Source organism: Catharus ustulatus, chromosome Z (genome assembly GCF_009819885.2).
Source record: "Catharus ustulatus isolate bCatUst1 chromosome Z, bCatUst1.pri.v2, whole genome shotgun sequence".
In the NCBI taxonomy this organism is placed as follows: Eukaryota; Metazoa; Chordata; class Aves; order Passeriformes; family Turdidae; genus Catharus; species Catharus ustulatus.
This window is the reverse complement of record NC_046262.2, coordinates 22,721,273-22,865,451: the sequence shown is the minus strand read 5'-3', so window position 1 is coordinate 22,865,451 and position 144,179 is coordinate 22,721,273. Positions and strand designations below refer to the sequence as shown.

The following is a 144,179-nucleotide window of genomic DNA, read 5'->3' as shown; positions in this document are numbered from 1 at the left end:
AGATTGTAGAGTTGGGAGAGTACAGCTAACAGAGAAAGAAACACATCAAGCTAAAAGCAAGTGGAGATCTCAAAAAGACTGAGTGGGAGAAAAACCACTCTTCAAGAAAAAAAGAAAAGTAAAAAAATACATAGGAAATTAAGGCACAATCAAGTTAACAAAGTAATGTATTGAGATAGAGAGATTATCATCTCTTGTCTATTAGCAGCCTCCACCTGTAAGAGACCAAGTCCAAACCTTTTGTCCACAAATGTCTGGTTTGGGATATGTTTTAACCCTATTTTGTGGGATTAAGTACCTTATGCTGGAGTGTGTTTTATGTCCTAAGGTAATATTTCATATCCTCTGGAAAACAGAGGGTTGGCTTCCAAGAATTTGAATCAACTATGTGCAGGATGTTTGATCACCAGGAAACTCAACTGGAGAAAAGAGAGAGCTCATAGGATCGTAGCATATGCTGAGTTGGAAAGGACCCAACAGGATCATGAAGTCCAACTCCTGGCCCTATGCAGGACACTCCAGGAATCCCACCCTGTGTATGAGAATGTTGTCAAATGCTTCTCAAATTCAGATACTCCCACTACAGACTGCATCAGTATGCTGGATAGGTTAGGTTGGGTACTAGGTACTTTAGCTATCTAATACCACACTGGAGTTTAGAAGTCAGCTAGAGTTTAATTGAGAATACTTGAAGGAAAAATAGTTTCCTTAACTTTACTCACTCAGTTCGAGTCTTAGGATATCAGACAGTTCAGAATAGCACAATAAACAAAAACAGAGAACTGAGCTAAGCCTTCAAGTGGGTAACTGTGGGTGCTCTGGAATCAGATCCAGGCTTGAGCATCATGGCATTTGAAAAATCTCAGTACAGCTTCTCTGCCTTGGGTACCTCCTGACACCCTCAGACATGGATTGCATGTGAAACTGGAGTGCATTATCTTTTGAATAACCTTACTTTTCCAAATGCTGTGTTTCTCCAAACTTTTGTTGTATTTAATGAATCACCTCATATCTATTACCGACAATTCCAACAGGACACTGTCTGAAATGGTAGCACAGTGAAGGAGCAAGCTCTTCCTCCCTTTGAACTTGTGCAATATACAGCAGGCTCTTTATCAATAAGTCTCTCTCACAACACTCCTGTACGGAAGAAAGAGTTTGTCAGCTGCCTTTGTTGGTTGGTTGGGGTTTTGTTTGGGTTTGTTTGTGAGGTTTTTTGTTTTTGCAGGGGGGTTTTGGGTTTTTTGTTTGTTTTGGAGGGGTTTTTTGTTTGTGTTTTTTGTTTGTTTGTTTGTTTTTGAGGTTTTTGTGGGGATTTTTGGTTGGGTTTTTTGGGGGGAAGGCTGTTTTGTTTCTTGAAAAAAAATAGTTAACTCTCTGGTGTACTATTTCTTTACTTGTTTTTCTCCATCTTAAGTCACACCCACATCACATCTTTTTTACTTCAGTGTTGCACAGACTGGGCACTTTCTAACAGCTTGTTTTCCTCACTAAATTAGAAAAATTGAAATTTCTGACTGAAATACTTCACAAAGGCAGATGCTTGAAATTGGTGCTATTTCTAGCAGAGGGACAGTGCTTAACAGGACAGTATTGAATGGAAACAGCTTATGGTGTTGGTTTAGGTGCTGCAGGTTCCTGGAGGCTCCCTTGGATGCCAGCTTTCCTCTAGCCCAAGACAGGCAGAAAGGCTCCTCTCTTTTCCATTAAACACTGTCTATGAGTGCAGAGGCAACTAAAACCTGGATATTTTATACCTGTTATATTTGATTAAGGGGGAAAGTCTTCATCCTGTATCAGCTAGGGCACACTCACAGGTTCATTTTTATGCCAGTCAGTGGAGCCAGAAGCTGCTCCTCTGAGGAGATCCTTCTCTAGTCACATTGGTTATGAGCACCACTATCTTTCTGTGCTGTTTTCCTTTCCAGTGGGAAGGAGGATGTCTGGAGCAGAAAGTGCTGTGAGGAAGCTGCATGGGTTTAAAACAGTTTTTCTTGCAGAGATTTAGCACTGAATTCCAGCTCTCCCACCAAGATAAGCCAGCTACCCCATAGCAGCCTGGATCAGAGACTAATCCTGCCACATCATCAGTTTAAACCAGGAGCAAACAGACTTTATTGAATTGGCTAAGCTTTCAATTAAAATAATTGCAATGCTAGAACATAACAAATGCTTAAGCAATGAAGTGAGGACTAGATAAAAATGGTTTTAGAAACAACCACTGAGAGAGAGAAAAAAGAGCTCTTAAATAAACCCAAGAGCATAATGCGTCATATCTACCAGGGAGAAAATAAGCACTAGGAAAGAAAAACATATTATTATGATGATAAAAGGAACTATGTTGGAGTGATTGTCTGCAGACTCCAACATCAAAATTAGAAGAATTTCTTTTCCCAGAACTGCAAAAGAGCTGATTCTCCACATGAATAATGTGTTTACCATGTATTTTCTTGTGCTCTTCATTACTGAGACATTGCAGAAAAGAACTCTTTAATTTTTTTCTTGGAAGCCAGTAATTGCAACAGGAACAGCTGAGGCTCCTATGACCCATCAGTCTAGAGGTCTGTATATTAGTGGAGAAAGCTGCTGTTCATAGCCTGATCATAATCCAGTGCTTGCAGAAAACTATGAAGTGTTTTTTCTTCCTATATATTGCTAAATTACCTTCATAATACATAGTACAGGTCACTGTGAGCTAGGAATTCATGCTGGGAAGTGAAGGTGGATCCTTTGTAGCAGCACAGGGATGTATCAGCCTCAAACATCTGCCTCATTATAATTGCTGGGTTTGTATTCATATGAAAACATTTTAATAACTAGTTTTAGAGACCATGGAATATTTCATTTCCAGCAGAGCAGTCTTCAAAGTCTAAAGAAGATGGTTAAACTATATGGATGATCTAACTAAACTATGTGACTGGATAATTGTTTGCATGTGCATGTCAGCACAGTGTGTGGCTAGCTGTTGGTTTTGGAAACCAATGTGCATGTATCAATGTTTCTGTATCAACTACCAAGCAGTGAATAGCTGAGCAAGGATGGAGAAACAAAGTGCAGTCATCAGAGAAGAAGGAGAAACTTCCTAAATAGTGAGGAAGTGGGAATGTCAGAAAACATGCTTAGCCCAAAGTGGTTAGTCTGATGAGCTTGTCAGCATTCCACATACTGCAGTTGCATTGGGTTAGACTCTCCCACAAACCCTTCTGAAACCTGTAATTGCTCATCTTCTTGCCCCTATTTGACAAAGCATGAGCCACAAGGTCTCCTATGACTATGAACTTTTCCTTGCACTTAGGAAGTGGAGGGTGCTTCCTCACTTGTTTGTTTCCTGATTATACAAAAACACAACCCCTTTGTTTTTAATTTCTTTCTTGGCAAAGAAAGATGATCTCCTGCTGCAAACATCCTTCTACCTTGGATTCTACTGTTGAGTGCCCTTACTCTGTCACATCTACCCACACCAGGGAAAAGCAGGAAGACAGAAATGGGATCATGCAGACTTTGTCTGCAAAGTCAGTTTCTAGCTGTTACCCACTTATTTTGTGATTTTAAACTCTGTTTCACCATCTATGATAAGAAGATATTCTGGCCATAATTTGCAGTGAATAGAAAAGGAGAATTTTGGTTTTTCTTTCCAAAACCAGAAATAAGCCTCAACCTAGCATTGCCTTCGTTACTGACACCAGACTAATGGAGACAAATATGTAAAATTACGACCACTTCCTCACCTGATCACCTCTTATAGCTCTGTGTTTCCTGAGTGTAGTCAGGGAAAACTTGAGCCCAAAACCCAGAAGTTCCACCTAACCTCTGTACCACAGAAAGGGCACCAGGCAAGATTGACATTATCTAGTTGTGAATACTCCAGATTTAGTATTTGTATTAGAATTGAGCATACTCTAGTAATAGTAGTCCAGAAATTTGTATTTGTTTTACTTTTAAGATGGAGATAGATGTATTTGGTGCCTAGATTTCAACCTTTCTAGTCCACTCTTCGTGAGCCTTGACCAAGGTTCTCAAAAAGTGGACTAAAATTTTGACCAAGCCTTTCTCTTTAGGAATACTACAACAAACTCAAGCCCTGTGCCATTTCTTAGGTTAGTCTTGTGGAAGTATTCCCCTCCCTGAACCACCAATCAGTTGTTGATTTGATTTCCTGCCCTTGCCCCTCACTTATTACCATATTGGATCCCATCTGGTCATACACCTTCAAATTTTAATGTGCTAGCTGTCTTTATACCACACAGGAGGTGTAAACATGGGAGAAATCAATGACCTTTATAAGCCACCAGAAAGAGAAGGTGAGAAAGTATTAGAAAAATATAGGTTAGGGCAAATAGAGTAGGATGGTGTTACTTTAGGCCTAAAAGATTAAAAGGATTTTGTTTTCATTAGTAAATATTTCTTTGAGATTCTCTGAATTTTTTGTTAAAGGTAAACATAAGGACAGAGAAACAGGACATTGCTGACAATTGATATTTGTTAGACCTGTTAGAACAGAGGGTAGTGTCTACCTCAACTTCAGCAAGGCTTTTGATACTGTCTCACAGCATCCTCATAGGCAAACTCAGGAAGAGTGGACAGAATGGGCAGAAAATGAGGTGAATTGAGAAGTGGCTGAATGGCAGATCCCAGAGGGTCATAAATAATAGTATAGGGTCTAGTTGGAGGGCTGTCCCCAGTGCTGTCCCTCAAGGTTCAATGTTGTACTGTTTAACTTGCTCATCCATGACTTGGATGAAGGGGCAGAACCCTGCTCAGCAAATTCAGAGGACACAAAGCTGGGCAGAACAGCTGGTACCCCAGAGTGCTGTGCAGCCCTTCAGAAGGACCTGGGCAGGTTGGAGAGATGGACAAGAAGAACCCTGTGACACTCAACAAAGGCAAGGGCAGGGTACTGCACCTGGGGAGGAACAACTCCAGGCACCAGCACAGCCTGGGGCTGACCTTCTGGGGAGCAGCTCTGCAGAGAAGGACCTGGGGGTCCTGGTGGACAACAAGCTGTCCATGAGCCAGCAGCATGTCCTGGTGGCCAAGAAATCCAATGGGATCCAGCGGGGGTGGTATTTGGAAGAGCAGCAGGTGAAGGAAGGTGATCCTACCCCTCTATTCAGCCCTGGTGAGGCCTCACCTGGAGTGCTGTGTCCAGTTCTGGGCTCCTCAGGACAAGAGAGACATGGAGTTGCTGGAGTGGGTCCAGTGGAGGGCAACAAATTTTATGAGGGGTCTGGAGCACCTCACTTATGAGGAAAGGCAGGGTAAGCTGGGTCTGTTCAGCGTCCAGGAGCCAGAACTGAGAGGAGCCCTCATCAATGTCTATTAGTGCTTGAAGGGAAATTGCCAAGAAGACGGACCAGGTTGTTCTCTGTGGTGCTGAGCAACAGGACAAGAGGCAATGGGCAGAAACTGAAGCACAGAAAGCCTGGAAGAACTTAGTTACTGTGGAGGTGACTGTGCTGGAGCTGATGGCCCAGAGACGTTGTGGAGTCTCCCTCACTGCAAGGGAGAACTGTCTGGACACAATCCTATGAAATGCACTCTGGGATGTGCTGGAGCAGGGACGTTGGACCGCAGGATTCACTGTAGTCCCTTCCAACTTTACCCATTTTGTGATATGATCAGAAAAATAAGCGAGAAGGAACTTTATTGCATTTATTTAATTCTATTAATAGATTTTGTACTAGTCCTGAAAAATAATCAGAATGGTCAAGAGATTCTAAAATAAAAAGATGCAGAAGATCGTCGGGAGATCAGGTTCTGCCATCATCACATTTATATAGCTGAAAATTCATTTTGGCAATATTGCAGTAAATAAAGCATTCACCACAAAAGACTCTGCCAAAAAGATCACCAGTGAGAATTCCAGGTACTACAAGATGCTAGAAAAACATGTATCACCTTTCAGGCTTAAAGCAATAGAAATTGCAATTTCATATCTGGATATCCTCTCAGACCCCTGGGCTTTTTTGATTGGCAACTAATGGAAAAACTGAGAGGTTACCAAGACTGTGCTTTGGAATTTCCTGAGGCATTTAGCCATAATATGTCCTACTTTTTGACAATGATTGCAGATGTCTGATATCCACAATGGGATTTTATTGCAAACCATGGGTGCAGTTAATTCTGCTTTGATTTTTTCCAGTTGTCGTGAGTCTTCACTTTGGGGATGTTAGAATATCTGTTACCTTTAAAAACCACCACTAGAGATCCAGCTCTTGTCATAGCACATAAAAATTTTTAGCTTTAAACAATTTTAACCTAAATGCTGTTCTGCGTCACAAAGATGAGAACTGACTCATAATAATCCAAACAAAGAAAATGATGATTTTGGACATGTATTGGTACCCTATCTCTTAAGCAAGATGGTTCCTGGAGAGGTTGTCTGAACACCATTCTGCGAGTTCCCTTGAGTAAGCATTCACCTCTCAACACACATCTCGTTCAGGAGAACCTGAACCTGGATAGAGGCTGTAGAAATGGGCACAGCCTTTGGCCTTGTAGACAAGACAGGAAAAAGCCACTTTGTTCACTTGGTCACTTGCTGAGACTTGTGAAGACAGTGTAGTCTTTATTAGGACCTGCTAGTTATGCTGCCCAACAGTCACCAGCTTCACCCATCATTGAGATTTAATTATGTGGCACACAGAAGGATTTTCAGCACTTTTTTTTCTTTTATCTATGAACTTCTGAAGGTGTCTCATTGTAGCCTCTGAAAGCCGTCTCAGAATCTTCTCTGCATTAAGGTCATAATGCTGTTGATGAGTTCCTTCAGTTGTGTTTAGAACCAGGCGAAGATTCACTCTGTTCCTGTTAGGCCCTGTACTTCTTGAAAGACAACAGAGGTTTTAATCCTACAGAATTTTCTACATATTTCAGTGACAATGCTCTTCTAAACAGGGATGAGACTCAGATCTTCTGGCATGAAAAATGGTCTTATCAACCCACTGAGTCCAGCCATATCTCTAAAATTCCAGTCCCTGGGACTCTGATACTTAATTATTGACAGAAACTCAAACAGCATTAAGAAACGATAATTGGTAGGTTCTGAGAAGAGTACTGTTAGTGCTCTCAGAGCACTCAGCAGGACAAGGTGATGGACCAGATGTACTCAAGATCTTCCTTCCTGTTAGTACTCAATGATGCTGCTGTTGCTAAGAGCAGGCAGTTGAATTATCATCTTGAAATTCCTATGTTAGAACTCAGACCATAAGGCTCTTTGCTACTCTGAGTTCTTTACATAGGAATTTCAAAATGATAATTGAAGGGGGCAGGTTTTAGAGAAAGCATTTTTTCAGAAAATTCCTCCTCGTCTCTCACATTGCATTCTTAGTGTTTCACCTAGGCATCTTCTCTAGAGGCTACTCTTAATCACTGCTTCCTGTACTTTATGTTTTTCATAAAGTCAGTTTTTCATCAGAACTTGTTTAAGTCTGGGCCAATCATACTCCGCTGTCTGATAGTTAAAAGTTACCTTGACTAAACCTTTGTAGATTTGGTGTCTTTCAGCCCCACACGCTTGAAAGAGAACTACCAACGCCTGCCTGAGGTTTACTCCTAAGGCTGTGCAGTGGACCAGCTTGATACTTTCAGCAGGCAAATACTGACCTGGCCTTGTAATGCTGTTCTGGTATAGAGGAATTGTTCTGGTAAACAAGATGGGGTTTTTGAATTGTTGATTTTTTTTCTTTTAATATTGGCATGCATTGCTCTCTCTGACAGCTCATTTGCTTATAGATTAGAAGAAAACACTATGAGAGAAGCGTAGCTCCTGTCTGTTCAGGCTGCAAGGTACTTGTGACCTGTTGAGTCAATGAAGACGATAATTGTTTGTTAAATATTATTTTCCTAAGCTTTGGTGTCTGATAACCAGCTGTGCAATTCACTGCAGGTTTCCACTCATGTCTGTATAATTTGTATCCACCAACACCAAAATTGCTGATGTCTGCAGCAGTGTCAGTGGGCTTGGAAATGACATCAAATTCAGTTTGCAGTACATGATGAGCTGTTTCTAGGTCTTCCTTTAAGGAACAGTCTGAGATGAAGTTAGACATGATATTCCTCTGTAAGTGTATTGCATGGGGCATTGCAACTGTCCTTATACACTTTCAGCTATGATATTTTGGGTTTGACCCTTTTTGGATGTTTCCTTTCCTTCATATATCAGTCTAAGGAATAGTAGCTGACTTTTCTGGGTGATGTGCATTTTTTCACATAATTCTCATACATCTTAGCTGTGTATTAAGCTGTACTAGAATTATCATAGATGTGATTTTTCTTCTTACCTAACTGTCATATGCACAGCAGTACAGTGCCTTCTTGTTGGGGAATCACACTCCTTTGTAGAGTTCTGAAGCCCCTGTGACATTTTGATATTGTACATGAGTAAGATTGATGCCAAAGGGGCAATACAGTACCTTTGTTCTGTTTCACTGGTTAAATTTGTACAGACTTCATACAGACCTAGCATATGTCTTGGCTTTGCAGCCTGTCAATAATTTTGAATTATCTTGTGTGAAATATGTGCCCCTCCAGATACTGAGAAAAGTGACTCAGCCATTCCAGTCGCAGGCTGATACTCATCTTTGTAAAAGTTTCTGGTATAATCCAGTGGACAGAAGCTTCGTTTTTCACATAAAAAGGTATTTCAGATACCAAGCTATACATGCTGCCTATCCTGAGGAGTTCTGCAATTCAGTAATGATCTCAGAAATAACTCCCTGATCACCTTTGCTTGGGACCTATTTCCTCTGCTTTGATCTATTCTGTCTTCCAGTGGGGTTACTCCTTTTTTCTTGGTGATGTGATAGACTTCATCTTTTGTGGACTCTCATCACAGCTGTGTGTCTTCTGCTCCCACATTGGTCTGCATTTATTTCAGAGCTGGGAGAGTCAGATCCCAGGGGGAGCTCCCCACCACCCTTACTGGTATTGCTTACTTCAGGCTACCTATAAGTAAAGACATTTCTGTTTATTTTTCTGAAATATGGGCACTGTTCCCATTTCTATATAAGTGTATCCTCTGTGGTTTTGTACCATCTAGCTCAGAATAAGGCATATAAAACAGAAATTTTGATTTCTGGTATTTTACTTATTTCATTCAGAAGCCATTTCCATTAACCACTGGAACAGAACTCTGTAGGGTTGGCTCTTTTCTTTGCTATTGCAGCAACCTATCCCATCCTGTTCTCTCTCCCACCCCTCCATGCTGGGGTGTTGACTTTCCCCCTGGCTATTTGTGTTGGAACCTTTGGCAATAGCATTTCAGGCCCAGCATTCTTTCCAGGTCGGGAACAGCAGGGAGTTTTCCTTCTGACTGCTTCTGATAATTTCCTACAAGGTGAAAAAAGAAGGAGTGTGTGCTCTGAGCTCCCAAATGGGCATTGGTTTACATGTTCGGAGTTACAGGTCTAGACAGTCATTTGACTAATGACATTTTGAAAGTGCAAATGTGATTTCTTTGAAACCCACCTTCTGTCATCCTTCTCTTGAAACAGACAATCAAAATATCTTGGAGGTGAAGCTGACTCCCATGGCCTCTGGGTATTATTGGTCGTCTTTTCTTTTTGAGATCTACTGTTGACAAAGGCAAGTACCTCTCAATAAAGCTTCAGGAGTGGGCTCCTTTAGGTAAAGTTCCCAGTTGTAAATTAAAGTGTTATTTACTGTCTGTGTAGGAAATCAGTGTAGGAAGACTAAGCAAAAGACCGTGTGAAAGGAGAGTGGGTTTTTATTTTGCAAATCTCTGTGTAAGTTGTTTCTACCCACTGACATTCTCACAAGCACATATTCCAAAGCAGGAAGACCTACAGTCAAGTGTCCCTACTGTTTTCTTTCCCAGTTTGGGGCATTTGTGCCACTATGGTCTGTGTCCAGTTGGGAGAGCTGGAAGGAGCACAGCCACATGGATCAGGCTGCACTTCTGTTACCACCCTCTTTGCATCAGCAAGGCTTCACCGTAGACAGGCTCTCTGACCATTTTGTAAGCATTATATTTCTCTATGTTGATCAGTTTCATTGCTTCCACTCAAGTCCTGTGAGCACAGGCCATTTTTCTAAACCTTGCTCTTTTTCCCTTCCTCCTCTGCTTTCATATGCATATTTCCACTTTATATTAGAATTGTCATATTTCTGTTTTTGCAGAAAATCTCTGCACCTACTAGCAGGTATTAGGATAGCCTGGGGGTGGAGATTTTCAAAGGAGACCATATGGCAGGTTTTCTCACTAAATGTAGTCCATGTCACACACTAATGCCAATACAACCCCCCTCCGTTCATCTCACCAGTACTGGTTTTCACAAAATACTTAGTTGCATTTTATATTCTTTAAGATACCATACATTCCTGATGCTTGTGGAGGTATGAGGCCTGGAGGTGGATGGTCTCTTCAAAGAAAAACAACCTAAAATTAATTTGGAGCAGTGTACTAGTAGGAACCCACACTTCAGGTCGATTCATTTGCTGTGTACATACAAAACTGACTTCTCTGCTGAAGTTTCAGCCAAAGTATGAAGCCTTTGACTGCCTTTGAAGTGAGACCTGCCAGGGATGAGAGCATCAAAATACATTCCACATACATGCCCAGCAGTCTCTTGAGGGAAGGCACACTGTGCCATTTGCTGTCTCCAGCACAGCAGAGGCATGCCGGTCATTTTCAGCAAGCAGAAATGTTGGCATGGAACACGGAGTGGTAATACTTTCAGTCTGTTAGCAGAGCTTTCTTCATTCTTTAAGAAAATCCATCCTTTTGGTTTCTTGCCTTAATCTTTTGGGAATCATAACTGGGCCTGTCTTTATTTAAAAACTCCTGTTTCTGCTGAAGAAGCATATTTCTTAAACACTGGGCTCAAAGGATCTCATTGATAAGCTGCTGAGCTTCCAAAAAGTGTCATGATGAAGTCCTTGTGAGATATGCATTTCAAAGACCTTACATGAAAGATACCCATTTTCTTTTATTCTGAATAAAGGTTACTGAAAATGGCTCTAACATTGAGTGCAAACAAATAAATTACATGCAAAAACTTTCTAGCAATGTAGTTATTCTGTAGTTTCCTATAAAAAAACCGTATCTTTATTAGCTGTAAAAGAAAAATTAGAATCATCTGTGGGATTTTTTAGCAATTCATTTAATTTCCTGTTTTCTGAGTTATTTGACTTCTAGAGCATGATTGTTAAGACAGGGGCAGAAAGCATTAACTGCTTTTCTTTGAAGACAATACAGGAAACTCAGGAAACTTAAGTTTCAAAAGATTACCCAGTTCATAAGAGGAATATATTTTACCAAGACCATGTATATTCCAAATAGTGAACTGACTCTCAGCTGAGTTGTGGTGACCAGCAGCCTTCATTTGTTTTTAAAAAAGGAGAAATAATGTTTTTCCCATATGCCGAGGACCTGGAAAAAAAAGATATATGAGAGATGGTTGTGTAACAGTGACAAAGAATATGTACCTGCCACCTTTAATTTAATAAAAATAATTTATTTTCTCTCCTCACTGCCTCCCAGTCCCACCTCTACCCCAACGTAAAGATCAGATCTTCATTGTTAATCTCTTCCCCATCAAAGCACCACAAATGCTTGCCTTCCCTTTTCAAATCCAGATCCAGAAACCTCCCTTTCAGGGAAACCTTAGTTTGTTATTGGGGAGTAGTGAAGCCATCATTCCAGGTTTACCAAAGAACCACGGGTTAGGGCTCTCTCTCAGAATACAGATTTCTGGCAGCTCTGCCCTGTCCCTGTGGGATCCCTGGGCCTGTACAGACTGTGGCTTCACTCCCATTAGTGAACCCCAGCTAATATGCCTTACTCTGGCCTCCAGAGATCGTCAAGAAATACGCAATGAAAAGGCAGCAGCATGATCTGGCAGCATGAAAAAAATAAATCCTGATGAAAGATGTGGAAACATTCATACGGATTATGCTCAAAGGCTAGATGCAGAAGAGATGAATGGTTGTGTCCGTAATGCCCATGCCTTTATTCTCATGCTACCTGCTCCCTGGTCCCCATGACACCACCTGTGACCTCCCCAAGTGCCTGGGTAGGATCAAGGGCATGAGTGCCATTTTTCAGAGGTGATTTAAGCTCCCCTCCAGACACAGAACAGGTTCAGCAGCCAACGCCTCTAAGCAAAATTTTTCAGAGGCTAAATTCTAAAATTATCACTTGTTACCACCACTGGATGTCAAGGGAATGCCCTGGCTGTTCTATTCAACAAATGCCAAACTCCTGCACAGGCTGCTTCTTTGCTCCTGGGGAAGAAAACCAGCCAAGTAAAGGAAGAGAAAGGCTCCTCAGAGAAAAGCTTTTATCTAACTTCAAAGGCAAGATCTTCAGAGAGCTATGGATTAATGAGCTTATTAGCAAACAAGTTCCATGTTTCTACAGATAATAGCCATATCTGATTTCTGGCACTAAAAAATTTTGATTCTTCCCATATTTGCAGTCCAGATCCCTTGAGCTACCTATTTCCAGTGCCAAACCCCAGTTGTATGGCTGAAACATAGGCCTGGGGCATGCAGATGAAGTGCAGTTCCATACAAATGGGCCAGGGAGGAAGCAAGTGTCTCAGGGCTCAAAACCCAGAAGAGATGCTATGACCATCCAGTTAAAGCTTTTCTAAAACTTAGACCAGAAATGCATCCTGAATTCTTTTCAGCTTATGTTGGAGCAGTTGGAAAAGTAGCCCTCTCCATTTTAAAGTCTCCATGGAGGTGGAATTCCTGCAGCTCTTTAATAGAACCCATTTTCTGATCTGTTAATCATTCTTACTTCTGCTCCGCCTCTAATTCACAAGTACCCTTTTTGAACTGTGGGCATCTGAAACCGTCTGAGCACTTTGGAATTTGCACTAATGTCAGAGACAGACATGGCAGCTTCTTTGCAACTGGATGCAGGCCCATTTTCGTTACATTTTTTAGCTGTTGTGGTTCCCATGTCCCATGGAGGGCTTACAATTTGCTAAGTATCTGCTGTGAACCTGTGTCCTCCTTCAAACTGCTGGGACAAGTTCCCTTATTCTGCAAACATTCACCATGCTTGTCGTCTTCAATGGATGATTTGCCATTTAGCTGTATTCAAATGCACTCTGTTTGCTTACCCCGCACAGCCAGCCTGTCTAGGTTCCACATGGTTATATCTTTATTCTGCACTCCTTCGCATTCAGGGGTATTTCTTACCATCTGTACTGCTAACAGCCAGTGTGATAGGAAATAAAAAGAGTATTAGTTATTCAGTCCAGGAACAGCAGGGAGGGTGACTACTCTTCAGCAGCCTCCTTCCCTTCTCTCTCTCTTGTGGCTGCTCCCATTTTGGCTGAGCATAAGGGCGTTACAAAAGAGGACAGTGCATAGTAGCACAGATGGAGAAGGGTTGCTTTGGTTTAGAGTGAGCGTGGAATCTGCTGGAGAGGCTCTGCTCAGTGCTCAGCCCCACGCAGTCTATGGGAGGCAGGGCGTGGACACAGAGGTGACCACGTTACACAGCTGATGCCTTCGAGCTTCCCGGCAGGCACAGGAACAAGATCTAAGCTGGCTACCTGGTTATCCCAGCACCCAGCCACCAGGGCTTACCACAGCCAGCTGATCCAGCCTCTTCATGGGGCTTGTCCAATTGTCATGGCTGCTGTGCCAATGGCATCCAAGCCCATCTCTGCAACTGGCACAGCCTCTGCTGTGTGCTACGTACTCTGGATTCAGTAATGCTTAACTTTTTAAGGTGTTTTTTAAGAACACCTTCCAGAACTAGAGCTTGTGAAGTACACCTCAGTGTCTTTTCTCATTTGCCTTTTGACTACCAAAGGGAATTAATTAGTATCAGCATGAGTGCAGGAACCGCAGGAAGCAGAACAAGCTGTATGAACTTTCTTGAGTCTATTCAGCTCCCAGAGAGCTCTCATCAGACTTCATCCAAATGTCATCCTTGGTTAGCTTCTTTCAGAAACCGACTGTTCCTGTGTGTTTAAAATGATCTTGTGGAAGTGCTGCTCATCTGAGCTAATTAAAGCCTGTAAACTAACAGGCACATTTTGCTCCTTTTTCTATCTACAGATGCTGGAGATGCTGTATGTGCAAAGATGTATGGTATATTTTGGGGTTAAATTACGACAGCTTAATGTGCAATAAAAGGGATATTTCTGAGCCAATACTGTTTATTGCAGAACTGATTTTAAGTGTTCTTTTTTTTTTTCAATGTTTCAATAATAACCTAATAATTTTAATCCCAGGAAGGAAGAATATATAACATTCTCATCTTTTAAAATAGTTTCACTCTTACATGAAAGTTAATATTAAATAGGTTAATGTTATAATTTTGTTTATTAATTCTTTCAAGTAATTTTGGCCAGCTCCTGCTAAAATTTTTCAAATTAAAATCTGTTGTCATAATATTTGAAAAATTATGGTTAGGAATTTATTATATTAATTAATCTGTAATCTTTTATTGTTGTCTACAATTTTTCCTGTTAGCTCCAACCCCTTTTGAAATCATAAGTGCTATTCTCTGCTTGAATCAGCAAAGGCTGTTCCCATAGCATGCATTAAGACCCTGTTGGAATGAAATGTGGCAAACTAGATTTATAGACAGATGGATAAGACAGGCAAATAGATGAATTAAGTAGAGATGCAGCCCCAGCTGACATTTGTTGAATCAATATTAAAATAGCTGTGTTAAACCACAAGGCTTTTACATTGGGTATGCTGACATCAGTTAATGAGTGGAGAACAAGAACAAGCTTCTTCCAAACCAAGGTAATGGGACAGCCTTTTCATTTATTATCTCAGTGAGCCAAGGGCATTGCTTTCTCCACAGGGACGATATTTGTTATATAAGAATATTTAGTACTGGTACAGGTTTGAGGTCATCTTGTAATATTCAGAGTGAGGATGTTTCAAGTACTGGATGAAGGGGAGCCTAACGCAAAGAAAATTCCATTGCTCCTAATGCTAAGAGGAACTCCTGTAATCAGGGCAGGCCTTCCCCATCCCCTGGCTGGAAGGTGAGGGAGGGAAGTATTGGAAGATGTATCCTGAGACAGGTTGAGCTGCTTAGTACGAGCTGTTGGAGGGGTACTCTGTCATGTAATGCCTCTGATACTACTACCAGCCCTTACAGATTTTGTGCTGTGTGTCACTTAATCAGAAACTGATGCCCCTACTGCAATGTTATTTGTTGTATCAGTGCCTTGAGTATTACTACGAGTAATGCAAGGCTGGGGTCCTTTCACAGTATTACAAAAAGCTGTAGCAAATTCTAATCCCTGGGATTGATGGCTCACTCCTGCTACATTGAAGGGGAACTTTATTTTTTGTGAAACGAGGAGCTGCAGCATTCCTTCCCATGTCAACCCTTGCATGTCCTTTGTAGTACAAAAGTGAGGTAGGAAAGCATTGCCTGAAATGTGATTTCAGTAAGATAGGCAAAACCTGCCATGAGAAATAATGGGATCAGCGGTCATGCTAAGATAAAACAATCAGCTAAAGGGCAGGAGAAGAAACAGTAGGTATCTGAATATGAGTTTTACCCACTACTAGTGCTTCTGCATTGACCACAAGCCTGTGAGGAGGTATTCCATTAGCAAAGATTCAAACTTCACACATCACATTTTTCTGGGGTTAAAAGAGACAGACAGACAAACAAACAAAGCAAAACAAAACAAAAATCTGAAGATATCATATTGAGAAGATATGAGTCTTAAGGACCAGTTTTCTGGATAGGGGGATGTACAAACAAAATTTGTTATCAATAATTTCTATCACAAAAATCCAACAATAGTCAAATTATTCTCTTCTTTCCTGTTCCTCATGAATGCCAACCAGATTTTTAAAAGCACACTGCTATTTAGGTACTTTGGAAACACCTGGTGGTGATCAGAAGCTTCTGTGTCCGTTAACCCAGCTTACAGCTGGATTAATTCTAAGAAAAAATAATATCTTCCATAGCTTTTGTTGAACCCCTGAGGAGATGGGTAGAAGTGGGGAATATTATAATTAAATTGCCTGCTGTGTTATCATCTGGCTGTGCCTTCCAAAAATAGACATGTGTCCTGAGTTCCCAATTCTGGCGGAGTGATGAGACTGAAAGTTTCTTGGTCTGGGCTTAAGTATTCATTATTCTGGAAATCAGTCCTGCCATGTATTGTAGCATCAGTGTAGTCTTGATATATCCACCCTTATGCAGAGCCAGGAAATAGGTCTGGATCTGGAAAACCAAAAGGCAGATCAGCTACCCTATGTACAGCTATCACACAGGAGAAGCGGATCACCGAGGCCAGTCTGTTTTGTATAGCCAAGCCTGGAGTGGATGAGTATTAAAACCAAGCTATGAGCACTATCAATAGCTGACAGGTTTGAGACTCCTCTGCATTACACAGCTTGGAGGTGTTTGGGTTGGGGGAGGCTGGGGTCTCCACATTCAGCTGTTCTCAATATAAAATGCTACTTCAATGGTGTATTGATACTGCTACAACACAGGCTCATGTATTGATACTGCTACAACACAGGCTCATCACCAGCTTCTCATGCTTTGTGAAATGCTGGGATCCTACCAGACTGCTCAGACCTGGTTTCATTCTATCAGGGCAGAATTGATATAGGGAGGCTCTTGAAAATCTTCACTTAGTTTATGATGTCAGGCTTAGACCTTGTATCACCTCCAAGAAGTTCAGGGCTACTGCAGGTTATGTAAACTATGCACCTGACAGCAGACAAAATAGAAAGGCATTTTGACAAGATGGGAGAAAATGCTGAACTGCTGTTGACTTTGTCCAAGTGGCTTACTTGGGGCTTCATCTAGTCAAGAAGAAATGCCAAGTGGAAATTCCAGAAAAAAAGGGCATGTACTTCCTTTTTTTGAGGCATCTTGAGTATGCAACTCTCTCGTTATTTTTTTGGCCTGTTTAATTCTGAGGAAACTCTAGAGACACAGTGCTATCAAATGAAGTAGAGCAGATAGAGCCTGTGAGAAATCCTTGTACAACAGGGTAGCACACTGCCCAGTATAGGCAACATTTTACACGTGTGTGTTTTCTTACCATCGCAATTTCTTAACCGTGGGGTCATGGAGCAGCTGGCTACCTCAGGAGGTGATAATGCTTAAATGCTGAGGTAGATAAGAAAGCTTGTCATACAGTCATGGTGACTGGGGAGGCTCTAATCTAAAACCTCATGTTTGTCACCATCTCTTCTAATTTATCTTTCAATGCAGGATTTTAACAATGTGAGAAGTAATTAGATGTAAATATGGAGGTTTTCTCCATCTGTTTATATTTTAAAACCACAATTGGTCAGGTCTAGCCCAGTGAATTTGCAATAGATTTTATTCTCTGTTATGTACAGTACAAGACATCTTGGCCCCTGTGGAGGTTTACAGGCGGAGGCAGTGAAACTGCCATAGCACAGATCCCACTGTGCCCTTGCAGGGTACCAACAGCAGGACAAACCCCAAAGCTTCCAGAGTGTTTTCTGCCAGTGAAGACAGAGAACCTCTGCTGTAGGAACAGATGGGAAGGTGTGGGTAGGGGAGGATGTGCAGGGAAAGGGCTACTGTGGGGTAAAGCAATCCTAGCCAGGCAGGGTAGGACACCAGCAGGAGTTCTGCCACCCCATCTTTCTTTATTGCTGAAGGACTATCATCACCATTTATAAATTCTCTGCAGTTGTACCCAAAGCAATCCTGACCTGGAAAAGAAGAATATTTTTCTTTCCTTAGTTGAATGTCCCATTAAATTAACCAGACTGGAAAGACTGGTTTATCCTAGTGAATACTGGCCTATAGTTCTGTCAGAGAAATGATAAGGGGTCATGCAAAGGCACATACTTAAGATCACCTTATGAAAACACTTAGATTTGCATTTTCAGCAAGTGTTGACCTTCAAAAATTTTAAAAACTGCTGATGTTTCAGAGGATTGGTGTTTTTGTGGCAGGGACACAGCTGAATGCTTTTATTCATAAGGAAGCAAAGTTTGTCAGATTATACTGCATGCTTATACAACAATCCGGCCTGTTCAGATGACACATCTGTTTTTTCAGACACTGGCAGAAATGCCATCATAACAGCAATATTTTGTTCCCAGAATCACTAGAAAATAAAAAGAAAAAAACACCAAACCAAACCAAAAACCCAGCTAAGTTAGTCACTGTCTCCACCTGGAGGCAAAAGGCTGTCTGAAATAACCAGTTCATCCCATGAAGAACAGACCATGTAGTCAACAGGGAATTCAAAATATTTGCCAAAAGCCCCTAAAAAGCCAGGTATTATCAGTTTCAAGTGTAGTCTCAGGGCTTATTTTTTCTGAAACATGAACATAAGGAAAGCACTACTGCTATTTAAATAACAAGCATTAACTTCTAATTGCTCTGAAATATTTCTGGTTACCAAAGACTGTAGTAGGAATATAGTATCTGTATTCCTCAGGAAGCTGTTTCCTTGTTGATGACAAAATCTTCCTCTCTTTCTTTCCTTAACAGCTTCTTTTTCCTCTCTTTTTTATTCCACAGGATCATGCAAGAGATCTTTATTACTGCACATCAGAGCACAGTTAGCCTGAAGTGAGTTTCAGCCTGGGGTGCCAGGAGCATAAGGACCAGAAGTCCCCCCCAAAGAAAAGCATCACTAAGCTCATGGATCAATGCTAAATGCCTATTTGACACCAGGTCATGTTTCTCTGTGTGGAAAAAGGTGACTGGGGTTCTGTTTGATTTCTCAGAAGAGGTCCAATATGGTAAGAGTAAGATCCCTGCTCAGTCAGTCAGAACAGCAGTTGCTGGAGAGAATCAGGTGAAATAAAATGTGCCTAAACTCCCAACCTGACTACCATGAAATACATCCTCCTGCAACTCAAAGTGCGACCCAAGCCTCTCTGATACCAATGGGCAGTCCAGATGGAGAGGCAGAGCCCTTCTATGAGACATGAACACTGTGGGAACAGACAAATTCAGTAGAGAGTTAGATCAGTACTTGGGTGAACTGGAGCTTTTCCGGAAAGAGCTCAGAAAAAGATTAATCTGATTCTCAGTGAGAAAGACATGCTGTCTCTAAGGACAAGATGTCACATGCTGCAGCACTTCTCTGCCCTCTCAGAGGCCCCGGGAACCTCATCAGCAGCCACAAGGAAGGCTGTATTCTCAAATGTAATAGGAAACTTGCCTTGGTTTGTTTTTTATCCCTGTGCTATCTAGGAGTTGGTTTGTCTTTTCCATTTGCCTGGGTTGAGCATTACAGAGAGGAAACTGGGAAGACAATGGAACACAACAGAGACAGGGGTTACAGACAATTTTAATCTCTCAGAAGGAACTCTACTGTGCAAAGATGTATGAAACTAGTGAATTTTAGCCAGTGTTTTCAGCCAGAAAAAGCCAGAATGACAGCATTTGTCATACTGTTTTTGAAATGCTAAGAGTCAGGGAGGGGTGGTCATATCTCTGGAGGAACAGCTGTGCAAACAAGTGGCTTGGTCTCACAGAGGTGCACTGGTGTGCATTGGCTGGGTAGCCTGGAACTGCAGGAGGAACTGCAGTGTGTCACAACCTGGGATGCAGCTCTGTGCATAGCCCCAGTCTGTGATGAAACAGTGAGCCTTGATCATCCTCTACCAGCCAATCCCTTAGCCATACCTCAGATTCCCACTCTCTGTACGTGCATCTCGTGGCTTTCAGCCCCACTGAGAGGTTGGGATGAGGCTTCCAGGGCTGTGAATACTGGCTGTGCAAGCTATTATGGGTGTTATCTAGATGTCTCCATTGCCAGCTGGAGATGGAAATTAGAACAGCGATGAGATGAAGCTGAGATAGTACCTCAAAAAATCCATGCATCAGGAGGGATCTGTATACTCAGCACCATCTCAGAGGGTTAGCAGGCTGGACATGGACATGCTGACCCAGGAGTTTCACCATGGGGGTGTTCCACTGCTGTCATGAAGACAGTATCTGAGGCTGTGTTGAGAATTTCAGTGTGTGGAAAGCCAAGGTTCATTTTGGTCTTTTTGGTTCCCAGGGAATAACGCGATGTGTGTTATGCCAAAGGATGCCCAATATGATGAGTATTTGGATGAGAGTTACACTATGAAATGGTTCTGTGATGGGTTCACTCCCACCTGCCAGGATTGCTCCAGGAAAAGTTCAGTGTTTAGTAAGTGTCAGAGCACAGCTGCCTAAGGAGCTCTGTGCTGCCTTTTGGACATCATGTTATATGTGTGTCCAGCCGTGGCTGCCACACACACACATCCCCAAGTCCTGCCCTGAGCTGGTGCCCACACCTAGCCTCTCTCAGACCAGGAGCTGCTGGAGCTTCAAACTGTGCAGCCAGGCTGCATCTGTGCAAGGTAGTAAAACGTCAGCAGCAAACACTCCACCGCTTGCCGTGTTTTGCAAATGAAGCAGGACACTATTTGGATGACAGTCCTCCAAGGGTGACGTACATGCTGCCACCTGTGATGGCACTGGCTGACTAAGCACAGTCCACTTTAAAAGAACATAGCTGGAGTGTGCTGCAAGCAGTGCTGTTTTTGACATGAATTAAAGAGAAGTCCTCACTGCTTACTGCTATTCCCATTTCAGGAGTGCCTTTGTGTAGGAGTGAGTGTCTAGTAAGGCTTTTGCATCAGGATGCTAGCTTGGATTTGCTGGATGGATTCCAATCCAGGCAGTTACCATCTATCTCTGCAAATTTTCCATGCTGTTTCAGTTGGCTACAGAATGATTTCTCATTTCATGTTCAAATCTGACTTTAATAGTTACTTCATACACTTGAACAATTCCTTTATTTCACACTCAGTGGTGGGTGGAAGGATGTTAAGTAGAATACACTTGGATCCACTTCAGTGGAGGCTATTACCATCAGTACTAGGGTTGCAATGATGAATAAATCCATGCCAAAGGGAGCAAACCAGTAAAACTGGAGAATATTTCATTGTAAAACCTACTGTGAGGCTTAGACTACCCTACTCAATATACCAGCAGCTCATGACAGAAATCTATAGTAACTCAAACACCTTACTAAGTGTTTAGTTCTTGAAAAGAACTAAACTATTTGTGCTTATGCTAAACCTAGGAAATGATATCTCTTCAGGCTCAGTCTCTGTAACAGTAGTCAAACTCCATCCTAGATGCCTGCAGTTTTGCCAACACTCCAAGAGAACTGACTCTTTCTTGGCTACTCAAGTTCCCTCACCTCCCAAGTAAACTTTTTTATTCTCTTATACTCCAGTTGTTGACATTATTTTGTCACCTTCTGCTCAAAACTGCATTTATCCTTTTCCTCCCACTTTTCACAACTGTCGGGATTATCAGCTCAGCAATGTGCAATGTAGATTCTTGAGATCTGATGTCATCTAGCTTGGCATATGTTACACACTCAAATAAATGTTGTGGTGAATAATGTACCATATGTATACCTCCTAGGTTCTCCCAGCATTGTGAAGACTTATCCGTGCTCAAATTGTGTACCACTTAAACCAGGATTTTGTTATGTAGAGCTTCCAAGTCTGGTGTTACCAATGGAAATAAAATCCTCATCTCACCCTCTCTTCTCTGCTCTGCACATCAAACCCAAAAAAAGGTCTTGGAAAAGCCTACTCTTTTGAAGACCTGATCTTTTGAAGATACTGTGGGGAATACTGTGGGGATGCTGTGAGCCAGGGACTGGGATTCTGCAGACCATGACCTCAAGCCTGGGAGAAAGACAGTGATCCAGAATGTCCAATCCAGGCAGAGTGGTACCACATTGTTATTGCTCTAGATGCAGGCCATACCCAGGTCTTTGAAAAGACTCAGCAGGGAATGGTCTCCACCTGGAGACAACACAGCAGGCAGACACTCCACCTAAAGGGCCCATTCCTCCTTTTTGCCAGAACCTGGGCATACTGTTACAGAGTCTCCCCTCATAGGCACACAGAGGCACACAGAGGCAATGAGGGAGAAGTCATGGCACTGCCCATGCCAAGCCAGACGCACTGGAGCACTGGACTCCTTTTCTGCCTTCTGAAAGAGCTGTATAACAGGCAGACCCAGGATGTTTCTGCAGGCAAGGGGTTGCAAGTGGTGCCAAAACACACCAAGTTCCTGCTTAGATGGAGCCTTTCATTTTAACTGATACAGTCTCAAAAATATTCCATTTTCTGAGAAACTTCTGTAATGCCCTTTCCTGGAGGGACACAGTAATTAGTCCACATAAAGCAGAGCTGTCCAACTGGTGCTCATGAACAGAAGCATTAGCTCTAATGAACCATGTTATTTTTTCAGCTCTATTACATTCTGCATGCATGTTACTGGCATCATGTGTTTAAGTGATTCAAATTTAAAGACTTTTAAGCTGTTATAGGGAACTGGAGTCTGACCACCCTTGTGAGACCTGATTCACGGTTAGCAATACATTCTGTTTTTCCTGGATCCCATTTGCACTGTGAGAAAACACTAGAAACAGATGGCTTACTATCCAAATTTTATAAGTAGTTCAAAGAGGACTAGGCACCCTGCATGCTGCAAACATTTATAGCATGATCAGCTCCCACTAGCCACAGCCAGCTGCATCAATTAGGTTAGCAGTAAGTATGGAGAGAAAAGCCTAAGGCAGTACAGTTTTATGAATATACTACATTGTCTTGCACAGTATTTAAGATTACAGCTTTAACATTCATGTTAGGTTATTAATCAGTATCAGTGGCTAGCAAAATAAATCTCTAGTTTCATTTTACCTTGCAGGTGTGAAAGGCTCTTACAGCAATTTTTGGTGAGGAGTTCTCTATCTGGAGTGCATTTTTTTCCCTTAACACAGAAACAAAGTAATGGGAAGGTTTTACTTGCTTAATGGTCTTTGGACAACTGAAAAGGTATCTTTGGTGGTCTTGCTTTTGTCCAACAAGAATTAAACATTATATGTTTGCCCTTTCTTTCTTTCTTTGAGCAAGACAGTATGAGAGAGATTCTGGTCAAGATTCACACAGCTCAAATTGATACACAAAATAAAGACTGTCTTCTATAACTACATCTGAAGTGCAAAACAACAAGAAGGTCTGTTTTTGTTTTATGATTTCTATGTATGTTTGATTTCTAGCTATATTTTTCAAGTTCACCAAGAGCTGTACTTCAGCAGGCATCAACAATCAAAAGAAGATGCAGTCTAATATTTTTCTTTTTTGCTTATCTAAAGTGAAAAGTCTAATGAATATAGCACACTCTTTCAGGTGAAATATTTCTGTAGCTTCCTCTGAAAATATCTGAAAATATGAAAAGCTATTACAATCAGCATAATGACTCATTTAATAGCTCAAACAGATCTGCTCAGAAATCACTACATGTCATGAAATATAAGGAATAGGTTAGTCTCTAGGAATAGTGGCTTGGAGGGAAAGATTTCATGTCAAATAAATGCTATTAGCTAAGAGTATCCATGCTATATGAAAGCTTATATAGCTGGATAATGAAGTTTAAATTTGGAATTTGGAGACAATGTAACGTGCTCTAGGTTGCAAACAGGATTTGTTACACAGCATTTACACTGCATTTTTAAACTAAGTCACAGGTGTTAGTAGCTGTAAAATGTCCTTTATAGGGTTAATGATTCAAGAGTAAAATGTCCTTTATAGGGTTAATGATTCAAGAGTAAAAGCCTTTCTTCAGAGTCAGTATTGAAACAGAGTGACACTCTGTTTTACTTTTAGGACACAAAACCGAGGACTTGATCAGCTCACTTCATTTAGATGTAATACATCTTAGCTTAATATGTATTGAATTTTAATATGACAGAGAACTTGACTTCTGGAATCTGAAGAGAATTGAAGTGCATTTGCTGCTTATACTATGACAGCCAGCATTTCATTTCCTGGAAGAATCTGCAATCACTCTCTTCAAGGTCTGCTGAGAATTGAGACTAATTGTGGTGACAAGCCATCATCTAGTTTGGCACTTCCACAGCAACTAAAGTTCTGCTCATCTTTAAGACTTTAAAATACCTTTTGGAAAAACCCACAGCGCTGCCTCATATGTTTGATTCCTCAGGAAGATAGTTTTCAGTGAAGAAAGACAGTTGGAAAGGAAGGAAAATAAAGTTCACTCATGCCTTAACACAGCTAATATTGTTCAAAGAAATTCAAAGCGTGAGTATTAAATCATTAGGAAGGAACAAGATATAAAGCTTCTATCATGAAATAATGTTTGTCTTTTTCTTTTTTTACTGTATCATTTTGTCAAAAGCTCCAGGAAATTTTCACTCTGAAATGTTTTGGTGTGAAAAAATACTGGTTCTCAACAAAAAGAGAACACATGATTTAGAATATCAACCTGCTTGCTCTTTTGAGGAATCAACCAAAATTTCAATCTCCTTTCTGGTACTATGAGCACCTTTGTCTTGTACCAATGCACTTGTGAAAGAATGCATTCTTAGCCCAAGTTGCTATAGAACACCTTGGCAAAATCAGGCTGTGGGATTACAGACTGCTCTAAGTGATGAACACACTAACAGGCTCCCATGCAGGATCCTCTCTTTATATTCCTGAGCATGTGGCTTGTTGCTCCAAGTCTTTCTTTGGCTCCCAGCTCCCAGTACAGTACTCCTCTTCAGCTCTTGTCTTGTGAATGCTGAGGAGTAATACTCTGAGCTGTAAAAACTCCTTTGCTTTCACTTTTGATAGATGGATAAAGTGATCCCATCAGCAGCTGGGGTCTCCAAGGGCACCTTGGGGGTCAGTCTCAAGACATGATGCAGCTGCACATCAGGCTGGGGATACTGGAGCCCTAAAGACTCTTCATCTTGCTTCAGTGTACAAGCGCGTAAGTGAGGAGATACTAAAACACAGCAAGAAACAATTTAGGTGAGTCCTAAATGCATACTGATTTTTAAGAACAGTATTTTTAGCTTCAGGCCCCAAAAAATAATATTGTCCTTTTAAAAAAGCTTTCCTAAATGTTTTGCCCCTGATCAGTAATTGTGTTCTGTGAGTTAAACAAGAGAAATGCATATGTCTTTGCCAAAATACTTAATTCACTATATCTTCATTCATATGGCACAAGAGATATACCCTGTTATATAACCATATCCTGTTTTGCTTCCAAAAGGCAACATTCTTCCAACATCCACACCAGGCACTGTGGATGTACCTGAAGTTACCTGAAATTCATTCCAGAATTCAGCTAGCAAATAATTGGGAAGGTCCTGGAAAAGGATGAAGAGCAGAGGAGTATAAGCAATACAAGTCCTTGTGTCAGGTCAAGCCATCTCATCTATTCAGTGTTGGTGTTTGACCTGTGAAAGCATTAGAAGTTTCTGCAAAAATGCACCAGAATAAACCGATTTTGTAAAAACATGGAGAGGGAAAAGTGCGAGTACATTAATAAATCTGCCGTCAAATGTAGTCAGAAGAAGGAAGTAGGCAATCTAAATTCACCTATATCAACTTAAAATGAGTGTACATCAGTTCTTTCCAGGGTGCGTCAGCTCAATATGAAGAATTTCCTAACTTTTTTGTAGGGATTATTTCAAATCAAGTTTCAGGAAGATATTCAGCAAAACCTACAATTAAAGGAAGTGTTACTAAAGCTGAAAACACACAGAAATGTTATTTAAACCTCAGGTCACATTAAACTGACTAAAAAATAATGAAAAGGATATCATTATTATTCAGAACTAGCAGCTAATTGCTTAATGAAAATCAGATGGTTTACACACTGTGCTAATTTCTGAGAGCATAGCCTATTTTATTTTGTTCAAATGGCCTTTGGAAAAAAAGTAGTCTGGTTTTGTTCTGTATTGGCCCATTTATGGCAATATGCTATTTCAATAATAGCTCTAACAGCTCAGCAGATGCAGTGAAGCAATGCAGGCTCTAAGGCTGTCAAAAACCCTTCAAATAGCCTGACAATTCAGGGAGCAGATGTCATTCTGGCACTTACCGTCTCTTACTCCAAGAATACAATTTGTGATTCAGAAAGTAAGATATTCCCTCTATGACAGTGGACAATTTTCTTAATGGTGAACAAAGAACCTCTCAAAACTGATTTTTCTTTATGTCAGACTTTGCCAGGCACATGAAAATAACAGAATGCATTAATTCTGTGCACCAGAAATGTGAATTAAAAACTCAAGAGTGGAAAATGCAGTGTTATGCAGATGAGGGCAGGACTTTTCGACCAACATGTGCCCTTACTGTGAAAGAGGTAAGGAAATCTTCCTTTATTCTGCCAGATAAAACAGCAACCTCATGCTCTGCAAAGATTTTCCAGACTACAAATCACTTTAGAAACTTGGCAAGTACTTCAACCAGCTCTGGAAAACAGCCCCTTGTATTTCCCAGGAACACCCACCTCTCCTGCAACCGGATGAGTCAGACAGCATCCAGGAGCTTCATTCCAGGAATCTAGCCCACTCAGAAAACCAGGAAAGAAGCACTGAGAACTGACATTTTCTCGATAAAAGGAAAAGCACAGTGAGTAAACACTCTGGACACAGTCTACCCTGAACATTGAACAAAAGGCCCTAAAATTGCCATGGACTCCTCTTCAACTGTTTTCCTTAATGAACTACACAGGTTAGTAAAAGACACATCTGTCCCCACATTTCTATCATTAATATCACAGCTTCCCTCATTTAAACTGTGCATCAGGCTTGTTTCGGAGTCAATCCTTGCCACAGCTATGGGTGAATTTCTGATATCCCAAGACAGGGCATCCATATTTATTTGTCTTGTCTCTTAGTACTGACTGGTTATTAAATCCCAGGACAAAAGCTGTAACAACAGGAATAGTAACATCCTAACATGTGTTGGAATTTCCCAAACTAAACACCATGAGCAATTAGGCGGACAGCTGGCAACTTCAGGTTCAGTCTTCCTCCATCTGATGGGACTGCAGGAGAACAGACTGGCACAGTGCAGGTGTCAAGATACACCAACATAAATCAGGAACCCTCTACTCCAAACCGACATAAGCATACCTAAGTGTGACCTGAGACTGAACCAAGAGAAAGCTGAGTTGGTAATCCGAGGAAAAATGGGGGTAGTGCCCACTGTCTTTCATTGGGGGACTCTCATTTCAGCTGTCCTAGTTCTCTTTGGAGTCTCTGGTGGAAACTGATGTCCACTGGTCAGGGCTACAAGCAGCACAGAGTCCTTGGGGAGTGCTGTCACAACTGTCCATTGCTGGAGGCTGTATCGAGCAGATAGGGTCCCTTCCACTAAATATCTTTCTGGAAAAAACAAATAAGTCTTCTGCCCCCTTCAGTAATTCTGAGCATGTCACTCTGTTGCTATGTTCTCTGCACTGGGTGCCATCGATTGCCAACACCATTTCAACACTATGTCTACCCTCCGTGAAGAGAGCTACCTGGCTCAGCTAAAATAAGGACACCAGATAAAAAGAATAATCCTTGTGAGCAGCTAAGAAAGCAAACAGAACAGATGGGAAACTGCTTTCTTACCCCATGCAACCCAAGGGAATTTCTGAGTTTTCCATATCCTGCATCAAGGAAACAGGACCTTTCAGGGATTTTTGTGAAAAATAAGGTACCTCTGCCCACTGCAGAGAAGCTACTAATCCACTACCCAGACACTTGCCAAGAGCTGTGGAGCAGCCAAAATGAGTTCACTTTCCTTAATTGAGAGTAGAGAGCTGAAATCCCTTTCCCACGTAATCACAGAGTATCAGCTATTCCAGGAGAATTTGTGCCTCTTCTGTATCCATCAGTTCCCTTCCCTCCTCTCCAAATTTCTATCTGTATGTGAAATCCTTCCTGTCCAAACCATTCCATTTATTTGTAGACCACGCAGTTGCAAAAAATTAGCTTTTTCCAACAGCAGTTTCAGCAGGACATGTCTCACTGGCCAGGGAGGTGCTGTAGCCCTTCCTCATATCACGGCTGCTGCTGAGCAGTTGTGTGTTGGTTTTGCATGGCTTGATTTTTGGTGGGAAGAAGCCAGCCACAGAAGTCATTTTTTTCTGTGAGAAGCTGCTAGAAGCTTTCTCCATGTCTGGCAAAGCCAATCCTTGGCTGGCTCTGAGAACAGACATGCTGCTAAGCCAATTAGAGAAGTTGGTGATGCCTCTGTGATTACGTATTTAAGAGGGAAATCAAAACTGTGTGTGGTTCTTCCAAGGGATGGGGAGGCGCCGTGGCCATCTTGGCATCACAAGTGTCCATTTGGCTGGTACAACCATGTGGTCAGCGAGCCTTGCCTGCCATAGCCAGATACACTGTGGGCAGAAGGGCAGGGGCAGCGACCTCTCCTTTTCTGTGCCCTGCAGGGGGAGAGGTGTAGAACGGCGTGCTGGCCCACTGAGGCTGGCAAGGCAACACGGCCAGTGGCAGGAACATGGTGAGCAATTCCTCAGTGCAGACCCAGATGAGATCAACCTTTCAGCACTGCAAAACCCTATAAGAACTTTTCAATGATAGAACCTGAGAACAATAGTACCTATGGACAATAATTTTCTTCTGAGTCAGAGAATAAGAAAAGGTGAAGACATGTGAGGAGAACTAACATGGCAGCACTGAAGTCAGTAAAGAAAGAGGAAGTGCTCCAAGCACCGGAACCGAAATTTTCTTCTGCACACTGTGGTAAAAGACTGCAGTTAAGTAAGCTGTCCCCCCATAGCTCATTAGGTCCACTCTGCAATATGCAGAGGTCCACTTGCATGACAGAGTAAGTGTATGTCAAAAGGGGCTATAAAAACCTGCACTCACATGGATGAGTGACTCACAGGCAAGAGTTTTGGGAGGCCTGTTTTGCCCAGGAGAAGGACTCACATTTGCAGATTGGGCAGGGCTGCTACTCATCAGAAGAGAACCAAGCTGGTGAAGTACACAGAGAACTGTCTCACATGGGGGGACCCACAGTACAACAGAAAAAAGACACTTTTCTCCTGAATGAACAGAAGAAAATTAGAAGTGATGAACTGACTAAAAAAACCCATGTTTTATCTCTCTGTGCTGTCAGTGTGAAAGAGGGAGGTCTGGAAAGGAAAAGTGTTCTAAAAGTTTATTTTAGTTTCTCATTACCCTCATTTAAATATTTTATAATTAATTTTTCTTTATACCTTTTAAATATGAGCCTGTTTTGCCCTTAGGTTTTCTCCTAATCCTTATCTCAACTCACAAGCCCTTTGGGTTTTTTTTTTCCTCCTCTGCTCAACTATAGCAGAGGAGAATGAATGAATAGTTTTCATAGATGCCTGGTATTTCAACCAGTGCCAAATCACAAGCTGTAACATACTACTGAAGGGATTGTCAATGATGTCTTCCACTACTGGTCACAACTCAGATCAAAACGCACTGTGAAATCCTGGCGTGCATACACATAGCCCAATATATGTTCAGTGTATATTTCTTTTCACCACATCAAACGACAATACAAACAAAATGGACTCCACCTCCATCACTTGAAGGTTGCTTTGCACAAGCCAGAGTTTTGTAGAGACTTCCACTTTGTTGTTTGTGCTCTCCCTCTCTCACCTCTCTGTTCCTGAAAACAAAAACTGTGAGGGGTCACTGTGAGTTGGCAGGCTGCCCAGCTGCCCTTGTCAAAATGGCTTGGTAAATTTGATCAGAGCACTGAATGTTTACACAAGAACTGCTTATACTTAATGAGCTCCTTAATACTCAAGACATGTAATCTCTGTGCACTGGGGGCTTAAATGAAGGACCACATTCTGAATTTTGATAACAGTAAATCACCAACAGAACTCAGATGCAACACTTGAACATATACAAAGCTGGAACATTTAAATTTGTGATGAATAAAACCCATGTTATATAAAGATAAATGAACAAAAGAGAGGTGAACAGCACTGAGGAACGTGCTTGTGCCATGGGCTGATTTACTGCAAGATCTTACTTGTTCTGGAAGTACAGTGATTCCTGGTCTCAACTTTTAATGAAACAAAGTAAACTTTGGTTGCTTGATCCTGCACTGAGGCAGACTGACCTAGCAATTACAAATAATTTCTTTTTTTCTTTTTTACCAAGCCTGCAGCAAGCCACTGTATTCCCCCCATGTTTTCCCCACAAGAGCAGTATATTGTAACTCATGGAGCAGTCTCTCAGTCCCAAATACCACGACAGTCATCAAACTCTGACAAAAAGTCATTGAGGGTGAAAAGAGATGCCCCTGATGCCTCTCTCTTGACCAGTTTTTCTTTCCTTCCCCTTCCTAGGTTCTCATTCCAACCTGATCTGACACCTTTAGGGAGCCGGAATCTATTCCTGGGGCCTTTGATTCAGGCACAAACAGCAAACCAGCATGGCACAGGGAACCCTGGACTTAGTTTTTCCCTTCTTTGCTTTAACATGTCCTTGAGATGGTGCAAAGAACCACTTGTGATCTTGGTAGCTACCTCTGATACTGAACGTAGCTCCAGAAAAGGCTGCTCCTGGCCCTTACCTCTGCTGCGCAGGTCTCCAGTGGGTGAGGAGGAGAACAGAGAGTATGCCTGGGGCTCTGCCTTGCTGCCCAGACTAGGACACAAGGCACCAGAGGAGTATTAAGCCCACATCACCATTACCCTGGCATGGCTGGGTCTCACATAGATGCAGAACAGCAGAGTTGTTGAGAGGCCTCCAGGTCAGATATCACACACCATATGCCTGGCAGGTGACTGGACATGGGGAATAGCTTCTTACTAAGAGACATGCCTATGATCAACGACTTAGGACAGCTTGTTGCCAACTGCACAGATCATCCAGATTTTTGAGCTACAGTATAGTTTGTCAAGCTAACATATAAAGTTCCTCTGCCTTTCTTCATGGAAAGAAAGAAAAAAATAAAAAAAGAAAAAAACAAAAAAAGAAAAAAAGAAAAAAAGAAAAAAAGAAAAAAACAAAAAAACAAAAAAAAAAAGAAAAAAGAGAAAAAGAAAAAAAAGAGAAAAAAGCACTATGAATGGTTCCTGCTGCAATGCCAAGAATCATACCAAGCAAAAGAAACTTGCTCAAGGGAGTCTGCAAACCATTTTAACCAGAAATCAAATAGGGTGTTTTTTTCTTAATGGAGTGTTATGCTCCACTGGCAAAAGTAATGTGACATCATGAATGTGTAAGTCTACATAATGTGTATATATAAGCCTAATATAACAGTAGCTTCAGACTGGGGAGGGGAACGGGGAGAAAGGAGAACGGGAAGGGAGAGGCAGACATTTCTAAAGCAGTCTTAGAAATGTTAAATAGAACATATTTGTGGCAATTAATTTGTAACCTTTTTCGCCTCATTTCTTCTGGAATATACATATTCATTCAACCAGGTGACACAGAAAAACATAGAATAGTCCTAAGGATATCTAATAAACAGACTTCTCCAGAAAATTGCCGGGTAGCAGGGGCATTAAATTTGTAACCTGTCAAAGTGGTCCACTCCACTTACAACTGACAGCTGGATCAGTTGCTTTCAAGGTAGTGTCTCTTCCTAGCCACCACCTTTCCAGGGGGAGGACAAGGACGATGAGGCTCATCAGCTGCCGTGGTAGCAGCAAGGCCCTGGAAACCCAGTGCTATATCCCACACTTGCACATAGTAGGCATGTGCATCAGAAGCGGACATGTGAACCTGAAGTATTTAGAGAATGCAGAGCTGCAGAAGCTACAGCAGACAGTGCTCTCTGCACAAGGAAGCAGGTTGCAAACAGTGGTTCCAAGGCCACACCCCGGCTGCCCAGGCAGAAGGCCGCCTGACTTCTTGTATTTCAGACCACCCACAAGCTCAGACAGTGGAGGAAAAGCCAATCACCATGGCAGGTTTTCATTCATAACAGGTAGAGCTATAGCAGGGCTCCACTTGCACACAGCATACACAGCACACGTCCAGGACTCAATTCTTAGGTACCTGCTCTAAGGAGAGACGAATCACACCTCAATCCCACCTTTCGCCCCTAGCCAGAGAAGCAGCTTTGACTACTTCAGATGAAGGAGTTATTCAAACTGACCCCACCCTTGGAAAGCATTCATCTCCCAGCTTCAGAACTCAGGTACAAAAAAATATGCCAGTAAACTAACTGGCAAGCCTGAGTTACCAGGCCAGGGATGATACTGCCTACATAAAGCAGTCTGGGTTTGACTTCACTTTGGTTAGAAAGTAAAATAAGGAAGTGTATGGCTATGCAACCTCACTGGTTGCCTAGGATGGTATGGATGACTACAGGCAATGTTTGCTGTGATCTTCAGTCCTGCTGCCCTCTTCCATCAAGTGAATTATGTTCCTTGAGCACTGCTTTACCAAAATTTCAGATCAGCCCAATCGCATGGCCCAAACTCACATTTAGTAAGATCAGCAAATGTGTGCCTTGTCATTCCCCCTTCTCAAAAGAAGCTGGGTTGAAGAGATGTGATAAAAATTTAAAATCTGATCTCATGGATATGCTAAGTTGCTTCAGTTTCTTGTCCTAGCAGTCAGAATTGTTTTGGGTTTTTTTTTTTAATGGACAAGATAAACTCTTCTACAAGAAAAAAAGAAAACCACTCAAAAAACTCAATACACATACCACAAAAAACTCTACTAAAATTCCACTAAAAATCCAGAATTTTAATTTTGGAATAACAACCCTTTTTACAAAGAGATTTTCTAGGTTGTGTGTATGTATTCACAAAAGCGACAAACTAAGGCATATTCTCCATAGCCATGTTTGTTAAAGAAAAGCCCTGGAAAGCTATGTGACTTGATCTCACATAAATCTTGTCAAGGTACAGGCAGTACGAATTTTAAAGATTTAAATTACTTTTGCATGTAACGGACTGTCCATTTATACAGTTACCATGAATATGAGCTAAATTAATTTCAAATCTGCAACAAATACTGTAGTAAGAGCATGAAGCTTAAACAGTATTTTAAAGTGCTCATTAGAAACCCAACATTTCAATTAAGACATGTTAAAGATATTACATTCCTTACATATCAAGTCCAAAGGTAGAATATGTACACAATCTACCATCTTGTCTTTATAAATAAGAAGTAATTTATCTGTGTATCTCAAACATGACCAGTAGCCAAAGGAAGTGGAAAGACTATTTCAATTTGGCCAGGAAGAAAAACAACCCCCCACACAGAACAGTTATCCCACACATACAGCTATCAGAATGGTGTACCCCAAGCACTGCCATTTTGGCCAATCTCCTTGTCTGATTCTCTTTACGCCTACTCATGAAACATCTGCCAGTACTTTGCCAGTAAAAAATTAGAGCATCTCTCCTGTAACAGAATTGTTTGGGACTTTAGAACTGGCAAGGCTTCTGTTAAAGACAAAATATAACTGAACAGAAGAAATAAGCCCTGCAATATACCACAGTTTGCAAAGAGAAAAGACCTCTGAACTACCTAGACCATCATATAACAAAAATGTTGACAATTTTTAGTTTTAATTTTCAAATTAAGCATAGTGCTTATTAAAAAGTAAGATGTAATTAATTAAGAGGCATTTGTGACACATTTAAAAACCTACATCAGCTTTCTCATAAAGCCCTAACTAAACACATGCAGTACATTTTGCTAGTTAAGTCTCGTCCTGACAGCAACTAATCAAATGTCTCCATCCACAACAAGTTTCCTGTGATTTTGACTTAGCGGTTTTGCAGCATGTGATATTACTCTGTGCACAGGTTAAGCCTGTTTCACAAAGACCTAATACGAGGTACTGTGAAATTTTAGCATTGTGCATCATTTTAATCCCCATAGCACACATGCTTTTCAATAATCCCCTTCAAAGTACAACATGACAAATTTTCAAAGATACAAACAACCACAAGACACAAATCCCAAGTTCATTAAAACACAATAAAAATATTTACCTTCCTGTCATTTTTTCATTTCTCAGCTGTTATGAATGGTAACATTTTGTTTTTCAGACTTTGCAACTGAACTTTGTCATTTTCAGACAAAGAGTATACCCACTCACATACAGTAACATGATTACAGTAATTTCACGAATACAAGCCGCACCATTTTGACTAAGATTTTGCTCCTAAACCGGAAATGCGGCCAATATTCAGGAGCGGCTCATATGTGAATAATTTTCTGACATTTACAACCTCAGAAGTGCCAGCCAGAGTGTCGAGCAGAGCTGCTGCAAAGTCGGCATTTTGCGATTGTTACAAATTGCTACTCTGTTGCACCGCGGGTGGAGCCTGGCTGCCTGCAGTCAGCACGGGGGGCGGGGAGAGAGGCGGGAGAGCTCTCTTTCCTCCTCTGCCACAGCCCGGGGGAGAGACTGGGGGACCCCGGGCCGCCCCTGCTGCAGTTCTGGGAGGAGAGGGGGGACCCGGGCCGCCACTGCCGCAGCTCTGGGAGGAGGCGGGGGACCCGAGCCGCCACTGCCGTGGCTCGGGGAGGCGGCGGGGGGCTCCATCCCTGCCTGCCACCACAGGGCAGCACCGGGCCATGGTGACCAAGCCCAGTGGCAGCGGCGGCTGGCCCCCAGTGGCCCCACCGAGCGGCAGTGCCGGGCTGGGCCACCTGGCCCCGTCAGCAGCCACTAGCGGGCTGAGCCTGCACAGCCTTAGCCGAGCCAGTAAACCCCGCCCTGCCGCGGTTCTGTTACTATTTGGCAACTTTGTTGCACGCGGGTCCTCGCTGCGAACGACAGAGTGACTTATATTCAGGTGCGGCTTATTTATGGACAAAAAGCGAAATATTTGCCAACACCCAGAGATGCGGCTTATACTCAGTGCGGCTTGTATTCGTGAATTTACTGTACAGTAAAATCAAAACCTACAAAATAAAATAACTGAACATTCCATAAGCAGATTTTTAACTTTAGCAAACTTTTCTGCTAGGCTAAAGGCAAAAATATGCTGTACAAAATCATGTTAACATCTGCAGTAATACGCTTTGTTTAGCTTAGCTTAGCTTCAGCGTAGTGTGTGGCCAGACTGATCTATGCAATTTCTTAAAAGAACAGGGAGACAGAAGGAAGATTGTAAAGCTCTATTTCTTCTCTACTTGTACTCATTAGCAGATTCTTCCCTTGTAAAACATTCATGTGAAAAAAATTTACTGTGGCACTCAGCTGAGTTACAAAACACACATGTATGTGCAACAAGAGATGTCAAGGTGACAAACGACTCATTGGACTGCTTTCTTCTCCACCTGCAGCAAGCTTGAGCGTTGTGAGCTTCCGAGGTGGATGCTGAGGACTCTTACGAAGGTTGTCGTCCATCTGCAGAGAAACAATGAGAGCTGGATCTGGCAACAGCAGAATATAGATTATACTATTAGTCTTATTTGTCAGGGCTGCCATCATTAATACTGGGTTGGTGTACGTTTACTGCCAGGACCAGCAAAAACTGGTGCTTTGGTTTTTATCTGCTCCCAAATATATGCTTGTGTTAGAGCTGCTAATCATTCCCTTATACATGGTGCATCAAACCCAGGGCATCTGGATGTGCTTCTGTTCAAGCTGTTTGGTCAAGATTACTGAAGGAAGTAACACCAATTCTAAGAGGTCAAATATTGTACAATAATCAAATGCTGTGAGAAAGTAGATCAAGAGTCAAACTGCTAACATCAATGGATGCTTATGTATATTCAGCACCATGCAAGAATAAAACTCGAAATCAGAAAAGTTCTGGAGATGCTGAGTGATTTTGTATTAGTTACACATTGCAAAAAGTATGTAATAAAGTGTTTGTGATAAGACCTTTTTCAAAGACAGGATAAAACTCATCTCAGAATATAAACAATTCACATTTTCATAGGAAATCACTCCAATGCCCTGTGTGTAATGTGTTCTGAAAAAGTTTAGTTGGTACAGAATAAAAGCACAGGGGAGATCTGCAGAGGCTGCCTAGTCTATTCTGTTTCTTAAAGACAGGATCAGATTTTCCTCAATCATGCATGACAAATGTCTATGTAACCCATTGTTTAGAACTTCCACAGCCACACTTCAATGCCAGAAAAAGGATCAGTACTTAATGCTACAGAAGCTGATCATAATTAATGATCTATTTGACACACTGATCTTTGTCAGAAAGAAATGCCTTCTACCCTTTCAGTTAGAGTATTTTATCTGCTTGAAAAGGCTAATTCTTCACAAGTATTTTTCAGGTGAGTTGTATAGCTTTTGCTTGGTGCTGAGTGACAGCCTAAGAAAAAAAGAACATAAGAAAAAACAGCTAGATATAGAACAAGCAGGAGAAGAGTGACTGCTAGTTAGTTACTACAGCATGCAGCTGGGAGCAAGGAAAACTGGTGATCAGTCTTAATTTCTGAGTTTCGACCAATACATTTTCCTCCTTCTTTGCTGAATGTACACTTGCAGAAAGATACCACTCCTCTGTTGGTGTGCACACCTGCAAGACAATATTCTTTTGATAGTTCTAAAAATACTTTTTTAGTGCAAGGCTTCATTAATTCCTCCTTCCAAATGATGCAATATTCTTCCTGCCTCTCTACATCACGTAACTCACAAGAAAAGAAGTAATTAAAATGAAGTCCACTGTATAGCCATGCAAGGATATCTGTGAACAAGTAACCACAACAAAGCAGTAAAATTAAAGATACTGAAGCAAAAATAACCTTTTCAATCAAGTTGGATTCCTTATTTACAAGCTGTGTGAGTTTCTGCAGATTAGCATCTGCTGTATCCTGTCCAGCTGGAGAATGGCCTGGAGAGTGAAGGCAGAAAGAGTACGAGTGAAAAGGCATTTACAGAAACTTTTAAATTTTTAAAAATTAAACTCACATTGGAGAGAGACTTCATGCAGTATTTTTACACAAAGAAGAATTTAGGTGTAAAAGCCATTCCACATGAGAGAATCAGGAGTACTAAGCGTGAGCCACAGAGCTTGCCAATGCTTGACAGAATCTAAAACTGAGTATTAACACTTGCTTTTAATTTGGAATCCTTTCAGCCCAACTTCAGAAGTTTCTTCACTTCCCCAAACGAAGTCTAGCATAAACTATGTGAAATCTAATGTGCCTTGGTTCACAAATAGAATCCTAAAGTACTAATCCCAACAGGAATACAGATGACAAAAAGGAGAAAAGAAACACAACCTACCTGAGACAGTTAACCTGAAGTAGCAAGTTAAAATATCATCACAAAATCGACACAGATTGGGAAGCTGTTTCAAATGCTCTTGCAACTGTACCCTCGGGAAGCACACTTTATAAATTGGTGCAAGGAAACCAAATACAAAGGCATCCAAGGTGGTAGGCCTAAAAAGAGTGACACAAAAAACCACTGAAGTGACTTGAAATAAGACTTGTAAGACTTCTACAGCCTAGTTTTCTGTGTATGTCAAGTACAGCTCAGGACAAAATACAGTCAGCTCTTCTGTCACAGCACCTTTGCCTATCAACCTGGTAAATTCTTTGCACCAACTGTCTGCTCCTATACGCTCCTTTCGGCATCTCTTAACTAGAGACATGCTAGCAAGCTGAAACAGTAATGTCAGCGTCACAACACAGTCATGCTACCCCACATACTGATAAGCAAGACACTCTAAAACACCTTTCTGGCACCACAAAAGTCATGCTGGAAACCTGGGGACCAGGACCCTCCCTCATGGAATGGTCCAACTTCAACAGCTAAAGAAGAGATCATGCTTTTCAGGACCTGTTGGCTCTATGTTGCTGGCCCTATCTGCTTCCTGCTCTGCACACATACCTACACCCTCCCACCATGAGGGCAGTAGTAACACCTCAGCCTACAGCATTTTTTTCTACATATAAAGCCAGGAGGTGACATTCAGTGGCTAGGAAAGTGTTCTCTGGTGCAGCTTATATTTTCTTAGCAGTTGTGGGAAGCATTCCCCTCTCTGTGGAAAAAAGCATGATAAGAGAGACACCACATTGACTCAGTCTGACAATTTCATTTGTGCCCTGTTTGCTCATTCAGATTTATCTGAAAAGTAGAGTGTGAGACATGAAACTATTGGGAAGAACTTTTAACATTCTGACATGCTAAAAAGAAAAAAAAAGGTTCAAGTGTTCACAGAGTGGTGTGGTACCTTTTTTATTAGTCATTTACCAAAGTAATTTAAAAAAAACCAATCACACTTACGTATCTCCAAAGAAAAACTGAGATGTTCCCAATCTCTTCGACAGGAGATTTAGGCACTCCTTGGCATCCCTGTATATCTGATGAGACACAAGACTGTCTAAGAGTCCTAGGTTGGTATGCACAGCACCATTCATCATTTGACTGTGTAATAGACTGTTTCAGTTCTTGTCTTTGACAGAACCAACTTATAAATTCTTTACTGCACAACACATACCTGTGCTTCCACTTCCGTGAGAGTATAGAGTGGAGGGCCTCCCTTAGTCAGCAAGATCCTGTTCAGTGCTTCCCTGGACATCTTCCCAGGCAGATACAAACTCAGTGGGAAGGCAATCCTTGAGGCAAACCATGGCTTTGTCACACTGCAGTAATTTTCAGCCTCAATCCAGAAAGTGTGCAGCTGTATTATCAACATGAGGAAAAATGTAAGTGAAATTTGAGTGACATGAGTAGACACCTCGTGACAGTTGATATGCAAGACCTCGCTCAGAAAAGCAGAAGAACCATGAATTATTGTAATTTAAGGCTATCAGGCTCTGTAGAGGCATACACTAATCCTCTGAGCGTAGGAGTACATGAGAAAGAAACACCAAAGATCTATATGCATCTGCACAAAATTACATATTTACTATGTATGCACAGATACATACACACACACACGTTGTACATAGAAAACACATTACAAATAAAGTAGCAGACATACAGAAACAGGTTTGAACTTTCTGAAATTTTGTTTTGAAACTTTATATAAATCTTAAAATACAAGATGTTACAAAATTATGATTTTGAAACCAGGGTCAGCTGAAAAGGCTAGCTTATGATACCATCTGGTCAGAGTGTTTTTCCCCGTACAAACTGAAACCAAAGTGATTGAAGAAAACTCCGTGTCTGTGGGTCTTGTAGCTCCAAAAGTAATTACACTGAAATAGTAAGATTGCAATATACTGTAATATACTGTAATACACTGTAATACCGAAATGGCCATGTCTTATTTAAAACTGAAAAATTAAGCTAGTTATGGCATTTTAATTTATTAGAAGTTTTAACTCAACAGTTCAAAAGGCTTTCAGTTGTGTGTCTCACATCTTAATCAAAGATTTTTCAGAAAATCAAATTAAACAAAAAAATGGCCACAATAAAGGGTTTTCAGGATACTGTTTCCCAAAGACCAATAGAAAAAACCCCTAAGTGTCCTTTTAAAATGTCTTTCATAAATCTATTATTATTATTACTTTGATACTCCACAAACACACACTTATTTGCTTTTCAAAAGTTGCTAGGCATTATTTCCAAAAAAACAGATTAACAAAACAACTATGTTCCAGCCAGGGCTGTGGTTGAGAGACTGTAACATCTTTCACACTGGGCATCTCTTACAGCATTCAATTCCAAGTATCCTGACCATTACAAAGTATTTATTAATATTTACCAGAGCAGGAAGCAGTTTCTCTTCAAGTAGTGCAATATATGCCAGTGTATCAGCTCCTTGTTTTGCAGACAAATCGTAATCAGCATTGTACTTCTACAAATTAAAAACAAAAATAGTCTTACGCTGAACTTTCAAAAAACATTATCAATGGAAAGTTGCTTCAAACTTAACACCTATCAAGGCAGTAAATATATAAACAATTTTTGAAACAGAAAGCATGCACTCAGGAGAATTTTCCAACTCTGCCAAATCTTGTTGCATCTCGCTTTTCCACTTTCCCATTCCTAGAAGTTTGGGCCCTCCTATTTCCAAAATACAGTAATTTCACGAATACAAGCCGCACCATTTTGACTAAGATTTTGCTCCCACACCGGAAATGCAGCTTATACTCAGGAGCGGCTAATATATGAATAATTTTCTGACATTTACAACCTCAGAAGTGCCAGTCAGAGTGTCGAGCCGAGCTGCTGCAAAGTCGGCATTTTGCGATTGTTACAAATTGTTACTCTGTTGCACCGCGGGTGGAGCCTGGCTCCCTGCAGGCAGCACGGGGGGCGGGGAGAGAGGAGGGAGAGCTCTTTCCTTCCCTCCTCCACCACAGCCCGGGGGAGAGACGGGGGGGCCCCATGCCACCATCGCCGCAGCTCGGGGAGGCGGCGGGGTGCTCCGTCCCTGCCCGCCTCCGCAGGAGCGGGGGGGGCTCCGTCCCTGCCTGCCACCACAGGGCAGCGCTGGGCCAGGGCAAGTGAGCCCAGAGGCGGTGGTCAGCCCCCAGTGGCCCTGCCGAGCGGCAGCGTCGGGCTGGGCTACCTGGGCCCGTCGGCAGCCCCGAGCGGGCCGAGCCTGCACAGCCCGAGCCAAGCCAGTAAACCCCGCCCTGCTGCGGTTCTGTTACTATTTGGCAACTTTGTTGCACGCGGGTCCTCGCTGCAAACAACAGAACGGCTTATACTCGGGTGCGGCTTATTTATGGACAAAGAACGAAATATTTGCCAACACCCAGAGATGCGGCTTATACTCAGTGCGGCTTGTATTCGTGAAATTAATGTAGTTGTCTCCACCTATTTGTTTCCAAGGAAATGTCCAGCAATACAGAGGAAATTTTGCAATACTCAAGGATGTAGCAAACCTTTGGTAAGTCTCCATTGTTATTTTCCAAGAAGCACCTGACACTTCAGCAGGTGTAAGCATAAAAAAACCAAAAACATTCCCATATTTTGCTTTTCATGAACATTCCAGAAGTTAAGAAATTGGATGATAGCAATGTAAGGGAACAAACATACAGCTAAATTAATGCAGTTACTGACTAGACTTTTAATTAACATTACAAGGATTGAAAATTTGTGAGGGGGAAAGTGAGTAGATTTGCTTCATTAATTTATAAACAAAGGGCCAGTGCTGACACTTGAACATCTGAAAAGAAAGCATACAACTGTTGTACTTTAACATAAAGAGGTTTTCTTCCCCTAACATTATGGAACTTTTGTTATTCACATGAATACCAAGTTCAAATTGAAGCCAAATGAATCTGAAACTTCAGAATTTCACAACTGTCTAAACTTTCATCTCAAATGTAGTTTTCAGATTCTGTTTTTCTCCCCATGAAGATCTGAAGTTTCACTAACATGGCAGATCATCTGACCAGACAGATGTAAATGCAGAATAGTGGGCTAGAGGACCATCTTAGGAATAAAAAGATGATGCCATGGTTTATTACATATCTTTATACTTTGTGAAAAGAAGAAATTATACACGTTTACTCTTTGTGTATAAAACATTAAGACTCCTACAAAAGGCAAGCAAGAGGAAATAACCTGGTGTGCATCAAGAAACATCTGCCAAAATTTTCATTTTTCATTTCAGCGATAGAAAAATTACAAAGGTTATGAACTATGCTGTATGCATTATCTTTCAAAAAAAGAGCACTGGGAAATAACCCATTAAAACTATTAACCTAAACTGTGATATCCTAGGTCTGCAAAGTCAAAATTACATTAAAATTGCTATAATTACAAGCAGGGTGATCAGTAAGAAACTGCTCAATTAGGGACTAATTATTGTCCTTTTCAATTAAATTTTTTCATGCTTATTTTTAAATCTTTCACACAACTAGTGATCAAACTTTTATAGAGCAATTTCTCATCCACCATTTTGCAACTGCCATGCATGTACGAGAAACAGAAAAGCACTGGGTCTGAATTAAACTTCAGGTTTTTGGAATCAATGTACAAAGGAGACTTGCAAGAGCCACTGCAAGTCAAAGAAAACAAATCTTTTTTAAAGAGGCCTACCTGCCTTCTTAAGAAGTTTAGTATTTTTGCTGGCTGAGAAATAACAATGTCTTGTGATACCAGGACTGGCAGATCTCCTAGAAGGCAGAAATAATACAGTCAACAATTTATATGGATCAGTTCTAAATAGAAAGCAATCAAGTCACTGTATGTACCTTCCTCAATAGCATGCTATGACTTTCCTAACACGCAAACATAAACATAAAATTTTACATAGCAGGCGAGTTCCACTGAGGTTACAAATACTCTTGGTCTACTGTGGCCTTTACTAATAATAAACATAAAAAGGGCAATGTCAAATCAGACTGAAGCAAATGTTTTTTACTAGGTATCCAATACTTTAAAAACCAGGTTACTTGTCCAGATTTCAGACATTCGTCTTAAGACAAAAATTCCAACTCAGTCCAACTGCTCTCTCAATTCATCTACATCAGAGCCTCTTTTCAATTTTTTCTCTGTCCTTCCCCTCCAAATCCAATTTAACCATCTTTTTTTCTCTAACCTTGCTGCAAACAATGCCCAAGCTACCACTGCATTATCATAAATTACTCAAAGAACTAAGTACTTCCCCTCAGCCAGAAGTTGACAGGACAGTCTTTAGTTGCAAGATGGCAGGATCAAAGCCTGCAGAGTGCAAAGTCTCTGTAACATGGGCTACCTTACAGCACATTCACAACAGAACTCCCAGAATGAGCCCAACAGAACAGTGCTAGATAATATTTAAATTATCACCAACAATTACTAATTAAACTGTTTTCTGAATTGATTTTATGTATTTTCCTTATTAAGATAGCCACTACATTTCTAGCAAGTCCACCCAGCTACTTCTTCGTATCTTCCCCTAACAGAAAACAAGACACTGAACAGCAAGAACCAAAGGCTCAATTTCTGCATGAATACAGTACTGCCTGAACTGATAACGTGTTTAAGTGTGACAGAGGATTTTAACCCTGCAGTGATTTTACCTCTCTTAAATACACCAAGACAATCACTGCTGAGCAAACAAATAAGCAATAAATAGAAGCATCCAAAACAAAAAAGTCCTTTCTGCTTACCTTCACCTTTTCTCAGTCAAACCCTCTAATTCAGCACAATACCAAACAATCCAGCAAGTGTAAGCTGTACTTGCTAAGGCTCACATTCTGCTTCCAACTGTACCAACCCATTAAGCCACAGGTAAAGCAAGAGGTCTTCCATACACGTCTAGTTACTACCTTTATAAATATGAAAAGTGCAAAAAGATTACAAATTTGTTTTCACTATACCATCAGTTCAGACTGCCTGACTCAAAAAGTTATGTGCTTGGCACTACTGCTTTGTTAACTGTCTGCTGCCTCACCCATACACATTTTAATAAACTGTCCTCTGGAGCACTTTATTTATGACTTCCAATACTTCATTCTCACGAAGTCATCACACTTGATCCTGTGAAGTCATTTAATTGGGGCTGACTGCACTCATGAACGCAAACACAATGCAAACGCAGAAACTGTAACCTACATTTATAACACGTTGTCATTAGAGTAATAAAGGCTGCAAAGATGGTACCTTTCGGAGCTCTCCACAAGTTATTTATAGTATTCACTGTCAGGGGGGCACCAGAAAATTTGGCGTAAGCCTGCAATAAAGATTGGAGGGCAGGGGAGAAAACCTGTCACAATGTGTAAGAAAGGCATAAGAGAGCTTCAGAAGTAGTGTCAAACACCTTCGTGCACTGAGGACCAACCGCCAGCAGGTGCGCGACGGGTTTCGGTCGAGCTTCATTGCCCTAATGCGGCTCAGGGAATGCAGGGCACAGGCACGGCAGCCCGCGGGAAGAACGGCAGTGCCGCCGGGAAGGGCTCCGAGTCCCCGGGAAGGGCGGCAGCACCGCCCGCGTCTCCCGCGGGGAAGGAGCCAGGCCCGCGCTGCGGGCCCAACACCCCGCCTCCCACCCCCGGCCTCTCCCGAGGCAAGAAGGAGCCCCGGGGACGTCCGTGCGGGCGGCAAGCAAGTCCCGGGATGCCGCCGCCGCTCCCTCCCTCCCTCTCGGGCCGGGCAGTGGGCGCCGCCCGTTACCATGACGGTGAGAGACTCCGGGTGCAGGGACGGCAGCCCCCAGTCTCCTCCCCAGCAGCTCAGCTCCATGGGAGCCGCCATCTTGTCCGCCGGGCAGCGCGGCGCTGCTCCCCCCGCGTGGCGGCGCCCGAGCGCCCACGCGCGAGGCGCGGGGCTCGGGGCGGGAGGGAGGCGGGCCGGGAGCGCCGCCCGCAGGGACCGGGCCGCGGGGCTGCCTGCTCCGGGGAACCGCGCTCCGGGGAAGTGGCGGAGGCACCGAATCCAGTGCGTCCGAGAAGGCCTGTGAGGTCATCGCGACCAACTTGTGGCCGAACACCGTGTCAACCAGACCATGGCACCAAGCGCGTTTTTCTTGAACAACTCTAAGGAGGGTGACTCCACCACCCCCTGGGCAGCCCATTCCAGTGTCTAATCACCCTTTCTGTGAGGAAATTCTTCCAAATGTGCAGCCCAAAGCTCCCATGGTACAGCTTAAGACTGTGTCCTCATACGACCCACGTCCTTTCCCATGAGGACAACCCCCGCTCGGCTGTAGCCTCCTTCCAAGTGTTTGTAGAAAGGGGTGAGGTCTCTCCTGAGGTGCCTCCTCTCCACCAGGCTGAACAAACCCAGCTCGCTCAGTCCCTCCCCACGGGAATTGTGTTCCTGAGCCTTTCACAGTTCTCCTGCCCTTCTCTGGATTTGTTTCAGCCTCTCAATGTCCTTGAATTGAGAACTATCTCGTCTTGTCACTACTTGCCCCGGGAGAAGAGGCCAACCCAGGAACAAGATCCTTTCAGGTTGTATCCAGATAGATTCCCTCTGGGGAAGGGACAAGCGGGGACACAGTACCTGTGATCCTGTGGTGAAGTGCTGCAGCCGTAGTCCTCTTGAAAGCCATAGTCCAGCAGCTGTAGTCCTCTTGAAACACTTTTGGTACTGTCTGGCTGAACCCTTACCCTCCAGCCCTGACACTGCACACAGAGTTGTGACTTTTCATAAGAGTAAGAAAAAAAATTATGGCTCTCAATCAACTGTGAAGAGCAACCTTCAGCAATTTGGCTCTAAAAACAAGGAGCTCTGATCATATGTTACCAGTTTTGACCAGGTTATAATGATAACCCATTCAGTGTGGTTTTATAAGTGCAGATGTTTAGAGGCATCAAGTTGTCAACTGTTTGTTCCAGAGCTTGTGCTGATGTGCCACAGCACACCTAAATGCTAAGTCAAGTTTCCATCCTTCCATGAAAGGAAAAAATACCCCACACTGACTAAAAAAAGCCCCTGCAATGACCACCCTTATTAAGGTCTTCTGTGCATAAAGAGGAGAGTAAGAGTAAAGCTTCATTTTCCTTTTGCCTTCCCAGATTCACAATTTTAGATTCACATGAAATTTGTGGAAGAAAGTGTCACAATAAAAATTTATGCCACAGATCCACTAGATCATTCTGCTCCATTTTATGAGGTACATGGGAGAAGACAGAAATGCCCACTTTTTTCCCTCAGAAAAACATAGCAATGTTAACAGGAGAAAAATTTTTTAATTGCTACATTATATTTTTCCTTCTAAAGACATTTAAGATATATATTCTAAGGATATTTTTAATGTCATTTCTACCCTACAGGCACCAGCTAACTTCTCAGTTTGTCCAGGTACTTTGCTTTGGTCCTTTCACCATGTGAACTGAGATGCACTGAGATGCAAAGCTCTGAAAGGGAATGGTGGATGCTAGCAGCTGGGATGCCAAAGATCTATTTCTATAATAAGTATTTTACAAAGTGCTCAATACTTACATCAGCCCTGTTTAGTGTCTTTGTTGATGATTGGACAAGGGAATTGAGTGCAGCCTTAGTCAGTTTGCAGGTAACACCAAGCTGGGTGGGTTATTGATCTGCTGGAGGGCAGGAAGGCTCTGCAGAGGGATCTGGACAGGCTGGATCATGGCTGAGGCCAGGGGTGTGAGGTTCAACAAGGCCCAGTGCTGGGTCCTGCCCTTGGGTCACAACAACCCCAGGCAGTGCCACAGGCTGGGGCAGAGTGGCTGGAAAGGACCTGGAGGTGCTGGTGCCAGCAGCTGAACATGAGCCAGGGTGTGCCCAGGTGGCCAAGAAAGCCAATGGCATCCTGGCCTGGATGAGCAGTAGTGTGGCCAGCAGGAGCAGGGCAGGGATTGTCCCCCTGTACTGGGCACTGCTGAGGCTGCACCTCAAATCCTGCATCCAGTTTTGGGTTCTTCACTACAGGAAGGTAATTCTGGTGTTAGAGTGTGTCCAAAGAAGGGCAATGGAGGTGGGGCAGGGTCTGAAGCACATGTCCTGTGAGGAATGCCGAGGGAGCTGGAGATGTTTAGCCTGGAGAGAAGGAGACTCGGGGGGGACCTTATCAGTCTGCAAGTACAGTAGTTTCACGAATACAAGCCGCACGGATTATAAGCCGCACCCCCGGTGCCTCGACAATGTTGCTGTCTTTGTCAATAGATAAGCCGCACCCCGAATATTAGCCGCACTTTCGTTCGTCGCGAGAATCCGTGCGCAGCTTTCACAAATTGGCCAATTAGTAACAGGATCGCGGCATAGCGGGCTTTACTGGCTCGGGGCGGGGCCAGGCAGGCTCGGCCCACTCATGGTTGCCGACGGGGCCGGGTGGCCCAGCTCAGCGCCACGGCTCGGCGGGGCTGGCCGGGTGGTGCTGCCGCCGCCGCCGGGCTCGCTGGCCCCCCTCTCCCGTCAGCACCGCCCCGCTGCCGCGTTCGCTCGCCCGGCTGGCAGGGCTGCCGCCGCCGGGCTCGCCGTCCGCCCCGCTGCCGCTTTCGCTCGCCCCGCGCCGCGCCTCGCGAGCGCCGCGCCCGCCCCGCGGCGCTTTCGCGGCTCGCGGTTCGCGGCTCGCGGCGGCGCTTTCGCGGCTCGCGGTTCGCGGCTCGCGGCTCGCGGTTCGCGGCGGCGCTTTCGCGGCTCGCGGTTCGCGGCTCGCGGCGGCGCTTTCGCGGCTCGCGGTTCGCGGCTCGCGGCGGCGCTTTCGCGGCTCGCGGTTCGCGGCTCGCGGCGGCGCGCTCGCGGCTCGCGGCTCGCGGCTCGCGGCTCGCGGCTCGCGGCTCGCGGCTCGCGGTTCGCGGCGGCGCTTTCGCGGCTCGCGGTTCGCGGCTCGCGGCGGCGCTTTCGCGGCTCGCGGCTCGCGGCTCGCGGTTCGCGGCTCGCGGCTCGCGGCTCGCGGTTCGCGGCGGCGCTTTCGCGGCTCGCGGTTCGCGGCTCGCGGCGGCGCTTTCGCGGCTCGCGGTTCGCGGCTCGCGGTTCGCGGCTCGCGGTTCGCGGCTCGCGGCGGCGCTTTCGCGAGCACCGCTTTCGCTCGCCCCGCCGGCAGGGCTGCCGCCGCCGCCACCAGGCTCGCCGGCCGCCCCCTCCCGTCTGCACCGCCGCCGCGTTTCCTCGCCCTGGCCAGCACTGCAGGCCCCCGCACTGCCGGGCTCCCCCACGCTGCTGGCCCCGATTATGCTGGGCTTCCCCCGCTGCCAGGCAGCCCCACCCGCCGGCCTTCCTGCTTCTGCCATGCTCCCCTGCACTGCTAGCCCCAGTTCTCCCGGGCTCCCCCGCCCTGCTGGCTCAGGCTCAGCCGCCCGCCCCCCACACTGCTGGCCCCGCCTCTGCCAGGCTTTCCCACCTCTGCCGGGGCCGGCCAGGCTCCAGCTTGGCTTGGGGCTGCCGCGGGCTCTCACTTCCGTGTTGGCAGCTTTTAGAATTTTGTTAATAGATTAGCCGCCCCGGAATATTAGCCGCACTTCCGGGTTTCCACCAAAATTTTGGTCAAATTGGTGCGGCTTGTATTCGTGAAATTACTGTACCTGAAAAGACACTATAGGTGGGTGGGATTCAGTTTTTTCTCTCAAGTAAAAACTGTTAGAACAAGAGGACATTGCCTCAAGTTGCACGAGAGAAGGTTTATATTAGACATTATGAAAAATTTCTTCACTGGAAGGGTTGTCAAGCATCTGAACAAGTGGCCCAGGAAAGGTTTGCAGTCACCATTCCTGGAAATGTTGTGGACATGTTTTAGTGGTGATTATGGTGGTGGTGCTGGGTTGGTGGTTAGATGTGATGAACTTAGAGTCTTATTTTAAGAAAAACCTAACCAGTCGATGAGCTTTTCTGTCATCTGGCTTTTCTTAAGACAGGCTGCAAGAGGCTTAATAGATAAATAGGGTGGTAAACTTTGCATTGCCTTCAGGCCCAGTGTACCTCTGTGTTGTTGTGAAGTCTGGAACAATGATAAAAACAGAGGCAATCTCTACCTTCCCTCCCTCATGTCAGGAACTTCTTCCTCTTGGTTGCCTACGTGGAATTCCTATCAGAGTAAATGAAAAGTTAAGTAGATGCATGTAAGATGGATATATGACTTGACTTGAAAAAGTGGAGCTTCAATTTGTGTTTTTGCAAAAGCAAAAATTCTTATGAAACCTGTTTTTAAAACTTGAAACCCTTGAAACAAACAATTCTTTTTTTGAAAATGAAGCAGGATCAAAAACAGGAGTGTTGACATAAATATGAGAGGATGTGTTGTAGAGCTGGTACATCACTTGCCTTAAGATTTCTGTATCTTAATTGTCCATGAATCCTGATTCATCCATATAATTCCATGAAACAGTGAGTCTCCTGATGCATATTAGGAACCAAACATGGAAGGTGAATTAAGCAGCAGGGTGCTTTTCTATTTCCCTTACCCCATTGTTTGGAATTTGAACTAGTTATAGGCATTTCTTAAAGCAAAATCTGTAATGTTTGCAGCTTCTCTGTATTCTGTGTGCTTAAAATATCAAATTACAGTAATTTCATGATTACAAGCCGCATCTGATTATAAGCCACAGGTCCGGGTGTCGACAACACTTAGGTTTTTTGTCCATATATAAGCTGCACCGGATTATTAGCCGCACTTTTGTTCGCAGCAAGGATCCGTGTGCAACTTTCACAAAGTTGCCAATTAGTAACAGAATCGCAGGATCACGGGGTTTACTGGCTCAGCCCTGCTCGGGTCGGCCATCAGGGAGCGGCCCCGGCCCCGCTCTCCGCTGCTGCTGCAAGGCAGGGGAGTGGCGTGCCAGGCCACTGCTGCCAGGAAGAGGGAGAGGGGCTTTCCTGGCCAGTGCCACTGCCATGCCCCCCGGGCCTGGGCAGCGCTGCCGCTGCGCCGCCGCTGCCCCACCGCCCGGGGCCGGGCGGGCTCTGGCTCGGCTCGGGGCTGCTGCTGGCTTGGACTTCCGGGTTGGGAAATTTTAAAAAAATGTTTATAAATAAGCCGCTCCTGAATGTAAACCACACTTCCGGTTTGGGAGGAAAATTTTAGTCAAAATGGTGCGGCTTATAATCGTGAAATTACTGTACAAACACAGGTCAAACATTATAGTGATTGAGGTTTTCTTGCAGATTCTATATAAAAATTTATAGTCACATGAATTTCTTACAAAATGTGACTGACATTATGAAAGCTTATTGGAAACACAATTGATTAATCATGTTTTTATTTTTGCTTCTTATTTAACCTCCAGTAATTTAAGCTGGAGTTTGTACTTCAGAGAATACACTACAGTGAAAAGGCAATTGCTAGTATTCCATTTTTTTTATGGAAAATGTTGGTTAAAAGGTCAAATAGTTCCTTGAGACAAAGATAAACTTTCTACTTTTTGAAATCCCTTAAAGAAGATTGTGCTTGAGCACAAAATACCCTTTAGTATGTAACATATTCCAACATATAAAACTCGGAATACAAATGAAAACTGGAAAAATTACAATGACCATTACATGTCCTAAGTTCATCTAAACATGGACTTAAGCTTATGTTTATATACACTGTTCCCTTTTCTCATATTGTATTGTGCCACATTGGCTGTTTGCCAGACATTGCTTCCATGTGCATTCTTTTTGAGTAAGCACAAAGAATAAGCAGATACAGAGCAAGAACAGAATATGGCCCTCACAAATCTAACACTAATGAATATATAATATTACAAACAAAATCATCCTCCTGTGGGGCTGGTCATCACCAGTGTAATAGACTCTTCTGTATTTAAGTCAAAAGTAAGGAAAGGTAAGGTATAATTACTTAATAATGTTTTTGTCAGATAACGAAATCTTTCAAGAAAAAATTTCATATGCTTTGATAAACTCAAACTCAATAAACTCCAAGTACATAATAAATGGCTGCAAATTACTGATGAAGTTCCCCTTAGGTGAAAGCAAACCCTTACAATTTTTTTTTTTTTTTGTCCAGAACTGTAATGATTTTGTAGATGTTCATAGTGTTTTTGTGTCATGCACTTAAGTATATGTTTGCAAAAAATGCTCTTTGTTGAGTCAAGGCTCTTCCTTAACATGCAGTTGAACATCATCAGTGCTGCTCTAGATCCACATATTAGCCTTGGAGCATCTGTGCTATCTCCCCATGCTTTAGGCTGGGGACAAATTCTGAACTAACACTTCTTTTTAAGGAATTTAGGACACTCAAAGTTATTCCTATTTTTTTTTCTTCTTCTTGCTTCTTGCTTACTCTTTTTAGCCTCCCTTTTTTTACTGCTCCACAGCAGTCTGCACTTGGACCTGTTTTTCTCACTGCTCTGTGTAGCTCTTGGCCAGCCCATTGACGCTATCGTATCATCCTGTCACTTCCACTGCAGGAGCGAGGATGTAAGAGTAAAGCTGAGTTGTAGAGAAGTTGCCATGTGGGGAGGGCAATTAGAGGACATGTGAATTAAGGCCAGCTGAAGGTATCTGAAAATCTCGCTGGGCCTGTGTTGGAGAGCTGCCCACAGCTGTGCTCCTTGAGGTGTAGAGCTGCTCGGACAGCCGCTTTGCAGTGGTCACAGCCCCCGCCCTGCAGTGCGCTGTGTCTTGCCTTGAACACAATGAACCCCCCAAGTGCTGTTCTCTGTGGCACTCCTTAGATGCATGCACCAAGCCTGATGAGACTGAACATTAATCAACACTACTTTGCTCACTTTAATACAAACTTTCCCTTATAGTGTTGCCCTACTTTTTGTGATGCAAATAATATGAGACAGCTCCAACTTTTCCAACTGAGTGTGGATAGCAAGCTGCGATGGGGCCAAGAAGGGCTTCTTGGATTTCTGATGTGACAGAGGTTCATCAGAGAGCTGATACATACAGAGATATACAGGACAAAGAGCTGTGCAGCAGGATGGGAAGCTCACAATGTGTTTGGGTTTCTCACTTGTTCCCTTTCTCCTGTACTTTCTTAACATCAGTAATGCAGAAGCTAGAATTTTCTGAGGTAGAGGACAACAATGGGATAATGATCACCTAAGGGAACACACAGTGATGAAAATTGTTGTAGTCGAAAGAAAAAGGTTTTTTAAAAATTGACTTTGGCAAAGTTGTTGAGTTTGGGAGATTGCTAAAACAAACAGCCTTTTTCCATAGTCTCCATCTGGTCAATTTGAGCACTCCCAATGCGTCTGAGCTCTTTAAATGGAGCAAAGGAGAAGATTACACATTCGTCAGTTTGCCAGTCAGAGTCTCCTGGAACCAAATTTGCCCCAGTCTGCAATCTGCATGACCCATTTTAGTGATGGTCTTCAGTTAGGAAAAGTGGAGTATTTAAATTCCTACCAAGTCTATACACCAGAGCATCCCCATTTGTTTTGACTTCAGACATGCATGAGAGAGAATCTGTTCTAATATATGTTAGACCTTAAATGTTGACACTAAACACCTGACTGAAGAGCAGGCAGAGAAACTGTGAGGGGGCTTTGCAAAGACGACAGCTGTATTGTCAGGAGACACAAAGAAATATGTGGTCACCATTTGCTGAGCATAGAAAGGGAGACAAGAGAGGTTTTTAAGTAAAATTGACCCAATCTCAAAGTTAAGCATCGTGCAGTCAGCAGGACTGGGTGAACAAGGCTGCATTATCTTCATGCTTCTGACACTTCTTCTACATCCCCTCACCAGGCTTGTGGTTCTCTGAAGAGCTGCTTGCAACAGCACTGGAATTGCTGTCCCTCCTGAACTTTCTGAACTCTTATCTGGCTCCTAAAGTACACCCAATTCACTTTTGGGGCTATCTTCTTGTGAGTGGTAGTAAGCATAGCAACTTATTAACCACTGGACTCCATGAACTTAAAGGTCTTTTCCTACTTTACCAGTTCTGTGATACTATGAATTTAGAGCCATTAAACATATTTCAATTTCCAGGGCTCCTCAAAGAGCAGACTCCAGATAGGATCCCCAGGTGTTGATTTTGGGGAGCGTGGCGAGGGTCTGCGGTTCTGTCCCAGCCACCTCCGCCCGGATCGGGTCCCGGCGGCGCGCTCCCTCCTGGTCCCTGCCAGCGCCCGGCCGGCCCCCGCCCGCCCCCGGGGGGAGCCCCGGCCAATGGCCTGCCGCCGGCCGTGCCGGCCCCGGGGCTGTCCCCGTTAAACGGCGGGGCCCGGGGTGCAGCGGCGGCCGTCCCTCGCCGCGCTGCCCGGCCCGCGGCCGCCATGGGGTGCGAGCGCGGCGCCGCGCTGCTGCTGCTGCCGCTCGCCCTGCAGCTGTGCCCGGGCCGCGCCGCCGCGCCCGCCCCCCGAGGTAAGGGTCCCGCGCCCCCATGGGCGCTCTCCTTTTCCCTCTTCATTGGGAAGGCTCTGGGCTCGCAGTGTCCCGTCCCCTGTCCTCCGCCGAGAGCGCTGCCTTGGCAGCGAAGGGGAGTAGCTGTGCAGGTGCCAGGGGAACCGGAGCCGTGGCGGGCAGCGGATCCGTGCTGCTCGTGGGGCGCAGAGCCCGCCCGCGGAGCCGCCCCGCCGGGATAGCGGGGCGCACCGCAGGAGATGGGTTCTAGCCGCTGTCAGCCGCCCCCGTGCAGCCTGCAAAAGGTTTTGTAGGTGTGCTGGTAGGTGCCTGGAGTATCTGAATAGCCCTTTTTCGGCTGCAAGTTCTTCTAAAGGAGAAGTTAATTTCTAAGCCATGAAAACTCTTTGGGAAAGCTCTAATACGTAGCAAAGTTAATAGGAAAACTCATGCTTCTAAACCCAGCATTGCAGTGGCAGTGTGATGCACATAGTAATTCGGGAGCTGCTGTATTTTAGAGCTTGAGTTAAGTGGGTGGTATCGCTCTGCGGTAGGAACTTGTGACTGGAACCAGCTCGGCTGCCGAGCCTTCGTGCTACTCCAAGAGCCTTAAAGCTGCTTGTGGTTTTCGCTACATTTTTAGCCCCCTCCACTGCCTTACATAATGATTTTTGACACTTCAATCGGTTATTACTTAAGCAGATCTAAACGGCAGCCAATTACAACAATACAGCTGCATTCCCAAAAGCCTTAGTTGAAGACCTTTTTACGATATGAAAACATTTCAGAGAATTGTTGCAATGACAAGTTGCGTATTAGCGAATTTAAAAAAAAAGATCCAGACTTCTAAACTTGTCAGGGGCGATGGCCGATGAAAAACTCCACCATCAACGAGGGATGCTTTCAGCTTCTTGGGGATCAGTGGGAAATTGTTATGGTAGGGGTTAGGATTTCACTCCAGGTGTCTAAACCATTAATAATTACCTTGTAAAGTGCTGAACAGTAGTGGAGCAGTGTTTACACCTGAAGCAGTTATGATTAAGTGTGACCAGAAAACAGCCTTGGAAGGTTTTAAAAAGCTGGTGTTATTTGGCAACAGAGTTAGAGGAAAGAAGGGGTGTTTTAAGTTCCATGCTCTGCTGTGTCACTAATTTCTCTCCTCCATGCCTCCTCATCCTAGCACTTTCTGTCAGTCTTCTAGTTCTCACCTGAAAAGCTAGCCTTGATGGATTTGGGCAGGTTTCCAAAGTGTGGTTTGCCGCTGTCTCACCACTGTAGCTCATCTGTTGTTAGCATTTGGCTAGGAGGTTGAGCAGCTTTGTTCTAAAAACTATGGAAGGAAGATGGAGGAGAGAATTCCTGGGCTGTCTCGCTTTAACTGCAGCAGGTTGGAATAGGAGACAATCAAGAAACCTAATGGAGACTCCTATTGAGTTTGGAGATGTCATGGATTTAGGAATATTGAGGAAAGCCCCAGTTTGTTGATTCAGTCCCATAAGGGACATAGTGAACATACATATGTGTAAAATCATAGACTCATTGCTTATGCATTGTGGAAAAACTAAATTGAAAATTTGAAACAGCTTTCACTATGCCTTCAGGGTTTGTGGGTTTTATTTTGTTTTGGTTTGTTTTGTTTGGTCAGGCCTGTATTTCTTTGTTTTTTGTGCCAGAAGGGAAAGGTGATTCTTATTTGTATAATATATATTAAAAAAAATCAGTGAAGTGAGAAGAAGTTGTGAACATTATATTGTTGGCTTTTTGGCATTTTAATTGATACCCCACAAATGCAATAGCACTCTGGAAAACTATCTGAAAATTTTAATGCTGAATCCTTATCTAACTGACATGTGAACACAAACATCTGAATTTATGAAAGTAGAAATAGGTAAAAAAGCTTTCTGTTGAGGTGAATCCTCAGAAAATAAGAACTTTTGAGATCTACCTAAAAATATTTGAGTACCTCAATTTGAAGACTAGTTATTTCTATGTTAGTAACTTATCAGTAATACCTTTGAAAAATGCTAAAGTAGTATCAGTTGCAACAAATTATAGGTATTTTGGTAGAATCATGGAATAGCTGTATTTAGCAGGCACCGTCTAGTCCAAACTCCCTGCATATGTGGGGACATGTTTCCCTAGACCATATTGCTTAAGATAGCCCTTCCAGTGCCAGGGATTTGAACTTCATGATCTTTACAGATGAGCATCATATTGATAATATTTTTTTTTTATTTTGGGTAGGAAGAGAGTACCATCTCCAATATGTGGCTTTAAATCACATTCTTCTCTGGTCATGATTGTATTTAATCTACTGTTGAAATTTGCTCTTTTTCTCCCCCAGTTTTTGATCTTCTTCCTTATTCCAACAAGCGAGTGGTACTGAACTTCTTGCAACAAGCATTTGGGGATCCTTTGCTGAATGAAGTGTACTTGCTCTCAACATTCAAATTACAGCCAAAGAGCACAGCCACTGTATTTGGCCTGTATTCATCAGCTGACAACAGCAAGTATTTTGAATTTACGGTAATGGGAAGGATGAGTAAAGGTGAGTTGTTTGGAATGTGTATGGTAGAACTGGTGTTGAATCCATAGTTATTGATGTGTGACAGATGAATGTTGACAACTGTGTGATTAACCTTTGTGCTGGAGTCATTCCTTTTGCATGCTGTCACTTCTCACATCCCCTCTCACTCCTTCATCTCTTTCCTTTGTCTCCTTGATACTGTTCTTTCCTGGCCAGGGGAGGTTGACCTGATAATCAGCTGGTATCTTGACTCAGCTTTGGTGCTTACTCTGAGGAATGCTTGAGAAAGGAGGAAAAAAACATAGAGTATGGAGAAAGGAGTCAGTGGAGTCAGTTTGGTTTGGTTTTGTTTTTTTGTTTTTTTTTTTCCCCTAGGGACAATCACTGGTTCTTATTACTCAGGAATTTGAGGGACACACGCACATGCTACCTCATGCATATGAAAGGCAGGTTCTTGTTCCACTGACCCTGGAGGTTAGATGTGACTATGCAAGACAAATGTTCCAGGCATTTACATGATTTGTGGGATGAAATAAGCTATTCTTTATTTACTGGAATTAGTTAATCAGAAGTCAGAGTAGGAATTGCAGCAGTTTTAGAAATAGAGAGTTCCATTGATCTGTAAGCCAGATCTAGGATATACTCTAATTTTAAGGTTCAGATAAAGATTGGTGATTTATGTACATTCTTGTTGCTGCATTGACTTCACTGCTATATTAATTTGCTACTGAGTAATTAGCTGAATTGAATATACTGTGAAATCCTACTGAGAAGTTTCAGTTTATACATAGAGAAATTATTCAATGTGCTACAAAAGAAGGAAAGCACACCTTTTCCTTTAACGTTGTTGGAGAATGGAGTTATACAAAACATTGCTAGTTTTATTACGTCTGCCAAAATCCTTCTGAGGTAAGAAAATAAGAGCTCTGTGTGTGTTGGGAGTGGGTAATACATGGTAACTCAGCCTCATCAAAAATGTCATACAATTCCTAACACTGACTTACTTAATTGCTGAATAAATGGTAGATTACACATGTTCACTCTCCCTCTCACATATACACAATTATGCATGTAAATGTTGTACATATATGTAGGTACATGTATGTATACACACAAATGTGTCTATGTACATACAAGTGTGAACATATCAAACTCTGATTTTAAAGAATACCTGCATGTCTGATGGTTGCTGACAGTCTCTTAGTCTGTTAAAGTGTTTCTGGTGGAACATTATATGGTTTCTTTTGTTTTTGTCTTCAGGAGGTTGTTGTTTGAGAAGTGTCTTTATAACAGGACAAACGCAACCGTGGCATAGGTATAGGCAGCATGAAGCAACTTGTGCTGTTGTGTTGAGTAGACGGCGGACGTCTGTAACCTAGCTGATGTAAAGGATGGACCATCAGATTGATGTTTAGGATGGGCCAAAGAGAGGGAGGCTTTTTGCAGCAAGACTGTTCATTGGATCTCTTTGCCTCCTTTTTACTTTAGTGAATCCTGCTTGAGGCATACAGCGGTGAGCAAGTGGTAGGCAGTGTTTTCACATGTGATTTCTCTTGAAGTGTTAGGGATCCCATATGGCTACTTCATACAGTAAGTTAAACTGCATCCAGGAGATTGTCATGTCAGCTGCAAGTATAGAGTGTGTGAGTTGTGCATGATCCTCTCAAGATTGAACATCATCACTTAAGTGGTGAACCAGTGTACTCATCTCAGCAAAATGCAGGGTCTTAAAAGCAGTGGTTTTGAAAGAATGAACAGTACTTTCTCTGCATGGTATTTCTAGTTATGCACCCAAATCTGATCTAAAGAGCTCAAATCGGGCCTTAGTTACACTTGAAAATGTCACGTTTAAGCGTTTTGTTCCCAACGGTTGCCCCATATTCTGGTTTTATTGTGGTATAACTGATAGTAGCATGTTTATGACCCCTAAATGTTTTTATAAGCACAGTTCTGAATTACTGACTTAACAGTTAAACTGTAGCAGATAGCATGAGACATGAATTTCTTATCCTTTTTTAATTATTCCTTTATGGAGCAAACAGCAGTTAGTGCATAGAAGTTAAATAATTTTGTGAAACAGCTCCTATTTTAATTGAAAATTTGTTTCTTAAGCAGTTTATTCTCATGAGTGAAATATTCCAGCAGCAAACATACTGCAGGGGCTTGGATGAGTTAAATCTTAGAGGTGGAGGCTGTGATCCAAGAAAATCTCTCTTCAAAAGCCTACTCTAGTTTACCAGATGAATATTAGACTTTGGCTGAAGAAAGAATACTTGATCCTCCTTCCAAGCTTGATTGCTCCTTGTCCTGGAATGATTCTGGCAGGGTCTGTTCTGGGCTCTGTCTCCATCTGCTCTTTCTTTCTCTAGGTTACTGTTGTGTTTGGTCACTCTGAATGCAGGGCCCAGATCCAAAGACCTTACTTTTATATGACCAGGCGTGCATAATATTCATATAAATGGAATGCCTGCAGTGTACTCTGTCTCGCTGTATCTTTGAGTTTGCCAAGAAATACTGCCTTTTAGTGAATTACTGGTGACCTCATGCACCTTTGCGGAAATCTCAGCTCTGGCAGTGTTTTGACATAGACAGTAGTGAAATCGTTACTGATATTGATCACAGCTGCTGAGGCTCTAGCACTAGTGTAGACTTCAAAGACGGAGACATACCCTGCCCCATTTATGCTGGTATAAATCTGGGGTTTTTTTAATCATTAGACCAAGGAATTAGAAAAATTTTAGGGAGCATGTGTACCATAAGTTGGGAGGTCACCAACAAAATAAATATCATAACATCAAAGCAATTATATTAGTAGTGGAAAGATGGGAAGGTAGTTTGTTAAATGAATAGAAATTGGATGGTTTCAGTAAGTAGCTGTTATTAGGCCCAAAGCTAGTAAGACCTTTTGCCTCCACTATATCCACAATTTTTGGTTGACTTGGTGTCAGACCATTTGTGAGCTCTCACTTGATGCAACTGTAGCAGCCGTCTGTGAATTTCAGACTTTAGCAAGAGCCGGCACGAAAATATTTTAGATACCAGGTATCCATGCAGCTTGATTCCTCATGCACTTAACTGTTAAAATGAGGAAATAAGAGACTGTCAACTGGTGATCAGTGGGATCTTTGAAACAAGGTCTGTCTGATGCTGCAGGGTAGTTATACACTGTCCAGATGCATTCAGCTCGTTGCTTCTACAGATATGCAGTTGGACAGCCAGAGAGAAACTTTGTGGGGAGAACTAGCTAGCGCATCTCAGATCTAGCTCACGGATTCTAGCTTACTGATCCAACTTCCTTAGGACAGACTTTTTTTCAATATTACTCAGAAGATATTTATTGTAAGAGTGTCTGCTGTTGTTTTTTGGTTTTTTTAATGGTGCATTTAACTTAATGAAATGAGAATTTTTATCAGGTAGGTCAGTCACTAATGCTTTTAAAAAGAGAAGGTTTAGTCATCTCTGGGAGTGGACTATGCCTTTCTGCATTATACTTTGATTTTACTGAGTGTTTGTTACAGACAAGTGCAGGTTATTGGTTTGGAAACATGCTTTCTGTGGTTTTTAATTATGCATTTGGATACATTCTTAGACTGCTCCCCCGTATGTGGTATGCATCACTGAAATTAATTCTCTAGCTGTACACTTCTGCTACAGAATATTTCTGGGTCTATCAGATATGTATGTACCAAAGTGCTGACTGCAGGGTGCCTGCTACACCCTGTAACTTTACCACTTGCCTTTTAGTGCTTTATGGCCTGTAAAGTGACTTTGGTTAAGCCATTAAGAGAGAGGCCTGGACAAAGCAGAGGAAAAAGCACAGGCAGCACAGCTCTACAAACAGAGGGTCCCACAAGCATCCTCCTAGTGCTGATTTGAGAGTCAATGTCACATTTATTATTACCATTGTGTCTGCATATGGGATGCATTTACAAAAGCGGACATGTGGAAAAATTCCAGAGCAATTGCAGATTTCCACAGGATGCTCCTTGATTAGCCTTGGGTTATCTGCTGCCCTCTGATAGTCTTTCTGTGTATTTTGTCCTAGCGGTCTTGCGCTATCTGAAGAGTGACGGAAGGCTGAATTCTGTGATCTTTAGCAACATCCAGCTGGCTGATGGGAAACCCCATGCTGTAATCTTGTGGCTGAGTGGCTTGCAGCAGGGATTGAGCACGGTAGAGTTGTATCTGGACTGCCTGCAAGTAGGTGCCATTGAGGACTTGCCGAAACCATTTTCAGCACTGTCTCAGAAGGTGGTGGCAGCTGAGTTGCGCACTCTGCAGGAGAAGCCGCAGGTGAGCATGGAAACTGGGAACAGGCCGAGGACTTAGAGGGATCACCAGTGAACCTCTGGATCACTGAGTTCAAACCTCAGTCCTCAGCAGCCAATCTCTGTACAGTAATACTTCAATATTAAGTATTACTTAATATTGAAATAAACGTAAATAGAAGCTCCCTATGGAGCAGGTGAAATCTTAGCTCACACGAACCCTATAATAATTGCACTATTTGTTTAAACACATTTTTTAGCTTTTTTAATAAAATCCAAAAAACTACTGCCTCCTTCACTTCAATCTAGCTATTTTTCAGGGAGTGGACTTTTTATAAGGACTTAGCTAATGCAGTAAGGGCAGCTTTTCACTGGCTTCTTACAGTTGTTCTGTATGAGCAGTGCTTGTCTGTCTGTGTGACTTTCCTCTTCATGATATGCCAAGAGACTAAAAAAAAAGCAAGGGAGGACTCTTGTGGTGCTGGAGTGAAACCCTCATCTGTTTGACTGCAATAGCTTTTCTTCCTCTGTCTGCCAACAGGGAGTTGATAAAGCTTCCTGTCATCTCCCTATCAGAAGTCTGAGACAAACAGTGACATCCACAGCATCTTCCATCATCATTAATCATAAATACAGTAATTTCATGATTATAAGCTGCACCTGATTATAAGCTGCAGTTCCGGGTGTTGGCAACTTTTCATTCTTTGTCCATATATAAGCCGCACCTGATTATAAACCGCACTTCTGGGTTCAGACCAAAATTTTAGTCAAAATGGTGCGGCTTGTAATTGTGAAATTACTGTACTTACTAGAAGGTGCAAAGGCATTCTGTGCCCCCAAGGCTGCCCACTTACTTTGTTTCATTACAGGCTTGAGAGTGAGCCTGTTTGTATGGAGAATGATTGAGGTGCTCATATTCCTGACATGTATATGTGTACCTATTCGAGAGGAGAGTGGAAAAAAAAACTGCTTTGGATGCACTTAAAAAAAAATCATATGCCACAGAAATATGTGAACTTCCTAGTATGTGAGATCATATTAATTGGAACTGGTTAAAAAAAAAAGTTTGTGTAAATCAATGTGAAAATCTGCAAGGCAAGGATTAGAGATTTTATACAGTTCAAATGGTCCTGAAGGGAATGGTGTAAAACTCCTGTATGCGTAGGAAATGGACTCCCTCTTTTAAAACAATTAATTTACTTTGTCTGATATTTCATATTTTCCCCATTGTTGTACCAGAATTGTGAGCTCTGTTTTTTTTGTGAGCCCAGGATACACTAGATGAGCTAAAACTGGTAACTGGAGGAACCCTTGCCGAAGTGGGAAACCTGCAGGATTGTTTTCTTCAACAAATTGAGCCCGTACCTCAGTACACTGGTAAGGCCTGGGACTGGGAGTTAAAATTATTCTTAATGATTAGCAAAGAAGCTAATGTGATGAATATTGAAAATCTGAAGTCAAGCAACAACAATTATTTGACTGAATTATAGCTATAACAATTTCATGTAAATGTTTTAGAAATAACTCAGTTTGGAGATAAAACTATTGCTGGTGATAAAGCAATGAATTGTTGTTTTAGTGAAAGACAAGTCTGTAGTGATTCAAAGAGGTTTCTTAGCCTAATTTGGAAGGCAAATTTTTGTGATGATGATGATCTGCTTGTGTCAGCTAAATATTTTGAGTATTCAAGTTACAAAAAATTGCAGGTGGAAGGTAGTGCTAAATGGGGTACATTGCTACAGGCTGTATGAAAGGCAAATGAATGTAGTAGCAAGACCTACCCATGTACTTATCCACACTGACGGTATTTATCTCTTGTCAAGCACTGGACTGTCACCCAGAGGGCAAGAGCAGGGTGTGAAGGAGCTCGATGGAGACTGAATAAAATGTTTGTGCCATGGCTACAGAGCCCATGTGTCTATGTGGGAAAAGCCATCACAGAGTAGCCACTAGTCCTGCTGCAATTTAGCCAAGGCTTTTGTCACCTGCTGAAGGGGACATTGATTTAAAAACAGTTCCTTTTCTGCCTGTGCTGAGCATTTTGGAGACTGACCTGGGAAGAGGGAGAAAGGGAAGGAACTGAGGCTACTGGTATCCTTGCAGGGCCTCAGGGGCTTAATGCAATCCCCTATGTTAAGTGAGGGTGCTTCCTGACCTCTGGTCACAGAAAACCTGTGCTAGAGTGTCCCACCTGTAGTCATTCTAGTCCCTGTCCATCTGCCTTTCTGCTGCAGGTGTGAGGGAGAAGAATGGGTTCACACTGTGCATGCGATATGTTAATATGGCAACCATATATGAAGGAAACTCAGTTCAAGGTTTGAAGTAGGATCCATTATATATGTTCTCTTTTGTACCCTTTCCCGTCCCCTCTGCCAAACCCAAGCCTGCAGCATTGCTAGTTTTGATAAGAACAGAAACAAGATACAGAAATTTTATGAGAGCATCCTGGGTAGGTCACATGAATATATGCATCAGTTGTGTGCAATGGTAACAAAATCCGGTCTACCTTTTAGCTACGTAAATCCTTAGTTCCAAATACTTGTGTTTCCTTGCTTCTTAACATATATACACCTAGATTAAAAACTTAATTTTATCCTCAAAGCTCTCTCTTTTTCACTAAATCAACAGTCATTTGAACATGGAACAGAAGGGTAATTCAGTGTTTTGCTTCTGAAAAAACTGACAGCTCTGTAAGTTTCCAGATTACAAACTTGCAGCTTTCTCATTTGTAAGTTTTGCTCACTTATCGATAATGCAAATGGTAATACACAAACAGATGCTGTCTCCATGGCTGCCTCCACTTGGTTTAGACTCTCAAATTCAATTGCTTTTAACTTTTAGGTGGAATTAGTATAATAAATAATAATAATAATAATAATAATGATAATAAACTACTCACATAAATACATTCAAAGTCTGCATAGTCAAATCCACAAAAAGAAAAGGTGGGTGTTCCAACAGCAATTTTAACTTGTCTGCCTTGAACTTTGTTTCATGATGCTCTTCTATGGAAATAATATACCAGATGATGACCATTTTGCCTACTGCCAGGAAAAGCTAGAATGCAAATGCTCAGCTGTATAGGGGTGTGAGACCTAATATCGGTAAAAGTGTGTGCTTTCATATTAACTGGAAAATCCTTGAGGATGCTTTGGATCTGAATAATTATACGTGGCTTTGACTATGTGCCGTGTTGCTCATAGCAGTGTTCCCTCTATTTTCATTTCTGTGGGGCTGAAACATCTAAGCAGTGGGATGAGATTGATGATCAGACACAGGCTGAAGATGTACATTTGGATTTTTGTGTTCGGGTTAAGAAAATAGAATGCAAGGTGCACTGGGTTTGGTAGATGAGATTAGTATGCTGCATGTGATCATCATCACAAGATCATTCCAGTCACAAGGGATCTTTGGACCTTGTCTGATTCATGGAGGGTACCTGAACCTGACAAAGTATAACAAAAACAATAGCTATGTTGCACCAGACCAAAGGTTCTTTTAACCAAGTTGCTGTTGGAGACAGCATGTCAATATACTGTTCTCCAGTTCATGGTATTCAGAGCTCTTGACTCAGAGGTGATGTCTTTGTGGTTTGTACTCGATACATATTTTGTCTGTGAATCTGTCCAGTCAGTTTTGAATGCATGGTCAAAAGTGTCTCCTGGCAAGAAATTTATCACATATCTGAGGAATATTTCCTTATGTTTATTTGGAACCTGCCCCTTCCTAATTCCACATGCAGCTTGTATGTACAGCTTACTTGGTGAAAGATTATAGGCTGTTCAGAAATGTTTTTTTCTTGCCAGCCATCATCTATGCTATAATCGTGGTTTGCTCTTTGGACATGAAACCACAGTCTTCCAGAGTTCAAGAAGTTGGACAATGTTCTCATGCCCATGGTGTGATTCTTAGGGTTGTCCTGTGTGGGACCAGGATTTGACCTGCTAATCCTTATGAGTCCCTTTTATGATTCTATGAGTATCATTCTCTCTGAATGACAATTCAGGATTTGAATGACACAGACAGGAGCAAGTATGTTGCTTGAGCCAGAGAACTTTCATTTCCAAGGCGTGTAGAAACAATAGCTATGAGATGTTTCACTGTGGCTGGTGTTTGTGCATGCCTGGGCCAATTGGCTGTGCAATGAAACTGGTTGCCTGCTCTATATCCAGGACCCTATATTTGAACAGGTTGCCTAGAGAAGCTGTGGATGCTTCATCAGGAAATGTTGAAGGCCAGCTAGATGAAATTTTGAGCCTTCTGGTCTAGTGAAATATGTCCCTGCCATGGCAAGGAGGTAGAACTAGATGATCTTCTAAGGTTTCTTCAATCCAAAATTCTGTGATTCTATGCTGCAATCTCCTGGCAAGAGAAAGATGAGGACTTCAGTTCCCTGTTGGTCAGTAATACTTCAGAGCAGTCTCTGAACTTAGTTATTACTGTGAAAACCTTTCTGTTAAGCTTATTGTTAATGACTCAAGAATGTAGAGCTATGGAGTAGCTGAACTGAGCTGAGGAGTTATTAAATATTAGGTGTATGGGTTGAGAGAGGCTGCATGGAAGGGCCAGATAACTGTATAGCTTCTGGTACCTTTTGCTTCCCTTCTTTCTCCTGGATCCACTATATTGTGGACTGACAGTGTCCCTAAAGGCCTGTCTGAGTACTTATCCCTAAACACTGGCTATTCTGTTGCAAGTGGGGCCTGCTGTTGGAATTCCTTTTAATGGAAGAGTCAAAAAAAACCCAAAAACCAGGTGTATTCAGCTGTTTCTGCTCTGCTGTCTAAATTTACACACAGGACATGTAGTTCATGGCAGTTTAACCTGTTTAGTCCACCTTAATGTTCAGTAGTCTGCAAAACTTAACTACAGAATAGATCTGGTTTTGATTTAGATGCTAGCCAACAAACACCATATGAAGTCTTTGGAATTTTTTGCAGATTTCAATCAATAATGCCTAAACGAGTCTTTGTTTGAAAAATAAAACAAGAACAGACCCCAACATCTGGCCTGATAGCATGTGTGCCAGGTTCCAGTATGGGATTCTAAAATACCTGTGATATTATGTCCTGCTGTTGTCACCCAAATAAAAATATGACAGGTTAGGACTAGAACAGAGGCAGGCTCTGGAACAGGTGATTCCTGACTCTCTAAACTTGTTCAGTGTTTTGATAAGAAAATATGAAGTGAAGAAAACCTCGTATGTGAGGAGTTGGACAGTTCCCACTAGAATGTTTGGAAACAGTTAGACATGCTTTGAAGTACAAAACAATGAGGTAACCATTAAGAGAAGCATTTTTCATATAAGCTTTCAGTACTCACGAAAATAACATGTGAATAAACCTCCCTGAAGCTATCAAGCATAATAGCAAAATATCCTGCCTGCCTGGATTGTGAAAGAGCATATATTTGTGAAGTTTGTTTTTAGATACAGACTTAGAAAAGTAAACAGATTTCTTCTTCTTGAGAGGTACAAATTCAGAAGAAAGCTGCAAACAGAGGCAACTATAAGCTACTCTTCTAAACATGCTCTCTGCCTCTTCTCTGTCACTGGCTCAAAATACATTTAAGAGATTAAAATCTGTGAAGATCTTGGGTTTGATCTGATCCTTCCCTATGACTCATTACAGATGTAACTTCTGGTCTTGTAGAGTTCTTTAATTTGTTACTTGGTATTGAGACATTTGATGTGAGTTAGCATGTTGAGTAGATGTTTTGTGAGTCCATACAAAGTCAGCACCTGTCAGAAGCAAATGCCGCCATGAAACTTGTGTACAATGTGATGAGCTGCCCTTGAGAAGAAAAGCCAAGTGACTGTTGCAGTTACTAAAAATACTGTTTTGTCAGAGCAGGCACTGTTAATGTATTCTCAGAGCTTCACAGTGAGCTTGCTCAGAAAGCTGAGTAACTTCACTTTGAAAAATATGTATGAATCAGTTGTGGTTACAACTGTGCTTTGCCAGCAGAACCAGGGAAGTAATCAACCCCCTGTACTCAGGATTGGTGAGGCTGCACCTCGAGTCCTGTGTTCAGTTTTGGGCCTCTCACTCTAAAAATAAAATTGAGGTGCTGGAGCATGTCCAGTGAAGGGCAGCAAGGCTGGTGAAAGGACCAGAAAATGTGTCATATGAGGGGACAGCCAAGGGAGCCGGGTTTGTTCAGTCCAGGGGGACTTCATTGCTCTCTACATGAACATTGGGTATAGCCAGGCAGGTGCTAGTCTCTTCTGCCATGCCTGCAGTTGGAAGGCAATAGGAAATGACCTTAAACTGAGACAGGAAATATTCAGCTTAAATATTAGAAATATTTTTTCATTATTAGAGTGGTCAGGCATTGGAATAAGTTGTCCTGGGAGGTGGTGGAATTACCTGGAGGTGTTCAGGTGGTATCTGGATCTGGTGCTAAGGTGGTGGTTTAGTGGTTTAAGGGTGACAGTGAGAGTGTAGGGTGGATGGTTAGACTGCATGGAGGTCTCTTCAAACACTGATGACTCTGTGACTCTGAATCTAGGACATGGAATGCACTTACACAGGGTGTCTTCCCATTGCATGTGCATATGCTTCGGGTCCTCACCTTGCTGTCCTGCCCCAAATACATTATTAAAAATACCTAGTTCTGAAATCCTGAGATTTCACTTAGGGTTGCTGGTCTCAGGCCTAGGAGGAACCAATAGCACTGGTGGCGTTAGTTGTCTAGAAGACCCTTAACATTTGTAATGGTAGAAGAATTGTGAGGAGAGCTTTCTGCTTTCCCTATAACTGTGATGTATGAGGAGTTGAGTCCAGAAAAGCCTTGAGTTCATGAAAATCACACTATAAAATTTGAGATAAATACTGTGTTTGCTCTGATTTCTATAGGGCTTGCATAACAGTAGTGTCTGCCCTCCGTGGTTCTTCATGGGGTTTGTATCTTGTATCTCAGAAATTACCATGACAAATGAAGAAGAGTTTTGTTGTGCACTCTTTTTCATTGCTATTTCCCTGCAGGTGATTTTAATAGGCAGCTGATGGGTCAAATGATGCAGATGAACCAAATACTGGGAGAGGTGAAAGACCTTCTTAGACAACAGGTAGTGTATAGAGTTTTGGTGTGAAATATTCCATTTTTGCCCCTTTGATAAAGTCAGCACAGACTTCAGGTAAGCTGTAAACTCCTGTGTAGAATTATTGCCTTGGAGGCATGACACAATTGAGAAGAAATTACCATATACGTCCTGGTACCCTGTGCTTGCAAGGGAGGATCACTGAATGTGGGAGTGTATGGAGCTGGCTTATTCAGATCTAGAAAATTTAGTGTTGTGAGGAAGTAGAGTAACCATCCTTGCTCACTATTAGATAGTTGTAGGTCTGTTGCATGGAACTAAAATTGCATTTGTTACACTTACTGGTGGGTGTCAGAACTGGAATTGCTGGTGGCACATTCCTTTGGTCAAACAAGAACCTTTGAACCTTTAAAGGTCCTGTTGATGAAGTCTGAACCTAAGTGTATCCATTATACATATCCTTAATTTATGGAGTACAAAGAACATCTCATTTAAGACCAATTACCTGTGTTGCATGGTTTAAGTGGTGTCTTGGGGACTAATGGTTCTTCTCTCAGCCAGGTGCAAACTGGAGCTATCTGTTCCTAAGTAATATTTATTTTCTGTGTTCTCAAGGTCAAAGAAACAACTTTTCTGAGAAATACCATAGCTGAGTGCCAAGCATGTGGTGAGTATTCCTGTTATTGCTGGTAATCCAGAAGAGACAGAGTTGTTTTAAAACCTAGTATTGATTGTGTTGGCTTTACATGGTTTCTAAAAGTGCTTTTGTAAAAATACTATGTCCAAAGTTCTAGATACATTTGTATTTGGACACAAATTTAGACTAGATTTTCATTAGAGAAAAAGCGTCCACAGACCCAACTATCACCTGTTGGGGGATAAAATGCCACTAAACCAAGCAGTACCACTCAGGCTGTACTGTCAGCTCTCACTCTGCCACAAAGTTGTGCCACATGTTCCTGTGGAGGGAGACACTGTCTCCCAGCTACCTCAGACACAATCTTAGTAGAAGGACAAGGAAGGAATCATGTTCTGCTCTGGCTGGTATTATCAGTCTGAGGAGCATCCTATGCAGTCCACCTGAAGTTTGTCTGATTGTGAGTAGGCAGTCACTAGTTAACAGCAGTAAGACCCAGAAGGTGGTCTGTATTCATCTTTTGTCTAAATTTAAAAAATGTATACTTTTACAAATGCCACTGCATGGCCTTCCTGCATCACACACAAGTGACAACGTGTATGCAAGTGCAGTCGGTATAAAAACCAATATATTCCCTTACTGTGTAAAATGAAAGGTCCCAAACTCATCAGGCCTTTTAGTTCATGCCTTCTCCCAGTCTGTCAGTCTCATCAAAACTCAAGTTGAGCTCTAGGCAGGGTAACCTTTATGTTTAAGTGCCAAAGAAAAAGTCAAATTCTGACATGCATTTGTACCAAGGTTCCATACCTGCCAGAGTCTCAGAAGGGACCCATTTTTGGTTGGTCTCTGTGCACCTAAGCCTCTGTACTTGCGTGGTCCTGCTGTGTTTGTGAGCTGCCAACAGTCCTTCTTTATTCTTTTTATTTTTAGACTGTCAGAGATGCTGTTGTTAAACCAGAACATTGTTTTTCTTATGACGTGGTAGTGTTGCCAATTTAGCTGGAGAAATGCCCTGTATTTCTACCCTTATACTTGAGTACCTTGGTCTGAGGTCACAGGTTTTCAGAGTTTCCTGTCCTGGCCAGCAGCACATACGTTTTAGGACTAACCTAGGAGGAAGACTCCCGTATGTTGCCAGGAAAATCACATGCACCTAAAAGAACAGCATCAGTTTCCCCTTTCTGAGGACACAGTAAGTTCCTAGGCCTTTCCCAGCATGGGTTTTTCAGCCACAGCACAGCTTGCACCAGCACAGTGCAGGGACGGGAAGTGTCCTGGGAATTTCTTCAGAGTGCTTGCCAGCTGAGAACCATGATGAACGTTTCTTTCAACCACTGAAACTGTTGTTCTTTCTGCATTAAAGGTTTAGGCACTGTGAGTTTTCCAACTCAGCTTCCTAGGCGCACTAAACCGAAATGTGAAGTTAATTCCTGCTTCAGGGGAGTGAGGTGCATGGAGACAGCAGAGGGATTTCAGTGTGGGCCCTGCCCTGAAGGACTCACAGGAAATGGAGTTACATGCTCAGATATTGATGAGGTAAAATAGTTACTTTCACTGAATTAAAAAAAAAGCTAAAAAGCAACTGTTTCATACATATCAATGGGTTGCTAATACTTGCTGTCTTCAGAATTTACTGACTGATTGCACAGTGAATGTTAATTCATTCTTAATTGATTTGATGTCCCTGTTTTGCTGTTAACTTTATCGAGGTGGTGTGTGTGAAAACTTGAAATACTCTGAGTTGAGAAGTCACTTAAAGGAGCTTAAGGTCTGGAAAAAGAACCCAGAAACTAAACCCACTAAAACACACTTTTGACATTGTCATTTCTATTCCACAAGAAGATGTTGTAGCTTCTGTTATAGGCTGCAGAAGCACTTTTTTTTTTAATATGGCCTTTGTTTTTTTAAATTATTGTGCTCCTGAACCAGCCTTGGAGACCAAAGTCTACTCTTCAGCCCAAACTGGAGTCGTGTTTGCATCTTTACCTTAGCAGTCTATGAAAGAAAATAACCGATCGTTGTCATTGTGCATTTTGCTTCTTTGTGTTTCTGTTGAAATCTGATAATGTTGACTTAAATATAGCTCTGATTTTCTTCTGCTATATGTTAGAAATTCAGAGCTTTCTTGTATTGAGGTCTGAATTAATAAATTTACAGTATCTTAAATGATTAAAGAAAACCTGTGTTAATTGGAACGTGGTGCTTACTTGGAACAGAAATAACAAAACCACTTACAGATTCACTGCATTTTTTCTGTGGGATGATTTTTACCATTACTCTAGTCTGTTTTGTGGAAAAGCAGCTGGATGTGGTAGACCAAGGAACCAGCAGAATTAGGTCATAAACTGCGCCTGTGGGTAACACAGTGCTACCAGTGTACCTGTTTAAGAATGTAAAACAGCAACAGCCATTCTTTATTTCTCCTTCCTAGCCAACAGGAAGTGTGCTTTGACTGCTCTTTTGATTTACTCCCTCCTGTAGACTGTCAGGAGGGGATTTGATGTGCCTTACACCTGTCTGCAAAAAGCACTGGGGAGAGAAAGTGAGTTGAGTGTGGCAGCTCCCTGAGGCGTTGGTGTCTCTTGTTTTGCCTTACGTGTCATGAACTGTGTCTGCTGCATCAGAAGGTGCAAAAAATGGAAGTGAAGCTCTGAAATGTGAATGCAAGTGGTGGATCCAAGACAGCTGTGGTACATGTTTCATGCTACAGACAGGCATAGTGTGAGGCTCAAGCCAGCCTAGATGGAGCCTGCCAGTAGGGATGGGTTTCGCCTCATGAGCTATTTTCAGACTGAGGCAAAGCATGGCAATAATCTCCTCCCTGCCATTTTCAGGATGGGAGCAACTCTTCCCATTGCAGCAGTGATGGAAAAAGAAATAGAGACTGGTTTATGATGGCTTGTTATTAAAGCAGTTATCTGTTCGCAGTCAGGCTCTAATCACTGGAGATTCATGTACCTTCATCTTCCACCACTCCACATGATAGACCTTCTTTCTAACAAGGAATTTTTTCCAAAATTGTGTCATAGAAATGCAGTCTTGCTTATTATGAAGTCTTTATGTGGACACTGCCATTAAAATGCCACCTTGTTAAAAGCAGTTTTGTTCACCAGCAAATACCAACTTAATCAGTAGGTTTACACAGGGAGAAATAAAGAAGCAATAAATGGCAATAATTTTGAATTGTCTAATGAGAGGGGATGTGTCGTATTACTTGTTTTTCTGAGTTAGCTGATATGCAGGAAAGTTTTTTTTGGTTGGTTGGTTTTGTGTTGCTTTTAAAAATTTATTTAAAGCCTTATATGATTGAACTATTTGTGCTCTTCCTATTAATAGGCACTTTAAAATGAGTTATCATACAAATTCTGGTAAAGACAAATCTGGAAGATTCCTCACTAAGATCTGCCATAATCTTTCCTGAGGTTGTTAGCATCTCTGCACTACTGTCCCTAATTCATTACCAGTTTGAAGACATTACTTTGGTATGCTGATGCTCATTACCTTGGGAGCTGCAGCTCTGCTGTGTGCGCTGTGTAATTTGGGTGCCCTCTGCTGCCCACAGTGAAGAATCCACAGCAAAATAAGGAGGCACAAAATGTCTGTCCTAGGTCTGACGTTTTCCTTGTATTACTGATTGATGGACTATTAACAAATCTTTGTGTCAAACACACTTTAGTATTAAACATACCTTTTCTTGCTTCCGTGTGTGTGTGTTTGGTTACAAGATGTATGTCTCTTGTATGTAGATATTGTTCAGGTTTGTACTCCCTCCATCTTGCAGATGTTTTTCTGTTAGAGATAGAAGGAGAAAAAGAGGCATTTTTTAAAAACTCTGTAGTATCTCTTTCTCATGTTTCTCATTTTTTGTTGTCTTTGAGCTGTGTGCTGCAGGATGGCATGTTGATGTTTTTGGTAGCTAGTGTTGATGTTGAAAAGGCAACAGTGGAGATGTGTTTCCCAAACTGGCACCCACAAAACAAATGAAATTGGTCACATCTGTTTTGTAAAACTGCATAAGGCAATGAAGTGAATGGTGCCTTCTGGCCAAGAGTGATTTTTGTGGACATGTGATATTTTGGGAGACATTCCGAGGATTGTCTGTAGGCCTCCAGTCTAGAAATGTGTGGATGCCACGGACACGTCCCTGCTTATCTGGCTTATGTTTGGATTCCTTCTGGCTATAAGATTTGTCCAAATATAAATGAAGGAAAATAGAAGGGGGTTTTGGAGGCTTAGAGTTACGTGGCTTTCCTGATATTTCGGTCTGGACCCTTCCAGGAGCCTTTCAGCCTCCAAGGGATCTGAATCTGCCCAGCTAAAAGAAGCATTCAGAATGAGAGTTTAGGACATCAACTACAGGTTATAATGGAAGGTTGCAAATGTTATTTACAGAGATAGCTGAAGACTTACTGAGGTCAGAAATACCTGCAGAGATGGTTTCCAGTCTAAGCCCTTTCTGAATAGAGGACATACAGATGTTGCATGCAGCATTGCCTTTGGTGAGAGGTCTGTACACACAGAGTGTTGATGTCACTGAAGCACAAAATTGTGCTTGATTGGTTTTTTCTTTGCAGTGTCGTTACAACCCTTGTTTCCCTGGGGTGAGATGTGTGAACACTGCTCCAGGTTTCCGGTGTGAGACCTGTCCTCCAGGATATACAGGACAAACCGTGCAAGGGATAGGACTCAGCTATGCCAAGAACAATAAGCAGGTGAGTGGTAGCACCTCCATGACAACTTCAGTTGCAAGGTGCTGGTTTTATATTAGCAGTGCATGTGTATTGAATTGTATTTAGTTTTCAGCCGTTCCAAAATTGCCTTATGCTGTTAGGCAGAGCTCAGAATATTTCAGCTAGAGATCTGAATTGTATTTGCATAGCTTTAATGGGAGTATTGAAAATCTAATACTCTTGACTGGCATAGAGAGAAGAAAAAATGTCGTTGTCTTTGTAAGTATTTCTGATCAACTTCAGGGGGCTTGGTTGATTTCTGGAAACTGGCTCTGAACTAGGAAGAAAAATATTTTAAAAGCTTACGTTACTGTAATTTTTTTTTTCTTTTATATATTTCTTAACACCCTAGAATGGCAACATAGTTCCCATTTACACAGAGTGTAAACTCTTCTGGGTAAACCAGAGCACATCCTAAAGTTGAAATTTTCTCTTTCTTCAGGGTTTGGCAAGTTAGTGTATGGATATATCTGTGACATTCTGAGAGAAGTTTCAGGAGAGGCTATGTCTCTTTTCTAGTCTTAAACTTTGGTGTTGATTCTTCAGTCTTTGATCTCAATAATAATCTCAATAAATTGACATTATTTATATTATTTGTGCGTTTGGTCTACTGCTAGGTCTGCTTAGATATTGATGAATGTCAGAATGGAGGACTTGGATTCTGTGTTCCAAATTCCCATTGCATAAACACTTTGGTAAGCATGTTTTCATTTATGTTTTAAAATTCCATTAGGCTAGGATTGGGTTTATGGGTCTGATGAAAGAGCATCATTTTTTTTTTTGTCTTCTTATAAATGAAAGAAGCCTTTCATCTTTTCCTAGCTAATAATTTAAAAATCACCTTGATTTGTCATGAACACATCCATCTGAATTGTATCCGTATCACTTTCCCTGAAGAGCAGGAGCTCTTCTCTCCATACCAATCCAGTGATCTGTGTTTATGGGTATATTATTGCAAGAAACCTCATTTGAAAGATTAGAACTTTGCTTCCCTCATCTCCTGCTTCCTGAGAACTGCTGCAACAAGCTGTTCCCCTGGGTGGTATCTTTATAGGAGTTATGCATAGAGTGACAGCTATCCCTCTAAATAAATGGGAACAAAGAGAGCCACAATTGGTACAAGACTGTTAATGCCCATAGATATTAAACCCAGGAGAGCAAGCACAGGAGAAGTAAAAATGGTTTGAAAGATGTTAGGATTCAATAAACAGGGCATAGAACCACTTTAATGCTGTGAAGGAAGTTGGACATAGAATCACATGATCATAGAATAATTTATAATAGAAAAGACCCTTAAGGCCAAGCCCAAACTCTTAACACAGCACTGACAATCCCACCATGATTTCCCAAGTGCTACATCCACACCTATTTTGACCACTTTCAAAAGTAATGACTCCACTACTTCCCTGGACAGCCTATTTCAATGCTTGACAATCCGTTGTGTAAACAAATTCTTGCTAATATTCAATTTTAATCTCCGCTGACCTGAGAGGACCTGATGATCTGAGGCCATTTGTTCTTCTCCTATCACTTGTCACTTAGGAGAAAAAAACTGCACACTACCCACCTTATCACATCCTCCCTGGTACTTTTAGAGTGATAAGGCTCCCCCTGAGCCTCCTTTTCTCCAGGATAAACACCCGAGCTCCCTCAGCCACTCCTAGTAGGGCTTGTGCTCCAGACCCTTCACTGATTCTGTTGCCCTGCTCTGGATTCACTCCAGCACCTCAAATGCCCTTCTTGTACTGAAGAGTCCAGAACTGGACACAGCATACAAGGGACAATCCCTGCCCTGCTCCTGCTGGCCACACTATTGCTGATGCAGGCCAGGATGCCATTGGCCTTCATGGCCACCTGGACACACCCTGGCTCATGTTCAGCTGCTGGCAACAGCACCCCCAGGTCCTACCCAGCCACTCTGTCCCAGTCTGCAGAGCTGCCTTGGGGAACAGCACCTGTGACCACCAGCTGGATGTAACTCCACTCAATACCACACTCTGAGCCCAGCCATCCAGACAGTTTTTTACTCTGTGAACAGTGCACCTGCCCAAGCCATCAGCTGCCAGTTTCCCCAAGGAATTGCTGTGGGAAATGGTGTCAGAGGCTCATCCACAGAGCAGGTCACCCTATTACAGAAAAAACAGGACCTACCTTTTATAAATCCATGCTGGCTGGGCCTGGTCTCCTGGTTGTCCTGTATATGCCACAGGCTTTCTTCATAGCAGGAAAAAGGTTAAAAGTATCCTTCAGGTGTAAAGGTGGGTCCTTTCTGCAGCGAGGTATTGTTGAGTCTACAATTTGTGTTCAGTGTTAGCTTTCCTTGAGAATAAACTTGTTTTCTTAGATCTGCTTTCACTGTTCAGTATGTTTGTATCTTTTTTTTAATATCTAGAACATTTACTGTCACATTTTATATCTTGCTGCGTAATGCAGCCTCTTTGGGAAGCCATCGGGCCCTGGCTGCAGAGGGCAGGCACCAAGTGTCCTGCCATCTGTTACAACAGAGCACTGTGGGATTTCTAATCCTGTATCCCTTCAGAAACAGTCTGGTCTGGAAATGCTGCCTTAGAGACTATTTTAATGCATACCAGAGCTTGATATAGGACTGAATATACCGAGCAAATTCAGCAGACTCCAGAAGATACTACCCTGGCATCCATTAGGATAAATTGTACAGGCTGGTGTGTTTTAAATAAACCATACCATTTGCATGGCCCAGGAATTATTTTACTCTTCAGTCATCTGTTTATTTCTTCATCCTGAATGTTTGCAGAGAGAACAGTTAAAATTTGTAATGAAGTTAGGAATAAGGGTAAAAAATAATGTCCATCTGAGTAGTAAGTAGATGTCTCTGTGGTAGTGGACTGCAATAGTCGTGACAGTTCTTAAAACAGATTTTGTACATGAAGCACCTCACTTTCACCAATGGTTAGATGCACATGCTTGTCAGAGATCTGCCCGCTTCTGTTCCTTGACACATCAAGAAATATTCTCCATAAGATAAAAAAAATTTTCTCAGCTGTCATATCTTAAGTTACAAATCTACAAGAATGTGAGACAGAGACAAAAGCCACATTGCATGCCTAAAGAAGACCTCATTTTATCAGCATTTATCTGTTTATATCTCATATGGTGTTTGGCCCAGCACATAATGAGATTCCTTGGCTTAGCTCCGTTGCATTTGTTTACGTAACGGAGTAATAAATATGAAATACATATGCATGTGTCATGGTAAATCATAGCAAAAACTTACATGGATGTTCTTACTGCAATGTAAGTGAGGATGGCTGTGTCTTCAGATACAGAATTCTTTTCTGAAGAAGATATGGATCAAATTGACTTAAAAACATTTTAGCTTTAAAAAAAAGGGACAAAGATATGATGAACTTTCTTATCTCTCTTGGATTAAAATTTGTGCCCAGTTACCTTTAGATAAACTGATAGATGTGCTTTACAGTGAAATAAGATCATCCAGCCTGATTAATCAACTGCTGCTTAGAGTTTTGCACAAAGTTTCAGCCACTTGGAAGCAGTGCAGGGTGATGCTGGCAAGGACAAGGCATCATGAAGAAGCTTTTGCTGGTATATGACTTTTCTCTGGCTTAACAAAGCAATGGTCTAAACAAGCAAGAGTTGAGTATGTTTTCCAGCATGTACTCTGGGAGCCAAATACCTGTAGAAAATAAAGTTTCTTCACAGTACAAGAGGCCTCAATATGACTTGAATCTTCTCTTGTGCTTGTTTTAAAAAGCAAAAAAGTACCATTAAAAGGCTAGCTGGTGACTTTTTGTTCTTACAGGGGTCTTACCACTGTGGCCAGTGCAAACCAGGATATACAGGAGACCAAACCAGGGGATGTCAGGCTGAACGGAGCTGTCGGAATCGAGCCCTCAATCCATGCAGCATCCATGCCCGTTGTATTGACGAGAGGAGAGGAGAGGTGACATGTATTGTGAGTTCATTAATTCATGAATTTTTACAGTGAAATCCAGCCTTTTTTAGGCTGGAAATGAGAAAGGCTTTGTGGTTATTTAATACAGTCAGATGTTTTACCAGTTGTGACACATTGGCCAAGACCAGCTGTCAAAACTGGCTTGCAGTTGTTTTGTTCTTGCCATATGTCTGTAAAGCAGCCATATTCATGTATCACATTCACTGTGTCTGTGTAATTAGATCTTTAGGAATCACTTTCGTAGACTTTTTGTAGTCTCCTCAGAAAAGCCTGCAAGTGTCACTCTACAGAAGACATCACAAGGACAAATTCCTCCCTTGGTGCTCAGCTACATAGCTGTGAGTAAGGATCCTCTCTGCATAGCCAACGTGCCTGTATTTGCTGGCTGATAGAGATGATATATTTTAAAGTGAGATGACAGATTCCAGACACAGGGAGGCTGTACTGTGCTTACCAGCTAAGGGAGCAGAGGAGAACAAGCAGCATATGAACTTCGACTGTAAGAGTAAAATGAAGTATATTACTTAGTTTTTCCATCTTGCAGCGGAAAGCAAGAGACTAATCCTGTGTCCTAATTTTGGATACAGTGCATGCTTTTGCTGGCACTTGCTTTGGTCTCATTTTTAAGTACATCTGTTTCAAAGATAAATTATCTAGGATATTTTAGACCCATGCTGTAATGGGAAGATGCCTCGATACATGGAGTAGGCTCATCCTGGTTTTAAGGGAAGGCCAGATTTTGACATGAAGTTCTTTGCATATGTCTTCAACATGATTGATATGTTGGTTTGAAACAGTAATAATTTAATTGGCTAGGAGAAACTTGTGTGCAGATGCATTTGTTTTGCAAATGCAAACTTTGTAATTGCCAACACAGTATTCTCTTAAAACTTCCTCTAGTTGCGGATGTGTTCTTCAGATACTGAAAAAAGTGCAGTCATGCCATTTAACCATGTGCCCTTGCCGAGATGCTAGGTGCATACTCTGCCTTTTCTTTTACTCAATCTGCCAGTGAGGAGCCAAAATTAGTTCCTGGCCAGTGTCTATAAGAAATCTATAGCTCCTATAGCTATGACTGAAATCATTAGGTGTGGCAGGCACACATTCCTGTTGAAATCAAGTTGTAGCTCTTTCTAGCTATGTCTGATACACTGCAGCATCTCTTGATAGGGAAAGAAAACCCTTTTTTCAAGCTCTCTGTATCTCATTGTACTTCAGTATGTGGCCATGTCTCCCATATGCTGCCATTTGCAAGACTGGTGTGAGTTTTCCATCTTGACTATTTCTACAGTGACTCATTAGTCATTTGATAGTACTACCATGATGTTTTATTGATAGTGTGGCATTGGCTGGGCTGGTGATGGTTATATTTGTGGAAAAGATGTTGACATTGATGGCTACCCTAATGAAGAACTCTCATGCTCTGCTGAAAACTGCAGAAAGGTAAGAAATGCTTTCTTAATTCTATAAAAATTCAGAGCATTAGGTGATAAAGAGGAAGACTGTAAGAAATATGACTCAATGTATTCGTCTTTTATTCAGGTTATTGAATTCTATTTAATTTGATTATTCATTTCCAGTTAATTAATAATAGGAAAAAGTCATTCAAATTATGAGGGCATACAGGTTACCTATAGGACACCAGACTTGTGTCCTTTTTTGTCTAGGACAATTGCAGATTTGTCCCAAACTCTGGACAGGAAGATGCTGATGGGGATGGGATTGGAGATGCCTGTGATGACGATGCAGATGGAGATGGCATTCCCAACGAGCAGGTACTGTGTATAGATCACAATGCAGGAGTCTGTGTGAACAGAAGGATTTCTCATTGCTGCACTAGGAAGTGATTCTAAAATCTGAGTAAATCTGACTGACTGCTGTTTGTCAGAGATTGTTACATACCCGTCACTGTTAGTGGCCCCTTAAACCCTTTATTTTTCTTTTAGATAATGCTCACTCTTAAAAGACTTAAACCACACAGCCTTAAATCCCATCTGTGTATCCTCTCTTACTACCTTTTATAATTTAACTCTAGAGCTTTCTGTGTCTAGAGCTTGTGTTTTCTGTCACACCCTCCCATAGCATGACCTTCAGGAACATTACTTGCGTTAACATCTCTCTATTTAAAGAGCAGGTTGACCTGACAGCACATTTCATCAGAGATCAAAAACCCACATTAATGAATGTACGTCTTGGGAATAACTTGAAAAACCTTTGGATCATGTCATCAAAGCAGAAGAGGTTTCCAACAGGGTACACACAGCAGAATATATTAGAGGATACATTCAGACTGGAAAAGCTGTTCTGTTTTCACCCTGTATTCTTACAAGCCAACTGTTACTCTGTATTAAGATTGTTCACTGATCCTGCTTAATGTGCTTCCAAGCCAACAAGAACATGTTATCCAGAGTACAAATGTCCACCTGGAGGTAGGGCAGACTAGCAGTCACAGGAGGTCTGTCTCAAGCTGTTTTGCCACAGGGTTCCACACTAAATTCCGCTAGCTTAAATCAACTGGTTTTATTAATGTTCCAAATAAAAAAATTAAATGCTCCTACAACTGTAATCTATTCTCAGGTTCAGCACCTCCATAATCAAGCAACTTCTATATTTTCTAGTCTTTGTTCTTCTTCCATGTGGGCAATAGGAAATTTTATACCACTTTGAAATAAAATTTTCTCCATATACTTCCTGGTGGATTTTTGAAAGTCAAAACCAGCTGGATTGAAACAAACAAATCCACCAAAACCAAACAAAAACTGGTAGCTTTTTACATCAACTTCTTTCCCCAGTTTTCAGCTAGTCTGTACCAAAAGAGGGCAATGGCTTTTCACTGAGAGCATCTGCAAACCTTGCCAGTCTCTGAACTGCTGCTTTTGAGAAGGACCACATGAGAAAGCTGGGGTACCAAAACAGGTTCCTCACCATGCACCCATGCAAAATGAGAATCAGAAATCAAGGTTATAAGTAAAGCCTTATGGTACTGTTTGTGACTAGGGCTCCCACAATGTGGTTCAAAATAGAGCTTTGAGGGAACAAGTGAAATCTGATCCAGAGCTAATATTGACATAAAATGTCAAAACTGCTCACACTGTTTTGTTGTTTTGGGTTAGTTTGTTGTGGTTTTTTTGGAAGTAGAAATAAATACAAGAGTTTTATAAATCAACTAAAGTAGAAATTAAAGATTCATGGCCTGAATGATGGCTGATTCTGTGTCTCTTGCAGGATAACTGTGTCTTGGTTCCCAATGTTAACCAGAGAAACAGTGACCAAGATATCTTCGGAGATGCTTGTGACAACTGCCGTAATGTTCTGAATAATGACCAGAGGGACACAGATGGTGATGGGAAAGGGGATGCTTGTGATGATGACATGGATGGAGATGGTTGGTGATTTTTCACTTTCAGCTTTTCTGATGTCATTCAAATTTGCCCGAATGTGCTGCGCATTAGGAGATTTCATGTCACTAGCTATAACACATAGTCTTTCTTAATGAAACTTGTGGTTTTAGTCATTTTAATTTAGTTAATATGTATCTTAGCCTGCATGGGAAGTAGTGGACACTGTAACAGAGAAACCAAGCCATATTGCATGTAGAAGTTAAGGATGTTGATCATTCAGCATTCCCTTAAAGGTACAATGTTCTGGAGCATCCAGCTGCTGCTGGTCACTGGAACCTGAGAGCTGCATAACGTATTATTTTCATTGCTGTAGGAGGCTTGAAAGATGTGAAAAAATCACCCCTTCAAATGTAATTTAAAAAAATGAAATGTCCCATTCTGTACATTGTGACACAGGAACAGGATGGAATGGAATTGTGTGTAATTAAAGGGTGTGATGTGGTGGACAGATATGCTTTAGCCAGATGTTGCTAACTACTGTTAAATGAGTGATGCACCCATAAGAAAGATTAACTGTGCAGGCTTATAATTTCATTGCAGGATTAAGTAGTTGTTGAAAAGGAATGGTGTCTTTAATGTTTTAATGTTTATATTGTCCAGTATGGACAAATATAGGAACTGTCTTTAACACACAATCCACTTTACTCTAGGTGTTAAGAATCTTTTGGATAATTGTCAGAGGATCCCTAATGAAGACCAGAAGGACACAGATAATGACGGTGTTGGTGATGCCTGTGACAGCTGCCCTACAATCAGCAACCCAAACCAGGTTAGCAGGAAAAATTATTGTTGTTTAGGGAGAGGGACTACTGAGGCCTAAAAGTGTGCAAGAGAATAAAGCAGCCCATATAGTTGTAGTGTTTATATTTTAATAATAAAGTATATTCCCTGGATGATATGATATGATGTAGTATATATCAGGTATTCAGGAGAGTCTTACAAACCTGCTGACTCTCCTGATGTAAGAAAGGGGAGCCACCAGTTGTACACTCACAGTTGTACAGCTCACAGTTGTTAGGACCTCTGCCCAGCACGTGTCTTCTACTGTCATGCTCTAAAATGGGCTCTAGTGCCCCAGAGTTCAATTCCAGACTCCACATAGGGGTGTGATTTAGTTACACTTGATATTTCTTTAATTAGGATGAAAATCCTGGTCTCCTTATTTATCAAAACATTCAGTGGTCCTAGGAGAGAAGTCATTTTAACTTTTCATATGTTGGAATTCTGATTCACCCCCTGTGACTAATGAAAAGTGTTGGAAACTATAGAGAAACATAGATTTTTAAAGATGCTTAAAGAAATAAACCTTGGTGAGAAATGAGGAATACTTAGAGGAATCTTGCTTGAATCTTCAATTAAGTTTAACCATGTTTATTCACTGGATTTTTTTTATATAAAACTGAATTCTTGGTTAGATGGATGATGCAAGAGAGAAGATATATTCTGTAAAACAGGTGTCTTTTCATGCTCTTATTTTAGTTGTATTTGATTTGGTTGTGTTTTGATTTAATCCTGCAATTTAAATAGATGCTCTTGACAGCCGGTACTGGAACTTTCTGTGTTCTCTTTTGCAGTCTGATGTTGACAATGACCTGGTTGGAGATTCCTGTGATACCAATCAGGACAGGTATGCTGTGAGAGAGGCTAGTCCTGAGCTGAAGCATGCTGCTGATTCCTGGAGAGCTGTAATTCCTCAGGCTAGCCTGGATTTAATTCCAGCAAGATGTTATTTCAAAAACATTGTTCAGATTTATTAGCCTTGTTTATTCACTTCCTTGTGGTAGTACACTTACAGAGCCTTCACGCTTATAGGCTGTAAAACCCAGAGCACTGCTCAGAGCTTCTTAGTGAGAAAATGTCTTTCCTTTTTTTCTTTATTTTTCATTCCTCTTATTTCTCCATTCACTAAGTAGAAATTTCACAGTTAAGGGCTCTAGGTTTTTCTTTAAGAACCTAGTGTTGCAGAAACAAAATTCTGTTAATTAAGTGTAAGACATTTACAGAGCAACCACTTCACTTTAGCACAGCAAGACTGGCAAGTATACTCCATCTATGGCTTTCATATGCCTTGGGCATTCACAGGAGCCCATCCCATAACAAATGGCATCACTTGTCTGGAAGCAGCTTCTGCCTAACAAGCTTAAGGTTAGGTGCACCTCCCATGTCTACCTCACTTACAGCAAGAGGCTAGGGAAGAGATAAATCCTGTGCTATCACAGCATTTCATCAGCCACAAGCAGCTGCAGGGTTTCATCCCAGAGGTATTGGTGGGTGCTGCTCTCTGCAAAGGGACCTGCAGGGAGCCTGCTTCCATGTCTCTGCAGGGACCATTCCCAATCTTGGGCTAATAGCTGCCAAGGCCATCAGCATTTTACTCCTAAGTTGATATGTCTTTATTCTTTTTCCTGCTTTAAAAAAAGAACTTTTTTTTTCCCCCATAAACTTCACTAATGTGTGTGAAGCATTTCCTGCTTGAAGCATGCCTAACCTTGCAGTAGATACATGTGTATGGTGCTTATTGCATTTTATCTCAATATTGTGCAAACATTAATTACTCTGACCTAAAATTAAAGCACATTTCTTAAGCAGGGAGAGGTATTTGGGAATATTCCTACCTATAAGCCATAGCGTGACCTTAATTTGGCTGCAGGTCACTTCTGCTCCACCTGTGCTAATAAGAAGCTACTGAGGGAAAATGTGTCCGCTAATTGCTAGAAAGCAGTTTGTTTTTGGTGTGCATACAAAACACACCACACTTCAGGCAGTTTTTCTTCAGGGCTGCACTTAACAGTTGGGATGGAGAACATCCTGTAACTTCTTGAACCCTGTTCTGTAGTCTGTGTCCCTGTAGAAACAAGAGCCTGGTGGCCCTTCACTGTAGCCAGCTGGTGCAGCCATGGCCCAGAGGGAGCTACAGCCTTTCTCCTCCATTTCTTACTGCATGTCCCCTCTGCAGGATGGCAATTGTTCAGTTTGGAAAATACCTTCAAGACCACTAACCTAACAGTGCCAAGCCCACCATGAAAAGTTGCTATGCAGGAGGGTGAGAACAGTGTTTGTTTTTAAATAAGTCTGATTTCAGTTGCTTATGTACAGTCTCTCAAAGTTTAATTCCCACTCACACCTGGATGTTCATGAGCATCAAGACACATATGCACATGTGTACATAAGACAAGGGACACCAGGTGTCCACCTTTTGCTGTCTCCTGAGTGCCTCTTGACTGGTAATGCTGCACTTGTTGGATGTGCTTTACACAGCCTTTAGGAGTGGACATTGACTAGGGTCTCGGGCTCCAGTATGTTTTCCACACCATGTAGGGCTTATTTTTATTTTCCCTGAGTATTTTTATAGCTCCTGGCTTGTTCTTTGCTTTCCTGACACCTTACCTTATTTGCCTCTTTGTTCCTGCTCTCCTTTGCAGTCCAGCCACCTGAGCAAAAACACGTTGTGCTGCCCACTGGTCTGCTTCCAGCTCTAGAGCTGCCACTGGTGTGTTTCGCCCTCAGGTGTCCATACTGTTGGCTGTGCCGAGGAAGGAGCTGATGGTGGCATACCATTTCTTTTTTGCAGTGATGGTGATGGGCACCAGGACAGCACAGACAATTGCCCTACCGTTATTAACAGCTCCCAGCTGGACACAGATAAGGATGGGCTGGGTGACGAGTGTGATGATGATGATGACAATGATGGCATTCCTGATCTCTTGCCTCCGGGCCCTGACAACTGCAGGCTGGTCCCCAACCCAGGGCAGGAAGATGAAAATGGTAAGATGGGCCTTCAGAAGCCATTTTAATTCTTGGCACTGCATTTATCTCCAGACCGTGCGCACCAGGATGCAGCACAGTCATTACCATCCTGGGAACAGCAACAGCACTCAGGGCCCTTTGACCAAAACCAGAGGCACTTTCTCAGGCACTACAGCCAGCAGGGCTGATGCTCTGCCTGCTTCTTGGACACCTTAATCCCATGGCTGGGCCTACTTGCTGCACCATAAATCTCCTCTCACTTCTCTGATGCATTCAGGTGATGGAGTTGGTGATGTCTGTGAGTCTGACTTTGACCAGGATACAGTGATTGATCGGATTGATGTGTGCCCTGAGAATGCAGAGATCACCTTGACAGACTTCAGGGCCTATCAGACAGTGGTGTTGGACCCAGAGGGAGATGCGCAGATTGATCCCAACTGGGTGGTTCTGAACCAGGTAAAAATACACTTGGTATTTCTTACCTGTCTGAGAAAGATAATTTGAAAACCACAATAAAATTGACTCTGTAATTGCTGGACCTCTGACAGACATGAAAAGTGGAAGTTGTTGGTTAGTAGACTACTTCCAGGAGTAATAATTAAGGAATTTTCCTTTTGATAGGCTTAAAGCTATCAGAATTGATACTCTTAATAATCTAAAACAGCTACATGCTGGGTAATTTATTCTGGGTGGATTACACTGCTGCCAGAAGGCACACATGTGTTATCCTGTTGAAATATTTCTGCAGCAAACAAGTTTCATTAGTCCTTCCAATAAGTTAAAAGTCTGCTAAATAATAGAGCATTTCATAGAATCATAGAATGGTTTGGGTTGGAAAAGACCTCAAAATTCATCTCATTCCAATCCCACCCTTCCATGAGCGGGGACGCGCATCACTGACCAGTTTTCTGAGAGCTCCAGCCTTGAACACTTCCAGGTTTGGGGCATCACTGAGCAACTTGCTCCAGTGTCTCACAACCCTCATAGTATAATTTTTTTTCCTCATACCTAATCTAAACCTACTTGCTCTTACTTTGAATCCATTGCCCCTTGTCCTGAAACTGCATGCTCTTGGTAAAATATCCCTCTTCATGTTTCTGGTAGGCTCCCTTTAAGTACTGGAAGGCCACAATTAGGTCACCCCAAAGCCTTCTCTTTTCCAGGCTGAAAAAATCTGGTTCTGTCAGCCAATTCATAGGAGAGGTGCTCTATCGCTCTCATCATCTTGGTGGCCTCCTCTGGACTCACTCCAGCAGGTCCATGTCCTTCCTGTGCTGGTACCCTACTGCTGGTACCCCAGAGGGATGCAGCACTTCAGTACTCCTAGATGGAGTCCAGTAATTTATTTACACTAACAAATTCTAGCCTTCAGGAGGCTAATGTGTTATGAGTCACAGGGCATATGCAGTTTTTTCCCATTGCAAAGTCTCTGCCAAGCCAGCTGGAATGTATACATCTTCCTTAACCCACTCCTGGCAGTCAGTTTAATCCTGAACTCTGATCCAACTGTATGAGCTAAGCCTAGGAAAAGCTCTCTTCCTCTCACAGTCCTCTTCCCCTGCACCCCAGTTTTGGCAAGATGCAGATTTCCAGAAGATTGTGGTAGGGAAAGAAAGTATCAAAATAATGGTATGACTAATTCTGCACTAGGAAAACTGACAAATCGTTCCCAACTCAGGCTATGCTAGCAGCTGAAACATTACTATTTGATTATTGTTCCCACTGATTTTAGTTCAGAGCTACAAGCGTCACAGATATGTTGTGAGCAAACAGAAGAGAGGGATGAAGGCGATGCTAGAGGAAGACCAGGAAAGGCTGTCAGACTTAGGCAATCCAGCTTGCCACACATACTAACCACCCTGAATTTACCCTTACAGGGGATGGAAATTGTGCAGACTATGAACAGTGATCCTGGCCTTGCTGTTGGTATGTAGCCTCTTCTGAGATTCAAGTTGTGTGGCAGAAAATGCCCAGAATATGAACATGTGTTCTGCAGAATTGTTTTTAACTTGTGTTTACCCTTAGGTTACACGGCTTTTAACGGCGTTGACTTTGAGGGCACTTTTCATGTGAACACAGTGACAGATGACGACTATGCTGGCTTCATTTTTGGTTATCAAGACAGCTCTAGCTTTTATGTGGTAATGTGGAAACAGACAGAACAGACATACTGGCAAGCGACTCCCTTCCGAGCTGTTGCAGAGCCCGGCATTCAGCTAAAGGTATCAGTGGTGGCTCCTAGCTGAGGACGCAGTGCTCTCTGCAGCTTGGCTATGCCATCTTGCCATGTGCTGGCCATGGGCTAGGTCATCATGAGATGCGTAAGCCAAGCCACTGCACTGCATGTCAGCTGTACTGCCCAACTCTGTTCCCTATTAGCAACTGCTGTCAAAATAAGTCGGGCAACTGCCACACAGCCCTAAGGAACTTCATCTCACTTTTCTGATCAGCCGGAGCATTTAGTCTCTGCAGTGATTGTGCTCTGACCCTGACTGTCAGATTGCCTCCTTTTCCTTTGTCCAGGCACCCAGCTGGTCACTTTGCCCATGTAGGCAGTGGCTGTGGCTGTAGAACGAAGTTAGGGGCCTGTTAGCAGAAGAGGGAATGCTTCTGCAGACCTGCTCCTCGCTAAAAAAAAAACCAAACAAAAAAACCACAAAAAGCTTGGCTCCTGAAAGTGACTTGTCTCTATAGTCAGTGTTGGAAAATTGTATTTTTGCAGGCTGTGAAATCCAAGACAGGTCCTGGCGAGCACCTCCGCAACTCCCTCTGGCACACAGGGGACACCAATGATCAGGTCAGGCTGCTGTGGAAGGACCCCCGAAATGTAGGATGGAAAGACAAAGTCTCCTATCGCTGGTTCTTGCAGCACAGACCTCAGATTGGTTATATCAGGTAAGAGAGGAAAGGATAGATAAGGTGAGTACAGATACACGTCTGCCTAAACTGTAGCTCCTCAACACCTGATTCAGATGATAACTTGAGAATTTGTATTACGTCTGGGCTTTGTACTGATGAAACCTTATAACAAAATAGACTTTCGGAATTCAGCCTGCAGCTTTTTTCCTGGACAATTCCAAGTTAAACCTCTTTGTATGGACCATCTGTCTCTTAATTGTGCCTTACCCTGATGAGCTCTTTCTGGCTTTAATTCCTTGTTCTCCAAGCTACTGCTGGCCACTGATATGAAAAGCAATATATTTCAAATTTTCTTAATTTTGATATTTTATAATATTTTTGTTGGAATTGGGATAGTTCATTTGTGTATTCTAGGATAATAGAATAAAAGTTGTCCACTGAAAAGTTTTGATTTCAACTAACAAGCAATTATCCCCATGTGATAGATTCAAGATTACAGTAATTTCACGACTATAAGGCACACCCTTTTGACTAAAATTTTTCCCCGAACGCAGAAGTGCGCCTTATAGTCCAGTGCGCCTTATATGATCTACAAAGTTGTAACATTTGCCACCCCGGAAGTGTGAGCCGTGGGGGGAGCCGGCAGTGCCACGGCAGCCGGCTGGAGGCGGGCCCGGGGCCCCGTGGCACCACGCCTCCCGGGTCCAGGCAGTCCCAGGGGCCAATGGCTGCCAGGTTGAGGCGGGGCCTCGGCCAGCAACTGCACAGGGGGAGCTGGGGGCGGAGCCTCGCTGCAAAAAAAAGTGTGCCTTATAGTCCGGTGCGCCTTATATGATCTACAAAGTTGTGAATTTTGCAGACTCCCGGGGGGTGCGCCTTATAGTCCGGTGCGCCTTATGGTCGTGAAATTACTGTACACAGAATGGAGTCAGAAAGTTTGTCAAAAATTTGTAAAGCATGTTATATATTCTCTTTTTTGCGGGGGGTGGAGGGGGGTGCAGTTGGGGAAAAAAGTTAATAATATAAAAAAATCATTCAGGATGAAACATTTTACCCTGCAACATTCAGCAGAGAAATCGGCAGTAATTATACTTGTAGATCAAGGTTGATGTTAAAATGCAAAAACTAACTGCCCTGGCATGATCATCTCAGGTCTTTCAACCTTATAATAAAACAGAAATATGTGTAAGTCAGCTTTTCTTCAAGAAAATCACCACCTTGCAGTTGAGATGTAGTAACTTGATGCTGTAATTATTCCACTTCTCTAGTGCACAGCATCACCTTCAGTGGTAATTGGAGTGAGCATGATTGACTTTTACACTAAAATGGATTAAGAACTTTATACTGTCAATTGTTGCGCCCTAGCTGCAGGGCAGTAGTGAATAGATCTTGGGTGGCAACATACCATTTAGACCAAGAAGTTAATGAAGTTGCTGCATGAGCAAACATCTTCTATGGCTGCAGTCTCTCCAACCAGCCGAAGTAATGCTCCCTGTAGCTGGGAAAGGTAGTACAGTCTGTGTCACAGAATCCTTTAAAACTAAAGGCAGCCAGGCCTAAAACCTCTATCAGCTCTGTCCACTGTCACTGTGGTCTGGTTAGGCCAGAAGCCACAGACCACTGTATGTCTAGCAAAGGTTTTCTGAGGCTTTGGGGGAGCCTAGGAAAAAGTCACTTGAGCCAGCCTCTCCCATGGAAATTTGCAAGACAACAAGTTCTATTCATTGTACAGATACTTCTGAACTGCCTCAGCAAATCAGTAAATAAAATCAGAAACATAACGGGATTTGGATTTTTTTTTCCTATTTTATGAAAACACATAGGAACTTCCATTCCTTTCACCATTTGCTCTTTTCTTGTATGCAGAAATGTATCAGCAGTATCCTCATCCACAACAAGGCCCTCCAGGCTCATTGTCCTCTAGGTCATTTATCCAGTGTCCCATAGGCTGAGGACTTGATGTGGGAACTGCTGCAACAAACAGCTCAGCTGGCTCCAGTGTGGTCCTACTCAAGCCCTCAATACAGAGCACACACTGGGGACCTGGCTATTTGGGAATTTGCTGATGGGTTTTCTAACAAAGAAGATGCTAAATCAGCAAAACAGTTCCTGGAGTTAATCATACTCATGTTTTAAAGAAATCTCACAGACAAGTTTAAGATCACAATGGTTTGTTTGAAACTTTTCCTATTATTAAAAAAAATGTTCAGCTTCAACCTTCAAACTATGCATGACAATATCCATCTAGCCCTCTTCAACTGATCTAGTCTGGTTCTCCTATCATTATTGACTGTGGAAAATTTCAAGAGCTAAAGCACTCAGCTAGACTGACTACAGGAAAAAAAATTCTAAAGCTTTTTTAGCATATGTAGAAACCCCTCACAGAATCCTCCCTGGCTCTTGCCAGCATGCAGTATTGCTCCAGTTCCCAGCCTACACAGGAGCTAGCTTAACTACTTTTTCTCCCCTGGGCTAGATGGGAGGGATAGCATGTCCAAGAATAGAGTCTCCATGGATAACAACATTACTTTCAGGAATGTTGCAGCCTTAGAAAAGACCTAATACAGCTTCTATTTGCTTTCATTAAGGGCAAGATTTTATGAAGGCTCTGACCTAGTGGCAGACTCTGGTGTAACTATAGACACCACAATGCGTGGCGGACGGCTTGGAGTTTTCTGCTTCTCTCAGGAAAACATAATTTGGTCCAACCTGAAATATCGCTGCAATGGTAATGTTCCTCTTATGCCATTTTAGCTAATAACTAGCAAGTGACAATGAAGACCTGGTAGTAAGGTGTTGGATTAAGCCATTTAGAAGTTTTTCCTTTGCCCTTCCTTTACAAGTTATTCACAGCTATGAAATGCCTCTCCTGACACCAGCAGCGCACTGCAGCCCAGCCTGACAGGAACACCTCACACCTCACAGCTGCTCCTCCACTCTGCTACACAGAATGTGCCATCTGAGGAGAATAGCTGTCATCAGAGAATTAGGAATGTTATATAAAACCAACTGACTGTGAAAGCTGTAATAAATACACTGACGCCATTGTGTATGTAGATGCCTTGAGCTCTGAATACAAGGTGAAATACACCTGGAGAGCCAGTGTGCTCAGGCATCGGGCATCAGTGTCCCTTCTGTACTTGATGGTTGGTCCTGTGTGTGGGGGAACAAGATCATAAGCTGCCTTTCCTCCCATGTAGGAATGCTCCTGATTCTGTGGGAGTATGCTAGCTCACTTTGCTTGCAGCAGGAGCCTTTTACCTTAGCCCTGATCATCCACTATATAAAATAACTCAAAACTTTCATCACTCACACACAGGCTGGTCATTTCAGGGTATTTCTGTCCCAGCAGCAGTTCAGGTAACTGCTTCTCCTCTCAGTATCCATACCCAGCCTTCAGAAAATAATCTACCAGCCAAACTGGAATAGTTTCCTTGTCTGCTTTCTGTGGCTCTGAGAAGCTCAGTCCAGGACAGCAGGAGACATGGCCACTCTGTGGCCTGTTATGCTGATGGACTCTTGTACTTGGACAGTTAGTACACTTAGACTAGCTCTTGGAGGTCACAGTAGATCAGGCAACTTCTAGACAGTAGTGCTTACAAATAAAAATTACTTGGTAAGTATTTTCCACAGTATTGTGGTTTCCAGAAAGTATGTATCAAAGCTGCCACTGAGTCACACATGGCAGTGAGCAGGCAAGCAGCATTGCTGCAGGAGCTGTGAAGTCAATGAAATCCACTCAAAAAGACTCTGAAGTCTTCTGTTTTCATATCAGAGAAGTTCCTGTATCATGCAGAAAAGACTTGAAAGGAATTTCAGGCCTCTCAAAAGTGGTCAACAAAAAGCAAAGAACTTACCCCTTTTTCTATACAGTGTGTGTTTATACATGTCCTTTTTTTTTTAGTTTAGTGCTGCCTCTCCTGCATCAGGGTGAAAATAATCAGAATGATGTTGAGATCATGCAGTTGAGCTTTGTTGCTGTGGCTCCATTACTGGCTGCAGCTTTAACTCTATATTGCTCTGTGGCTATCCAGATAAAATGTTCTGGGATCTGGCCACAGCAGACTGTAAATAATGGTTCAAATAGAACTGTAGCTTATGACATTGATCCATCTCCAGCTCCCTTGTCCAAGTCTCAAGTCTTTATGCCAGTTGCTACTAGGCCTGGGGTTAATGTTTTTCTCTCTTCTTGTGGCCTGGGAAACCATCACAGGGAAGCTGAATTAGAATACATGAGAAACAGAGATGCTGATGCTTCAAATGTGTCTGGCATGCAGAGCAAGACAAGCACTGGTCTATGTTTATTGATAAAAATTTAAGAGTGTTAGCCACAAAGTTTTCAGAGACATGTAATTTGAAGACTGATAGTATTCCTTTGTGGGCTAGCACTGTAGCACTCACTGTCTTGTTAGCCTCTCCATGTTTTTCAGTGGTATACATCTGAAAATGAAAACATTCCCTGTTTATTCTTAATGTGTAAACAAAACAGAAACATGTTACATAAAAAGAGAGTAGTGAGTAATTTAAGTGCTCCTTAATTTTGTGAGAAGAGATTAAACTTTTACATATTTTTTTGTTTTCAGACACCATCCCAGAGGACTTCCAAGAGTTTCAAGCGCAGCAATTTGGTGTTGGGGATATTTAAAAAGTAAAAGCAAACCAACATTGCTATTGCAAACAGTAAAACAATGTATTTTAAATCCTTATATGATTTTTGTTGTCAGTGCACACCGCAGCTTTGTTCTCATTGATGTGACTATGTCAGACTTTTTTTTTGTATAAAAGTGAAAATAAAAAGGAGACAAAATAGACTTGGGCCTCACTTCTTTTCAAATTTGCCTTAAAATCTAGAGAGCAGCATGTGAATGGAGTGACAAGTTGCTTAAAACACTCTCAAGAAAAGTTTGACTCTATTGCCCTTTTGGATTCAGTATTAAACAGGGTGAGGGAAAAAGTTAAATTTTTTCTACCTTGAATGTGTTATAAACAAGAGATTGCAAATGGTAATGAAATGGTTCGGAACTGTTTGGCTGAGCCAAGTAGTACCTTTCCAGTCCTCCTAGGAATAGGTTGTATCACCTGTAGGACATTTTCAGGCCTTTGAAGACTGTTACCTGTGGCAGACCTCCTCTTAAGCAAAGCATTAGACTTCCCACTCCCAAAAATTGTGGATATCACATCCCGGAAAAGCAAAAAAGCTGACAGCAGAGCATTGTAGTCACATCTTATTACTTGCATGTGACTAAAACAAACAAAAAATAGTAGAGCGATAATAAATGCAGAATCACACAGACAAAACAATTCTAAATTTCACATACACATATCCAGGCTTTGACCTGTCACCAGACCTGAGCTCTCTAGGCAGGTACTGCAATATTATGCAAAGTCACCAAACTAAAACTCCCAAAACATTGCATTAAGCATTAGTAACCGTTAGGAAAGACTGGAAAAAGAAAGCCAAAAGAAACAGTATCATAATCTAAGCTGAAGTGCAGAAAGGTGTTAACACAGTGTGCATTTTTACTACATTCTCTTCCAAAATGGAGCTAGGAAGGAAGGACAAGCTCCAAGGACTGTTGAATAGAAAGGATAGTTACTTTAAAAATAACTGTATACTTCTAAAATAACTGTATGATAATGACTTTTAAAAGGACAGTCAGAATGGTACTTCAGCCTGGAGGAAGAGGGAAAGAAGAAATACATAGGGAGTGAGTACGGTGAGAGTTTTAAAATCAAAAGTAACCCTGGGAAAATTACTAGTCCTAGCTCTTTTCCAGCACAAGGATACAGGGAGAATTCTAAGTTAAATTATCAGGTGAGACCGTCAAACAACAAAAAAATTTCTTGTTCTCAGTACAATAGAAATACCCTTAAGGATATTTTACAGTATATCAGAGGCTTGCAAGCTATTGGAGGCTTTGACTACTGGCAGAATTTTCCCATGGGCTCTTCCATCATTGCCAAAGTTTCTGGAAGCAGGGTGGATCTAGAGCTGTCCCACAAGGATCCCAGAGTCTCACTACAAAAAGCACGATGCAGAAGCATTCTTTTGGTTCAATGCTTCATGATGAAAGGTCCTCCAATTTCAGTCCTTCTTTCCGTTGGCATAACTAAACCAAACCACTCACCAGATGTCTGAGGACTGAAAGGATATTTACTTTGGAGCAACACAGAGGGCATTGTCAAATGATGCATAATAGATGACAAAAAATGTCTTTTACTAGCTGAGCATGGGCTGTAACTGCAGTATTGTTCATTTATGAAAGAGCACACACACTGTACACACTGTAAAACAAATTTACATCTTCCCATGATACATTTGCATTTCACCAGAAGCAGCCCCTTCTCCAGGCAGAAACCCTCTCCGAATGGTCTGGACACAGCCTGGGCAGAAGGCAGGCACTACACTCACCCATACCACCACTGCACAACTCGTGGGGCATGCACTGCTCACATTGTGCACAAGTGGTCTCCTCACAGCAGATGCAACAGCCTGGCCCCCCTGACCTGTATGCAGCATGGGCAGCACACACCAGATCCATCAGAGAACATTATAGCATTTGGCCTTCAAAGCCTTGCCAGGCTCCAAAGCTCTGCTCAGCCCCTCTGTCTGCAGACAGAGCCTCTCCTCTACTACAGTCGCTGGAGGGAGCAGACTGGCCCTTTGCCTTATCAGTTGGCTTACCACCATGGAGCTTGCCTGCTTGCCTGCTTCCAGGCTTTCTCCAGTCCATGGCCACCGGAGGCTGGAAGGTGAGACGCAGGCTCTGGCTCCCATGCTGTTGCCAAAGGTAACTGTGTGAAGCTGTGAGCCTCTAATCACCCCTGACAGAAAACCTATTGGCTTGCAGTGCTGACAGCCACAGACAAAAGCTACAAGTCAGACAGCCAGAATTCCCATTTCAGAAAGGTGCTGTTGGGACTTTATGATGGGATGCTGGAGCTTACTGTGTCTGTTCTATTGATATACCAATTGCTGGGCAGCCTATAAGCTCAAGAGTGAAGCCAGCTGCAGTAAACATTTATTCCAAGAAGATCACACTCTGGGCTTGGGAAACCTTCTGCCTCTCACATTCTCATCAGAGATTGTGCAGTCCCTGTTTAAAAGTGCTTAAACAAGCTTCTTTAGTACCACAACCCCTTTCTGGACTATTGTGCAACACAGACATAGCTCCATGTGTGGCCTCTGGCAAGTAAAGATGCTGCAATCCCCACATCTTTAAAACTGAACATGTAGCTTGCTCTTGACCCCAGCCCCTGCACAGCAGGGCTGCACTCAGCTGGAGCAGCAGCTGTAACTACTTTGGAGTTCATACTCCTGCAGCTTCTCCACTAGGATTCACCCTCTCAACAAAGGTTAACTCTTTCCTGTGCTGTTAACACCATGGCAAATGCACTTCAGGTGCTTCTGTTCCCTGAAGACCATCCGGTTGGAAATCGAGGAGGGAACATCCTGCCGGGCTGCTGCAGTGTTGGGTGAGGGCAGCGGTGGGCAGGCTGGTGGGAGGTGGAGCACAGGCACTTCAGTCCCAGGGCACCACTCAGAAACCTGGCTCTGCCTTGCTCCAAGCACCAGAGATGTTACACACCGGGAGCTGCACGGGAAATAGCAGCCACCATTGGAAGCTTAGTCAGGAATTTCCCTAAACCACAGGGAAGTGTGTCCTGGTGTGGGTCGGTCAGCTCTTCAGCACGGGTGCCACCAGTACCAGGAGGCAGCCTGCAGCTGGTACATGCTGAAACAAGACATGGATTGAGAGGCGAGGAACCCGTCAAGACAAAGCACTTTCCCTGGTGTGGAACTCAGCATGTCAAATTGAACAGCTGCCCACGCCACCATCTGGGCAGTGAGGGAAAAAAAAGAAAAAAATCAAAGATCTGCACCTCAAACAGCTGCACAGTTTCAGCACTACATCAGTCTTGAAGATGCTTTGTTTACACTGCCAGGGTATCTTACACCTCTCAGGAGCTGGACTGTAGAGAACAGATGCCACAGACAAATCTGTGCAATCTGCCATCATCCAGTATCACATACCAGAGAAATACAAAAACCACATGGACATTAAAGGACTCTAATATTCCAGAGAGAGGCATTTTTTTGTTAAACAACACTGAAATTCAGTGGGAAAAAAAAAAAGATCAACCAATTTACTTTTACTGGCTCAGTAACTACATAGCTCATATATTTAGATTATTTTTAAGTTTCTTCTAGAATGAGCTGACTTTGCAACTTTAACATATCACAACAGTTTCAAATGTAAGAAAAATTTTATTGGTCCATTAAACATTAAATCTATAACAGTACATTCACTCAGTATACAAAAGGAAGTTTCCATAAAAACCATTAACATGCTAAAAAGGCAAAGCTGTTGACTATTTTACAAGTAAGATCTTACAATTCTGGAATCTTAACCAATCCTTAAAAGTCAAACTCTTACATTTACTAAAGACCACAACACTTGCAAAAAAGTTAAACAGACTAGCAAACTTCCACTTCACTGGGCTACAGCTTAATAAAATAAAACCACACATACACACCAAAAAGTTCCCTTGAGATATTAAGAAACTTCAAAAAGACTAATTAAAATCCCCTCACCATTAAAAAAATGTGTTTATATTTTGACTATTTTGCATCCAGTTTTGACCATGGCATATATGAGACAACACCACACATCAGTGGTGAACAAAATGCAGACACTGAACCCATATGTTCCTAGTAAATATTTTCTCAGCTTGTATATTACAAGTGGAATGATTTTATCTGGAAGTTAATTCTCTGCACTTTAAGTCTGCATGGATGTCCAAAGGACACCTAAGCACCTGGACTTGTATTGGTAAGAGGAAATCTAAATCTATGGTATGTCCAATGATCCATTATTTCCCCATAGTTTTCAAAAATTCTTGGCTTCACACGAATTTCTTCTTGGCTTTATGTTGAGGCTTCTTTGGCAAAAGCATGGCTGCAGTACTGCACCCTGCAGCTCTGGTGAGCAAAAGCCCTGGAAGCTTTAGGCTGCTGGAGTGGTTTCAAAGCTGCTGAATGTGGCTCTGAACAAGTGTGCAAAAATGTCTGTACATTGCATGCTGGGAACTATCATAGACTGGCAGGCAGCGGGGAAACCAGCGTGGCTTATATCCGAAATAAATTCTAATTTTTTTAAAAACAACACTATTGAACAGGTGTGGAAAGAATCAAGTCCGGATTTGATAAAAACCCCTGAACAAATGGGGTTTGAGGCCTACTTGAAACCCACAGAATTTCCTTGGGCATTAGAAAGTAGTCATTATGCCAGTCTCTCAAAGCTGCTGCTTCAAACTCTGTACAGTGTGTCTACATTCCCATCCTGGGGCACTTGGGCACTCTGCCATAAGGATGCAGAAAATGCAGAGACATGCCAGTTCCCAAGTTACGTGTCCTGTTCCAAGTTAAAAAAGCTAAAGCTTTCTAAGCACTTGACTCCCAGCATTCACTTGTACAGTCATGCGAAACACTGAATTCTAACCACTGTTTACAAAACTGAAAACACAAGTAAAATGTCATGGTGTTCATTATGTGTTTCCCTCCCACAGGAACTCGTAGGCCACTTCAGAAAACAAAGAAACCGATACATGTAAAAAACTATGTTCCTTGACTCTGCTTCAATGCTGGAGGTTGTCCTCCCATGAAAAGGAAAAGATCATTAAGACTTGGCAAAGAGGTTTTTGCTAGTTTCTAGCACCAAAGACATCCCATTTGACAGACAGCAGGCTGTCTGGGAATGAAGGAGGTTTACACTGCCTTTAAAGAACAAATCCAAGGAGAAAAAGGCAAGTAAAATGAGGAGAATACAGCCTCCAAGCAAAAGACATTGCTTCTAAAGGGCGGAAGGAAAATGAGAGCAAAATTTTAGCTGTGGATAATCTCAACTCATCTAGCCGCAAAAGTACTGTCTTGTGGTATTCAGTTTCTTCAGCTTAGGAGAAAAACCTAGCAGTTCATAGAATCTTTACAGCGCAGTTTAAAACCACTCAGTGGATTACTTTGTTGCTGATTTGTTCAAAGATGTCCACATACTGTTTGGCTTCTAGACTAAGTTCAAGCAGCACTATCTTAAGTACCCAAATTTTCCTGATGCCATCACTCAAAGCCAAAGAACTGTTAAAAAACTGCTTTTTCACAAGTGCAATGGTTGCTTCATTAATAGCAATGTTCTAGTCCAGAAATGGCTGCAGCAGTAGCTGACAAAGCAATTACACATGCATAATTTATAATCTCAAAGCGCTTAAAGACTTGTAAAAAGGTGCTAAAACACTAAATAAATAAATAAATAGACATGCAGTGTTTATGATTCTGCAAGGGAGGAAACCCTCTCTCTGGCCTATGCATACGTTAGCAAGACAATTCTGCATTTCAGAGGAAAGCAGCCCAACCCAGCCAGGATTTACCACATTAGCTGGGCACGTACAAGGTGTTTGAACCTCATGGAAATGCTCAAAGGAGAAAGCTGAGAGTAGGACAAACATGCAATACCTTCGATGTGCGATTGCAGCAGAGTTCCATACTTGGCATCCAGCTGCAAGGGCTGCCTGCACACTCTGAGGAACTATGTGGCAAACAGCAAACAAGCATACTCATCTGCTTTCCACACATCCCCAGTAAAGTTTCGTCATCTCATTTGTTAGTCCAGTTACTTGGATTCAGACACTTGCTCTCTGAGTCTGTCCCACTTATTTTACCCCAAACATTAAACAGTCATGACCTGAGGCTTTTGGTTGCCCTCACGAGGAAAAGCAAAACTGTTCCAGTCTCAGACGACAGTGCAGCAGTGAAGCCCCAAATAATCTTCAAGATGGCAAATTTGAAAAAGTAGAAAACAGCCAATAAAATTTTCACCTTCCCAGCAGGACTCCTGTGAACACTGTCTGTTCCTCCAAGAGTCTATTAAAGACAGCATTAGTTCAAATTTAAATAGAGGAAATTTAGCACAGAGCATGTTTTCTGGTCTTGCTGTCTTTGTAAGCTTCCTCACTTCACACACACCAGAACCACTAGGAGACAGAAGTGCTGCACTGCTTACGTCTGGAAACAAATTCAATGAATAATTATGGTACAAGGCAGGATAGACACTGTGCAGTGAACTGCCTCAGCAGACACCTGAACTTTCAGGTACAGGGAGAGAAAGTTAACTGTTTACAGCTTAAATGTAAAACTAATCATTTATTTACAAAAGCATCAGGCTACTTGTGAGTTTTCTCACTTAACTTTCCACTGCACAGTAACACCTGAAGCAATCTTATCCCCAAAGGTTTGTCAAGCGCAGATTGTTTGGTCTTCCAAATGCACCCTGGGTCCGATTGTGCCTTGCACACACTGGTCTAAGGTACAAGGCAGCATCACCCATTCACAGCTCAGTCCAGGTTTTCCAGTTCTAGTGCCACCTGAATTAACAGTTATCACAGAAGTAGGTATCAAGGCACTTCTTAAAAAGGTTTTTTTAAAAGCCCATTTGCATTAACTGTTTGAAATCTATAGGCTGGGAATTTGATTCCTTGACCCGAGCTGAGGATTTTATTATGTAGTATTTTATTATGCACATGGAAGTTCACAGTACAGATTTACAGCAAACACTAAGGCTGTAATGTTTACCTGGCCAGCAGGAAGCCTTGTCTTGGTGAGGAACTAGTCTTTGCACACCCAAGTGCTACCAGTTACTGATTCCTTAGAAAGATCTGAAAGTCCACAGATGGATCTGGGGCATCATGGACACACAGGCCCTCAAAGTTATTTATTTTGGGGGGTTTGCCCCCAAACATGTGCTCAAAGCAGACAAAACTGTGTAAACAGGCACTGCCCTATTCCCACTCTATGTACACCTGCAGACCTAGACACTTAAGGTCGAAAGTTGATAGTAGGGAAGGATAAAGGAGCAGCTCATGAGGTGAGTGCTGTGCAAGAAGAATGGACTTATATCTCACTGTGGACTTTCTTTTTACAGCCTTTTTCCCTATTTCCCTAAAGACAAACTGTAAAAAAAAGAGCACAAGGAAGTGCAGAAAGCCTTGATGAAAGTACTACATAAAATAAATGTTTCTGTAAACAAGAACATCCAAGGACTAAGATCGGTATTAAGATCATCCACATTTGTGACTGGGATGTCTGCTATCAGAACCACAAAACAGGAACCTTTCCCTGCCTTGTAGCTTGACAAAGTGCATGCCTTCCTCTGTAAAGCTCTTTTACCCAATTGTTCTGTTACAAAAAAAAAACATGGCTAATTTAGGAAAAATCAAAAACAAAAAACAAAAACAAACTTGGTTTCTCATAGTACAACATATATGGCACTAGAAGGCAATTCTTGCATGCCTCTTAGGATCAGGCAAGGCATGAGCCTGGATTATTTCAGTTGCAGCACACGACTACAGCACTGGATCAAAAGTGTCAGATTGCTGCTATGAGTTAGGTGGGACAACTGTTAGTCATCATTGCACAGCCCACAAACTCTGTCTTAGAGATTGAATAGATAAATGCTTCTAGATTGAAAAAGCATTAATAAAGGCCTTTTTCAGCTGCAGAACTATCTGCATAGCAAGACTCTAAACGCAGGCAGAAATGTTCTGATATGTCCCCATACTGGCAGAGCTCTTGGCAGGATCAGAACCTCTCAGCAGAAGCAAAGGGAGAAAGAAAAACCTGCCTCCCTGTCCAGAGCTATTTGTTGCTTTTCTAACTCAGTGTCAACTGCTTCAACTGCTATTTTTAACTCTTGGTGCAAACAAGAACACCAAGGCAGTCACTGTAGACAGACTCCTCCTTCCCTCAGATCTCAGAACATGTATTTTGAGGCTCTAATCACTGAGTTAGGCGCATTAGTAGACAGGTCTGCAGACCTGAAGATTTTGCTTCAGGTAAGAGTGCACATGGTGGGAATATGACACCCCTAGAAAGCTCCAAACAGGACAGAGCTCTGGGATACAATAACAACAAGGCAGCTAAAAATAGTAATGAAAACAAGACCAGAATCAAGATCAAAAATGTCAAGATTAGTAATTAGGGGGGTATTAGCCATTAATTATTACAACAGAACAACTAAGGCATGCAAGTCTTTTGGTCAATCCATTGGCCTCCATGTTGTGCTTTTCTTTGATTTGCAGAAATCAGTGGATGAAGATTTAAGGCTCGATCATATTTTTTTTAAAAAGAGAGCTGCTAAATTGGTTGATATTTTGTACTGTACATGTGTGTAAAAATTGATGTTGAAAGAAGACAAAAACCACCAGAACTAGCTCAAGTCATAAATTCATCCCACCAGAATGCAGATATGCACAGTGGGGGTTCAACCTCTTTCAGCATTCAGGGCATTTGAATTGTTGTTACCACCAAATCATCTGCTTAAATTAATATAAAAAAGGTGACAAGGTAGTGTTTAATATCATCAAGTCATTTGTACTAAGGCAGCTGCTTGTTATACTTGTGTCTCCTGGTTTCGCTTTTCTGACTGCTTATTCCAGTGCTTGGAATAGGAGTTCTACAAAAGAACTTCTGTCTCCATTAATATATTGGTTGGCTAAATCCCATCCCAATAGCAAAACTAACATCAACAGAGGACTATAAAAATATAGCAGTTAGAAAAAATACTTTCCAACCAACACACAAGCAGAAAAGGATATATGACACACTGTAGTCCTTTTCTGACCATCAATGCATCTAAGATATTGCAAAACTAGTCATGGAAACAGAACTGAAGAGCTGGGAGACCTTTAGATACAAGCTGAAACAGCAGGGCAGAAAAGTAAATGAGCACCCCTCTTTTAAATCTAACAGCAACTGGCAGTGCTCCCTTAACTATTATTTTGTCAACAGCAAACATGTGAATAAAGAATGTACCTTATCTTACATCCCCATGCAGTACACTCAACTTTTGAGTGACCTTGCAAAGCAAAATTGGACAAAACTCAATTTAAGAATTTTTGTGTAGAATTCCCCTTCAGTTATTAACTGGGCTAAATCTGAATTGCATAAAATATTCAGGCGCCTTTAAAATAATAATAGAATAAATACTTTACTATCATTGGTACATTCCTTTCTCAATCTAGGTATAAAATAACTTAATATATTTAATACTTAGATAAACAATTTTTAGTAGATACTTTGGCAGTCAAATTTTATATATTCTCTTATTTCTACAGAAATATTTCGATATGTTTTTGGAAAACAATTATCTGAATACTACTTACAAGAACTATATGCTGTACAAAACAGCAATCCAAATCATCACTGCAAACTGTAAAAGAAACAGTTAATGAAAGAGTATAAAAAGGAATAAATGCATATTTGCTGGAAGATGCCAAACATTCATGGGAAGTAAGAAGATACCATCTGTACCATGAGATTTTCTTTTCTTGTCAATGAAGCCAGAGAAGGATTGCCAGTTATTTGAAGAGTATTTCACTTATTCCAGTTTATGCATTATGCAACAACTGTGTTTTCTACACATAAGCATTGTAAAGTTTCGAAACAGATTTGTCCCGCTTAGGCAATGCTTGTTCATGATAATAAAAAATGGTAAAAAAAGTCTTCAATCATTTGTTTAGTCCGACTAAAAAGGTAATAACTGGTACATTATAATAAGTGGGTAACAGGTGTTTTCTCATTCCAAAAAAAAAAAAAAGAAAGAAAGAAAAAAAAAAGAAATAAAAAAACCTTACAACAACTTAAAATGACCTTTTAACTGCTCACACTGAGAACTCTCTGGTTGGGCAACAGAGTGGAGCAATAAGAGTCCATAAGTATAGACAGACACAAACCCAACAGGAGACCATCTTAATCCAGAAGATAGACCAGGTTCCAGTGAAGAATTTTTCAATCTGAGCACTTTCGTAACTGTTAAAGGGAAAAAAAAAAAAAAAAAGACATTATAGGTTAACCCATAAAGGAAGCAAGGGAAAGCAGCCCTTTATAGAGCAAGATCTTGCTTAAGAATGCCCAAGAAAGATTTGCAATGTCTCTTCAAACTTCTACACCAGGATAGGAAACACTCAAACAGCAGAACTACCTATTCACATCATCCCTCACAACACAGAGAGATGTTAATTTCTCAGCATTAAAGAAATATATGAAAGAAATACACTTACTGGAACCAATGGGTTACAGTCATCATCACATAGAGAGAAGCCAGGAAGAAAACAAAGTGGAAGTAGGCATAACTGTACACTGTGCCCTTCTTCTCATCATAAACCACAGTCTGTCCTCCCCTTTTTTCAACATGCTCTTCAGCATCAGCTGTAAAAGACAGGAAACAACAAAGGTTTGCAAATGTGATGAGAACTGAAAACAGCAGCTGGCTTCACAGAGAACACAGCAAAACATTTATGGTGTGATTTGGGAAAGCGTGACTGAAACAGAGTAACACTTGAACATTTCCTCTTCCTCAGGGCATTGGCCTAAACCCTGAGCCAAAACTGAAATCCTGCTTTGTAACAGCTTCCTGGTCTACTTAGTAGATTTCGAGTGTTGAGAGCATTTAAATTGCTCTACCTGTGCAATATTTTTCTGGCAAGTCCAAGCCGATAATCCTGATAGTACCTGCAAACAGGACACTCCCTTTTTATCTCACTCCTGAACTGCAGTCCCGGCAGAGCTGCTGAGCCAGAAGTCCAGCAGCCAGTTACACCCACAGGCATGCAAAAAACAGACATTACTCTTTGTATGTTGCAGGATTAAATGTACTTTAAAGAATTATTAACTAGCCTAGTATTTTTGAAACATTGTGACATCTCTTTCTTCCCTCTATAGCCTAACTTGGAGCACCCATCTGCTTCAGTTTGCATTCAGTACTTGACTGAAGGACGGTACAAGCAGCTCTCCCTCCACAGCTGTGTCCTTACTCTCTCAGCTTTAGTCCAAAAGCCACAATTAAGGTAAATGGTGCAGTGAAAACATAATTACCATCTCCATCAGGTACACAGCAAAAGCAGCAACGAGCTACCTACGGAACAGAAAACAGGAAGGGGTAAGAACCTGTGCTACACCAAAGCAGAACAGCTGGGAAAGGAAGGTCTAAACTAATTTAGAAAAGTCTGGTTTGCATTTCCAACCAGAACAAAACTCAAATTAAGATTTGCCCAGTAGCTCCGAACAGCAGTTTCCAAGCTTTGGAAAAACCTGCTCAGTAAATTTGAAGAAACGAGCCAGTCTTTAAAAATTACCCATTTTACACAACTCTAGGTCCAACACAGATGCAAATGATTATGAAAAAATAGTGGAAAAGCTACAATAAAGCACATATATATTTAGGGGACTTATCTATTTAGATGTGTATACAAGTGCTTTTTAGGACATTCCTGTAGTAAGATGAAAGTATAAGGAACTTTTAAGCTCTGACACGTGGGTTAGAAATCACAGCTGTACCAGTGTAAGTCTGAAATGTACTTCTCTTTGCAAGATTTTGCTGAAATGGAGCCAGAATGAACACAAGAAGAATGAGTAAAAGCAGAAACCTGGTTTTACTATTTTATTTAAATTAAGATTTTCTCTTTTTTTAAACCTGGTTGAGAAAGAAAAGCTGTAATTGACAATTCCTGTGTTGAATGGTAATGTACATGGAGAAAAGATACAATAAACAAATATAAGTCTATTCCCTGCACCTGACTACAGTAAAAGCCAGCATTTTCTGTACTTAATATTTGCATCACAAATATTATTTGTACTGGTAATATCCTTCTCTGGGATTTCTTTTGCTTGTGGTCTGGTTAAGATAATGAACTTGTTTGGAAAATTCGCTTCCCTATTACATCAGTCTTTATAGTATGAAAGTGTATTAACTTTGTCTACTTGTATTAGTTCACAGTATACTATACAATGTAACAAGGCACTGGAATTTTACTGGAGAGTTTGGTATTGTTCATTCACACTTAAGTAAAACAAACTAAAGGAAAGCCCAGTCCTGGAAATAAGGACATTCCTTCTTGGAAACTTAGAGCTGGCCATGAAGTATAAAACATGGCCCTGGACAGCAAAGGTACAGCCAGCATCCTAGGGCCTTTAAAACACCTTTGAAACCATACAGCATCATAGCTGTCTCAAGACTGACTTAAAGCAAAACTGCTGCAGAAATACAGTTGCTTTGCAAATTTTTATTATGATTAGTAATGATGGTGTGGGTGCCAGTGATTAGTCAAATACACCGCACCTGAATGCCAGAAGAGTAGAAGAACCTTGTGTAAGACCACATTTGGGGTGCCCCAGTTTGGTTGGAACACCACATATGCATGAATAAATATTTATGCTTTGCAACTTCTAAATTTTATGTTTTAGCTTATCCCCTCTTACAGGACTGGTTCCATGTTTTCCCAGACAGAAGGTCTTTAAAGTAAAATGTCCAGCAAAAACATCAAGTGGCAGTTTTACCCTGCATATCCTTGACTACTTGTATTCACTGGGTTCATAAACTCAGGAAAAGCCAAAAAGCTCATTCTTTTACAAAAGACTGTTTGAGACTTTCAGTAAATCCCTTATTCACTACCTCTTTCTACTCCTTTGTGCCAAGCCTCACCTGCAGTGCCAGCCTGAGATATGCTGGGGCTGCATTCACATTCTGAAGCAAGCACTGCACCCCCTTCAGGATTTTAACCAGCTGTAATTAAGCACTCGCACACACAGAGTGATGAAACTACAGTAATTTCACGAATACAAGCCGCACCAATTTGACCAAAATTTTGGTGGAAACCCGGAAGTGCGGCTAATATTCCGGGGCGGCTAATCTATTAACAAAATTCTAAAAGCTGCCAACACGGAAGTGAGAGCCCGCGGCAGCCCCAAGCCAAGCTGGAGCCCGGCCGGCCCCGGCAGAGGTGGGAAAGCCTGGCAGAGGCGGGGCCAGCAGTGTCGGGGGCGGGCGGCAGAGCCTGAGCCAGCAGGGCGGGGGAGCCCGGGAGAACTGGGGCTAGCAGTGCAGGGGAGCATGGCAGAAGCAGTAAGGCTGGCGGGTGGGGCTGCCTGGCAGCGGGGGAAGCCCAGCATAATCGGGGCCAGCAGCGTGGGGGAGCCCGGCGGTGCGGGGGCCTGCAGTGCCGGCCAGGGCGAGGAAACGCGGCGGCGGTGCAGACGGGAGGGGGCGGCCGGCGAGCGTGGTGGCGGCGGCGGCAGCCCTGCCGGCGGGGCGAGCGAAAGCGCCGCCGCTCGCCGCGAAAGCGCCGCTCGCGAAAGCGCCGCCGCGAGCCGCGAAAGCGCCGCCGCGAGCCGCGAACCGCGAGCCGCGAAAGCGCCGCCGCGAGCCGCGAACCGCGAGCCGCGAACCGCGAGCCGCGAGCCGCGAGCCGCGAGCCGCGAGCCACGAGCGCGCCGCCGCGAGCCGCGAAAGCGCCGCCGCGAGCCGCGAAAGCGCCGCCGCGAGCCGCGAACCGCGAGCGCGCCGCCGCGAGCCGCGAACCGCGAGCCGCGAAAGCGCCGCCGCGAGCCGCGAGCCGCGAAAGCGCCGCGAAAGCGCCGCCGCGAGCCGCGAGCCGCGAAAGCGCCGCCGCGAGCCGCGAACCGCGAGCCGTGAAAGCGCCGCCGCGAGCCGCGAACCGCGAGCCGCGAAAGCGCCGCCGCGAACCGCGAGCCGCGAAAGCGCCGCCGCGAGCCGCGAACCGCGAGCCGCGAAAGCGCCGCCGCGAGCCGCGAACCGCGAGCCGCGAAAGCGCCGCCGCGAGCCGCGAACCGCGAGCCGCGAAAGCGCCGCCGCGAGCCGCGAACCGCGAGCCGCGAAAGCGCCGCCGCGAGCCGCGAACCGCGAAAGCGCCGCCGCGAGCCGCGAACCGCGAGCCGCGAAAGAGCCGCCGCGAGCCGCGAGCCGCGAAAGCGCCGCCGTGAGCCGCGAACCGCGAGCCGCGAAAGCGCCGCCGCGAGCCGCGAACCGCGAGCCGCGAAACGCCGCCGCGAGCCGCGAACCGCGAGCCGCGAAAGCGCCGCCGCGAGCCGCGAAAGCGCCGCGGGGCGGGCGCGGGGCGGGCGCGGCGCTCGCGAGGCGCGGCGCGGGGCGAGCGAAAGCGGCAGCGGGGCGGACGGCGAGCCCGGCGGCGGCAGCCCTGCCAGCCGGGCGAGCGAACGCGGCAGCGGGGCGGTGCTGACGGGAGAGGGGGGCCAGCGAGCCCGGCGGCGGCGGCAGCACCACCCGGCCAGCCCCGCCGAGCCGTGGCGCTGAGCTGGGCCACCCGGCCCCGTCGGCAACCATGAGCGGGCCGAGCCTGCCTGGCCCCGCCCCGAGCCAGTAAAGCCCGCTATGCCGCGATCCTGTTACTAATTGGCCAATTTGTGAAAGCTGCGCACGGATTCTCGCGACGAACGAAAGTGCGGCTAATATTCGGGGTGCGGCTTATCTATTGACAAAGACAGCAACATTGTCGAGGCACCGGGGGTGCGGCTTATAATCCGTGCGGCTTGTATTCGTGAAACTACTGTACACAGCTGGCACACCCGCCCCTGACCCCTAACACTCAGCTGCCTCCAGCAGAGTGGGCAGATTGTCTCTGGGCTGGGAGACAAAGGTCCTTTGCCACAGGGACCGCAATCAGAGTGCAAGTAGTTGCTTTTCACCAGTCCTTTCTTTACCTTTACATTTAGTGGCTCTTGTACACTCTTTAAAACCCAACAGTCCAGAACTAATCCAGTGGGCAAGAACTCTGGCTAACGAGATGGACGTTCCCAGTGAGGGAATATCCCAAATCCATGCCAGGATATAGGCCCCAGCCCTCCTGCTGCTCCTCAATTGGGCACAGACCACACCTCTGGTAGAGGCCTCCATAGGCTCTGCACGGCTGGCAGAGGAGGTGCAGGACCACAAAAAGAGGCTGTTTTCTCCCCAGTGCTCCCTGTCCTGTCCCTCGGCACACAGCAGGAAGGCACAGGCCCTGTCAGGACCCGCCTAAGCCAGGCCATGCCTGGTCTAAGCGCTCCATGCCAGATCTCAAGGTCTCTAAGAGCTCCATGCCTGGTCCCGCTGCTCCAGGCCTGGTCCTGCTGCTCCAGGCCCCCCGGCCCGCTGCTCCAGGCCCAGCTGGCAGCGAGGGCTGTCCAGGTGCTGCCGCCCTGTCCAGCCACAGCATCCTGCCACAGGGAAGTGCCATAGCAGCCCAGCACTCCCACACTGGAAAGTGCAGTGCTGCCCCATGCCAGCTACTGCAAACACCAAAGGCCTCAGCAGATACCTGTGTGGTTTTGAACTCTCACACTCTGATTAAAGACTTACGAAACAGAAGGTAAACATCTCTAGCGCAGAGAGAGCTAGAGATGGAGACTTAAGACTTATCTCCCAAACACACACACATATTTGAAGAGCATCATTAGCAAGCCTAAGCAAGGGGAAACTGCTACTTAGCAAAATCCCACTCATTTCCCAGAGTTTTCTAGGTGCTCCTATGAAAGCCAAGGAAATAGGCAGATGGAATGAAGAAACTGTCCCTGAAACAGGGACAAGAAATATGATCAGAGATTAAATTATAGGGAAAAAGAAAGGAACTACTTATGTATGGAAATAAAAATAAGAAGAACTTGGGATCTTAGTTGTTTTGAGAACAAAGGCAACCAGGAACTGGAAAGGTTTAAGAATGCCTCCACTTTTTCTTCTGGTAGCTTTCCAGCATGCTTTTCCCTTAAATGAGAGGACATGAGCTCATGTCAAACATAAGATTTACAGGAAGTCTGCAGAACACTGAATAAACTTCAAGAGCAGCAGATCATCTCAGTACTTAAAGGCATCGCCAAAGGACCAGCAGAAGGGTCAATGTGGACTAATGTTCTGATGAGTCCATACCCAGAGGCACATAGCATACACACAACCAAGAACAGCTTCTGTTTTCAGATTACTGCCCACAAAAACAACAGCAATAAAAGCATGGGAAAAAGTCTGCACAAAAATCCTGTGTGAAGGGGCAAGAACTCACTTCAGTTTCAGCTGTTGCATATATTCCTTTCAGTGCCTCTGAGCTTGCACGTGTTGTTGAGGTCAAACTAGGAGGAAAAGAAGACAGTGTCAAACCCCTGGGCATAACTACAGCTCCAACAGGGTAACTCTTCAACATCACAGCAAACATGAATAGTCTATTCCAATGTCTCAGCTAATCATTTGCCTGGATGCTATCATCAAGCACTGAAGTATCATCAAGTATATGAGAAGTTTGTCCTGCACTAGATACAGCCAGCTCAGATTGAATCATGAGCTTAAAAATAGGTCACTCTCGTAAGGTGATGAATTCACCACCATCTGACAGCAGCAAAATCTAAGTGCTCCAATTTGCAAGCGAGATCTCCCCTGCTGTGCACAACTAGTGCTTTTATACTCAGTTCACAGCCATCACTTTGGCTCAGCATTTCTGTAAAGGCTTTGCCAGCAAACTCACACTTCTCTGGCAGCAGTCAGTTTTCAAAAGTAACTTACCAGCAACTGTTGTCAGCGTACCAGTTCCTAGAAATTATTTTCTTGCATGACTGTACTTACCTGGGGGGGAATCCTTTCTACTTTATTCTGACAGGAAATACAGTAATTTCACGACTGTAAGGCGTACCCTTTTAACAAAAATTTCGGTCCGAACCCAGAAGTGCGCCTTATAGTCCAGTGCTCCTTATATAATGTACAAAGTTGTGAAATTTGCCAACCCGGAAGTGGCAGCCGTGAGCCGAGCCACGAGGAGGGGCGGGAGCGGGCAGCCCCTGGCCAGCAGCAGCCGCATGGGGGGAGAGGGCGTGGGCAGCCCCACGCCGCCCTGAGCTGCAGGTAGTCCTGAGCCGCCCCGAGCCCGGCGGGGGGGTGGTGGCGCCGATCCCAGCCTGCACAGCCCCAACAAGGGAAAAGTGGGGCTGATCTGAGCTCACCCAGCCCCAGCAGGGGAAAAGCGGGACCAATCCAAGCCTGCCCGGCCCCACTAGAGGGGCAGCGGGGCCGATCCAAGCCTGCACGGCCCCAGCAGGGGAAAAGCAGGACCGATCCGAACTTGCCCGGTCCCGGCAGGGGAAAAGCGGGACTGATCCGAGCTCGCCCGGCCCTGGCGCCAATCTGTGAAAAATGTCTGCAAATTGAGCACCTGCCAGTAAACTCCACGATCGGGGATTCCGTTACTAATTCGTTACTTTGTTGCGCGCGGCACGGATCTTCACAGCAAAAAAAAGTGTGTCTTATAGTCCGGTGAGCCTTATATAATATACAAAGTTGCTGATTCCCAGAGGTGCACCTTATAGTCATGAAATTACTGTACCTCTTACCCAGTCATGCCCTTTAAGATGTGAAATGCCAACTTCCCATTACCCACAGGAAGGCTTTGGTGTGCACATTGAGCCTTAGCAGGCAATGCTTCAAAACACTCGCCTTGAAGGTGTTCTTACCTCCCCAGCTACAGGCTACATTAATATTGTCTGCATGCTGGAACATTTTTCTGAGGCACTGGAAGTGCCCTTCTAATGTGAACTAGATCCATGATAGCCATAATTATGTATTTTATATCAGAACAAAATTGAACACATACATATATCTGATATACAGAAGTTTCTTGTTTTCACTTCACAAAAATATGAAGGGGTTTCTGTACTGAATTTTGAAGTGGACTGATTCAGAAGCAGAACCTGCTCAAAAACGTGCAGCATACAGGCAGTGCGGTCTCCTGGCAAGCTGCACAGCCAAAATAAATGACACACAACCCTTTCAATCACCAGTAATTCCCTGTCCCAAGCATAACTTAATTTATTGAAGCAAGCTGCAATAATACAGGATGAGTATCAAAGGTGAGCATCATGGGGACAAGAAGGATTTTTCTTAGAGCAGATCAGTGGCAAATCCTGATGGCAATACTGTGCTCATCATTCAAAGGAAGCCCTAAACCTCTCAAACAGTTTGTTTTAAAGACCTTCAAGGACAGTCATAGCCTCTGTCAGGAGGTTACAAAAATTTCAGATAGATTTTTCAGATGAATGTAACTCTACAGAGTTTTAGAGTTTCACACTAAGATTATTTGGGATCATGGACAGTTAGAATTTTTTCCCTCTGCCTCTAGACCTAAATTGCCCTATTTGATTTTAATGAGATATATTTGTTTCAAAAGTTGCATTTTTAGCTAGAACGTATAAAATTCTGAAGCTGAGGATAATATGAACCTTCCAGCTCAGCTTTATTCCACAACTCTCTGTGACTTTTCATGAGGCCTGCTATAAGCCTTTACTCTTTGGACCACTACACTGCATTTAACAGAAAGGTAACTGCAAACTCCCAGACTTACCAAGAATATAAAATGCAGCCAAACAGAATTGTTGTACCCAAGCCAGTAACCAGGTTTTCATCTCTGTGCAGGCCTTGGCTGAATTCAGGTACACAGATTGTGATATTCCGGTTGTTTTCATCCAGGACTTCACAAAACAGAACAAACAAACAAAAAGAATAGTTTGCAGAACTCATTTCACTGCATCTTAAAGTAATCTTCAGACTGAAGACTTTCATTGAATTTTTATTATCTGACAGTAGGTAGGTAAATTTCAGTTGTTTCTGTCTATCTTTTAGAAAGATCCCAGAGAAAAAAAATGGGTAAATCTGACCTGGCAGAGTCTGTTTCAGACAAAACAAGAATGCAACTTAGTAAGGTACTAAAATTTCCTGTTTGACCACAACAGACAAACAAAGGGGAAAAAAAAAAAAAAACCCTGTTTTGTGAACTAAGAAATAGGAAGTTGGAATTCTGCCACTTCACCCAAGACTATAAAACCATATAAGACCAAGGTAGTACAGACCTCAGATCAGAAATTTCTTTGACAGCAAGGATGCCTTGAGGACAACTATGAAACCCATATAGTAAAAAGAAGTGGTCAGTAGTTGCCCTGTTCTCAGACTGACTCACAGAAGACTGAGGAAAAAAAGATGCACCAGTTACAGGCAAGTTTTTATCTTGGCATGTAAACAAATCCTACTTCTAGGTCCCTGAAATGAAACCAATTCAGTCCTTGATGTTCCAAGTTGCATCTGGCCTTTTATTATCTCCCTGGAGTCAAGGCATAGAGTAGTCTGCAGCATCATCCCAAAGTAAGAGATGACAGCTGCATCTTAATATCAAATCAAGAGCTTTTTGAGTGAATGCTGCTCAAGGCATTTCCTTTTTCCCTCCAGCACAACCATGCGTCCCTATTGAAGCAGCACAACTGTTTGTAGGGGCAGAGGGGAAAAATGCAGCAAAGACTACATCCAGGCTAAAAATGAACTCAAAGTCATGAACCTTGACCCAGGGGGAGAGGACTTTGTATGGCCTTGCAAAAACAGCTTTATCAGCACGTAGCAGGGACAGCACCAAGGGGACAGCCAGTCTTTATAGAACACCTTGGCCAGAGATGTGCAGATTCCCCCCACCTGTGTCTATTAATAACATGTCTGCAGCCAGGTAGGTCCACAGTTTGGCAGGTTTTAGCCAACTCTGGCACAAAAAGGCTGATGCAGGCTGTAATTAGCACAGATTCAAGGAACATCACTTTCTGTTGGCCCATTCTTTCTAAAGACATAGGGCATTGCAAATATTCGTAACTAGCATTTTTTTCAGGCCTTGAATGCAAGATGTGCAATTTGGAAATCCCTCCTTGACAAATGAGTCAACGTTAGGTAAGTTCATGGCAAACCTGAGTTACAGGGCCTGAGACACCATAGTAAGTGCCAGCACCTCACACACTCTCTAGCACATGCTATTGTGAAAGCTGACAAGCAAATGTAGAGTCCTGATCAAACAGACTTGTGAGGAAGGAGCATTTCTGAGAGCAGATGACAACCATGAAAATTCTCAGGCATGGGAAGACAAGGGCGTCTAAGAGCATGCTTGATGCATACTCTAACAAATGCAATAACCACACTTGCAATATATACAAGAATTAGAGCATTCACTTAACTGCTGAAGACTTTGTGACAAGCATGAAGCAACATAAGGCAAATTATTTAATTCCACCTATCATTTTTTTCCCCTTCTTTTTCTTTTTACACTGTGGCAAGACTTTTGAGTAATTCAAATTAACTCAGGACTTCTAAATTCAATTCTGTGTTAATTCAAAACACTACTGAAGTTCTATAAGTAAATTTTACCCCTAAATACTGTCTGGTTTACTTCCTAACTCTAGAAAATTCTTGTATGTATGTCTGTACCTACACAAGTATGACATACTTTTTCCCTCATCTCTCTCCTTTCTTCTTGAGAGGCGTCTGTATAAACTTTTCCTTCCTGTCATTGAATTTATTTTCCTCTAGTTATTGTTGTTTCAGCTGTTGAACACTAAAAGTTGGGGAATAATAAAGAAAGGGTGTTTTAGTACTAATTCAAGCTATCTTTTCACTTTGCTAGTGAAAAGAATGTTTCCAATGCAAAGACAGGAATCTGACATTTATTTGGGTAAAGGAAAGTTTGAATCGTGCTCTCAAGTCTTGCTCTGGTTTTGTAGTGTAAAGAACTTAAAACTCTAGTGAGTTCCATACTCCTGAATTGCAATACTGGTGGCTGAAAGGCAAGTGGAGTTCAAGAACTCTGCTGAAGAACAGCATCATCTTAGCTGAATCATAACTCTGAGACATAACTCCAAGTTCTTTCTTGGAATACTTCCTTTCAAAATAAAATACAAGTGGTACTCAAATTTCTGCTTCATTAGGAGTCCAGGCCTACCTAGCGGACTATTTCTGGAAGAAAAAAGTGTCATATTAGTATCCACTTTGATGGCCAGCACCTACTAATTGGACCTTGTAAACTTTTGGATGGTGCTGATCACCCCGCTTCTTCCAGAGGAATCCAGGAGCCATTTGTTCCAATCCTTTCCTGTCGTGCGACCTAAGACTTTATGTATTTTGTCATATGCTATTTTATGAGAATGTGTACTTGTCACAGACTTGTCACATAGACTACAAGACTTTGGGAAATTTGTTCATAGGAAATAGGAAATGGTACAACAGATGCAGTTCACTCAAGGTAAATTAAGCATCCCTAGACCAAAGCATTTAATACAGACAATTTCATAGTCTCTTGTCTGCACAGATTTATTTGTAACATTTGCAATTTTTTCTGTGAAGACCAAACCCAGCACTTCTATATCCCCAAGTGTGTTAATATAGATTTGTTAAATTCATGCTTTTAATACACAGCATGTTTAAAAGAATTTACATAAAGCATTAGGTAACTTACTAGTTTCTGGTGGCTTGCTGGATAGTGCTGAGAAAGTGAGGTACATGACATAGCAGCTGATAACTCCTGACTGCAGCAAGCCAGAATGGGGCTGGCCTTTACAAGAAAGAGGAAAATTAGTTATTTTTGTAGACACTTTAGCAAACTGAAAAATAAACTTATATCCCTTAAAGAACAGCACACCACTGTCCTTTATTTTTCACTTAAGGCAGTTAATAGATGTTTGAGGCAGCTTAGATACAGTTCCACTGTCCAATAAGAGAAAAAAGTCTATCCTTTAGTTCTGTGGGCTGCATTAGAAAAGCATTAGAGATTCCCATGTAAGTAAAGAATCACCTCTGTGCTTTTGCCAAACACATCAGCTTTTCAAAAGCTATTGACAAGCTGACACAATAATTTTATTTGCCTGTAAAATCTCTGTTGGAGTCACTCTGCTATATTCAGCCCCAATGTATGCAAGATTCTAATAGCACACATAGTATAAAATACTGCCGGCAACTCCACCAAGCCCAAACTTTATAAATCCCAGGAAGTCAAAAGTAAATGGTAAAATAGTAGTGAGTTTGAAATCTACCACTGCCAGACTTAGGTAAATCTCACAACACAGTGACAGCCATCAGCAGGCGGGCCTTCTCCACACTACGTGCCTGATGGTACACCCAGAATGTCTCACAACTCTGTAGATTTAGCAGTCAGGCTGATAATGAGCAACAGCACTTCACATTGTAGGTAAAGAGTCAAGAGCAGTACCAATTCTGAGCTACCTTTAGATTTTCTGCCTAGACATGGCTCATGCCTCCAGGCACACAATTATGGCAGCACCAAAAATCCAGGAGGAGAAAAGGTCAGTGGACTTACGGTTCTGGACACAGGGCGATATGGCCACCAGGGACACAAAGAGGCACAGGCCACCGTTCACTCCGATCAGCACCTTGTTGTACATGCAGCCCTCTGAGCGCGTGTAGAAAAGAGCCATGAGGACCAGAGCAGCCACAGCAATGGAGTACAGGATGAGAGTGACCAAGGCAAGCAATCCATTCCACATCTGCTTGTGGTTTGCACCTGCAGTCCTGCAGAGAGAGAGACAAGCATCTTATCTTTGTCTTCCCTTGCCCAGAACATAAAATTCTAACAGCTGAAGAGCTCATATCCTCGAACACAAAAGACAGTGTTTACTTTCCCAAAGCATATGTGCGTCACTATGCCAGCACACACTCTTGTAAGGTTCCTACCCACGAAACAGAGGAAAACATTCCTTAGCATCAGTGTTTATCTCCTGTACTATCACAATCAGCTCCTTCTGTAATTATAGCCCAGTGTGGACTCTTAGAATTCCCAGGAGTTCTCTGGGATCAGCCCATCAGCATATCTCAGCGTAACAGTTGAGGGGTTTCCTCAGCAGCAACTCCAAGTGTCCCAGGCTGGGCTAGCAAGTGGTGCTCTCCTCACAATGAAACCAGAGGTTTTTGCTTGGCATGGCCTCTCTTCTGCTCCTTGTACTACCTTGATAGGTTAACTACTCTTTCACTCAAAAAGCCTCCTCTCCATTTGGGTCTAACCACAGGTCACCCTCAGCGAAAGAGTGGCCCGCATTGTTTTCCTCTCTTCACTTTCGAAACATTTCTAGAAAAGCCCACTAGAGTTTAAAAGGAGCAAATAAAACAGCTGTTTTGAAACAGTGGCCTGTTTTGTAGATGGAAGGTCTTTTCAGTGTTTTAGGGCTTTTTTCCTGTTGTTTTGTGAAAACGACTTACTTTAAAAGAGTATCTAATGTAAAGAGAGCTAAAGTTAAATGCTGGTGCTGGAAGTCTTTCACCCACAAAAAAAACCAGCTACAGTAACTAGAACTAAAAGTATCTGTGGTGTATGGAATTCTCACCTCTTCCTCCCTGAAATCAGAATTTAACAAAGCCAAAGATTTGCTAAAACTCTTTCTTAGCAGGTAGTACTTTAATTGGAACAAGAGAGAACTGCGAGTTTGTAGAGGAGGAAATGTGAAACAGAAAGGATGGAGGCAGACGTAGGAGAATACATGTGGGAGGCAACTTAAATATTTTAATTTGATTAGAGGTGAAGGGCTAGGACAGTAATAGAAAATATACTTGAACCAAAAATGAAGTCAATGTCCAAATAGTGTATATCCAGGTTGATAATGGAATCTCACATATTTAGACGGCAAGAAAGAAGTTGAACATAAATCAGCAATTCTTAAATTAAGAAAAAAAATTGATGTGCATTAAGCTGACAGAAAAAGTAAGATTTATTAGTTCACAACATTGCAAACAGTTCCACTATTACATTTTGCAAATCAAGTTTTATTCTCTTGCACTACTCTACTTAGCAGATGCATTTTCATATAAAATATAAAATAAAGAAATATTTGCATCCCAAGACCCTACTACCTAATGGAAGCCAAGCAGTTCAGGTTAAGAATAAATCAACAGAGTAGAATTGAGCAATTCTTTTTGGGGAAGGAGAAAGTAGATGAAGCAATTATGAACAGCTCTGAATACTGACATTCATTTATCTTCTTTCAAGAATTACATCCAAGATAGTTTTACAATCTTCATTACAAGAAAGGTATTCGTCAGGAGTCCACTAGAATTTTAACCAAATAACTACTTGCCCAACACATACCAATTTTTATTCCACTTGTGTGCAAACTCAACCAGCAGGATGAGCTGAATGGCAATGAAAAGGAACCCTCCTGTTGCTCCCACATAGCGCCAGGCTGCAAGGCAGAGAGGCAGAAAATAGGTCAAACGCCTTTCCCTTGAGATAAAATGGATTTATTGTCTATGCAGTGAAGCTGGTAATGTGGTTTGACTATCTGAAGCTCACAAATGTAGCAGATGAGAGATTTCAGATGAAAGGCCAGCTCTGTTAACTTAGTATTAGCTCCCTGATTAATTCAGCTTGCAACCTGCTACACTTTCAATATAATCATGTTAGGACAGCTACTGAGTATCCCTAACCCAGAAAATTTTTGTGGAGACTATGAGTTACTATATTCAGACAGAAAATACTGAAACCTTTATTTGTGACTGGAAAGAGGGAGGCTGTGTGGAGGCATTCCACAGGAATCTAAACCCTGAAATTGCAAAGTACTGGAACCCAACCATTACTAAAAAGGGCAATTTCTTCTCCTCCAGATTCCAGTACCACAGAAAAACAAAGGTGGGGTTTATCTATTCACAAGGCTGTTCCGAGCCACTCCCAAGGAACACTTAGTATTACTGACTGGTTTTAAGACAGGTTATTTGGGTACTTAACTGTTGACCTACATACATACACTGTATTTGGATAGCTGCTTGGATGTTTTGGACAACAGATTTCTTAAATGCAACATCAGAAGTGTCTGAGGAAATATAGATACCTATTTTAATTTTAGCTATATATACAGCTTGTGCTGCTCTGCAGTACACAGCCTACAAATTACTCCAGGTGTGCAGCTGATTTCAGTGAAGAAAAGACCAAGGAAGTGCATCAGTAAAATTCTGCCATATCCTTCCATTGTGCTTTCCTTTCAAAAAAAAGCATGTGTAAGTTAAGTGGAAGAACAGAACAGTCAGGGCTCATTTCCATTAGCAGCTGATGTAGAGGTTATTTTTTTTTTTTCTTACTCTATCATAAGCTCATTATTTAAAAGCAAGCAAAAATGTCATTGTCTGGTTTTCTAAATACATTGCATACACTTGCCAAGTATTCTATACTTCAAACATACAAAAAAACGGGGATTAAGCTATTCTGTAAAAAAGTACATAAAAAGTAGGCAGAGCACAAAGTGGTATGTGTATTTGGGAGAGGGGGAGCAGGAAAAGTCATACCACCAATGGAGTGAAGAGTCAAATACACAGACTCCCATGATGTCCCTCTGCTGCAGGACATTTATGGATCAATCACAGATAAGGTTAGCATAGCCAGTATGGATTTAATACCACAACTCACAGAAATCTACTGCTTGCACATAATCTTCCTTCTCCATGATTAACAAATCGCTTGGGAAACATGGCAAGAGATTTTATTTTCCAAGGGAAAAATTTAATTAGGAGAATGACCCCTCCCTCTAAAAAAAACCCCATAACCAACCAACCAACCAAAAGACAGTGAAAGTTTCATGAATGGAGGGGAGAAAACACCACAAACGTACTATACGCAAACCATCTGTAAATCTCAATTTCAGGAGCAGACCAGAGGTCAGTTTAGCAGAAGTTGCAAATACAACTTCAGAGTGAAAAGTCACAAGCTGGTTTGGGCTTGTTATGATATATCTCCAGACTACATTAGACTCGTGTTGAGAATCTGCACAAAAATTGTTTCTCCATTTCTGCAAACAAGTCCATTCCTGAAGAGGTTTCATCATGAAAAGGGTCACTTGCAAAAGTGACAGGTGGTCTCACCTGCTCACAAGTACTGCTACGTCTAATCCAAACGGAATGGCTCATAAGGACAAATACATACAGCCATCCCACAACTTTGCAGAGATGGAAGAGGGACCTCAAACTGAGCCAGAACAAAACAAACAGCAAGAGCAAGACGATGAATTATCGTCTCAGTGGGTTTACTTGTAGTAGTTTTTAGTTTCCCAAAGTACTGTGCTCATGATCTGTCTGTCCACTCCATTCTCTTCCCTATGTCACCTCCTCCTCCTGCCCTTTCAAACACCCTAGCTAGAGCAGGTGGGTGTTGAGAAAAAGGTCTTAGCAAGTCTTAGTGAAAGCAGGCAGCATACACAACTGCTCCTTTGCTTTACTTATCCCATCCCTTTTCACACGCCCAGACCCAACACCTTACAAGTACCTGTGAGATGTACAGTAATTTCACGAATACAAGCCGCAGCAATTTGACAAAAATTTTGGTGGAAACCCGGAAGTGCGGCTAATACTTGGGGGCGGCTAATCTGTGAATAATTTTCTGACATTTACAACCCCAGACATGCCAGCCAGGGTGCCGAGCCAAGCACCTGCCAGTAAAAGCCGGCATTCCGCAATTGTTACAGTGTTACTCTGTTGCCCTGGCTCCCTGCAGGCAGCATGGGGGGCGGGGAGAGAGGCGGGAGAGCTCTCTTTCCTCCTCTGCCACAGCCCAGGGGAGAGACGGGGGGGGCCCCGCGCCGCCATTGCCGCGGCTCGGAGAGGAGCGGGGGGGGCCGCGCCGCCATTGCCGCGGCTCGGGGAGGACGGGGGGGGGGCGCCGTCATTGCCACGGCTTGGGGAGCCGACGGGGGCCCTGCGCCGCCATTGCTGCGGCCCGGGGAGGAGGGGGGGTGCTCTGCCCCCACCCTCCGCTGCCGTGGTGGGAGCAGGGGGTGCTCTGTGCCCAGCCAGCGCCGCGGCGTGAGTGGGGCGCTCTCTCCGTGGCCAGCCGGCACCGCAGCGGGAGCGGGGCCAGCGAACCCAGAGGCGACGGCCAGCCCCGAGTGGCAGCGCCGGGCTGGGCCACCTGGCCCCGTCAGCAGCCCCTAGCGGGCTGAGCCTGCACAGCCTTAGTTGAGCCAGTAAACCCCCCGCCATGCTGCGGTTCTGTTACTATTTGGCAACTTTGTTGCACGCGGGTCCTCGCTGCGAACGACAGAGCGGCTTATATTCGGGTGCGGCTTATTTATGGACAAAAACCGAAATATTTGCCAACACCCAGAGATGCGGCTTATACTCAGTGCGGCTTGTATTCGTGAATTTACTGTACTTATTGCAAATGTAAGAGAACAAACTCATTTTGGTATCACCAGGATTTTTGCTCCTGGCCCACAAGACTCCTGCAACACATTCCCCTCCTAGCTAGCACTTCAGTATTGCACTAGTACCAGCATGCCTGTGCTTTGGCCAGCATTCCTTCCAAAACAGGAAATGCTCCTGAACTGGCATCCTCAGCAAAGCACATGTACCAGAGCCCAAGAACTCTAGTTTTACCTTACTGCATGTATGCCCCCAACCTAAAAATTAACATCCCAAATTCTTTTGGGGCACTGCAAGTTTCCAGGCAGCAAACACCAGTGCCCAGCAGGTTTACTGTGCCTCCTGGAGCATTGGAACCTCTCCACTGTGCAGCCTGACCGCTGCACTATGCCAGAGCTACCTGCACAAGCCAAACTAATATGCAGCTCTGTGTTCTCAAGTGAACAATTCCTTCTGCACCATTATAGCTCCGTATTTCTAATGAACTGGCAAAAATTCTTTAAGAATTGCTGTAGTGGTATCATTATCTACCACTTTGGCCTGTTCTCAGTCAGAAAAACACCATGCTGTTTCCTGGACATTCACATGAAGACCACGTAGTTTACACACACAGTGTTTCCCCCAAACAGCTCCAAATACTGTTTCTGCATCCGGCCTATAAAGGCTTTACTTGAAGAATAAGGCAATATTCATGTTGATCAGACCTCTCAGATTTCTAACCACTCAAAAATAGTAGACAATGAAGAATGAAGAAGTATAACAAAACAAGAGGACATACCATTGAGGAAAGTGTCCTGATCAGGAATGAAGAAGGCTCCTGAGCACATTGCTGCCAGAACTATAAGTTTAATAAGCCAAAATCTGTATGAGAGGGGAAAAAAAATCTGGTTGTAATAGGAATTGGAGATTTTCAATTTTAGTACCACATGAAATCTCTATTTAAAGCATAACAAGAAAAAAACCCCATCCTTTGATGACTGATTGCCACTTTACTTAGTTTTCACTTGACCACATTATTTCCGACAATAAGAACAAAGTTTGTTGGGTTTTTTGGTGGGTTTTTTTTTCCTGTCTACTACTACACCCAAGTGAAAAGTTCGTGGCACAAACTTGTAAAGAAATGTGAAAATTAGACAATCAAACAAAAACCTCACCCATTATGAATGTATGCTCGGCAGCTTTTGCTGTTGTTAATTTTGATGGTGAACAAGAAGAATAAAAAGAAGAAGCAGGCCATTCCAAAACAGACTTTGTACACGGCAGAGTATCCCACCAACTTCTCACACATCTCACCCGCCTGAATACCCTTACACATCTGCTTGTAGAAGGGAATCTGAAAAGCAGAACACATTATATATAAATTGTTAGAAGGGACACAAAGCACACATAACCAAGCACGTCTATGTCTGTGCACCACTGACTTTTCACTAGTTTCATTTAATACCTTTGACTTCTGACACCTCTTAAGCCTGGATTTCAGGGTTCAGGCGATATAACAAAATCTAAAACATAGGGGACTGAAGTCTTCCAGAGCCTTCACTCCACTCTTTACAGATCCCTTGGGGTACAAGTCTACCTTCTATCAGTTCTCCTGATTCATGCCATTCCTGCCCATTACTGCTTATTCCCTCACCCTGGGAACCTTCTCCCTTCTTCCCACACTATACAGCAAAGACTCTGATTGCTTCAGTAATCCAGCTTACATGAGACATACCAAGAGCTTGTGCTGCCCTAGCTGGAAATGAAGACTGAAGCACACCCAAGTGTCAAAGGGACAGCAACACCCTCCTCTCCACCACAACTTCTGAAAGGGAGTTGTGCCACTTGACCTGATTTTGTTTTAAATTAACAGAAAGGTGGAATATTCCTGCCTCTCTTGACTCATTAAATATTTGCTTTTGAGGCCTTTCCCCAGAAAGGGGAAAACAAACAGCTGCACATTTTGGCTTCAGTTTCACCACATGAACATGATGCTGGGTGCTCAAAAAAAACCAGGTGTGTGTGGCCACAACCCGCTTCTGTGAGGCACCTCTGTGTAGACATCCACCTCTCAGAGCCAGAGAACCATTTCACTGCAGAGAAACACAGGAATTTAATTAGAAAACCACTGTCCATTTCAAAGAAGAAAAGGGCCTCCCTGTATGCTTACAGTCTTCAGCTGAGGCTGGTAAGACCAGTTGAACAACATTATTAAACCCTCTGGAGCTGACTGCTGCTATCCATGCAGGTGACTGGAGGATAGAGACTCCAACACGTAGCAGGACACAACATGCACAAATCAAAAGCTATGGCAAAGGAAACCCCTTCATTCAGCAAGCAGGTCAGTACACAAAGCCATAACAATGAAAGAATAACTAGGCCTGGGTGCTAGCCATCAGGCAGGATTCCCAGCTGTTGAAAACCCTCTGAGAGGCAGGAAACAAGTGATAAACAAGTAAATTGCCAGCTTCCACCCACCAGGCTCTGAAAGCCTACCTCTCTCAACAGGGTATGCAACTTCAATCCTTGTTCCAGTAATCCAAACCAGTCAGGAGATCAACAACCCTCTTAGCAGTTTCTTAAGAAGAGGAGCTCACAACAACACTGAACTAAGGGTAGTAAACCTAACTAAAACATGGAGCTGATACTGGGCGGGCTACAACCAGTTGAGGAGATGAAAACTGGTCTCAGCTGTGTGGTGTCACGAGAATGGATTCCAGATGGGCCACTCTGAGTTGCTCTTTCAGCAGCAACTTAGATTAGTAGCCACTGCATAAAGAAGCTGGACATTAAACAAGTAGCTGTGGCTAAATTGCATCCAAGAGTTTTTGGAAAGCTCCTGAGAAACTGTCTGGAGCATCAGCAACATTTTTCCCAGGTCTTGGAAAGCAATGAAATGTCAGACTGGTCAAACATGCCAGCATACAAAATGAGCAAACAGATTGACTGGAATAATTATGAGACCTATCAATGCCACAGTGATGCCAAAGCAAGCCAAGGGGCCACAACAATGCCAGAGAAAGCAATTGGGCTATCATTTAATGCTTTTCTGGTCTTCCCTTATAATAACCATCCATCAGGAGAGGATAGAAAACAGCATAATATTGAAGTAAAAATATTGGGAAAATTACTCATTTGTTTGACAAAGATAATAATACTCACCAAGGAGACAGATTTGTACAAGATCTGTTCACTGTACTTACAAGACGTTCAGAACAAAACACAACAAAATGAAAATAGCACAAAACTTGATTAACTGACTAGCTAATTAGAAACAGATCTCTGGGTAACCATAAATAGGCACCTTCTTTAATCGCATAGATTTCTACAGAAATCTTGATGGGATTTTTGAACCTATACATTCTTTCCTCCTTGAAGTATTAGCTTCATTACAGGTCTGGCTGAGAGTGAATAGATGGATTCACGAGAACAATAGCTGTTTGCCCTACATAAACAACAAAGAGTTTAGCCACCACGCAGTATTCACCATACTATGCAGTAGAAAGTGATGGCCAGGAAAACAGTCCTATGGGACTGAATGCTCTTTTAGGAGACCCATGGTCCTGAAGAAACAAAACAAAAATAAAATCAAACTCTTGGAGACCCTAACAGATAAAACACACAAGCACAATACTGCAGACAACACAACTGGTGTAATAAAAAGGTATATTTTTGTGAAAGGATGGTCTACTGCTGCGAACAATTTATCAAGGCTTATGTGACTTCACTGATGGACAAAAAAGATGAATGCTTCTTTTCAATCTGTATCTCTAAAACATGTTCAGCTGCTGAGAAGGCTGCCCACCCTATGTGCTTTACCATGCTAACCATTTGCTTGATATTTTTTATAGCTGTTAATTCACATATTAGTTACTAGCCAAGATACAGTAAAATAGCTAGTTTTGTACCTTTAAAAGCAGCAGAAGCTACATTATTTGGCCATGGAGTAGAGGACAAAGCATTCTTGTTGCAGAAGCTCAGTATCAGCTCCAATAACACAAACGCCTCAGCTGCTGCGCAAGCAATGATGTTATCACAGCACAGCTGGCAACTTTCCAGCATGCACTGAAGCCCTTAGAGATGATGAACACTTGAGCAGCATCTACAGAAAGAGGATGCCCTGAACTTGCTCTCCTCTCACAGCAGGCTGCAAGCACATCCTGGTGCAAGAAGCCAACACTGGGGCTGGGTGGGGCCTGTCAGCACCCAAACCTGCGAGTACGGCAGCACGGCAAAGCGCATCCGAGGGGAACGGGAAGGAAGAGCTGTGTACAAACACAGGTCCCCTGGAGGACCCTGCCTTCACCTGGATGTCCTCATCCAAGGAGGGAGAATACAGCAGGCAAACTTTGTTTCAGAAACAGAGGAAGCATGAATGAACATCTATGTAGGTGGGAAAGCAAGGGCAAAAAACCCCACATAAAATCACCTATCCAAAATCTTCCTGCAAATAACCATCAACTTCTTCCTTATTCCTCCACTGCCTCTCGCTTCTTTCTCCAGAGATCTACTACTGTAGACTTGGGAACTTACAGTAAAACAACCAAAGAGAAAAAAGCACCTCTCACAACAAAAGAGAGATTCCTTCTGTGTAAGATCAGCATGAGTATTTGACACTGGTAAAGGAGACACACGGTTCCTTGCCAAGATTACAGCTCTAAAAAGGACTGCACTAGAATTCGAAATTTCAAATTCTTCATCTCAATACAAAAAAAAAAATCTGATTAATATTAACCAAAATCTGTCTTCTCAAAAAAAAAAAAAAACAAAACAAAAAACAACAACAACAAAAAAAAACCCAAAAAAAAAAAAAAAGAGGGTGAAGTCCCAAAAATATCATGCAAAGTATTTGCTTACAGTCTGGCGTCAGGAGCTAGGAGTGTTCCATGATCGAGCCAAAAGCAAAGGAATCAGTGAGTGCACAGCACTTTCAAAACAGCTCATCACTGAGAAGCTGAGACTGGTTAGTCTGAGAGTCTGAGTAAGTATTTTCAAGGTGCACGCTATTAAAACTGTGCTGAATTAGCTTCAGGGGTCTTTGAACTTTTAATAACCCTGAACATAATTATTAAATTAGAAAGCAGATAAAGAAAGCCTACTTTCAGATGGTCCATTTCCCATTCAGAGACATCAAATGCTCTAAACTAAGAGAGTGATTATCTTTCCACTTCAAACTAACAGCTACTCTTTGTGCCATTTCTTCCCACACTGAGCTTTCAAGACTATGAACTGGAAAAGAAATTTGGCAATACTGAAAAGCATGTTGTTGAAGGCTTCTTGAATCACTTTTCTGCTGGATAAAGAGTATTTTTTTGTTAGGGATACAAGCTGCATTAAAACCACACTACTGATGGAAAAGAACTTCATGAAATTTGGATATGAGCACATAATTTGTCTCCCACACACTTAAGTTCCTTGGGTTATTCACTTTATTGCCAAGTTAAGCATCTAGTAAGTCAAAGTAATTCTTGGCAAGCAATTTCAGCACGCACATGTTGAAAAGTTTTTAAGTCACAGCTCACAGGCAAGCATCACGTCTGTAGTGGGTGCTCCTACAGGGTGGTCATCAACTTCTGGTGGCCTTGTGTAAAATGTGGCACTAGGATAACTCATGCAAAATGCTATTAAATGAAAGAAAATTAGGATAGAACATATAAGAAGGTAAATGAAAGGTGATAGGCAGCAGAGCACAGAAGTCCTCAAATTAGCCTGCTATAAACTCGCCGGTTTGTCCGTTTTGCAGGAAGTGGGTGCTGCCACCAGCTTCTGCATCTGGGATGATCTGGAGTGAAGTACTTCAGAGACAACCAAAAGTCAAGTGCAGAATGTAACCAGGACACCAGCTTGTTCAGCAACCAGTTCAATGAGGAAAGAGGCCTCACTGTGCAACCTCACTCTCCTGGGAGAGGAGCATGAAACAACAAGACGCTCACACTCATGGAAGCCTTCTGCACCTCCAGGACAAGCACACACACCCCCAAAGCAGGCCCAACGATGCATGTGGAGCAGAACCTCCATCTTTAAGAATTAAGCAATGCAGCCTTTGTTCCCGCTAGTTGAAAGCAGAGTTTTATTATTGCAGTTTGTAGTGGATGAGAGAGAGGATTTGTGCTACTTGGGTGGCTTATGAAACCAAACCAAGTATGTGGTACAACAGGACCACTGTGTGAGAGCACAACCAGGCTGGTAAGCATTTAGCTTAGGAAAGTTATATTAAGATCCTGAAAGAAGCTTGAGTTTTAAAATCTAGCTTTAGCCACAGCTCCTTTAATGTTTTTGAAGCTCTCTAATTAAAAAGACAATTAGAGATGAACAATATTTGCTGCGGTTAGAGGCCATGTGAACACAAAGACTCAACACACACTGAAGAAAACCCCTTGTAGAGACTCTGCAGCATTGTGCTTTGTAGTAGTCTGTCACATCAGGAAGGCAGAATTAAAACCGCAACACTTGAAGAGTTATTTTCTAATTTGCTGCTTCTGCTGCTAAACAAGCTGCCAGAGACAAAATCAAGGTTAGACTGAACTGATTTGTTCTGCTAAAACCAGTTCCCTAATGCTTCTCCTCTTGTGATGATGCCTACACAGCAAACCTGGGGTGGGCTCACTGCAATGGATTTCTGCTCCAGAGAGGAAGGATGCTAGTCTCTTCCTGTTGTGAAACATACTCAGTGGGTGACAGGAAGATGCTAAGCATGGAAAAATCAAGGGACTGAGCATGGAAAAATCATCCCGTCTGGGTTTAGAAGTGGATGAGAGGAGCACCCCTATACACAAAGAGCTGTGGAAGGAGCCCCCATTTCTTCCACAGGCAGCAGTGACCGCTGCTGTTACTTACGTGAGTTTTCATTTCATTAGCTACTGTTGTAGACATCATGACGCAGCAGATGATGGTCACCAGGATGAAGTAAAGCGCGTACATGAAGCGGGTGCTGGTTGACTGTTTGATCTTGGGACAGCATTTGCAGCACAAGGAACAAGCAGCAGTACCGCAGCAGCAGGCCAACTGAAAAATAACACAAAAAACCACAAGTCAAAAACCCAACAGAACCCTCCATCTTGAGGTTTCTATTGCAAAAGCTAGACAGGGAAGCTGGGAGACTTCCTGCAAAACTCCAGAATTTCTCAAGTCCTCTCCTCCCAGATGAGCAGCACTTAAGTAGAAGCAGACTGTCTTGTTTATCAAAACTCACTAGTTTGAAGCACATCGGTGTCTAGTTTTCCCAGATTTGGTAAGGATGAGTAACAAATTTCCCAGTGTGAGTCTTCTACCAGCAACTGAGGGTCCATCAAGATAAAATCCATGAAACATAGCAACATCCATGTAATTATTTTATTCAAAAAGGGAAACGGTACTGAATAAATCCTGAAAGGGATGTAAGTTGAAGTTCATTATTTTCTTGTTGTCAACAGTATCATTGACTTTCAAAGAACCTCAATTCACCTTTCCTGCCTTCTACTTTTAGAAAAAGTCATACAAAATACAAAGGTAAGCCTTACTTATACACATAAGGCAGCACTGTCCACAGACAGCCCTTACTTGCAACAGGCAGCAGCTCCATATGGTTCCTGTCTGTCCTTAACCCACCAATCATGACCACAGGAGGGATTTTTTGACATCAACAGGCAGCCAGGAGCAGGCAGCCGCCCTCCCAGGTCTCACTGCTGCCAGCCCAGAGGAACCTCACCCCCCTACCCCCCCATATTCCAGGGGCTCCCTAAGGCTAGGTTTGGTGTGTTGCCAGAGCCTGGCACTCCAGCACACCAAGGCTGCTTCTTAGCAGCGTTTCCTCAGCGTTTGGAGGGGCCACGGGAACATTCAGAGGACCTTCTGCTTTCAGCCAGCAGTTGTACAAGGTGGATGCTTGCCAAAAGACTGAAAATCCACAGCTGCCAAGACATCCAGGCAAACATCATTTCTTGTATGTGTCTTCAGGCACCCAAGCATCATCCTCCCAGGACACTTTCTCTTCCAGCATCAATGACTTGTCTGATAAAGGGGAGGGGGTTTCATGTGTGTCTGCAGCCATATAGATCCAGCTCCACAGAATCTCACAACCAGACTGGTTGTTCAAAGAGCCTCAAATCATTTTGAGTAATTCTCCTGAATAAGTCTCCCAGCTTATCACTCCCTAGCCATGACTATTTCTGCAACACTCAAGGTCACACTTCCTGCCTTCAGCCCCCTGGAAGGGGGTGGCAGACAGTCCCTTCCCTTTCCTCAACAGCAGCTCTTCAGCTGCAGAAGACACAAAATGGGGACAGTACAGCCCAGCCCCCGTGCTGCTCTTCTCTCACTTCACCACTGGATCTCATGCCAGAGGAGACAGGGCCTCAAAGCATGCAGCTGCTAAAACTGCTGCTACTGCAGAACAGAAATCCTCCCCAAAACACGGAGCTCCACATATAGGGAATCAACAGAATGGACTCATGTTGGCACCTAAGATGGAAATTAAAAATATTATGTGAAAAAGCACATCATGCAAATACACTTTCAAAATAGAAGGCAGAATAGCAATTTTAGTTTTTATAAGTAGTGAAATTACATTAACTTTTAGAGCATCAACACAGTCCAGGAAATAAAGAAGCTACAGCAAGTTACTGATTCAGCAAACAAATGGGGTAACATTTCAAAACAAATGCCTACCTGTCCCGGTTTAAAGGGACAGTATTACCAGGAAAAGGGAATTCAGGAACTCGCAGGCACAAAAAAGGTATAGGTTGGGAATAACAGTTCTTTACTGAAATATTATAAGACAAACAAAAACAGCATCAGCTATACGAAAGAAAAAAAAAGTGACAGAACAGAACGGAATTCAGTCCCAGTCCCTTTTTTTCAGTCACCGATGGCTCTCCGATGGAGCAGGGCAGGCGGCTTCTCAGTCGCGGCTGCTGCAGGGGCAGGGGAGGGGGCCAGGTGGCCTCACCACGCCAGGTGGAAGAAAAGGGTGAGGAAGGAAACTCTGCTCACCGTGGGCGTCCCAGTTCCCAGTTGTTCAGAGGAAAGCAGGAAGCTTTAGCAGTCCAAATCCAAGAAGCCTGATCCCAACAGGAGAAAAAGAACCTCTCTCCTCAGTTCGGCCGGTGAGCTGTACCAGTTCTCCTACCCCCAGTGTCCTCTTACTTGCCGAAAACAAAAGCAGGACTCCACCTTTCCCTAATGGGCCATCAGGTTGCTTCAGCTAGTCCTTTGTCTCCAGCTCTTAACGGCTAATAGGAGAGCCATCCCGGCTAGCTTAACATAATAATGGGAAAAATTTCTAAACCTCGCCAACCCACAACACTACCAGAATTGTAGTAACAATTCAGAACTTCAGAATTGTAGTAACAACAAAAATTAAGACTAAAGGTCCTTTTAACATGAAAGGATTTGATATCAGCCCAATCCAAAGTATCCACAATGAACTAGAATTGTTGGCCTTAGCATAACGTGAACAACTACAGTACAGAAATAAAAAGGTATGCAGCTTTGGCATTTGTTAGGAGAAAAACATTTTCCTACACCAAGTGCTGGAGAGTTCTGCCAGTAAAATCTCATCCACATCCAGCAATGTCTGCTATTCTACTCCTGGATCCCTGGAGCTGCTACTTAAAGCAACAAATGCTTAAACAGAATATGTAAGTCATTTATGTACTTTTCCACATTACTTAGACTTTAATGATAGTTTCTAATACTAAGCACGTACCCTATAAATAGGAAATATTTGTGAAAAATACCAGTATTTCCATCTTTTTCCAGATGCACCTCTTCAAGCACTCTGAATAGCCATGGAAACCGTAGAAAGTTGGTTAGACTATTCAGCCACAGCCCCAAATGTGGTGGTTGGGGGTTATTTTGTGAGGTTTCTTGGTTTGTTTCTTTTTTTTTAACTGTACTTCTAACATTCCAGAGTGGGCCACAATGAAAAAGGTGTTATCCAAAAAGAAATGAGAACAGCCTCTGTCCCAAAGACTGAGATGTTGGCCAAAACCTACTGACCCAACAGGTTTCAAAGATAGTATCTTTGGGCAACAAGACTTCAAAGCCCACATATACACAGAGTTCTCTGTTAAGTTTTGGTGCAGCTAAGCTCCACAGATGCTCTGATGCCACATCCTCTACTGCAGGCATGGCCCATCTCACTTCTCCTCTGCCTTTTGACTACAGAATGATCTGCACAGGGGCTCAAAACCCACTGCAAGCCAGCAGCAAATTTTTGTCACATTATAAAAAAGAGACTAAGAAAAAAAGAAATAATGTGAAAAATCTTTTACAGATTTATCTTATCATTAAAAGCAAAGAATGGGGTTATGCAGGAGGAAGATGCTGTGCAGTTATTAGGACAGAGACAGCCCAAACAAAAATGAAGGTCTGTGACCACAGCCAGCAGGCAGGTCATGTAGTACAGGTCTGTATGTACAGATCCTTCAGAGTCTCATGGTCATCCCAAGTCCAGGTTCTCCAAGAGCCCAGCACAATGGCACCTGAAAGCCAGGCTGTCTACCTGAAGTTTGTCGTCCTGCAGCAGGGTCTGGCTTCAAGTCCTTCCCAAACCAAAGGCTCCCACAAGTCAGGCAGCAAGCGCAGCCAGCCCGGCTCTCTACAGCTTTACATCTTCTCACCAGGGTGAACACCACAGTGTGACAATAATCACAAACACTGGGCAAATATTGATGCTTTCCACAAACACCATCAGTCAGCTCCCTCACACTAACCCACCACAATGCCACAGCATAGACCAGCCACCTACTTTGCTCAGTGCTACTCTTCCAGAGCTCAGAGAGTACAGTGCCAGTTTGTCTGAGACTCCAGAATCTGAAAACCTAATATACTTGAAAACAGACTGTACCAGGATTTGAACTGCCAGGATGATGGTTTCCCAATAGCAGTTGTGGAAAGCTGTGTGGGAAGTATTTCTGTTAAAATATATTCAAAGCCCAGTTTCACAGACATTTCTGGTTGCCAGGCTGGCTTAACAGCTCCAGGCTTGACCCAGCATTTCTCCCAATGACACCAGAGTTGTGGGTATGATCCCCATGTATATAATTCACATAAGAGCTGGACTCAGTGGTCCTTGTGGATCCCTTCCAACTGAGACCAATCTGTGACCCCTCTGCCAGCCACTCACTCACTCCCACCCCTGCTCCAGCACCTCATGAGCCCCGACAGCTCTTTCTTCTGCTGGGTGACCAAATAAAGCAACCTTGTGGCAAGGTGTGAAAATTCCATATCAACCCTTCTCAGTTGCTGATTTATTATACAACAGCAGGAGCAGTTCTGCCACTTCACATGAGGACACAGCGCATGGGCAGGAGGGGAAAGCAGAGGTGAATGTTTTGCAGCTGTCCTACACACCTTTTCCCTTCTCCGAACAGATGTTTCCAGTGGCATTTTCCTACCACCTCATTCAATTTGAGTGCTGTAGGTGCCTGCCAACGCAAGGAACAGCAATTTTGACATGCACCCAGTAAAGAGCAGAAGTAAGCAGACATGTAACAGCCCTAGTTCACGCAAACCACTTTTCCAAGTACAGGCAGGCCCGGACATATTGAACAGTCCCATCTTACAACAGCCTGGGGAGCACCTATGGTTAACAAGAGTTAGGTTAACAAAACAGGGTAAAAGCAGGCTTACCAACTTGCACACAAACTATCAATTCCCTACAATAAATACTCCACTAACACACACTTAACATCTGCCACACACTCAAGTCTTGATTTTTGCAAGCTGTGATGCAATCTGATAAATCAGTGGAATGGGGTATGAGAGGAATGTTAAGCACATGTAACTGTTTACATACAGGACTGAGAAGTAAGAGAACGCATCTTGCCTGCTGCTTTTATAGAGACAGTGAGATTGTAAGAATGTATTTTCCATATACATTTCCAAAAAGATCTCGAAGGGTTTAAAAAATACTTTGTGTAGTCATTAAAGTGAAGAGTTTCAGGATCACTGCCCAAAATAGCCTACGGTATTTTTAAATTATACAAACCATAGGCAAGTATCAAGCTTATCACAACAAAGAATTTCCTTTTGGAAGACTTCAGCAGAAATGGTAAAAATCAAAGGGGATAAGAGCACAATGAGGAAAAATCCTGCATTCTTTAATGAAATGAAGACTTAGAAGCTTTCCATTTCTTCCTTCCTAACTGACAGCCTGGTGAGAGCACTGGGGGAGAATGCATGCCTCGCGGTCTGTCCACAGAGCATAGGAATGTGCCTTGCTGAAGCTTCTTTTCATGGGGGCCTACAGCAGCTTAGTTTTTCATGCACTGCTTGATTACTTGACTACCAGCATTATCTGGGCCATAAGATTTGCAGATAATGCAGTCACTGAGCTGTTAACAGCAGCGTCTATCAAAAACATCCAAACATCTACTCTCACAGCTACAGACAGCATCCAAGCAGGCTGGACAGGCAAAGCAGGCAGCCTTGCCTGAAGAAGATCCTGAAGCAGCTACACACCTGCCCTTTCTTGGACTTTTGGTTTCAGGAAAGAACACTTAGAAGCAAGTATTTTATTAGTGCAGTGGCTCATGAAAACAAGAGATGTCTGATGCCAGGTGTCCTGAGTGTTAGCAGCTGGTCTCACACTATTATTGAGAACCTAATGCTGTTATGCATATGCATTTTCCAAAAGCTTCTTCAACAGGTCACATGATTACACAGCTGTTTGTCCCTCTGAAATAGCTGAGCTTACCAAAAATGAGGCTTTATTTTGTCTTTCGTCTGACTTAGCTGGTTTTCCACTGCTTGTTATTTAATATTCAGACTCACCATGCGACTTAAGCCAAGAGGCTTTGTGAACCAACATACCAGTTAATCAACTGATGACCTATTTCGAGGAGCACATCTCACACTGCAAACTGTGCAAAATTCAGATTTCAGACAAAGTCACGCCAGTTCTGACACTGCCTGAGTCATGCTTTCTGGTGAGGGTTTCCTGCCCTCAGCAGAACTGCCATACAGCACCAAGCAGCTCAAAACCCAGGCAAGAAAGCTACACTGAGAGTTAAACCATGGGTGAGCCACTGCCAGGCACCAACAGAGCTGAAGTTAAGCTGGACTGAGGGCGACTACCTTTTGTCTCTGCATGATGGTTACTAAGTGGTGACTCAGCTCAGCATTAGAAAACAGCATCACTGCAAAATGTCTGAATTCAAGTATGCTCAACTGCTCTTCTCCAGATCATTTTGGAAAAATCAAGTCAATTGTTTTGTCTGACCTAAGTCTCACAGTGTATCATATCACCCATCTCCTCTACTGAACAATTTTCCATTAGCACAGACCATCTGGATTTCACAGCCGTATGAGGCAGACTGTCCTTCCCTGTGGTTACTTAAATCAAACACTGAAAAGAGGGGGGAAAAAAAACCCACCCACCTTCTAATTTGTCTGCTACAGTTCCCCAGGCACTGGTTCCTGGGTGAGGCTTTCTTCACTAGCTTAGACAGCCTTTTAATTTCCTGGTCTTTCCTCCCTGCTCATCAAAGGAGGAAACCAAACATTTATCCTTAGTCTCATTTGAAGGCTTTAAGACTTCTCTTCCCAGCACTTAAGTTGTTCAGGGTCTTTCTTCCTGAAAAAAATTCAAATTTGCCCAGTCCCTCCTACAAAATCATGGTAGTCCAACTGCAAACAGTCCAGCAAGACACCTGATTCCTCTCTCCAGCATACAGCCACAAAGAGGGTGGGTCTCAGCCCTGCAGCACCCACATACAAGGTGGGCCACCAGCCACGTGGCTGTACTTAAAAAGTTGTATTTTATTTACAGTGGTGTCATCCGGGTTACATCTGCTTCAACAGTATTTTCTGCTCCACCCGTCCTTTCATCCGCCTGTGTGCTTCTGGGAACAATTTTAAATATCCTTTCAAGTCACTCAGGAAAACAGACCTGACCCTGAAACTTCTTTGCATTGATGCCTTGACATTCTTCGCTGACAGCAACCTCTGCTGGGTGACAGGTTCAGCTGTCCTTTCCTATTTCACATTTCACAGTTTTCTCATCTGCAGGTAGTTTAAGCTCACATTGCAGCCACTTCTCAAACTTTCACAGCAGAGGAGAAAATAACCAAGTAACTGAAAGATGAAAGAAAAATCAGCAGTGGCAAAGTCTCACAGGTGGGGCCATCACTTCATACAGAGAGCAGATTTTCCCCAGGTTAGCTCTGATGTTTGAGACCAGGACTCTAGAGGTAGGATGGCACGTGGTATATAATGTGCTACATCACCAGGTGCAGAGAACAAAGTGCAGGGCACTAACTGCCTAAATCCATGTACCAGTGGAGTGAAGCAGCAGTTAAAATTAATTTTTCAATGCATTGACTTAAAAGCACAGAGCTGGAACAGCTGCTTTGCTTTTGAATTAACAGACAGCTTTGAGCTGTTCCACAAACCTGCTATGCCTCTAAAAGATGGTTTCAGTACTGTCAGTAGCGAACCCAAGAGGACTTTAGGGTGGGGAGTAAAATGAAAGGAAAAAAAAAAAAAAAAGAGATTAACACTTTGTACAAAGTGACAAAAGCCAATGAACTGGTATAACGCCTTAACTCTTTCTAATCCCTTCACATTAAAAAAACTAGACAAAAAATTTACTTGTTCAAAGCACTGCTAAAGATGCTTCAGTTTACATTAATGTCACAAAATTCACACATGCTTCCAGACTGGCAGGTTCAAAGTGGAGCCTGCTCCCATCCTGACATTGCTTCTTGATGAGCATTTTTAAACATAATGGCTGTATCTTCCTGACATAGGAAGTATTCCTGAACCACTGTTTTGCCAGTGACTGTAATAAGCCAAGAGAAAAACACTTGAGACAGGTCTTTTCAGAAAACATGAAGAACGGTTCCTGTTAAAACTCAGTACCAGAGATTACAGGTTGGTGCATTTTGGATCAGTGCTACTGGACAGAAGGAAGCACAAAACTATACATTTTCAGACTGTTAACATTTATATTTTTAAATACTTGAGCACACACCATCTTAAATTGATGAAAGATCCAATTACTAAACTGCAAACACTAGTTCCTGGGTAGCTACCACTAACTGAAATGATAATGAGATCGCTGGTGTGTAGGTGCCCCTTCAAAATGGGCACAGAGCCACCTCCCCACACATGCCATCACAGGCACATCCTACAGTCTCCCCCGCCTCATGCTGTAACATGCTGACGCTGAAGCTTAACTCCTGGATGACTTGAACAAGGCAGCAGGTCAAATCCCATTGACAGAATAGTTAGTTACAGCCTAAATATCTTGGAGGGTAGGCATTTAAAATGCTAAGACCTATTACGGCCTGCACAGTTGAGAAAGAAATGGAAGCACCATTGACTGGGGTGCTTGAGAAGGACACAGGAAGCAACCTAAGGTCCAAGCATCTTCACACGGATAACTTGAGAACACCAAGTTTGGGATGAGAGCAGTCACTAGTTCCAACAAGATCTTCATCTTCTACCGTGGTCACAGCTCAGGCTTTCATCCCTGAATTAAATATGTCTTGTATTCAAAATTGCAAGTGTTTCCATTGCAATGAAAGCCCTAGTAATGGGAAAAACATATATTGAAACAACCACACTTGCAAAAACTAAAACAAAATCAGCAGTAGTATTTATATCCTTGGGCAGAAAAATGCTCCCTTGCCCTTAAAAGTGAAGGCTCTGCTCTTATACTGCATTCACTCCACAGCTCTGGAGCTATGGGTATTTAAGGCATTTCTTTAAGCCCACAATACAACCAGAAAAACAGAAAGTAATTGGAAATCAAGCAGGAATGAGAAAGATGTCTTCTTCTCATGTGGTGACAACGAAAGGATTCCAACCTTGCAATGTCAAATGATACAACACTTACAGGATCTCCCCATCTTTTGGTCCTTTTCCTTCCCTTTTTGATCACTTTTGAATCCAGAAGCAAATTTTAATCTTGGTATGGCAAGCAGATGGAACCTCAAATACAAGTTTTTTAAGTTTCATTGAAAATAGGCAAATGTTTTAATGGAGAAAAAATGATCTCTCAACCCTAAGAAAGGAAAAGGTTGCAACGCAACTTTGTATTTTTTAGAAAGGGAATCAGCATGAGATACCAACCTCAATGGACAAGGCTGCAGGAAATCGGGTTTTGAAATTCAATTATTCAGGAAACCATGTTTCTGCAAACAGGAAAAATAGCCCTTACACCACGCTTTTATTCTTAACATATTAGAGTACACTACAGTATTCTACATCTGACCTCAGACAGCTAGTTTCACCTTCTTTCACAATTACTAATAGCAGAGGCGTGGAAATATCCGCAGCTACATGTTCAGGTCAAACACACTAAACAAACCCCTCTCACCTAGGAAGACCATGTGCAGAACAAGAGATGGTATTTTTGGGAGCATTGCGTGGAGTGAAGCCAGGAGCACCACTGCCACCATCCCACAACACCGTGGTACATCACACTACACGTACATCCTGCAACGCTCCTGTCACCTCAGAGGACATGCGTCTGGATGAGGGTGACAGAACCACCCTTTTCACCACTAATGAAAAGAGGAGAGTGGGGACAGGACTGCAATCACCCTTCTCAAACTGCAGGTGCAAACAGCCAGCGCAGAGAGGCAGGAAGTCCCGGGCTGCACAGGGATCCCCCTCTTTCCCCCAAATGCTACGATTGACAGAAGTCATAAGATGGGCCAAGGTCAACCTTAAAAACTATAACAGCACTGTTTTACCCCCTGTTTTTTATTAAAAAAAACCAACCAAACAAACAAACATCAGAATTAGAAATCTGGGTAGAAAATGAAAAGTTGATACTCTAACTTGTGGCTACTAACTACGCTAACATATTTACTACAGGATATGATTTCTAAGTGCAGAACAATATTAAGGACATCTCTCAAGATTTAACAGACATACAAAAAGAGCTTCATAAGCTTTAAAAGCTACCAGCTCTAACTGAAAAATTCATCATCTTGAACAACCCAGCTACAACATACCGTCCACCCAAAATGAATGTTAATGATCTAAATTACATTTATTTAACTCTGGAAAAAACATACTCATTGTAATAAAGATTTTCCGCAACAGCTGCTTTCTTTAACCATGATCTCAACTTTATTCTCTTGAGAATCACTACTGAAGAAAAGCCAAATATAAAATCCTGTTTCCTGTCAGTTTAAGCCGAGTTTTTATGTAATCAAAAGTATTGTTGAGGCCCATGCCAAACTGTATTCTCACTGTGTTCTCAAAATAGGTCTTTCAATGAGACAGGAGCAAAAGAAGAAATATTTAGCAAGCTTATTACAGCTCAGAAACCTAAATATCACAATTGTCTTCAAAGCAAGGTTATATATTGCCCAATAAAAAACAAATGCAGAAATTAAATTTTATAAATGGCCAAATTCCTTCAAAGAAAGTTTCCAGGGTCCACTTGGCAAGGATGCAAGTCACACAGTAATGTCCATTAAGAAAATTTTAAATAATTTTGCAAATGCAAGATCAGGATAACCCAAGTGCACTGAAGTCTGGCAGCTTGCCCCTATATCCCATAACAACAAGAATCTGGGCTGCAAAACCTGAATGCATTCATTCTGACAGCCACCACCAACTAGACATTTAGCATGGTTTGACTGAAAAAAAAATACTAATCTCTCATCATCTACTTCACACCAGGAAAATTTTTTTGAGTGAAAATTGTCATGTTAACTCACAATAAAATTTTGATATCAGCTGCAAAGAGCAATTACACACAAATGATAATTGCACTTAAATAGCTCAGAAAGATAAAAAGCTGTCAGTCAGTTCTAGAAAACAGACAGAGGCATGCATAAGATATAAACAAGGCAAAATAACTTGCCACAAAAAATCCTCATGCTACAGAACATCAAGCATAATAAACTACCATATTTTAGGAATAAAATTCAGAAACCTAACATGAATGTTGTTTTATAAAAGTTTCATCTTTCCATCTTTCCTCAAGCACTTAATCTCTCTTCTGGACACAGGGTTAACTTCATCTTCAAACACAGGGTTAACTTAATCTTCGGGGAAACATTGCAGGAGAGGCCAAATTCCTTCTTGCTTTTCCAGCTTGATTAACAGTACCCACAAAATGTCTGAGGAAGCTTGGATGAGACAGAATGAAGAACTTCTATACCTTTTGTTTTTCTTGTGCATTAATCATGTTATACAAACATGCCCTCTTCAAGGCTGGAATAAATCAAGTAAAAAAGGCAAAGACCATTTTTCATTTTAAAAATGTGACACTGCATGCTATTGAAACATGGTTTATACTGTTTATTATCATAGCCTTAAAAAAAGGTCATCCTCACATGTTTGCTAGTGTAACTCCAGCAATATGTCATATCTAGCATAGACAAGTCTTACATCAAAAGTAGTGCTTGAGCCAGCAGAATAAATTTCCCCAGGGATTTCTGGCACTGTGACTACATCCACCTGAAGGCTTTTGCTTCGTCTTCAATAACACTAAGGAGTTCATTTTATTTACAGACTCCAAAGTGACACATCAGTGTCAATGAAATTACATTACTCTCAGGGATTACTACATGGGGTAGGGACAGAGCTATAAGAACCTCTCAAAGGCTGTGCATGCTAAAGCCATCCCATTCACCACTAAGCATCACAACAGTTTCATCGTCTTGGTAATTTAAGTTACTTCTCCAGGAGCTACACCAAAAAAAAAGCACAATGAAAATGCCAAAAGCCATGAACCACTGTAGTGACAGCACCTACTAACTGTACTGCCCCACAGCTTCATAAGCTGCCAAAATGGTTATGAAGCAGCAGTCAGGGAGGCATTAAGAAGAATATTAGCAAATGTAGTTACTGTTGTCCCCCATGTCCACAGGACTGTGTGGAGAGGCTCAAGGCAGCTCTCGGAGGGTAAGCAAGCAGATGCATGCTCAGTAATCCTCCTGTTCCACTGAAGATTGACAGACTCACAGACAAAAGAACCAATCTAGCCCAGGATCTCAAACTACAAAAAACATTAAGATTTTCCCAGGAAAAATCACACAAGAGCAAGAGAATAATCATATTCTACAAGTGAGCAAAGGAAAAGGAGTATCAATAGAATTAGGCCCATAACATGTTTAAATACGTAAAACAGCAGGAATAAGCTCGCTGGCTAGTCTGTTGCAGACAACAGTAAGGGATTTCTATTGCAGAAAAAAAGGTTTGTGAAAATAAATCCCAAAAATAAAGTGCCCGGAGAAGATGTGTCACATCACACCAGACAGACAACTATTGGGAATAGGAGTCCTTCCCTTCAGTGCAACCAAGGACGAGATCTGGAAAGGGCCTCACTACTGCCTATCTCCTCCAAGTCATGATCCTTCATCTGTGGAATTGATTTAAATAGGAAAACAGGTGCACCAGGGTAAGATGAGGAGTACTGAATCCCCACCTCATGGACACTGAACAGTGTAGGTCCCGCACTGCCCTCCATCACCACCTGTTCTTCTCTCTCACTTACTCTGCCAGCACTTGAATATGCTGAAACCTTCCACAAACCGAAGTGAAAAGAGTTTGTCAAAGGGACTGAGGATTGATGGGCAGCCAGTGGCTACAGAGATTAGTTAAGACCATTCCAATTCTTATTCCATGCGGTCTCATCTCCCCACCACCGGCAGCCAGTGGCTACTACCAGCCGCCTCTCGCAGCTCTGAAGGATCTGTTCCCCTTTTAGGAACTGCTCCTTGCCGTGCAGGGCTGTGGGAAGGCCTCTCTCCATGTCGATGCCTCCCCTCTCACGCCGCTGCCCTGCTGCGGGCGCCGAGGAGCGGAGCGGCTCCGGCGGGTCCGCACGCACCTCGGGGGACAGCCCGCGTCCAGCCTCCCTCCCGAACCGCGACAGAACCCACCCAGGAAACTGGCAGGAGCACCGCTGTGGGCACTCGGAGAGCCTGGACAGGCACCCGCGCTGGCTGCGAGGGCTATTTTTGCCGAGCCGCGCCGATGGCCCGGGGAGCGTGGCAGTGGAGGGAGCGCGGCCGGAGCCCGCCGAGCCGCGGGCAGCGCAGGGACGGCGCGCCGGCCCCAGCCCGCCCGGCCCCGCTCCGCGGACAGCGCCCGCCGCCCGGGCCCGCACCTCGCTCCCCGCACCTCGCTCCCCGCCAGCCGCGGAGCCCCCGGGCGGGCCCCACCCGTGCCCGGCAATGTCCGCCCGCACACCTGCCGCGCTCCCCGCGCCCCCGACCCTACCTGGCCGGCGCAGCAGCGGGCGGACATGCTGGCGGAGCGGGCCGGCGCGGCTCCCTCGCTGCTCCCGCATGCAGGAGCGCGCAGCGCTGGGATGTCCTGGGATGGGCAGCGCTGGGATGTCCTGGGAGGGCAGGACAGAGCGGGGCGCCGCGGGCGGAGCGGCACCGCCCGGCCCGGCCCCGCCGCCCGGCTTCCGCTGTCGTCAGCCGCTCCGAGCTCGCTGCCCCGCTCCCCGAGCCGGCGGAGCGGCCGCAGCTGCCGTGCGCCCGAGCCGGGCCGTCCTCGGCAGGCTGTGCTGCTCGCAAGGACGCTGCTGAGATCACTTGCCTGCTAATATACTCACTAAAACACCTGGGTTTGAGTAGCTGGAATCTAATCAGTACAGTGAGTAGGGCATTTAAACATGCGGATCTTACGAGGCCGGGTGTCAGATTGAAGCTTAGCGCTGTGGTGCACCACCCCCAGGGCAAAGTGCTTTGCCCTATCGCACGGCCGGCACACAAGCCCGTCCCTGCGAGGAAAAGCCAAGTTTGTTCCAACAGCTGTAAGGCCGTGCTTTCCTAACAGGACCTGAGACCTTTCCTCGGTTTTTCCGAAATACATTCTCCAGCTTCAGTCGCTAAGAATCATGCGCAGTACTAGGCAGTAGTCAAGGATTTCTGTTTCCCACGAGACCATAGGAACTTGCAAAGCCAAATTCAGATATGACAGGCATCACTATATCATATGCATGTCTTTACAAACACATCTGCTTGTAGATAAGGAAATATCGAAAGAACCCATTAATTTTAGAAAGCTTTGCTGACTGACACAGACTGCCACTCAGCCAAGATCATGCTAAACTCCTGAACTTTATAAAGAAAAATAAAGAATTAACAGAGTTATGAATATTACTTTCTCTGCCCAGGGCGGACTTAAAGCTAATTTTAATGATCATATATGTTGCACAGGAGGACTACGTGTTAGAGAGATGTGTTGTAGATAGATGGGAAAGTCTGTACTTTCACAGGACTCCTCTGACTCCTTTGTGGACACTAACCTGTAGCAACATGAATTTTCCGCACAGATAGGAATTACTACTGCAAAGTTATGAAAAGTATAAATTAACGACTCTATGCACAGATTCCCTGGTCTTGACTGTTTTGTGTCCTTCTGTATATGTGTGTGTGTGTGTGCATGCTGTAGTATTTAATATCATTATTTTCATTTCTATTTCTAGTCTTAACTGCTTGTGCTTTAGGAATTCAGTGCAACTGGAAGCTATTATCCTGAACAGGAGTGCAGATAATGTAGCAACACCTACCAAGGAAACTGGGATGGATTGTAGGATGTAAAATTCCTTCCTCTTTCCTCATACATGCAAACAAATGGAGTTGGTGCTTCAGAAAGTGAATCATATGATGAATTAGCATTACATAATTTGGTGTTATACTAGAGACTGAAGACACCAGTTACCATAGCGGTGCAATTACAGTAATTTCATGAATACAAGCCGCAGCAATTTGACAAAAATTTTGGTGGAAACCCGGAAGTGCGGCTAATACTCGGGGTTGGCTAATATGCGAATAATTTTCTGACATTTACAACCCCAGACGTGCCAGCCAGGGCGCCGAGCCAAGCACCTGCCAGTAAAAGCCGGCATTTCGCGATTGTTACAAAGTGTTACTCTGTTGCCCTGGCTCCCTGCAGGCAGCACGGGGGGCGGGGAGAGAGGCGGGAGAGCTCTCTTCCCTCCTCTGCCACAGCCCAAGGGAGAGACGGGGGGACCCCCGCGCCGCCATTGCCGCGGCTCAGGGAGGAGGGGGAGGGGGTCTGCCCCCGCCCTCTGCCGCCGTGGCGGGAGCAGGGGGTGCTCCGTGCTCGGCCGGCGCCACAACAGGAGTGGGGCGCACTCTCCATGCCCGGCTGGCGCCACGGCGGGAGCGGGGCTGGGGCGAGTGAACCCAGAGGCGGCGGCCAGCCCCGAGCAGCAGCCCCTAGCAGGCCGAGCCTGCACAGCCTGAGCCGAGCCAGTAAACCCCCCGCCATGCCGCGGTTCTGTTACTATTTGGCAACTTTGTTGCACGCGGGTCCTCGCTGCAAACGACAGAGCGGCTTATATTCAGGTGCGGCTTATTTATGGACAAAGAACGAAATATTTGCCAACACCCAGAGATGCGGCTTATACTCAGTGTGGCTTGTATTCGTGAATTTACTGTAATAAGATCCAGATATATACTTCGTTTTTAATGGTGTTCCAAAAACTGCATATACTAGCTAGAGATGAGGTATTTACCACAAGATTAATTCTCTCAACCAGATGGTTATTAAACTGCAAAGGATATGAGTTTGTAGGCATCTGAAACGACTCCAGCACAGTTCAGGCACTGATGCGGCTGATGCTCCTGCTTTGTACAAGCAGCAAAAGTCCCAGCCTCAGGTAAAGACTCCTGAAGCCAGGACTGGAGCTGGAGGCTCAGCACACCTTCTCTGATTTATAGCTCCTTTCCCCCAGACCCAAGAATTGAACAATGATCAGGAAAGCGTGACCAGCCAACAGGCAGTGGAAAACCACTGACGTGTTTAACTTTGAAACACAGTCAGCTTCCCAAAGAATGTGGTTAACGCATGCATGGGAACACAAGGATCACAGCACAGTGAGACCTCAGCAAAACTGCAATCATCTTTTATTTCTGTTCCCAACTTCTTATACAATTGCAAGAAGCTGTGTGATCAGGCTTTGCTTAATTTCCACATCTGCAAAACCAACTCAAAACATGGAGGAGAATCTGAGGTTTCATTTAAAAATGAAACTGTCCACACATAAGCATGTCTGCAATAGCAACAAGCATTCTCAACATGGGGAGCACCATTAATTCACTGCTCTATGCAGGTCTGTTAATGCCAGCCAGTGCTATTATGAACAAATCCAGTCTCTGCACTGAAGAAAACAGCAGAGCTCTGTAATGGCTTTCCAATCAGTTAGAGCGCCCTCGAGCTCTGGGATGTGTGCCTTGGCTTTTTCAGCAAAAAATTCATCACCAGAAAGGCTTGAACTTCCCTGCTGTGGTTCTGGCAGACAATATGCAGAATAATAGCAAAGCAATGTGCAGATGTTACTACATAGAAAGAATTGTCATTTTCAAACTATTAGTACATTTAGAACAAGGTTTATCCATCAAACACACATTCTGAAATCAGAGAAGGCTGATCTGATTTACTTGGCAGAAATCAGTAGTTATTCCTGCCTTAAATCTTCCTTTTGGCAGGGGGCCTCTCTGAAAAGATGCTAATTCTGATTTAGGGTTTTCCAGTGACAGCATCAACTAGGAAAAGGCAAGATGCCTTGGTCTTGCTTTGTACAGGGAATGTTATGCACACAGACTTACAGAGTTCTAGTAAGTCAGGGAGAATGGAGGCATGGAGTGTCCCCATAGGACAAAAGACAGCCAAGGAGCACCCAAGAACTGATTTAAAACTCTGGTCTCCATTCAGGTGCCAGGGCGTAAAGAAGGAAGGGAAGCACTGGGTTAGAAATTGTAACCATGCAGCAATTCTCAGGAAAACCCCTGGTCAGAAGCCACTTGTACCCTGGGAGCAAACCATTCTCCTCACCAGGATGTGTGCAGATGGAGCAGCAGAACCTGAAGCATGTCACTTTGAGGCACCTTTAAGCAGCCCACAAAGATAGCCAACCCATTTTTAGACATACTAGTGACCTCTGGCATGTCATCTTTGCTCAGATCACTGGGACAGGTGTTATTACCCTCAGATACCAACCACGGTTTCACTTGCACCTGTTGCACCTTTATTTTCCCCCCACTCATTTCTGCATGGATTATTGTTACAGAAGCAGAGGTTCTCACCATCCTCCTTCACTGTGAGAAGAATGCAATATTACTGCTTCTACAGAGAACTCAAAAAATGTTTGTGGTGAAGCAAAAAGCTTTTTGGCATAGCATAGGGAAATCATAACTTACCAGGAATGCTCAAAGACTCTCTGCTTCCTCAGTATGAACTAACCTAGTGTATTTTAGAATAAGAATATTAGAAATTGCCTTGTTTTGTTCTCATCTTCTGAAATAAAGCTGCAATTCAGAATGATGTTTTCAATGTTACGTAATTTCAAGTTTTTTCAATAATTAAACAGTTTTGGTTTGTGGCAAAATGAAGAGCACAAAATGTCTGCATCTAATGAGAAGGAAAAATATGCCACTTGGCTGTTTTTCAGGTGAAATTAAATATAGCAATTTTTTTCCAAATGTAAATGCAAGAAGAAACAAAACAAAACCAGATTGTTACATGTTGTGGTGGTCACTTCTGTAAATTTAGAATTTGTATGCCTCTTGAAACAAAAAAGGTTTAAAATTGCTTTTTAAGAAAATGTGTATTTTGCTTGAGCCTAATAGGTAAGAAAGCAGGCAAAAACTTGGTTGTGGGAGGCAGGAGAAATGTCTATGCATGTGCATGCACATGTTCTGGAAACCATAACTTAGATTCCCAACTGGAGTTCTGGCACAGCCAAAGACCTTACTGCTTGCTACGCTGTTTCCTGTGGAAAAAAATATTCCAGCATAGGAAATCACTGTGCAAAGGTGTGATGAGACAGCAGAAGTAATTTATCACCTGTATTTTTACTTATGTGTCACTGCAAGATCATCTACAACATGCAGGCTAGGTGGCTGAAGACCATAATAAAGTTGTGGTTTTCTCCATTTGCTCCTAAGTGTGCGCCACCATCTGGACTATGGACCACATCTCCCCACATTCTTGTAGGTAGGTAAGTGTTTCCAGAAGCCCTGGCCTTTGGACATCTTCCAAAAGCCAGTGTACCCTAGGAATCACACCAGGAGCAGGTGGAGCAGCACAGTATGTCCAAGCCCTGGGCCAGACAGACAGAAAGTTGGAATATCCCAATACTTGTTACTGCTGTGACTGGATGATCACCCTTATGATGACTGTGCGTGGAGACTGGGGAGGCACAGTGAGCAACCACAACAGCAACATGAACATCCAAAGATCTGCCAGTGCAAGGCAAGAGCAGCCTGTAACTACAAATCCCTGAGGGGGAGTGATCACAAAGACTATCAGTGCATGTGGGGCCTGACACACAAATGTAACTGCTCCTTTCAGAACAATGGGTTGGTCATAATGCTAAATGGTGGTATCTTCCTCTGTAACTTTATTAGTGTTTTTATTCACACACACAAAAATTTCTGGCTGGTAAAAACCTTGATTTTTGAGAATGATAGTTTAATAAACTGATTGCTTAGCTGTTTTTCCACTCCAATGTTAATTTAGAATGGATTAAGATCTGCATTGTCTATTAAGGAAATGTGTCAATTACACCTTTCTGAGATTAGTTTTTGCAAGTGAAGCACAGAAGTGTGGCATTACACAGGTTTGCACTGAACTCCCCAGTGTTGCATTTGCATGCTCTTCATTGCCACTTTTTAGCACAATGCCATGAAATGCCACTTAACAAATGTTATTCTTTCTAAGCCCCCCACCACTGGATGCAGTACAGCGTTCCCTTCTTACTCAGAATTTCATTACATGATGTCTCAGATTTCCAATCACAACTAATACCTTTACCTTAGAAACAAGTGACACGGATGTTTAACTTAGGTGATGCTGAGGAAACACTGTGCTGAGAGAAAAGGAGACAGCAGTGTACTCCTGCATATTTCACATTTCAGACATGACAGGTAACCAGCCAGCAGCAGGAGTCTGGTGCTGACTGGGAGGTGCTACATGTACCTAATGAATGACAGATGGAAGAAGAGAAGCCTGATATCCCTGAGTTACCAGATAAGGTCAATATAAAGGGTCTTATTAAAGCAGCTCTAGAAGAATATAGGGTTAAACAGGTTCGGACTGATAGTCAGCCTGATTCTCCATCCTTACAACGGAACTTGAAGCTTGAAGAGTGATAACTCTCAGAGTGCCAAGCAAGCACTAGGTTAAGATCAGATAGTTATTAGCGTATCTGATCAGCTGCCTTATTTCTCTGTCACACACAACCTCTAGCAGCAGGAAAAACTGAGACATCTGTAAATCAGAATTTCAACTCCTGCAATTAAGTCTAATAGACTAAAACCAGTTTCTACCACCATATATAAAAATGAAAAACATGGTGGCTCTTTCTGGACTGTTGACTTCTTTGGGATGCTGATATGAGAACACCAGAGGAAATTCCTGAACCTACAGGTAAATTTAGAGTAGCAAGAAAAGGACAGTTTTACATTTGTAAATTCAGTAGCAGACATCTTCAGGACTGTGAGATTGCAATAACTGTTAATTAACTGTTAATTTTGACAGTGAATGTTTTCCTTAAAAAAAAATTAATTCACAGATGACAAGTCCATGCAGGACAGCATAAGTATTCTTTGAGGGTACCTGCCTAACACCTTGGCCCAAAGTGGAGATTTCCCGAAGTCAAAGCACATAGCTTTAATATACATCTGTTGCATAAATGAGTTTAGCATAACTATTGGTGCAGAAAGCACAAATCTCTTGTGGCAGGTAATAAACTACACAACAGTAATGCATTCTAATTAAGTGTAAAGTGCCTCATCTCCTTCCATCTCTGCAGATCATTCTGCTCATATCACAGTAATGAACACTGTCACTATGAAGCTTTCTGGGCACAATTTGAGCCAGCAGAATAAGAAGTGATTACAATGCTAATGGCCTCTCTACACAGCAAGACCCTTGAAAAATCCTTGTGCAGGACCTGCAGCCCATGAATTTGATTCTTTGGAAGGAGGAGACAGAACCCTTCCCCTCAGCCTGTCCCTTTATTTGAA

The 144,179-nt window shown here is 43.0% G+C and overlaps 3 protein-coding genes across 7 annotated transcripts; 1 reads left to right on the top strand and 2 right to left on the bottom strand.

The window, feature by feature from the left end:
- Positions 1–34,865: 34,865 nt before the first annotated feature.
- MTX3 (metaxin 3) lies at positions 34,866–43,843 on the bottom strand. Of its 4 annotated transcripts, none has more exons than XM_033085741.1 (9): positions 43,735–43,843; positions 43,225–43,294; positions 41,677–41,753; positions 39,386–39,478; positions 38,174–38,356; positions 37,960–38,036; positions 36,955–37,112; positions 36,434–36,559; positions 34,866–36,244 (listed from the first exon to the last, which is right to left on the bottom strand). In XM_033085741.1, exons 1-9 carry the CDS (start codon positions 43,813–43,815, stop codon positions 36,105–36,107), a joined length of 1,005 nt encoding a protein of 334 aa, XP_032941632.1. In that variant the 5' UTR covers positions 43,816–43,843; the 3' UTR covers positions 34,866–36,104. The 4 variants fall into 4 exon arrangements, with proteins under 4 accessions (XP_032941632.1, XP_032941628.1, XP_032941629.1 ...); XM_033085737.1 differs by having other exon boundaries at positions 34,866–35,138; positions 36,471–36,559; XM_033085738.1 differs by having other exon boundaries at positions 34,866–35,112; positions 36,471–36,559.
- Positions 43,301–90,237, top strand: THBS4 (thrombospondin 4). Of its 2 annotated transcripts, none has more exons than XM_033085735.1 (22): positions 43,301–43,741; positions 54,608–54,811; positions 58,836–59,083; positions 60,330–60,435; positions 66,045–66,127; positions 66,716–66,767; positions 68,101–68,273; positions 71,312–71,449; positions 72,085–72,162; positions 75,267–75,419; positions 76,758–76,862; positions 77,087–77,194; positions 78,645–78,804; positions 79,471–79,589; positions 80,395–80,447; positions 82,392–82,585; positions 82,845–83,023; positions 84,445–84,493; positions 84,593–84,789; positions 85,290–85,462; positions 88,015–88,154; positions 90,010–90,237. In XM_033085735.1, exons 1-22 carry the CDS (start codon positions 43,462–43,464, stop codon positions 90,069–90,071), a joined length of 3,054 nt encoding a protein of 1,017 aa, XP_032941626.1. In that variant the 5' UTR covers positions 43,301–43,461; the 3' UTR covers positions 90,072–90,237. The 2 variants fall into 2 exon arrangements, with proteins under 2 accessions (XP_032941626.1, XP_032941627.1); XM_033085736.2 differs by lacking the exon at positions 43,301–43,741 and adding an exon at positions 52,197–52,284.
- Positions 90,238–100,533: 10,296 nt separating this feature from the next.
- Positions 100,534–137,549, bottom strand: SERINC5 (serine incorporator 5). Its single transcript, XM_033085985.1, has 11 exons — positions 137,392–137,549; positions 124,054–124,221; positions 118,392–118,570; positions 118,016–118,098; positions 114,200–114,293; positions 112,421–112,632; positions 111,563–111,658; positions 108,647–108,773; positions 106,325–106,391; positions 101,352–101,391; positions 100,534–100,685 (listed from the first exon to the last, which is right to left on the bottom strand). The coding sequence occupies exons 1-11, from the start codon at positions 137,416–137,418 to the stop codon at positions 100,534–100,536; spliced, it is 1,245 nt and encodes a 414-aa protein (XP_032941876.1). The 5' UTR covers positions 137,419–137,549.
- Positions 137,550–144,179: the final 6,630 nt, after the last annotated feature.

Excerpts from the sequence above, each read along its gene's own strand:
- THBS4 (XM_033085735.1), top strand. The coding sequence starts at position 43,462 with ATGCAGGGCACAGGCACGGCAGCCCGCGGGAAGAACGGCAGTGCCGCC. Across the intron at positions 43,742-54,607 it reads CGCCGCCCGTTACCATGACG|TTTTTGATCTTCTTCCTTAT; the intron begins GTGAGAGACTCC and ends TTTCTCCCCCAG. Across the intron at positions 79,590-80,394 it reads CAATCAGCAACCCAAACCAG|TCTGATGTTGACAATGACCT; the intron begins GTTAGCAGGAAA and ends TCTCTTTTGCAG.
- MTX3 (XM_033085741.1), bottom strand. The coding sequence starts at position 43,815 with ATGGCGGCTCCCATGGAGCTGAGCTGCTGGGGAGGAGACTGGGGGCTG. Across the intron at positions 43,295-43,734 it reads CGGAGTCTCTCACCGTCATG|GCTTACGCCAAATTTTCTGG; the intron begins GTAACGGGCGGC and ends TCTTTATTGCAG. Across the intron at positions 38,357-39,385 it reads AGAAACTGCTTCCTGCTCTG|CTGCACACTTTCTGGATTGA; the intron begins GTAAATATTAAT and ends TTGATAATACAG.
- SERINC5 (XM_033085985.1), bottom strand. The coding sequence starts at position 137,418 with ATGTCCGCCCGCTGCTGCGCCGGCCAG. Across the intron at positions 124,222-137,391 it reads CCCGCTGCTGCGCCGGCCAG|TTGGCCTGCTGCTGCGGTAC; the intron begins GTAGGGTCGGGG and ends GTTATTTTTCAG. Across the intron at positions 114,294-118,015 it reads TCAGGACACTTTCCTCAATG|CCTGGCGCTATGTGGGAGCA; the intron begins GTATGTCCTCTT and ends TCTGCCTTGCAG.